Consider the following 139401-nt stretch of genomic DNA (forward strand, 5'->3'; position numbering starts at 1 on the left):
ACTCCCAACACACGGCTGCCTCCCTTGCTGGCAATCAGTGTGCAGAGGCCTGTCAGACTGGTGCTGCTCCTCGCTTGGCTGCTGCCTGCCTACGCTGCCGGGGGCACCCAGCTCAGCCGTGGGGAAGCCCATTTGGCTCCATGTCCAAGAAGTGCTCTCAGGTTGCAGTGAATTTTGGTTCATTTTGATGGTTCTGTAACTGGCCCCTGATGGGCCGACCAGCCCCAAACTCATGCGTCTGGTGTATCTGTGTAGCAGTGACCTACCCCTCTGTACCCTTCGTCCTCTTCAGCCCCTGCCCATTTAAAACACTAACTTGTGCAAAAACATCTGTACTTTCAAAAAAAGAAAAACATCAAAACCAATAAACTATTTACACTGTCTTACTAACTGGGCTCTGACAGGCGCGTCTCTTCCGGGAACGGCTGGCGGGGCAGCGCCTCTTCTGGAGTGCATCTGGAACGCGTCAGTGTTAAAAATAGTCACCGATTGGCCAGAGAAGAGCATTGTGAACACCTAGTCTGGCCAATGTAACACAAACCACATAGAACCGCACCCAGCGACTCCTGCAGCCAGCCCATCTCTTGTGGTGGGGCGAGAGCACAAGCCCCCAGAGAGATACAGCCTATCTTGAGTTAGCGATGGAGACACCACTGCACCTCCTGGGACCAGTCCCAGTCCTTCATTTCCTTCATGCGCATCTCAGTTCCAGCCTGGCTTGATGGAGCTTCAGCCTCCAGCCAGGGGCTCTTTCCACCTTTGTGCTCAGGGTTGGATGATCACAGCGATGAAAGAAGGCTGCTCCCACAACTAGCAGCCAATGGCCTCACACAATTCAATGGCTGGAATTTAAAGCCAGTGTAGACTGAACCTAAGGAGCAAATGCTTAACAGGGAGGGGTGACGCGCCACCAGAAATGCTGGTGGGGTGGGGTGGGGTGGATTCTCCAGCTCCTGAGCAGGAGGGTTTCTCAAAGAGCCATGGCAACTCTCACACAAGATATGGGCTGAGCGCTGGACCCTGGGCGCGCTGTTCTAGCCTGGGTTGTGCTGAAGGTCAGACTGTGAGCATTGTGGCTCCATGGGGCCTTACATTCTGTGCAAGGGGCGGAGGGGAGAACTGGCATGGGGGACAGAGGGCTGGACCTTTCGCTGGTGCAATCAGCGTCACTGCTGACGTGAATGGGACAGCTCAGGATCCAGCCCAGAGCCTTTGCCAGCTCGGATGTTTGGTGGCTTTAGGTCCCGGTTCTGGTAGGGCTGGAGTCCACCGCACACAGACCAGTCTTAACTGGCAGCTGCTGGGCCATGGAGCCATGACTGAAGGGCATCCCACAGCCGAGAGCGAGAGGCTCCCTCCGCAGGGCTGACAGTCCGGCCCCATTCCCAGGCCCCAAGTCTGGCCACCCGCCCTAGGAGTAACACGCCAGCGGGGTTCAGCGCACTCACGTTCTGACCTTGGCTGGCCATTCGGAGGGATTGCTCCATGCCGAACAGGCTCTCGTCACGCTCAGGCTGTCGGCGTGGTGACCCAAGTGTCCCTTGGCCCCAGGGCTCCTGAATTCATCCATAATTCCCCTCGGTCTGGACAGGGCATGGTGCTGCAGGTGGGACTTGAAAAGAGGGGGAGGTGGGTGGACCCTCCCTGGCAAAGCGAGGGGATCTCAGCTGTTCGAGGCTGGACTATCTAGCGAAGCTGAGTTATGCCCCCACAGCAGTAGCTGCCTGCCAGGCTCCCACCCTGTCAGCTGCCCCAGTGTTTGAGGGCCTGAGCTGACCTTTAGCTAATGGTTAAGTAGCAACTTTCCCTGGGAGCAGGTTATTCCATGATGCCCACTAGGGGGCATCCTCTGCGGGTGGCCTTGCCGGCAGCTACGGCAGGTGGGATACCGGGCTAGATGGGCCCGCCATGCTAACCGCTGCGTGGTTCACCTGACAATGGCATTGTCCCTGCTGCCCATTCAGCTCTGGCACCAAACCAGCCTGCCCGGCCCAGAGCAAGATCTGTGCTAACAGCCTCCTGGCCGAGACAGGAAGTGGGCAGGTGAATCAGGGCTCCCATGAGTCAGAGCAGAAACAGACGTCAAGGGAGCGAAACTGGCACATGCCAACATGCTGGAGAGGATGTGGAGAGGGGCGTGTAGCAGGAGCTGCTTGAGGGACTGAGCTGGAGCAGGCAGTCCAGGCAGGGGATTCGGAGCAGCTCACTGCAGGTAGGACCCTGGCTGCCTGTGCACGGGTCTCGCAGACACCTCTGCAAGAGCAGTGTGTGTCCCAGCCACAGCTGCCTCCCACGGCTCTGACTCCAGCTGGTAACCACCCCAGAGGCGGCTGCACTGCAAGGCTACATCTAGACTGGCATGATTTTCTGCAAATGCTTTTAACGGAAAAGTTTTCCATTAAAAGCATTTGCAGAAAAGAGCGTCTAGATTGGCACAGACGTTTTTCCGCAAAAGCACTTTTTACAGAAAAGCGTCCGTGGCCAATCTAGACGCGGTTTTGCACAAAAAAGCCCCAATGGCCATTTTCGCGATCGGGGCTTTTTTGCGCAAAACAAATCTGAGCTGTCTACACTGGCCCTTTTGCGCAAAAGCTTTTGTGCAAAAGGACTTTTGCCCGAACGGGAGCAGCATAGTATTTCCGCAAGAAGCACTGATTTCTTACATGAGATCATCAGTGTTCTTGCGGAAATTCAAGCGGCCAGTGTAGACAGCTGGCAAGTTTTTCTGCAAAAGCAGCTGCTTTTGCAGAAAAACTTGCCAGTCTAGACACAGCCCAAGAGCACTGGGTGTGCATTGCTGGGGACGGAGGGGATGGCTGCTGCCTTCTTCCCTGTCCTCTGAATTTCCGGGTCTGGAGGCGGGGAAGAGGCAGCAACTCGGGCCTTTTGCTGTTGTTTGTTGGGGCCTGTCCAGGCTTGTTCCTGTTCCTCCACCCACTGTGGGGCTGGGCCCATCCAGCGCTTCCCCCATCCCTATGGGCGGACCATCTCCACCATTGTGGGGCTGGCAAATAGGATCCATAAAACCCAGCCCAGCAGGGGAGGAGCCGGCTAAACTAGCCAATGGGCGATGCTGACGAGACGGGTGTGTCTGAAGCCCTACCCCTCTTGGAGCTGGGCACAAGGCCTGGCAGCCGTAGATGCTGCTGCCCGCTAGGGCTCCACAGCCAGGAAGCCTCTGCCAGGACTGACGCCCAAGCTGGCTCTGGGGCCCGAGTGCAGCCTGCCTGCCTTGCTGCATGGGAGGGGGAGGGGGAGGGTGGTGCTGCCCCTTTACGACCCTTCGCCCAGGGCTTGAGCACTCAGCTGGGATGCTGGAGACCCCTGTTCAAATCCTCAGTGGGGGAACTTGGTCTCCCACGACCCAGCCACGGGCCTAGAACACGCAGGTTGCTGGGCCTAGGATGCCAATGGGACGCCATCTGGGGGATGCCCTGTGAAGCCAGCTGCCAGCTCAGGCTCTTGGGTCGCTCTGGGCTTAGCTGGGCCACCACATAGCGGGAGGCAGCAGCAGACATGGCCAGGGGAAACTACTCTGCAGACAGCGGGGCCGGGCACGGACGGGTGCAGCCCAGCCGGGGTGTGTGGATTGGGAGGGTGCGTAACACTGGGGTGCAGAGGCCTCTGGGCCTGGGCCTCAGCTCCTCAGCTGAGAAAGGGGAACGTGGGTCCCGGTCTGTCCCAGCTATTTAAAGGGTAAACTCGAGAGCAGGGCCTGTGTCTCGCTCCCAGCACAAGGGGCTCCCACCTCCCTGGCCTGATGGCAGGGGGGGTCTCCAATACTGTGATGTAGGTGGACTTGAGATGGGCTCCCTGCCCCTGGTTTCTGTAGGCCCTACACAAAAGCAATGCTCATGCTTCCCCCTGCTGGCCCTGTGGTGAACTGCCGGCATTTTCAGAGCACAGATTTCTGCACACGTTATGGGCTGGCGGAAAGAGCCCGCTCAACGGATGATGAGGTCTCTGAGCTGCTGAGTGGGGAGCACTGGAGCCCATCACCCTGACTTGGAGCAAGAGAGAGTCCACCCAAAGGCCCCCCTGCTGGCGGCCTTGTTACCCGCACAAGCCCCAGCACCCTGCAGGCACAGCTGGATCAGGGCCTGCTGTCCCCAGACCCCCCTGCCTCCAGCCCGGGGTTTCTGCCTTGCAGCTGGCAGTTGGGCGCCTGTTCGGATCAGAAGGAAGCCAGATGTGGTTTGCAGCGGGGAGCGGTAGCGCCCGGCCAGCAGCCCGATTGGCTGCGTGTCACACGGCTGCTCTGCCCTGTCCCGGCTCTCGGGCTGAGATGGCAAAGGTGGTGCGATAGCCACCAGCAGAGGGGCCCCTGCTGCACGCAGGCTGCAGGTGAGTGAACCCGGGGGGCGCGAGGCCCATGTGACCGCCTTGCCTCGACTTCCCGCTCCCAATGGATTGAGTCTGCCCAGGCAGGCACAGTGGGGGCTTCCCCAGGTAATAGGCAGGAAATAGTGGAGATTAGAAAATTGGGGCCTTTCGGGCAGCACACCTAGCAGGGATGGGTGCCAGGAACAGAACCCAGGCGTCAGGGCTGCCACCTGTAACCGCTGGACCCCCCTGTAACCACTGGACTCCACTCCCTTCCCAGAGCTCAGAATAGAACCCAGCCGCCCCCCAGCTGTATCCAGCAGACCCCCACTACCTCCCCCCGAGCTTAGACTAGAACCCAGCCGCCCCCAGCTGTATCCAGCAGACCCCCACTACCTCCCCCCGAGCTTAGACTAGAACCCAGCCGCCCCCCAGCTGTATCCAGCAGACCCCCACTACCTCCCCCCGAGCTTAGACTAGAACCCAGCCGCCCCCCAGCTGTAACCAGTGGACCCCCACGACCTCCCCCCGAGCTTAGACTAGAACCCAGCCGCCCCCAGCTGTATCCAACAGACCCCCACTACCTCCCCCTGAGCTTAGAATAGAACCCAGCCGCCCCAGCTGTATCCAGCAGACCCCCACCACCTCCCCCTGAGCTTAGAATAGAACCCAGCCGCCCCCAGCTGTATCCAGCAGACCCCCCACTACCTCCCCCCGAGCTCAGAATAGAACCCAGCCGCCCCCAGCTGTATCCAGCAGACCCCCCACTACCTCCCCCCGAGCTCAGAATAGAACCCAGCCGCCCCCAGCTGTATCCAGCAGACCCCCCACTACCTCCCCCCGAGCTCAGAATAGAACCCAGCCGCCCCCCAGCTGTATCCAGCAGACCCCCACCACCTCCCCCTGAGCTCAGAATAGAACCCAGCCGCCCCCAGCTGTATCCAGCAGACCCCCCACTACCTCCCCCCGAGCTCAGAATAGAACCCAGCCGCCCCCAGCTGTAACCAGTAGACCCCCACCACCTCCCCCCGAGCTCAGAATAGAACCCAGCCGCCCCACAGCTGTATCCAGCAGACACCCCCCCCGAGCTTAGAATAGAACCCAGGCATCCTGACTCCCAGCCACCCCCCCCCCTCCAGTAACCACTAGACTCAACTACCCCCCTCTCCCCCCCAGCAAGGGCTGGAAGCCAGGAGTCCTGATGCCCAGATCGACCATGCCTTAGCCCACCACAGCCCACTCCCTTCCTCCAGCTGTGAATACAAGCCAGTCCCTTCTCCCCCACGCTGTGTCTCCCTCCTGCTCTGGCTGTCCCTGGGGTCCGTGCCTGGAGCTGGCGCTCTGCAGCGGGCTGTCCCCCGTAGCTTGCCGCTGCACTGACTCTACCATGCCCCACGGCCCCAGGGACAGTCCCTCAGCCCCTCGGGCTCTAAAAGCAACCCAGGCCTCAGCTCCTGCGAGCCAGCATCCGTCAGTGGGTGCGGGGGTGGCTCCTGCACCAGTTTTGTGGAGGAACAGATTCCTGCCGCAGCTCGGCCCAGACTCCAGCCGCTGTTGCTCCATTGGGGCCAGACCCCCAGGCGGTGAAAATCGGATGTTTTCATCTGAAGGCAGAATGGTTTACACCAGCCAGGGCTCTTGTGGCTGATGTCTGACTCTGTTCCCAGATGAGGGAGGGGAGTGGGGTCTAGTGGCTAGAGTGGATGGGATGGGCAATCAGGATGCCTGATTATCTCCAGTTCTGGGAGGGGTGTTGTGTCTAGTGGTTAGAGCGGGGGGGGGAGGGGGGGCTGAGAGTTAGGACTCCAGGATTCTTTTCACGGCTGAGAGTTTGCAGATGATACCAAACTGGGTGGGGTTGCAACTTCTTTGGAGGACAGGGACATAATTCAAAATGACCTTAGCAAGTTAGAGAAATGGTCAGAGGTAAACAGGATGAGGTTTAATAAAGAGAAATGCAAAGTGCTCCACTTAGGAAGGAACAATCAGTTCCATACGTACAAGATGGGAAGCGACTGTCTAGGAAGGAGCATGGCGGAAAGGGATCTAGGGGTCATAGTGGACCACAAGTTGAACATGAGTCAACAGTGTGATGCTGTTGCAAAAAAAGCAAATATGATTGTAGGTTGTATCAACAGGTGTGTTGTAAGCAAAACTCGTGAAGTCATTCTGCCGCTCTACTCTGCACTAGTTAGGCCTCAGCTGGAGTACTGTGTCTAGTTCTGGGCGCCACATTTCAAGAAAGATGTGGAGAAATTGGAAAGGGTACAGAGAAGAGCGACAAGAATGTTTAAAGGTTTAGAGAACATGACCTATGAAGCCAGGCTTCATGAACTGGGCTTGTTTAGTTTGGAAAAAAGAAGATTAAGGGGGGACATGATAGCAGTTTTCAAATATCTAAAAGGGTGTCACAAGGAAGAAGGAGAAAATTTGTTCCTCTTGGTTTCTGAGGACAGGACAAGGAGTAATGGGCTTAAAGTGCAGCAGGGGAGGTTTAGATTGGACATTAGGAAAAAATTCCTAACTGTCAGGGTGGTCAAATATTGGAATAAATTGCCAAGGGAGGTGGTGGAATCTCCCTCTCTGGAGATATTTAAGAACAGGTTAGATAGACATCTGTCAGGGATGGTGTAGACGGAGCTTGATCCTGCCTTGAGGGCGGGGGGCTGGACTCGATGACCTCTCAAGGTCCCTTCCAGTCCTATTATTCTATGATTCTATGAGAGGGAAGTGAGGTCTAGTGGTTAGAGTGAGCATGGCCGTCAGGATCCCTGAATGCCAGTACCAGTTTTGGCGCTGTCTTGCTGCGTGATCTCAGAGCAAGACCTGCGTCACCATCAGTGACCGGGAGCCCCCAGCCGGCCTCACGGTGGGGTCCGGCAAGGTCATGGTGCTGATTAGCCCCAAGTGGCACGAGGGATTGTTCTTGGGGGACAACGTTCGTCGGGAGCCCTCATGCACGGTGCTGTAGGAAGGACTGCTAGGCCTGGGCAGGGAAGGGCATCTGGGCTGTGAATTGGAGCGTTTGGCAGAGGTTAGTGAATACGTGGGGAAGCTGAGGCACAGAGGGGGAAGGACCCGGCTCAGGGTCACACAGCACGTCAGAGACCCACACACAACCCAGGTGTCCTGATTCCCCGGCCCCGTCTGCAAGGGAGAAGGCCGGTCCAGCGCTGGGGCAGGGGCTGAGCCAGCTGCGGGGTGACACCCACCTCTCCCCGGCCCACAGCTGCCAGGATGCCGCGCTCCTTCCTGGTGAGAAGCAAGAGGGGCCCAAACCTCCTGGGGCAGCGACCAGCAGAGACAGGGCTTCTGGCTCCCGGCGGTGAGTGGGGGGGGGGGAGCTGGGGCAGCAGAGGAACGGGATGGGGCAGGCCAGGGCCGAAGGGAGCGCGCTGCTGGAGGGCACGGGGGGCAGGGAACGGGGCGGGTGTGGCTGGCAGGCGAACGTGGAGAGAACCCCCCCCCCTCACAGAACCCCCCCTCTGTGCTGTCACTTGCCTCTGCCCAGCCGGAGGGGGGAGTCTGTGTTGCCGGGCGTCGGGGTCTCGACCCGAGTGCCTGGCAGAAAAGGGCCCCCGGGGGCTCCACTTGGCCCCACTGGCCAGGCCATTAAAAGTCTGCTTGGCAGCAGGGCCCGGGGCTGAGGCGGCTCCCTCCCTCCCTCAAGCCTCCCAGAAACAGCTGCCAGGTCCCACCATGCCCAGGGACAGGGACGGATCGGGAAGGCTCCACATGCTGCCCCCACCCCACACGCCGGCTCCACAGCTCCCATTGGCTGAGAGCTGCAGCCCTGCAGGCACCACCCCCTGCCCCCCAACCCCCTGCCCCAGCCCTGCAGGCACCACCCCCTACACCCCAAACCCAGCCCTGCAGGCACCACCCCCCTGCCCCCAACCCCCTGCCCCAGCCCTGAGACCCCCTCCCACAGCCCAGCCCTTCTCCACAGCCCTGTCCCAGAGCCTGCACTTCCAGATGGAGCCCTCCCCCCCCCCCCACCTGCACCCCAACCCTCTGGCCCAGCCCTGATTCTCCTTCTCTCTGAAACCTCCTGGCCCAGCCCACAGTCCTCTCCTGCACTCCTGGTGCCTGGCCCCACTCCACAGCCTGCCCCTGCGTGGGGGTGGGCGAGAGTGGGGGGAGCCAGGGCTGCTCAGTTCTGCGCACAGAGCTGGCAAGCCTTGGTGGAGGGGCAGCGCTGAGACCCTCACCAGCAAATCCTTCTTCCAGACCCAGCCTGGGGAGCGTGCGGAGCCAGTCAGGAGCTGGCCCAGCCCCCCGAGCTGGGACAGGGGGCACAGGAAGGCGGCGGAGCCAGTCCCAGGGCCTTGGCGAGCTGGGGGGTGCAGGATGGCGATGGGGTAGCCGGCCAGCTGCTGCACAGCCCCCCCTCGGAGATGGACTCCAGCCAGGCCTGGGCCTGTCGGCCCCCCCCAGGTAACTCCCCCCCCCCCCCCGAGCTGCCAGTCCCTGGAGCCAGCGTGGAGCCAGCGCCCCCCGCAGGGGAACAGCCCCGTGTCCCAGCCTGCCCCCTGCTGTTTCCCTGCAGGTGTGAGCAGCCCCCCCGACGAGTCGCTCAAGCCCCTCTGGAGCTTCCCCCACCCCGAGCTGCAGCAGCTGGTGCAGGGCGTCCTGCCGACGGCGCTGGGCTCCAGGAGGGAGCCGGGTGGGGGAAGCCCCGGGGACCCCCGGCCTCCTGGGCTCACTCCTGCTCCTCTCCAAGCCGCTGCCCCCATGCAGCCGCTGCGACAAGGTAAGGCCCCCTCCCCGCCCAGGGACGGCCTGAGCCCCTCGCCCTCTGGCTGCCCCCCCCGACCTCCTGGGGCTGCTTGGAGGCCCTGCCCCTGGGAACTGGCCGCAGAACCCAGCCCAGCTCGCTTCGCCTGCCAGCCCAGGCCCGATCAGAGCCGGCACCCGTCCCATCTCCCCTCCCCCGAGCCAGCCCCTGCCCTGGGCCGGGGAGGCGCATGTACCCCTCTCTGGGAGAGGCCCCGTGTCCCATCCCCTGCAGCACACAGCTGAGTGCAGCTCCGGCGCTGCCCTGGGGCGCATCTAACCCGGCGGCCCCGTCCCGCCCTGGCTGTGCCGCCCTGCACATGGGGCATAGGGGGACCCCGCTGGGGCCCAGCCCAGCCCCTCAGCTTAACACGGCCCCTGCTGTGGCCCCGTCAGAGCCAAGGCAGCAGAAGCCTGTCACTGCACAGGCCGGTTCTGCCCCCGTCCCCGAGCGCAGTGGGCCCAGCTCTGCTCGCTCGCAGGGATCCGGCTCGGGGCTGAGCGCTGTGCCCAGGTGCCGGCCCCCAGAAGTGGCATGAGTGTGGGGCAGGTCTCAGTGCGGCCGGATCATCCCAGCCCCTTTCGCCAGCTCCCCCAGGCTGTAGCCGTTGTGGGGCTACACCCCTCTGAGGCCGGGGGCTGCAGGCAGGGCACACAGCCGGGAAGGCACTCTGGGCCAGGCACAAGTGGCAGCCAGTGGGAGACCTGGATGAGTTCTTCTGCCTCCGGCTCCGTGCCTCAGTTTACCCTCCCCCCATGTCTGCTTAGGGTGTGAGCAGGGAGTGCGCACTCTGCAGGGCCCAGTGTGAGGGTGGCTCTGTCCCGATCTGGGGCTCTAGGAGATCACAAGATTGTGATGGAAATTCTCCGTGTGGTTGGAGGGGGCTGGTAGGTTACCAAGCCCAGTCCCGGCCAGGGGCTCCCCAATGGGAGATTGTGGGAGGGGTCCCGTGTTGGGTGGCTGCAGGTGACATAGGCTGACCCTGCCAGGTGTCCGGGTGCGGGGGGCTGGGCTGGGTCACTGCTGTGATGAGTCTGGGGAGCTCTCAGCCTGCCCCACCAGCAATTCCAGCCTGCCTATTTGCAGCAGGCTCCCCATGTTGACCCCCCCTCTCCCACTCAGGGCCTCCCTGCAGTCCAGAGCCCAGGCAGACACCTGAAATGCTCAACACTCTACAGCCAGCTGGCCCCGTGGGGGATGTGTGGCTCCCGTGGCAGCCTGCAGAGCCAGCCTGCCCCTCCCTGCCTGGGCAAAGGGAAGCCAGAGGTGCGTGAGGCCTGAGGGGGGTGATGCACCAGTGGGGGCTGGGTCGTTTGCAGCAGTGGGGGACTTGGGGGAGCTGTGGGTCTAGCAATGGGGGGCTGGCAGGAGCCATGGGGTGGGGCATATGGGGAGGTGCTGGGGGTCACTGACAGGTCTCCCTGCAGGTGAGGAGCTTCCCCTGCCGGATCTGCGGGAAGCAGTTCAAGCGCTCGTCCACGCTCTCCACCCACCTGCTCATCCACTCGGACACGCGCCCCTTCCCCTGCCCCTTCTGCGGGAAGCGCTTCCACCAAAAATCCGACATGAAGAAACACACCTTCATCCACACAGGTGGGGCAGCCCCTCGGACCACCCAGGCATGCAGGGACTCCACAGCTGAGGGGCAGGGCAGGGGGTCGGAATTGAGGGGCACCAGGTGTGCTGGGGGGCAGGGCTGTGGGTCAGGATTATGGGGCACCAGGCACGCTGGGGGCAGGGGCTGCGGGTCGGGATTGAGGGGCACCACAGGAGCTGAGCTGGGTGGGGGCAGGGGCCGCGGGTCGGGATTCGGGGGCACCGGGCGTGCTGGGGGCAGGGGCTGCGGGGTCGGGATTCGGGGGCACCGGGCGCGCCGGGGGCAGGGGCTGGGGGGTCGGGATTCGGGGGCACCGGGCGCGCCGGGGGCAGGGGCTGCGGGTCGGGATTCGGGGGCACCGGGCGCGCCGGGGGCAGGGGCTCGGGGTCGGGATTCGGGGGCACCGGGCGCGCCGGGGGCAGGGGCTGCGGGTCGGGATTCGGGGGCACCGGGCGCGCCGGGGGCAGGGGCTGCGGGGTCGGGATTCGGGGGCACCGGGCGCGCCGGGGGCAGGGGCTGGGGGGTCGGGATTCGGGGGCACCGGGCGCGCCGGGGGCAGGGGCTGGGGGGTCGGGATTCGGGGGCACCGGGCGCGCCGGGGGCAGGGGCTGGGGGGTCGGGATTCGGGGGCACCGGGCGCGCCGGGGGCAGGGGCTGGGGGGTCGGGATTCGGGGGCACCGGGCGCGCTGGGGGCAGGGGCTGGGGGGTCGGGATTCGGGGGCACCGGGCGCGCCGGGGGCAGTGGGGAGCAGGACTGACTGGACAGCGAGACACTTGGGCTGTGTCTACACTCGCAGTTTCTTGCGCACGTGCGGCTGTTCTTGTGCAAGAATCTGCAGCGCGCCCACACTGCCCGCCCCTCGCACAAGGACATTTACAGCACGGCGTGGGAAGGGGGCTCCTTGCACAAGAGCTTCGCTCTTTCCCGCCCGGTGCGAGCCCCCTGGCGCAGGGCAGTGTGGGCACCGCAGGGATTTCTTGCGCAAGAGCCCAGCGCGCACGTGGCAGTGGGGACGTTTCTTGTTCAAGAAGCCGGGCGTGTAGACATCGCCCTGGTGTATTCGCCTCCATCCTTGTCCTGGACAAACTGGTCCCTCCCTGCAGGTCTGGTCCGGTCGCCGGCCACCAGCAACGCTGTGGAGCAACAGCACCACCTGGTGTCTGGCTCGGGGAAGGGCAGGAAAAGGGGGTCACAGCTGCACTATGACCCCCCCGCCTGCTCATTAGAGCCACACTGCAGCCCAGGCAGCAAGCAGGCTGTGCTGGGTCCGTGGCTGGCCGGGTAGTTGGGGCCCACAGGCTGGTGGCTGACCAGGCAGGTGGGGGGTACGTTCCTGCGGCTGGCTGGGTGGGGCCCACAGGCTGGTGGCTGACCAGGCAGGTGGGGGGTACGTTCCTGTGGCTGGCTGGGTGGGGCCCACAGGCTGGTGGCTGACCAGGCAGGTGGGGGGTACGTTCCTGTGGCTGGCTGGGTGGGGCCCACAGGCTGGTTGCTGGCCAGGCAGGTGGGGGGTACATTCCTGTGGCTGGGTGGCAGGGCCCTGCTACTCCAGAGTCTCTCCAGTTCCGTGGGACCGTGGCTGAGCGCTGGGGCTCCCTGCTGAGCCCTGGCTGTTTGTTCCTCTAGGGGGCGAGGGGGCCCAGCCCCTCCTGCAGCCTCCCCAACTGCTCTCTCCTGCAGGCGAGAAGCCTCACAAGTGCCAGGTGTGCGGCAAAGCCTTCAGCCAGAGCTCCAACCTCATCACCCACAGCCGCAAGCACTCGGGCCACAAGCCCTTCGCCTGCTCCCTGTGCCCCAAGGGCTTCCAGCGCAAAGTGGACCTGCGGCGCCACCAGGAGACCCACGGGCTCTTCCACAGCCCCGGGGGCAGCCAGGCGCTGGGCGCCCTCTGCTAGGGGCTGGCTGAGGCCTGGGACGCCTGGTCTGTGGGGAGACGCCGTGAGGAGAAACCCCAGAACTGAGGGGGCTTGAGGATCATCCCCCGGCCCCAGGGCTGGCAGGTGCTGCTGGGACCTGCAGCCCCCAGGCGCCAGCGCCGGCAGGAGGACGCGGGTGCCAGGCTGAGCCTGGATGGGCGGGCGCCGTGGATCGGGCAGGGCATTGCTGCGGTGAAGGGGAAGGCCTGGGCCAGTTGTCCTGGGGCTTCTCTGCCGCTGCTGCTGCATGAGCGTCTCCCTGGGGCTGAGCTGTGGGGCTGCGCCCCTGCCCCAGCCGCAGGGCCATGAGCCGAGCTGAGGCCTGCGCCGAGCAGCCTGTCGCTGGAACCCTCCCCCGTCTCCCGGCTGCGAATTAAAGGGTGCGAGCACCAAGCGGCCTGCGAGCAGTAACACGGGCGGCACCGGCACGGCCTCTGCGCTCACGTTTATCCAGAAAGCGCGAACACTCGCTGCAGTGGGCCAATGGCCGGCTGGCACCCCCGCCCCCACGGCCCCCACGGCCTGAGCAAGGCCGCCGTCCCGGCTCCCAGTCTCGGGAAGGGGACCCTCGGGGACAGGCGGAGTCCGACTGGCTGCTGATCCTGGGAGCCGCGGGGAGCACTGCAGGTGGTGGGGGCAGGGCTGGTGCCCGTGTGTCCTGTGAGCCTGCCAGGGGGAGACAGACAGATCAGTGGGGCGGCTGCCCTCCCCCCTCCTCCACGCACCTGCTGCCCCCCCCAAGCTCAACTCATCCCCCAGGCCAGGGGGCCCAGAACATCCCCCTGCTGCAGGGAATCCCACAGGGAATCCTGCCTGCATTACCACCCTCCTCCACTGGGGGGCACCATTTCCCAGGTGGAGCTGCAGGCGGTGCCCTTCTGTCTCCAGCACAACCCCTGCCCCCAGTATTGCCAGGCCCACCTCTGCCCCCTGTGGCAGCGGAGACGCTGCTGCACCATGAGTCAAACCCAAGATCATGGGAACGGGAGGTGTCCCGTTGGGAGGGGGGCTGAGCTCTCCCTCCATCGTGGTCCCTGCCCCATCTTGGTAACCTCCCCCCCCCCCCGGTACCTGAGTCTGTGCCTAGACCAGCGCGGTGCAGACGGTGTCAGCATCAGGCACCGGCAGTGCAGGGGGCACAGGAGCGACCGAGGGGTTCGCAGGTGGCGCGTCAGCAGGGTCTGGAACAAACTGGCTGTTAGAAACCCTGGCCTGGGGGGAACTGCCAGGGGTCACTGGGCCAAGGAGCCATGGCTTGGGGATCCCCATCGGGGCTGCACCGCCAGCCACCTGGGCAACAGTGGGGCAGTAGCTAGATGGCCGCTCAGCCGTGCGGCTGCCCCTGCTGGGCAGAGTGGGGCCTGCTGGCACAGGCAACTCCATCTATGGCACCTAACTGATCTCATTGTACTAGCTGGCCCCACACAATCTTTACCATATTTACCCTGACAATGCCCCCCATGCTATAGGGCAGGTGCTATCAGTTCCCTAGTACAAATGGGGAAACTGAGGCATTTAGGTTTTTTTAAGTGACTTTCCCAAGCTCACCCAGGGCAGGTGCTTTACCCCAAGTCTCCCACATCCAGGGGGCACCCCCCTCCCTAGTGAGTTTACCAGTGAGCCAGAGGATCTGCAACCCTGCCCATATGCTAGGCCAGTGACTCCCAGCCTGTTCGAGGATATGGACCCCTGTGCAACCTACTCACATTTTATGGACCCCCCCCCCCCAACAATATAGCTGTGCCTGCAGCCTGCACGTCCCTCGGCCACACTGCTTCCCGAGCCGTGTCCCTTGGCCCGCTGGGCAAGCAGGGGGGTGAAGGACACGCCGGCTGCGAGAGACTCTGGGCGGACCCCCTATGATACTACAGGCCTGCAGACCACAGGTTGGAAATCTCGCTAGGCTATGCCTGGCAGCCGTGCTGATTTCTCTGGATTGTTGTCAGTCACTGAAGACCCATCAAATCCCTCCCTGAGCCCTATTCACTCCAATAAGCCCAACAAGCCAGTCCACCAGCTCCTAGCGTGGAACAAGGGTTACCTGCCCCCCCAAGCATCAAGATCGAATCTGCTGCCTCTCCCATCTGTGCCTGGATTTGTCCCACCCAAGTGAGCTCCCCCATTGCCTCTGCCTTGTGGCAAGGGGTCCCGCAGGTTAGCTGTGGGACAGGTCACAAGACAGACCAAGAGCTTGGGGGAGGCTTCCCTAGAAGGAAGGTGGAGCCAAGAATGGGGCTGTCGATGCTTAGGAGAAAGGGCTGGGGTGGCAGAAGTCGAGGGGGAACAGACCAGGCTGTTTTGGAGATGGGGGCTAGGAACCAGTAGCCCTTTGACATGCTGACTCAGCCTGCTCTAACCATTAGTCCCACTCCCCAGCAGTCCTGACTCTCAGCCCCTCCCTGCTCTACCCCACTAGATACCACTTCCTAAGCTGGTACAGAACCAGGAGTTCTGGATCCAAGACCCTCTTCCCAGAGTAAAGGGGACTTTCCCCAGGCCTTGGGGAAGCTGGTCACTTTAGATTTCAGGGGAATTCCCTTGGTCCCCCCCCCCCCATGCATGTGACACACGACAAGCCCACCCCCTCTCTCCAAAATGTCTTGGCTAGTAAGAAACCACCAGCCCAGTGCAGGGTACGTGGGTGTCACGAGCCCAGTGCAGGGTACGTGGGTGTCACGTGGATCTGTGGGGGCATCTCCTGGCCTTCGCTTTGACCAATGGCCCCACCTACCTGTCCTGGAGTGAATGAGCCAGAGCCCCCCGGTGAGAGAGACGCCGATGACAAAGGCTGAGAAGACGATGCCCACCACAGTGGGCAGCTCCAGGCCCTGGGGCGGGGGTGCTGCAGGCAATGGGAAGAGTGAGGCCCCCACAGCCGTGCCCCATGAGCACATGCAGAGCCAGTGCTGGGGGGGGGGGGGGGGGCGAGAGCCAGTGCAAATAGAGCCCAGAAGCCCAGGCTCCCAGACCCCCCCCTCACCTGCTCCCACCCAGTAGCCCCCAACCCCCTCTCAGAGCAGGGACTAGAACCCAGGAGTCCCAGCTCCCATCATGCTCTCTGTACCCATGAACCAAGAGGAGCTATGAGCTCTCTACAGCCCACCGGGCAAGCAGACCACAGGGGGTTTAGGGTCACTAGGAAGGGGGCAGGGCACTAGGAAGGGGGCATTCCTTACCGGGGGCTGTTTCTCTCTGCTCTGGCCGGGGCGCCTCCTTCAGTGTGTTTCCCATCCTGCCAGACAGAGGGAAGGGCATCGGGAAGAGATCTGCTGGGAAAAGACAAGGGAGCCAGAAACACTTGAAGAGAAAGATGGAGACATCTCCTGGTCTCCAGGTGTGCTCCCCCCAGCAGGCAGTGCTGACTACAGGGCCCCAATGTGGCGGTGGGGTGCTCCCCCAGCAGGCAGTGCTGACTACAGGGCCCCAGTGTGGCGGTGGGGTGCCCCCCCAGCAGGCAGTGCTGACTACAGGGCCCCAGTGGGGCGGTGGGGTGCTCCCCGGCAGGCAGTGCTGACTACAGGGCCCCAGTGTGGCGGTGGGGTGCTCCCCCAGCAGGCAGTGCTGACTACAGGGCCCCAATGTGGCGGTGGGGTGCTCCCCCAGCAGGCAGTGCTGACTACAGGGCCCCAATGTGGCGGTGGGGTGCTCCCCCAGCAGGCAGTGCTGACTACAGGGCCCCAATGTGGCGGTGGGGTGCTCCCCCAGCAGGCAGTGCTGACTACAGGGCCCCAGTGTGGCGGTGGGGTGCTCCCCCAGCAGGCAGTGCTGACTACAGGGCCCCAGTGTGGCGGTGGGGTGCTCCCCCCGGCAGGCAGTGCTGACTACAGGGCCCCAATGTGGCGGTGGGGTGCTCCCCCCGGCAGGCAGTGCTGACTACAGGGCCCCAATGTGGCGGTGGGGTGCTCCCCCAGCAGGCAGTGCTGACTACAGGGCCCCAATGTGGCGGTGGGGTGCTCCCCCCAGCAGGCAGTGCTGACTACAGGGCCCCAATGTGGCGGTGGGGTGCTCCCCCAGCAGGCAGTGCTGACTACAGGACCCCAATGTGGCGGTGGGGTGCTCCCCCCAGCAGGCAGTGCTGACTACAGGACCCCAATGTGGCGGTGGGGTGCTCCCCCGGCAGGCAGTGCTGACTACAGGACCCCAATGTGGCGGTGGGGTGCTCCCCCCAGCAGGCAGTGCTGACTACAGGACCCCAATGTGGCGGTGGGGTGCTCCCCCGGCAGGCAGTGCTGACTACAGGGCCCCAGTGTGGCGGTGGGGTGCTCCCCCCAGCAGGCAGTGCTGACTACAGGGCCCCAATGTGGCGGTGGGGTGCTCCCCCAGCAGGCAGTGCTGACTACAGGACCCCAATGTGGCGGTGGGGTGCTCCCCCCAGCAGGCAGTGCTGACTACAGGACCCCAATGTGGCGGTGGGGTGCTCCCCCGGCAGGCAGTGCTGACTACAGGGCCCCAATGTGGCGGTGGGGTGCTCCCCCCAGCAGGCAGTGCTGACTACAGGGCCCCAATGTGGCGGTGGGGTGCTCCCCCCAGCAGGCAGTGCTGACTACAGGACCCCAATGTGGCGGTGGGGTGCTCCCCCCAGCAGGCAGTGCTGACTACAGGGCCCCAATGTGGCGGTGGGGTGCCCCCCCAGCAGGCAGTGCTGACTACAGGGCCCCAATGTGGCGGTGGGGTGCTCCCCCCGGCAGGCAGTGCTGACTACAGGCCCCCAATGTGGCGGTGGGGTGCTCCCCCCAGCAGGCAGTGCTGACTACAGGCCCCCAATGTGGCGGTGGGGTGCTCCCCCCAGCAGGCAGTGCTGACTACAGGCCCCCAATGTGGCGGTGGGGTGCTCCCCCCAGCAGGCAGTGCTGACTACAGGCCCCCAATGTGGCGGTGGGGTGCTCCCCCCAGCAGGCAGTGCTGACTACAGGGCCCCAGTGTGGCGGTGGGGTGCTCCCCCCGGCAGGCAGTGCTGACTACAGGCCCCCAATGTGGCGGTGGGGTGCTCCCCCCAGCAGGCAGTGCTGACTACAGGGCCCCAGTGTGGCGGTGGGGTGCTCCCCCAGCAGGCAGTGCTGACTACAGGGCCCCAGTGTGGCGGTGGGGTGCTCCCCCAGCAGGCAGTGCTGACTACAGGGCCCCAATGTGGCGGTGGGGTGCTCCCCCCGGCAGGCAGTGCTGACTACAGGGCCCCAATGTGGCGGTGGGGTGCTCCCCCCGGCAGGCAGTGCTGACTACAGGGCCCCAGTGTGGCGGTGGGGTGCTCCCCCAGCAGGCAGTGCTGACTACAGGGCCCCAATGTGGCGGTGGGGTGCTCCCCCCAGCAGGCAGTGCTGACTACAGGGCCCCAATGTGGCGGTGGGGTGCTCCCCCAGCAGGCAGTGCTGACTACAGGGCCCCAATGTGGCGGTGGGGTGCTCCCCCCAGCAGGCAGTGCTGACTACAGGGCCCCAATGTGGCGGTGGGGTGCCCCCCCAGCAGGCAGTGCTGACTACAGGGCCCCAGCGTGGCACTAAGGGGCTATGCACTGTGCATTGGGGTGCACCGCTCACCCTTGGCAGGGGATAACGACCCTGGTTCCCCTGCTCATTGCAGAGAGATCCCAGCAGGGCCTTGGTGTGTTCCAGTCTCTCTGCCTGCTCCCGTAACCAGCCCCCAGCCCGCCCCTGCTCTCACCTGGCCCCGGGCTGGGTGGGGCGGCTCTGGGCTGGCTCTCCACCGTGACGATGATGGGTCTGGTGAAGGTGTGCTGGAACCGCCCGCTGCCCGGCTCCCCCACACTGCTGCTGGCGCATGCCTGGGTCTCAGGCCCACACTGAAACTGACAAGGCTCAGACCGGCATCTTGTACCCGTACCAGACACTCACCCCCTCCCACCTTCCCACTCCCAGCTCCTGTCCCTCCCCCACTGTTCCCATCCCAATTCCCAGCCAGCTGGTATCAGTTTACACTGGTAGGCCAGAGAGAGAGAGCAACCCAGCTTGCTCCAGCCACTAGACCCCACTGCCCTCCCAGAGCTGGGGACAGAACCCAAGAGGCCTAGCCCTGGTCCCAGAGCAGCACCAGCCAGGTGAACCCGGAGACAGAGCTGCCTGCTGTACCCCTCTCCCAAGCATTAGCATGGGGGGCTCGGCCCCTGCCCTGCATCTGCCAGCCCAGCCAGTGCTCCCAGAGTGCCTGCAGCCCAGGGTAGCGATCTGGCCTGGGACACAACCCCTGGGGGGGGGGGGGTAGGACTCGGGCTGGCTTTGCCACTTGAGCTAGAGGAGACTCCCCCGCTTGCCACAACAGTAGTTGGGCTTTTATCCTCCCGGTGGCCTGCAGGCTAGAGCCATGCACAATGGCGCAGGCCGGGTCCCATCCGGAAGGGGGCAGCGTGGGACAGACCTTGGGGAGGGCGCCCTCATAGGCCCCAGCCTGGCCCTGGGCCTCCTGGGTGCAGAGGGCCAAGCGGCAGTGCAGGAACTGGATGGAGTCGTTGTAGAGGGGCCGGAGCAGGAAGCTGAGGCGCTGCAGCTCCTGGGAGCCGGGGGGCAGCATCTGGCCTGCGGCCCCCTTGTGAGGCGGGTGCAGGGTAACGTCGGGGTGGGCCGGGCAGCCCCCCCGCACCAGGACGTAGGGCCAGTCCAGCGAGGAGGAGGAGGAGCTCGGCGAGAGGACGCAGAGGCAGATGCTGAAGCTGAGCCAGGGGTCAAAGGCAGCCAGAGCAACCTGCGCAGAAGGTCGGGGAGAGACATCAGGAGGGGAGGGGACGGCTCGGCCAGATGGGTCCCACTCCACAGATATGACCTGCCTCCCCCCCGCATGGAACCCAGGTGCCCCGGCACCCACCACCGCTCTCATCCCCGATCCTGCCCTAACCGGGGACAGAGCCGAGGAAGGCGGATTCCCAGCCCCCCTGCCCTAACCACTAGACTCCACTCCCCCCCCAGAGCCAGGGATAGAACCCAGGAGTCCTGACTCCCATCCCCCCAGCTCCAACACTGCCAGTCTGACCTCCTGCCAGATTAATACTGTGACTCCACAGAGAGACGGGGGGGGGGGGAAGGGGCCTGGGAGAGGGGACCCCACGGTTCCTGCCTGGCTAGCGCTGCCCCCGGAGACCTGCCCCCCCCAAGGTGGCGGAGCCCTGGGCAGAGGGGGATCCCGGTGCCATGGTTACTTCCACAAAGACGCGGCTGTTGGCCGACACCGTGCAGGGTCCCTGGGCCTTGGTGAAGGACTCGGAGCTGAAGACCTCCAAGCCGAGCAGGACACGGCCCAGGTGGAAGGGCAGATCCGGGGCGGGCTCGGCGGAGCGGGACGGCTGGGGAGGGGCTGGGGAAGGGCAGGAGAACTGTGGGAGAGGAACAGAGGGGGTGGGGCATGTAGGGGGCATGGGGGCGAGCCCCAGAACCCTCCAGAGACCCCCCGTTATCCCAAGCCCTAGGACACCCGCCCAACCAAGGTCCATCTCCCCACCGCCGCTGCCAGCCCCTCGCAGCCCGGAGCCCCCAACCCTGCCTGGGGGGGATTGGGGCAGGGATTGGGGCAGGGATTGGGGCAGGCCAGTGCACCCCCCCCCCCGAGCAGCCTGCCCACAGGAGCTCCACAACCACCCGGCCAGAGACCCCTCCCCTCCCGCCCTGCTACCTCAATGGACTCCGAGCTCCCAGGGGCCTCTGCCCCGCGGCCCCACAGCACCACCTGGGGGGCAACAGCATCGTCAGCATCATCGGAGCGTCAGACACGACCCCGACGCCCTGGGGCGCAAAGCCCAGAGCAGGGGGCCAATTCTCCCAGCCCCACAGCATTTCAGTCCCCTCCCGTCAGCCTGACTGCTCCCACCCTGTTCCCCTGCCAGCCCACAGCGCCCCCCCTCCTGGCGCACCCCCCCCAGCACCCCCCCGCCAGCCCACAGCGCCCCCCTCCTGGCGCACCCCACAGCACCCCCCCTCCTGCCAGCCCACAGCACCCCCCCTCCTGGCGCACCCCCCCCAGCACTCCCCCGCCAGCCCACAGCGCCCCGCCTCCTGGCACACCCCCCCAGCGCCTCCCCCTCCTGCCAGCCCACAGCGCCCCCCCCCGCCAGCCCACAGCACCCCACCTCCTGGCGCACCCCACAGCGCCCCCCCTCCTGCCAGCCCACAGCGCCCCACCTCCTGGCGCACCCCACAGCGCCCCCCCTCCTGCCAGCCCACAGCGCCCTCCCCGCCAGCCCACAGCGCCCCACCTCCTGGTGCACCCCCCCAGCGCCTCCCCCTCCTGCCAGCCCACAGCGCCCCCCCCCTGCCAGCCCACAGCGCCCTCCCCGCCAGCCCACAGCGCCCCACCTCCTGGCACACCCCCCCAGCGCCTCCCCCGCCTGCCAGCCCACAGCGCCCCGCCTCCTGACGCACCCCCCACAGCGCCCCCCCCCTGCCAGCCCACAGCGCCCTCCCCGCCAGCCCACAGCGCCCCACCTCCTGGCACACCCCCCCAGCGCCTCCCCCGCCTGCCAGCCCACAGCACCCCGCCTCCTGGCGCACCCCACAGCACCCCGCCTCCTGGCGCACCCTACCTTCCCAGCCCACCTTGGCCCTGGTCTGGTCCCACCTCTCCTAACATACTAGCACCTTTACAGACCCCCAGAATCCTGCATTTCCTCCTCCCTGCATTCTCGCTCAGCCCCACATTGTCCCCGCACAGCCCCTGCTCACCGCGTTGTGGTACCGTCCGACACCAGAGGTGGGGCCCAGGGCCGGGACACGCAGGGCACCGCAGTCAGCCAGGGGCGACTCCAGCAGGAAGTGGGTGCCATTGGACTGGGCTGCACAGCTGGGGTCCCGCAGGGTCACTCGGGCTGGGGAGCGTCCAGCAGCCTGGCCAGGAACCAAGGGGTGGGAGCAGTGACTGTGAGGGGGAGCGCCCCCTGCTGAGCCCCACCCCCACTCTGTGCAGGACAGCACCCCCTGCTGAGCCCCCGTCCTGCTCCCTGCCCCACAGCACCCCCTGCTGAGCCCTGCCCTGCTCCCTGCCCTACAGCACCCCCTGCTGAGCCCCTGCCCTGCTCCCTGCCCCACAGCACCCCCTGCTGAGCCCCACCCCCACTCTGTGCAGGACAGCGCCTCCTGCTGAGCCCCCGCCCTGCTCCCTGCCCCACAGCACCCCCTGCTGAGCCCCACCCCCACTCTGTGCAGGACAGCGCCCCCTGCTGAGCCCCCGCCCTGCTCCCTGCCCCACAGCACCCCCTGCTGAGCCCCCGCCCTGCTCCCTGCCCCACAGCACCCCCTGCTGAGCCCCACCCCCACTCTGTGCAGGACAGCGCCCCCTGCTAAGACCCCGCCCTGCTCCCTGCAGCTCAGCAACCTGCAAAGCCCCCCCCACCCTGCCCCCTGCAGCACAGCACCCCTGCTGAGCCCCACCCCCACTCTCTGCAGGACAGCACCCCCTGCTGAGCCCCCACCCTGCCCCCTGCAGCTCAGCACCCCTGCTGAGCCCCGCCCCCACTCCCTGCAGCACAGCACCCCCTAGTGCCATGCTGAAGGAACTGTTTATACAGGGGGTTTCTCACCTGGAGCACGACCTTGCTGACATGAGCAGTTACCCTCTCGCTCAGACACACCACAGACAGAGCTCCTGCCAGCCCCACAGCGCTCCTGCCACCTGGAGCTGCCCAGCTCCTTTCCCAGCCCTTGGGGGAGATCTCTGTGCCTCTGGGGGGTGGGATGGAAGAATGGGGGGGCTTGGGGTCCCCTAGCAGGAGAAAACAGAGTGTGTGGGTAGAGGGAAGGAAGGAAACAGGGCAGGTAGGTGAATGGGGGGTAACCCTGCCCCCTGCTGGCTGGATTGAGAACTGCCCTGCTCTGTGTCCTCGTCCCCAGATCCTACCCCCTGCACCGTGGCACTGGGGTTTGGGACTTGCGAGTGCAGTGGAGGGACAGAGACGCCCCCACAATGACATTGCATTGGGCATGAGCCTCCCCCACCGAGGATCTGGCTGTGCCACGGGCGGGGCAGGGGCGGAGTCAGGGGCCCCCAAGGGCCCTCCAGTGGCACTGAGGTGCCCACCTAGCGGCTGCGCCGTGGCACTGCGCCTGTGCCCATTCCCTGCCCCTTAAGGACTCACCTACCTTCCAGCCCCACAGTGACCAGGAACCTGTTCACCCGCCTGGCCTCCGTGTAGGATGTGACCCCAGGCAGCCCCTGCTCCATCGCCCAGGCCAAGGGGTCACTGGCATAGGCCAGACCCAGGGACGTGCCACTGCTCACAGCCAGGCCCAGGTCCGGTTCTGTGTTGCTGACTGAGACCTTGTGGGACGCCTGCAAGGAAACGGAGCAACAGAGCCCAGGGCCAGCGCAGACCCTGCTCCGCTCAGGGAGACACATTGAGGCTGGAGCAGGGCATGATGGGTAATGCTATGCAAACGAGCTGCCCTCGCTACTGAGCAAGGTGTCAGTACAAGGAGCGGCTGGGAAACTCCAGCCCAGCCACTGAGTCAGGAGCCAGAGGGCTCGGAGCCAGCGAGCTGAGCTGGGCGCAGGACTCTCGGGTTCACCTTGGCAACAAAGGGGCAGGCACCAGGCCAGATGGGCCTGGGGGAGCAACCATAACAGAGGTCAAAGGTCATGCAGGTTCAGCTGATGCCATTGGTCAGGGAATGGGGGAGAGTGATCCGAGGAGGGGGGGGGTCACCAAGAATATGGGTTGAGGGTGCGGGAGGGGGATCCCAGGGGAGCAGCCTGTGGGTGTGGAGGGGTTGTGAATAGGGGGCTATTCCTGGCACCTGGAGCCCATCCCCAGGGAACCCCTCCCTCCCTTACCAGCACTCGCAGGGGCCCTGCCATGTGCGGGGTTCGAACCAGCCAGCTGGTGGCGCCCTCACTCTTCAGCACCATGATCAGCTCCCGGCGGGGGGAGCAGCAGCCTCCAGGCACTTGGAGCTGGACCGTGAGATGGGCTGGGGGCCTGGAGACATGGCAGGACAATGCGCCCCACATCAGCTGGAGGATCTGGCTGGGCATGTCTGCCATGGGGCTGAGCAGCAAAATGGGAGCAGGGTGTCCCAGCTCTCCCAGTGCCCCTATGCCCAACACAAAGCCCCTCTGCCCTCACCGTGGGTTCCCCTGCACCCCACTCTCCCCGGCTCTACCAGTGCCCCTCTGCCCAACACAAAGCCCCTCTGCCCTCGCCGTGGGTTCCCCTGCACCCCACTCTTCCCGGCTCTACCAGTGCCCCTCTGCCCTCGCCGTGGGTTCCCCTGCACCCCAATCTCCCCGGCTCTACCAGTGCCCCTCTGCCCAACCCGCCCCTGTCCCCCAGCCCTGGGCTCCCCCACCCCAGCTCTGCCAGTGCCCCTCTGCCCAACCCGCCCCTGTCCCCCAGCCCTGGGCTCCCCCACCCCAGCTCTGCCAGTGCCCTTCTATCCAAACTGAAAGGCCCCTGTGTCCCAGCCCAGCCTGGAGGACGCTCTAATGGCTGGCTCGTACCGGGGGCTGGCTCCTCTGGAGAAGATGACATGAACTTCAGAGTCCCGGGGGGGCTCAGAGGTCAGGCAGCCCCACAGGGGCCGTGGCTGCAGGTCGGAGGCGAAATGGGTCGGGGAGAAGAAGTTCCTGCGAAGTTTGCAGGAACCCGGCGAGGCCCCATCTGGGAGAGAGAATGCAGAGGGGGTGGGGACGTTAACCCTGAGGGTCTCGGGTTATCCCCCAGAATCTCCCTGGGATTCCCTCTTTCAGGTGCATGGGGCTGGGGTCCAGCCCCCGGGGTCCCATCTCCAGCCCCCAAAAACCTCCCTTTATCACAGGAGGGTCTGATCCCCAAGTTCCCTCCCCCACTGACACAGGGGCCCAATCCCCAGCCAGTAGGGTCCCCCCATCTCTGACACAAGAGTCTGATCCCCCCCCGTACCGTCCCCCGGCCGCACAGAGACCGTGTTGACGCCCCGGTACGCAGCCAGGGAGGTGACCCCGCCGTGCTCTTCACGCGCCCAGCGCAGGAGCCCTCGGGGGCTCTGGGGCAGCCGGGTCTCAGTGACGAGGATGCTCCCTGGGCCTGAGACTCTGGACCCCGGGGAGACCTGTGGGGGGCATAGCAGAGAGTGCAATGGACATCCCATCCCCCGCTGGGTGCCACCCCCCCATTGCTCCCAGCCCCCACAGGACTCTTGGGTCCCTCAGACCTCCTAGCCCCAAGGGTAAGTACCTGGGCTGCCCCGAGCCAGAACCCCCCAACCCCTGCTGACCCCAGGCGGAGCCCCTCCCCCAGCCAGCCCTCCCTCCTCTCACTGCCTCTGGGCCTGAGGTCTTCTTCCTCCAAGTGCCCCAAACCCCCAGCCCACACCCGGCCCCTCTGCACCCCCCCTGCCCCACTGTCCCCTCCAGGGACCCTGCTCCAGCCCAGCCCAGAGTGACCTCCAACACCTTCCCACCCCCACTGCCTCCCTGCACTGCTCACCCACCCCTCCCACAAATCCCCCCCCGTCACGGCCCTCCCCTCCTCCAGGCCCCATTTGCTGGCCTCACTCTTCCCCTCCTCACACCTGTGCCGGCTCTGCTCCCCATCTGCCCCAGCCCTCCCATGCTTGCCCTTCCTGCTCTCAGTTGCCCCCATGGCCCTGCTCTCCCCTTCCCCCCCCCCCAGGCCTCCTAGAACTACTTCACTTCCCACAGCCACCCCCACCCAGACCCACTGCCGCCCTCACCCAGACCCACAGCCGCCCTCACCCAGACCCACAGCCGCCCTCACCCAGACTCACAGCCGCCCTCACCCAGACCCACTGCCTCCTTCACCCAGACCCACTGCCTCCTTCACCCAGACCCACTGCCTCCCTGACCCAGACCCACAGCCGCCCTCTCCACAGTCACCCTCACTTCAGCCCCACAGCTGCCTGCTCTCACCTGGAAGGCCCATTGCTCTTCAAGAGCCACCTTGGCCATTTGGAGGCGCCAGACCACAGGCGCGGGGGAGCTGAGCACAAAGATGGGTGTTCTGCCGGGGGGGGCTGGGCCCAGCTCCAGGTTCACCTGGAGAGAGCAGAGGGCCCTGCTTATGGGGCTCCAGGACGTGGGGCTGGGGATGCAGGGAAGGGCAGACACATGTCCTGACCAAGGGGCTGGGACCCCAGGGAATGAGAGGGGCATGAGGGGAGGCTATAGGGTAGGGGGCACGATGTGGCAGGGGTGAGGCAGTGGGGTTGGGGCAGCAGGGTGGGGCACAGTTCTGGGGCTGGCATGGAGGGGTGGGGGCAAGAAGCAGGACTATGCTGGGGGAGGAGGCATGTGGGGTGAGGCCACAGCTAGAATATTGTGTCCAGTTCTGGGCCCCCCACTACAGAAAGGACGTGGACACATTGGAGAGGGTCCAGCGGAGGGCGACCAAGATGATGAGGGGCTGGAGCACATGAGCTATGAGGAGAGGCTGAGGGACTTGGGTTTGTTTAGTCTGCAGAAGAGAAGCAACGGGCTCAAGTTGCAGTGGGGGAGGTTAGGATAAATGGGATATTAGGAAAAACTGTTTCCCTAGGCGGGTGGGGAAGCGCTGGGCTGGGTTCCCTAGGGAGGTGGTGGAATCTCCGCCCCTAGAGGTGTTTAAGTCTCGGCTTGACAAAGCCCTGGGTGGGTTGATTTAGTTGGGTTGGTCCTGCCTTGGGCAGGGGGCTGGACTCGATAACTCCTGAGGTCTCTTCCAGCCCTAGGATTCTGATTCTATGCAGGGCAGATGGCAAGGCTGGGGGGCTGGGGGTCACAGAGCAGAGGGGCAAGAGGCCGGGGGCAGCACACAGAAGGACAGAGAGTGAAGGGGTGGATCAGAGGGATGGGGCAGGCTGGGGAGCACACAGTGGAGGGCAAGGAGCAAGGGGTAGGGCAGATGTAAGGGGGCAGGAAGTGAGAGGGTGGAGTTGGGGGTGGGCGCAGGAAGAGGGAACAGCATGTGGGGCAGAGGTGGAGGGCACGGGGGGGCAGGGGCAGGGACACCCCCTGCCACCTACCTGGCTGGCCCCCATCCTGCCCGCTGGCCCCCGCAGGAAGATCACATGCACCTCCTGGCCTGAGGCCGCGTGGCCCTGGCTGGCACAGCCCGTGCCTGCACGGAGCCGCTCCCGGAAGCCCCGCACAGGGTGGCGTGTGGAGAGCGGGCCGGCCTGGCACCCGGCCCAGCGCCAGGTGGCTGCAGGGAGAGAGAGGGGCCTGGTCAGCACGGGCCGGGCACGGGGCTGTGGGGCCCATCGGGGCAGCAGCTGCTCTGTGCCGGGATGGGGAAGCCCCTGCCCCCCAGAAATGAACAGCAGCAGCCAGGACTCCTGGGTTCTGTCCTGGCTCTGGGAGGCGAGTGGGGCCTAGGGGGGGGTCTCGCTCTGGGGGGGCGCGACCCCTGAGGGGGTGCAAGGTGGGTACAGGCAGGTTGTGAGCTGTCAACTCCGTGGGGCTGATGCCATGAGCCCCAGTTAGATTCCCACCCCCATGTGGAAGGGGGTCACAGAGGCTGGCTGGGTGGACGGGGTCCCCAATACCGACTGTCTAGGGGTCAGAGGGGCAGCAGGGACACACTCTCTGCCCCCCGTGCCCTGGCACCCACCTGCCGACTGGCCCCACAGCAGCAGCAGCAGGATCAAGCTCCAAGCTGCTGCCATCCCTCGTGGCCCCTGCGGGCAGAGCTCCCCGGTCCCAGGGAGGCAGCTGGTCCCGGGCAGGGAGAAAGAGAAAATCGTCGTGAGTCCCGGGGACCCCTCAGGTGGGGAGGGGGTGGGGGGTCTGGGAGCCATGGAAAAGCGGCTGTGTGGGAGAGGGGACCAGGAGCATCAGAGCAAGGGCGGGTCCTGCCACCCGCTCATCCTCAGGGTGCCTGGGATGCTCCCCCATCCCACCCCAGCGGAGGTGCGGGGAGGAGGGTAATGAAGCATGTGACACAAGGACACTCTCCCTCCCCAGGAGTGCTGCCCTCCCATGGCATGTTCCAGAGTGACCTCCTTTATCTCTTCCCCTCCCTCCCCTGCAGCCCCCCTGCTCCCAAATGCCCAAATTTGGGAAGGGGTAGGGGAGTTTTGCCTACAAGACTGGCACATCTCAGAGCATTTTACAGAGATTACTGCCTGCCACCTTCCCCTGGCTAGGAGCCTCTTGCCTCTATTACTATTTCATAGATAGGGAAACTGAGGCAGGGAAAGGCTAAGAGATGGTCCTAAGGTCCCACTAATTTCCAGCCCCCATTACTTTCCACCTTCCTTTCCATAGCAGGGCAAAGAACCCAGGAATCCTGATTCCCAGTCTCCCCCCCCCCCCCCCCACATACACACTAACCACTAGACCTCACTCCCCTCCTAGAGCCAGACACAGAAATCAGTCCTGACTCCCAGTCCATCTTCAGGCAGAAACACTTCTCCATCCCTCCCATATTCCAGCTGCCCTCACCCTGCCCTGACATGCGGTCGACACAGCTGTACCCACCCACCAAGGCGCTGGCTTGCCCTGCCCTCGGGTACCTCGTGCCAGCTGGATTCAGACAGACACAAAGAGGGATGCGACTGGGAGGGGGCCAGACCCGCAACCAGGGTGGGGTGTGGGATGTGCCTCCCCATCCAACCCCCCGCTCACATTCATCCAGCACAGTCCACGTCCCCTTGGAACAGGGTCATCGCACACCCCACCCCACACGCCGGCAGGCTGCCGGGGGCACCTTTACCTCGCAGATGAGGCTGATCGCAGAGCAGCGAAGAGGCTTGGGAGAGGGGCACCTCTGGGGGCCAGAACTCCTGGGTTCCAGGCTGTCGTGGGGGCAGGATGCAGAGAGCTTGGCTCTTTTATGCCAGCCCAGGAAGCGGTGGCTCCCCATGGCCATCGGGTCCCTTTGCTCCGTCTGGATTCATTGCTCCCTGAAGGGAGGTTAAAAATAATTGGAAGAATACAAGTGATCTGGGTCAATGGGAGGTTTAAAAATAACAACTCCCCAGGGTCAGGTTACCAGAGAGCAGGGGACGGATTAAGCTGCCAGAGATTGTTTTTAAGGGAATAGAACCCAAGAGTCCTGGATTCCAACCCTCTCCTCCCAGAAATAAGAAGAGAATCCAGCCCCCCACTCCCAGCTCCAAGCCGCTAGAAAAGATGGCAGCCCCTCCTAGGGCACCGAAAGAGGCTCTTTATCAGCACAGTGAACTCCCGCCCCTCTGCCCCGTCCACTCTCCTGTTGATGTGCCTTCCCCCAGAGCTGGACGCAACCTCCCACGTTCGGTCTCCCAGCTTCACTCCGTTTGCCTGCCCGTCTGTAACCAGGGGAGCAGGGGCCGAACATCCGGCAGGGCTGAGCCCCATGGCACTCGTGTGGCCCTACCTGTTGAGGTAGGAGGCTCCGATCCCCACCATGGTCCCTGCCCCAGATGGGAGCCAGGAGGAAAAGGAAAACCAGCTGCCCACACGGGTAGTCACTCTCGGGATGGGAGGCTTTATGATTAATGCAGGCAGGACGGGCGAGGCTCTGGGTTCTGAGCCGTGCCCTAACCCCCACGCAGCCAAACCCTGGGTCACCGTGACCCACTACCACCTACATGGCAGGGGGTGAAGGAAAGGGCTGTCAAGGTGGAACCCAGGCAATTGGCAGCAGCTTTCCTGAGTTGCTGGCTCGGACCATGAAGTGACGTAGGGATGGGGGGGTGATGCTCACACCCCTTCCCAGCAGCATGTCCCTTTCACCTGCCCAGGGCGTTTCCCAGTGCCTGTCACAGACACCAACCCCCCAGGCAGGGAAGGGGTTCCTTCGGGAGAGGAAAATGAGGCCCAGGGTTCAAAGGCCCTGGCAGAGGTCGCACAGCCAGCCATAGCAGTCCTGGCTCAGTTGCCCTCTCATGGCTGGCCTGGCCTGCTCAGGAAAATGAAGGCCTGATTGTGTCATGGCACATCTTGGGCAGGTGCGGCAGCCATGACACTCAGTCCTTCCCCATAGCTCTGGCTCCCTCCTCCACAACCCTATTCTCCCCCCTCCAAAAACAATCTGTTTAAGGACCCCAGAGGAGAGACAGTCTAGCCCATCTGCCTGGCTCACCCACTTTAATTCCTGGCTTTCTGGCCCCACACTCCCGCTGTTTGCTGGGCGTGATTGTAACAGTCCTTGAGCGGTATCAGGAGGGCTTTTTTGTTTGGACTAATTGGGTCTCTCTGTCTCCCTTTTGCATCTTTTCCCATCAGCCTTTGCTGTTATAGGTGGTTGTGACACTTCATGAACTTTTATCCACTCCCCAGTAAGCCCCCAAGAGCAGTACAGGCCCAGGAAGCACTATACTGCAAGGATCCCCCATGCTCCACTCAGAGCTGGAACCGAGGGCAGGAGTCCTGGTTCAGTCTCCTGTTAGACTGCCCTGCCCTGCCCTCCCAAAGTCCTGTCGGCTGGCTAGCCTGTCCCTCCGCTCTTCCCGATTCCCAGCTTTAGCACCGACTGTCTCTGCTGCTGTCATTCGACTGCTCCCTCTGGCTTCTCATGTGAGGCCCCGGGGTTGTTTCATTAGAGGGGGATTTTCAAAACTGGCACCAACAACAATAAAACTCGGATATTTGTTTATGAAAAGCTTCACAGCAGTGTCAGGAACCAGTCACTGACCAGTGTAAGTACGATAACCCCCAGGCTCCCCCACGCCACTGCCCCGGACAGCACCTCACTGGCTCTGGGGATAGGTTGCCAGATGGTTTCAACAAAAATACCGGACACACTTGACACGACATCACAATCCACATTACAGCTTATTGAGAAAATACCGGACAGTTCGATTTTCTCAATTTGTTTCCCAGACAGAAAGCTCAAATACTGGCCTTTCCAGTTCAAAACGAGACACCTGGCAACCCTAGCCAGGGATGCCCCTAAGGCCCCATTGCTATCCAGGGCGATGCACAGGGACAACTGGCAGGATTAGACTCCAGCTCGCTCTCCTGTAGCTGCTCTGGCTCTGCGGTTTGTTTGTCGCTCTAGGCAGCAGGTCTGGCTCACAGGCCGTCACGGGCAGGAGCCCCCTTGGGTGTTGGAAGGGGCTAGTTCTGCTCTCCCATCTCTGTGCAGAACCATGGTGACATGGAGGTTCAAGCTGGAAGGGAGAGAAGGAAACCAGCTAGCATCTGCCCCTGGAGGTTGGCATCACCTGACTCTGCCCTAGGGAGGCCAGTCCTGCTGCATCAAACAAGCCAGGACAATCAAGCTTGAGATTTGCCAGCTGTAGCTAAAATGTGGGACACTGCTGTCCCAGGCTCTCCCCAGAGCAGGCTGGGAAAAGAGCGATCCAGCATAGGGAGCGAGGGCTCTGTTTGCAGCCAGGGCGACCAACTCACTTGCTGCAGCATGGCTCTGTTTCCTGCATCGGGTCAGATGCCGGAGTCTCTGGAATGGGAATTACCAGAGTAAAGCAGGAGGTGGAATTCACAGAGGTTAAAGCAGAAGGGACCATTACTCCTCCTCCTTAGTGCAAACCCATTTTACCAGAGCCCAAGGACTGGTGTTTGGCTCACACATCTTAGAATAAATCACAGAATCATAGAACTGCAAGGAACCTCGAACGGTCATCAAGTCCAGTCCCCTGCACTCAATGGAGGCGAGAGCACCATTTAGATCACCCCTGACAAGTGTTTTTCTAACTTGATCTTAAAAATCTCCAGCAATGGAGATTTCACACCCTCCCTAGGCAATTGGTTCCGTTGTTTACCCACCCTGACAGTTAGAACATTTTTCCTAATGTCCAACCTAAACCTCTCTTGCTGCAATCTAACCCCATTGTTTCTTGTCCTGTCATCGGAGTCAAGGAGAATAATTTTTCTCCCTCCTCCTTGTGACACCCTTTTAGATACTTGAAAGCTGCTTTCATGTCCCCTCTCAGTCTTTGCCAGGCTAAACAAACCCAGTTCTTTCAATCTTCTCTCATCGACTTTTAATCATTTGTTACTCTTCTCCAATTTGCCCACATCTTTCCTGAAATGTGGCGCCCAGAACTAGACACAATACTCCAGTTGAGGGCTAATCAGCACAGTGCAGAGCAGAGGAGTAACTTCTTGTGGCCTGTTTACAACACACCCCAGAATCACATTTGCTTTATTTACATCTATGTCATATATTGGTAACTCATAGTTAGCTTGTGGTCCACTCTGACCACTCTGTGGTCCTTTCCGCAATTCTCCTTCCTAAGCCGTCATTGCCCATTCTCTGTGTGTGCAACTGATTGTTCCTTGCTAAGTGGAGCATGTTGCGTTTGTCCTTATTTCATTCTATTTACCTCAGATCAGCTCTCCAGTGTGTCCAGATCATTTTGAATTACAATCCTACCCTCCAACGCACTTGCAACCCCTCCCAGCTTGGTATACAATTTGCAGATGGAAAGTGTACTCTCGATACTATTATCAAATCATTGATGAAGATATTGATGAAGCAAGGCAGCTGGTCTGGATTTGGCAGCTTTGCAAGATGGAGAATCCACTTCTTCCCTCCGGAGGGTGTTTCATGATCCTTCTCCATTAAAAACCCAACTTACTTCAATTTGGAGTTTGCCTGGCTTTAACTTCTAGCCATTCTGCCTTTCACCACTAAAGAGCCCTTCAGAGCCAGTATTTTCCCTTCATTAAGGACCCACCGTAATCAAGTCACCTCTTGCTTTTCTTTTGGTGAGCTAACTGGGTTCTTTAACCCCTTCACTGAAAGGTGTTACTTTCCACCCTTCAGCTGCCTTTGGCAGCTCCCCTCTGCACCCTGCTAATTTTAAAAGGTGGGCAACCAGCACTGAAGCTTGCAGCTCCAAAGGAAGACAAGCAGTTCGGGACAATTTTTAAATGTTTTCCATGGGCTGTTGAAGGATCTGATGCTGAGAGGGTCTGAGTGCTCCATCAAGCCCCGAAGAACAGGCTGCATTTAACTCGCCCAGCAAAACAAGCCTCTGCGAAAAAATATTTCAGCTAAGCCCCTGTCAAGGCTGCTCCACGTATCTCTGCTGCTCAGCAGCTGCTGCTACAGACTAGAAGCTCAGAGCTCTTGCCAACTGACACCCTTGTTGTCACAATTTCTGTGCAACATGGGTGTTTTCCCCTCTCCCACGCTGGCTGATGAGGGAGGTCACAGCTGACGGCACAGTGAGAGCCAGACACCCAACAAATCTTACAAGAATCTCTGTTTGCGAAGAGCTTTCGTGGGCTAGATGGAGCCCAGGGCTCAGCTCCCATTTGGGAATGTAAAAGAATTTTCAGAAGTTCGGAGGCCCCCAGTGGCACCTCTGGAGAGAGTCTGAGCGCCCCCACAGGTGAGAAAAACCAGCCTCCGTTGTGGAGTTCTGAGCAAGCCTAATGAGCAGCATGCTCAGCTTAAATCCTAGAGCTAGAAGAGACTCAGGAGTCATCAAGTCCAGCCCCCTGCCCAAGGCAGGACCAACCCCAACAAGAGCAAGAGCTCTTGGCAAGAGCACGCCTGGGGCAGAGACGTACCTCTAGCCAGATCATTATGCAGAGCTGTGGGCAGAATGCTGGCGTCTCCGCTCATATTCTTGGGCTCTCCCAACTGCCCCTTGCAGCCCTTTAGAGAGACCCAGCCAAGCTAAAAACTGCAATAATGAAACTCCCAGGGTTTTATCATGATACTTGCAATATTTGTGGCTTTTCTTAAAGCCCCAGCTCCTGGAATTGAGTGAGAATTTGTTTTCATTAAAAAGGGTTTCTGGCCTTTGTAGTTGAGGAGAAAAGCTTGAAAATGTGTCCCCCATGCCAGTGTTCCCTGTAATGCTAAGCACTTGGGTGGCCACCTAGGAAAGATTCAAATGCTGCCCAGCTGATTGGCAGAGCACCCACTGCACCCACAGCCGGCAGCATGTTTCTACTGGTGGTGCACATGTGCACATGACAAAATTTATTCTGCACAAGGACTGAAAAAATTAGAGGGAACATTGTCCCCTGCTGGCTCAAAAACATTAGGCAAATCCAACTCCCTCCCCCCAACATGTTATTAAACATAACAACTGCCTCTTCACTTTTCAGTAAATCTGATTTTTCAGTGCCTGACCCCCAACTTTTGGGGTTGAGAAGATAGAAAGGGAGCACAGGGCAGTGAAATGACTCATCTACAGAGGCACAGCGATGCAGACCCCAGACTGGAACCCAGGAGACCTCTCAAGTGCCCTACCAGCTGACTCCTCCATCTCTTTAGGAAGAGGCATGAGAAGCGTAAGAATGATACATTTCATCCGTCTGACCACAACCTCCCAAGTGACCAAACCAAAAAGCCACTGGCCAGGTACATTGCAAATCATTATTTTTGCACCAATTTCCATGTTAATTAGCATGCCGTTCTTTTTTTAAACAAATCCGTTGGAAGCCCCACGCTAACAGGTAACCAAACCTCATTTTGTTTTAGGGACAGACAACCAAGTCCTCGGAAAGAGACAAACGTCTGGAAATGTAGCAAAAATCCAGGCAGCTGCCCCAGACATTGCGTAACAATGGTTTTCGGTTTTAGCGCTTTATCGGATCTGACTTTGAATTCAGCTCACCTCTCCAGTTATAGTTTTATTTATAAACCTACAGGAAGAATACTATCGATTTCCTGGTGAACTGGTCTTTCCACGGAAACATAAAGCCAAGGTCCTTGCATATGGTGAGTAAGGAACTCCTGGTGCTATCCTGCTCAAGATTCAGTTAATCCTGATGGCTGAGTTAATGCCAAAATGAGTTAATTACCTTCTGTCATCCTAATTGCTCCCCCCCCCCCCCCCCCACACTTCCGTTCTCAAATCAAGCCAGGCTTCTTCGTTTTTGACTTGCTGATGGTTGCTAGGCAACTGTTAAACAACTGCATCCCACACAGAGGTGGCTGCATTTCACCACTTCATGAGCGCTCCCTGTGGGCCATTAAACAGCTGTGTCTCAGCTGAGAGGTGGCGGCCCATTGTGCAGCATTGTCATGTGCCATTACAAAGGTGTGGCATCCCATCCCGAGGTGGCTGCATTTCACCACTGGACAAGAAGATCATTATGGAGTCAGTCACTCTGGGAAGACAGAGGTTGTAGAAACAGAGGTTTTAACACCAGAGAGATTTGCTGCGTGGAAAAAGACAACCACTTAGGGAAAGATTTTTTTATTTTCAAGCTTCTAAGAGGGTTTCTACAAACAACAGTAAAAAAAACTATTAAAATAAGCAATGGGTTCCTTTTAAAATATTTGTGTGGATTTTTTGTTCTCTTTATTTTAAATCCAAGAAACCCATTGCGATTAACCAGGCCAGCGTGTTGGTAGCAGAGCGACAACAACCTTGGCATGTCATCTGGACTAGGACCCAAGGAGAAAAGAGGGGATAAGAACCAGTGAAGTTACTGCAGGGAAGACGCCCGTGCTCAGGAGTACCATACACGCTTCACGAAAATGGCAGGATGTGTGCTCCTTCCCAGCTGGGAACTGATGCTCCAAAGTCAAACACCCCACAGAGCTCCTCCAGCTAAGAACATAAGAGCGGCCAGACTGGGTCGACCCAACGGTCCATCTAGCCCAGTGTCCTGTCTTCTGACAGTAACCCACAAACCTAGACTGTGTCTACACAGCTTCCCTCTTCTGCAAAAGCCTATGCAAATGAAGCATGTATTAGCATATTGCTGTGCTTCATTTGCATAATTAATTAGGAGCCTTTTTTGCACAAAAACCCGCTCTTCCGCAAGAGCCGTTCTTCTTCATTTTTTCAGGAAGAATGGCTCTTGCGCAAAAACCTCTTGTGCAAAAATAGCTAATTATGCAAATGAAACAGCAATATGCTAATACATGCTTCATTTGCATAGGCTTTTGCAGAAGAGGAAAGCTGTGTAGACGTAGTTCTAGTGTGGTTCACTGACCAATGCAGTGGCACTTAGACCACTTACAGCAACAGATAAGAACAAGAGACCTCTACAGTCTAGACTAAGAAGCAACTGACTTTATAGCTCAAGCTGGAGCAGCTCCTATACTAAGCTCCAGAGGTCCCAGGTTCAAATCTACCCTGTGGTGGTTACATGACCGTGACCAATTTCCTTTAGAAGGAAGCAAGGTATGTGCTTCCTGATGTACCCATGCTAGGTATGTTCCTGGGGAAGACAAAGCACCATGAAGTTTCCACACAAACCAGAAGGCAGAGGTAACCCCTCAATCCCCCAACACAAGTGAAAACCACAAGCTGCTAGGATCTCATTTAACTCAGGTTAAAACGCACCTTGTTTCCTAGGGAAGATGCAGCCTAAGAAAGGAAAGTTTAGGAAGAGTTCTGTCACAATAGCTGCAGTGGCCATTCCACCCTCCCCTCGCCCCTTTGAAGTGGATTCACCAATGATCATCCTTCTGAAACTCAGGAAACACATTAACACTTGCAGAAAGGGGAATGAAGGAATGTTGCATGACTCAAGGCTGCAGGCTGAGTTTACTCCTCCAAGATCCTGAGATTTAGGAAAGAATTCGGCATCACGTAAATCCCAAGCCATTGTCTTTAACAACCACACACACACACACACACAAAGTGAAACTGATCTCATCACAAGGCCTAGGGTCCTCATAAGGATGGAACCTAGGAGACCTGACCCAGTTTGACTGCTAGATACCATTCCCTTCCCAGAGCTGGGAACAGAACTCCTCATCCCCTCTACTGCAATCACTAGACCTCACATCTGGGAATGGAACCCGAGAGTCCTTCCAAAACTGGGAACAGAACTCAGGAGTCCTGGTGGCTAGTATTGTCATGCTCTAACCACTAGTCCCCAGCGCTCGGAACAGAACAGAACCTAGGAGTCAGGACTCCCAGTTCACATGGGAGTCAAGTATGACTTCTGTGATTTTGAAGCCTTAAGCCAGCATCTGAGCAGAGATCAGCTTCACACCTGAGAACATTCCTCTACTCAGCCACCAATAGGAGGCACTGTTTCACTCGCCTTCCCCTGTCAAAGCAGGGGAGAGGGGTGCTGGAGGGGAAAAAGAAATGTACACTGACAAAATCCAAAGCAGCTTCAATAAACCAGGTGATACCCTGAAAATGCCGTGGTGCCCCTTTCTCTGCCCGCCCCACTGAAATCTTTAAACGCTTTGGCACTGCTGTCACATTGAGATGCAACAAAACAAACAAACAAAAAACCCCACCCTGAACCCTGGTTTCATGGCTTTTTTTCAACACTGTTGTAAAATCCAATCTCAGTGTAAAATCCAGCATTATTTATACACTTCTGAACAAGCCCTGAACATAGGCTGGGCTTGCCACAGAATGGAAGCGGGAGCTGGGGTTTCCTGCTTCAAGTAAGAAGGGGAAACCCCATCAGATATCCCCCCCTCCCCCATGGCCAAAATGTTGGATCCTGGCTCTCAGCATCCATGACAATCCCAGCATGGGGGTATAGTTTTCCCTGCTTCGATACCGTTCCCATCGATTGCACTGTTTGTCAATGGCTCCTCCTCTGCCCCCTTCCTCCCCACATCCCGGACAAGCTCCTCCCACTTCCACACCCCGGCTCCTCCCACTCCGTACTAATCCCTGCTACTCTCTGTACCTGCTATCACTGTCTCCCTGCCCTCATACACCTCAAATCATACCTAGAGCCCATCATATTCACTGGGAGGCTGGCTCCCCGATAACTCATCTTCCCCTTCTTCGAGCTGTCAGCCTCCCAGAGAGTCTCCGGGCAGATGCCATGTTCCATTGGAGCGCCCCCACATCCATGCACAACACTCTAGGAACATTTGTTAAGAGGCAAAGATTTTTGGCTCCCAGCTACAATTATCATTTCCTTAAAATGTTACCGCACAGCAAGAGAATAAAAAGAGCCCATCTGACTTTATTTGCAGAGCTGCCAAATCACATGAGAGAGGAAATCTCTCTCCTGAGTTTACGGATGATCAATTCGCCCCAATAAGATTCCACCGACTTACTCCTCACTCCACATACCAGCTCTAAGCAAACTATATAAATATATATATAGCTAGATAAATATCAATATACCCCACAAAAAATAAAGGAAAGGGGGGAGATTTAAAAAAAAAACATTTAAAGGACACACGCAAAAAGTTCCTGCTGGCCAATAAATAACTGTTAAGGTTTTGATTTCCTGCAATTACTGAATGAGGAGGGAAGGGCAAAGGGATGTCTGAACAAACTTAAAGCTAAACAGCCGGCTACTCAGAATCCGGGTGCAGCCATAACATTTGTAAAGGGTGGGTTTCAATGCAAAAATCAGCCAGCTCTGCAAGAAATTGAAAGACACAGATTGGTGGTGTACCCTGAATCAGTTTTTGCTGTCATGATCTAAGACCGCCAGTCACTCTGCTTCCAGACCTCTCTGTTCAACTTTGGCCAAATCAGATCTTTCTAACGTAACAGGTTCCATTTTCAAAAGGACCTACATTCCATTTTCAAATGTGACCTAGGAACCTACTGACTTTCAAGGATGATGAGGCCTCTGGTGCCTAAGTCACTTTTGAAAACAGGACTTACGCTCCTGGGTTATTTAGGTCCTTTTGAAAATTGCACCCAAAGTTTTTTCTTTTCAATTTATTTATTTATGTATTTATTCTGGTGGCTACTAAAAGATACAAAGCCAGTAGCTCAACCTCGGGGAAACAACTAAAGCTTATTAGATTCAGGTCAGCTCTCCAAGATTCAAGACAGATGAGTCCCAACATACAAGCGATCAAAAGCTAAAGTCTCTTTCCATATAAGATAGAAGTTATGCCTATTAGTTTTTAACATGCGAATTTATAATAATAATAATATAATATAATATAATATAATATATAGATAATATAGTAAAATGCTAATGTCTAGAATATAATGGTCTACCCAGCTATTCTGTGCCCTACCTTTGGCATGATTTTTTTTTGTTTCTTTTTTTTTTCTTTAAAATCCCCATTTGAATGCATGCACACACCTGCACACGCACACACACCTGCACACACACCTGCACACACACACACACACACACACACACACGTGCGCATGGAAAAAATATAATAAAATAATAAGAGCAGATGTCAGGTCTGCGATTAAAAAACACGTATCCGCCCGGATGAAAATAATATTAACAGAGATTTGTTCTAAATTAAAACATAAAAAAATAATTTAAAAAATGCAATAAAACTGCATTTTTCTACCCCTCACCCACCACCACCACCCTGGCAATTCTTGAAAAAACATCCTGAAGTTGAAATGATTGAAAAACCCCTTTCCTGTCCACACACCCACCTCATCCCTACACATGAAGTCTGGGTTCAATGTAAGTTGTGTCGCCATGGGAATGGCAGAAACATTGAGTGAGAAGCAGGCCTGTTTCCTTTTAAGAGGCAGGGCGTGATGTCAGCAGAGGTGAAAGGCTGTCAGAATCTCAGACTGTAGGGGGTGCAGTCCAAGACAAGAAGCAATTTTGAATACTCTGATGTTACAATCCCCCATCGGAAGCCAATACTTTCGCAAACCTACTGCCCGCTACCCAACTGAAAATCCTGGATGTGATCCATTCTCAGCACTTGGCCCAGGATGGCTTTGATCTAGCAACCCTTCCTCAAGACCTAGTGCAGTACAGCACCGCGGCGCACAAAACCAGCAAGATCCAAGCACTGCTCTGTGGAAGAGAGGCCCATATTACCAGCCTCGTGGAAATCTCACACACCCCAGGCGTAGGGTTGGAACAATTGGTTTCTAACTGGGGCACTGGAGCAGGATTCAGAGGCCTGGGTTCTATTCCTGACTCTGTCACTGACCTGCTGTGTGTCCTTGGCTATACAGACTGCGAGGCCTTCAGGGCAGGAATTGTCCCTCACTAAACATCTGCGCAGCATCCAGCAAAACATGAGCGCCAAGGGCTCCTTTGAAAAGACCTTTCTTAAAGGTCACATTTTCTTAAAGGGCTCAACTCTCATGTCAGCTCTTAATGAAACATCAGGGTGTTCAAAAGGTCTCAGCACACAACAGCATCCAAGTGAACATGTGGCCATGTCAGCTAAGTGCCTACATGGTTGCTCTGACGTGGTCCTGGGTTTGGGATGCCTAGCACATGGAAAAAATCTGACCCTTAGTAGTTAAAAATCAAAGACAGATCCCAGTTGGTGTAAATGGAGGTTGCTCCACTGCAGTCAATGACTCCAATCTCCAGCTGGTGTAAGTGGCCACCCCTCCATTAGAAACAATGGGGCCATATCCCCCACTGGTGTAAATTAGCATCACTCCACTGAAGTCAGCAGAGCAATGCCGATTTGTGCAGCTGAGAATCAGGTCAGTGTTATCAAGGCCTGCTTTGGATTGCAACATTTGGCATCCTTCTTAAAGCCCCCAGCTCCTGAACGCTGTGATTACAGGTGACTCTTCATTTTCGTTTAGTTTTTACCCCGGGAAAGGCTCAAAAGCTGGGTCGCAAATGAAAAGGAACTCAAAATGATCCTCTCCTGAGCTAAGCTAATCTTGTCACTGGAAAGGGCCTGCTCCGTGGCTTTGGAAAATTTGGTGTTCAGACATTAGTGGACTCTGATTCCCTGTCAAAGGAAATTCACATCCAATCAAACCGTTCCACACCTAAGATGACTGGGTTGAAGACTTCTTGAACTGCCTGGTAAATGAACACTGACCATCAGCATCGGTGGAGCCAATCCACCACTATGGCTGTTAATCGAACAAGCAACAAGAAGCCAACCAGAGAACCTCTGCCTTATCGGCTTGGGTGGCTGTTTTCTGGGTGGTCCTCACATCTGAACCCGTCAGGGGACTCTCAAGGCAACTGTACCAGAACCTTGAAAGATGATCTTGTAGCACTGACAACAACCACTGCTCTGCTGTTCATGGCGTGGCTCAGATCCCGCCAAAAAGCTCTCTCTACCATAGACTCAGCCTGGACGCTTCATTACCCTGACAGGCCCAGAACTCCTCCGTGCTAGGTTTGGGGAAGAACACCACAGAGTTTAGCTAGCTGGAGGTGCCAAAGAAGAGCCAGATTCCTGCCACTGAGACTATTGTGTGCCAGCTTCCCCCAAAAGTCCACTGCAATTACTTCTTCACTTGTCCTTTCCTCTGCTAATCCCTTCTCTGCTTCTGCTCACCAGCTGCACTGGATCCTATCATCCAAAGCGAGGACAGACACATTCTTGCAGCAACTTTGTCCCCACTCGGCATTGTCACTCAGACCTCTGCTCTCCATCCATCCCAACATTCATCCATCTTTCTCCTGACATTGCCAAACTGCAGCTTATCCCCAGGGAGCCAGCGATCCCTGGCCATTTGCAAGCTACTTCCCTTTTGGCTCTTCATAGATTGTAGGACCAGAGGGGATCATCAGACCATCCTGCAAGAAACACACCGAGGAGCCTCACCCAGGGATTCCTGCATCCAGCCCACTAACTTTTGGTTGGATCCTTTGGATGGACATCTTGAGCATGTCTTTGGGATGGATGTCCAATCTGCAGACTCCAAGTGATGAGCATTTATCTCGGCCCTTGACAAGCTGTTCTACTGCTTAATCCCCATTCCCATTAAAAATCGGGGCCCGGATTGCCAATTGGAATTCTTCAGCTCCCGGTGGCTGTATCTCATTCTGCCTTTGCTCGATTAAAGAGGCCTCTGTTCTGAGAAATCTTCTCCCTGAATAGGTACCTAGAGACAATGGGCAGGGACCTCTTCACCTTCCTTCTGTTCCTTTAATGAGCCTGAAAATTCTGTATGCCGGCCATCGTATGAGGATGCACTCGGGGGATATTGTGGTAGATTCTCCAGAGGATAGTCACATTGTAAAACTCCACCTCTTCTGCTACAAAAGCCCATCCAGGACACTCCAGTTCCACAGCACATGGGCCCCCAGCCAACATGTCCTGCTGGTCCATGAAAATCCTCTTCCCTCCTGTTACCGCTCTCCCACTCGGAAACACTCCACATCTTTCTCCTGACCTCAAAAGCAAACGCGTCTCCTTGGCAGAGTGGCTTGTGGTGGGGTCTCTTGGGAGCACGAGGCACATGGCACCTCTGAAAACAAAGCTCAAGGCGGCCACTCAGGAGAGATTCAGGTGCCACCCAGCTGATTAGCAGAGCACCCACAGCCGGTAGCAGGTGTTTCTATTGGTGGAGCACATCTGCACTTTCCTAAGCACCAAAACCAACATTTATGCTGCCCAGGGATGGAAAAAATAGGAGGAACCATTGGCAGGGGCCACCAGTGTTCACCAATAACGTGTCTGAGAGTCCCCGCAACATGCTAATGCCAGGGAGTGACGGACACTGGCCCAATTGCTGTACTGAGTTCCCCACTCAACTCTGCCCTCACTCAAACCTCAACTGGAAATATCAGCTGCCGTGGTAAATAAGTGGTTGGATTGTCAGGGTGTGTCTAGACTACAGGGTTTTGTCGGCAAAAGTGGACTTTTGTCGACAAAACTATACCTGCGTCCACACTGCCTTTGAGTTATGTCGACGTATGTAAACCTCATTCTACGAGGAATAACGCCTTTTGTGGACAGAGTTTTGTTGATAGAAGGCACTATTGCAACTACACTGTCCTTTGTGTCCACACTGTGATGTCGACAAAGCGACTTGCTTTGTCAACAGAACTGGATGTAGTCTAGACGCTCTTTGTCGACAGCTTTGTCGACAGTATCTGTCGACAAAACCCTGTAGTCTAGATGTACCCTCATTGTCTAACATTAGGCCAAGAGTCAGAGCAAGGCAGAAGTGCCTCCCAACCCTTGGCGGGTAAAATATGACTTTACCTTCCACAGCTCCTACTGTAAGATTCTGCTCCCTGCCCTGGTTTCATCCCCCTTTTGCATGGTCCTCTCTGGCCTAGTTTGCTCTTCGACTTTTGAAACTCCCTCCCTAAGCCAAGACTGCAAATCCAGTCCTGCCTGTTCCGCCTCCAAGCCCAAGCTCCTGAAAACTCGTTGCCATCCCCAACATACTTTGCTTCCAAGTTGGCCAACCGCCTCTCCATCTCCAGCCTGGTACCTTCCTGTTTGCAGTAACAAACCCCTCCGACCGTCTGTGCCAGAAATCCTCCCTCTCCTTTTCCCTCAACTTCGCTGTTGCCTTGCCTCCTTTCCACTGTCCCCCGTCTCTCAACCCCACCCAGCTGGTCTGCCTCCATCCTCGAGGCTAGAGAACTAGTTTCCTTTACATCTCGCTACATCCCACTACATCAAGCAGATTCTGAAAGTGACATCTGAGGGCCCCTTTCATTCACCCTTGGCCTAGCTGCGGGCAGGGCAGTGGGGACCCTGTGAAGTCTGTTCTGCATCCATCCCGGGACAAAGTTGCCACTCTTCACACTGAGGGCTTTGTCCGCATTTCGAAACAGAAACAGCCAAAACTGACAGCTCTTAGGACTCAGACTTCCGAGGCTACAGCTGAGAATCAATGGCTGGTCCTGTAACTCCCATCTCCAGTGAGGAAATCCCATGCAGCTGCATTGGGAGGATGAGTTAAACTGCAGTGGCCTACCCGCTGGCTGCTCCGGCAAAGGTCCGTGCAGCGCTTGCTGCTGATGGTGCTAGATGTGAGGGGACAGAGACTGGCAGGGCCAACAACTCCTTAATGCCCCCAAGGCCTATTTTCTTGACAAGGCTGGAGTCGCGCTCTCGTGCCAGGGCCGTGACAGGGGCTCCAGACCCGCAGAGTGGTGGAAGGACTGTGGCTGATGGGTTCTGCAGGAAGCCTGAGCCCTCTGGGGACATGGGGCAAGGGAGGCCTAGAACCAGGTGGAAACGGCACCCTGCACTGCGCAGACAGCTTCTGGGGCAGCCGCTCTGATTTTCCATCGCATGTCGGAAGCTGGAGGCTCGTCTTGTGCCCTAGGCCAGCTACTTGCAGTGCCTGCTGTTTCGTGACCCGCCACCGCTGATGATCCAAACAGCTGTCGGCGCTCTCTGGAGAACCATGGAGGGGACACGAGCCCTGCAAGGGAGAGGAGCTTCTCTTCTTTCCACCCAAGGGTCCGAGGGTTTCCCTGGCCAGTGCGCTGGTGTGATGGCGCCCCTCCCGTCCAGCTTCTGGGTGGGGAAGGAGGGGGCTTTGCGGTGCACTGCACCAGAACTGGCAGTTGGGTTTGAAGACCCTTCTTACCTCCCTATCCTGCTCCTGATGCCAGGATCCAACAGGCACTTTGCTGGTTGCTTGCCCTGAAAGCTCTCTGGCAGCCCCTTGCTGAGCCAAACTAGCAGCCCCCCGTCCCCAAATGCACATTTTCCTTTACCCGCATGCTTAATGCTGCCCCAGGCCTGCCCACCCAGGGCAGAATGGAGCTTTGTGCAAGGCGCTGCCAGGCAGCTGTGCCCATGGTTCCACCCACCAAGGCTGCTCCGCCCTTTGGGAGAACGATGGGCACTGAGTGGGGTCAGTGTGCTGGACAGACAAGACCAGGCCTGGCAAGATGGTTGGTGCCACCCTGCTGTGTGTGAGCCCCCTTGCTAGGAGGTTTCTGTCCACTGCTGGACTGAAGGAACGGGGCCAGCAGTGCAGTAGGGGTCTCAGCTGCCAGCCAGACCCAGGATCTCAAGGAACTTTGCAGCCCAAGTCTGCTCGGCACCTGACCTCCGATTTTTGGTTGGGTTTGTAAAGCAGCTTTGTCTGCATGTCCATCGTGGTGGGCTGGGAGCACCTGGGGCATTGTCAGAGCAAGGTGCAGCCCCTCCAACCAGCAGCAAGGCCTGTGCAGAGCCCAGCCCTACCTGGAGCTGGACAATGGTGAGCCTAATGCACCGGGGGAGCCAATGCCACTGAGGGAGGAAGCAAACACGAGTCCTTCTGGAAGCAAAAAGCCGAGATCTGTGCTAAAGAGGGGCTAAATGTCAGCAACAGCCTGGGGAGCTGCGTGGTCTGGCTTGAAGGGAGGTGGAGACCGGACTTCATCCCACAGGCTTTCAGGGTTACACTCCCACCTCCTGCTTCCCAGAGCTTCTGAGAGGGCCTGCCTTCCTCACAAACCAGAATGAAAGTGAAAAATCAAACCATCAGCAGCCCTCCCTAAGCGCGCCGCCCGCGCTGCCCCCAGGCTTCCATGGGGCACGCTGCCAATTATCATCCGAAACCTCAGCAAACGTGACCCGGGGAGGCTGGGGGAGCCAGGCGGCCCTCCACCAGCCAACGCTAATCAGCGTCGCTCCGCTGCTGTCACGGCTGCCCTGATTCACACCTGCTGACGTTCACCTGCGGCGCGCCAGCCAAGCCAGGCGCAAGGGGGTGACTTACAGCAGCTGTGAGCCCTCCACAGCAGCCACGGACACGTCTGAACGAACCCAGGGCCCTGACAAGACTTAGGAAGAAGGAGGTGGGAAAAGAACAACTTCAAGTTTCATTAGTGTCTTTGATTTTTACAGCTCTGCAGCAGCCGAGGAGTAGATTGCAGGTGGCGACCGTTTCTACCCCCTAGAATTCTCTTTTTGTTTTTTTGTTTTTGCATTTTCACTCCCTCCTTTTAAAAAGCAACAGAAAATCAACATGCAGCTGCCCCTTGGTGTGTCCTCGCCACGCAGAGCAGCCCAGCGATCACTTTGGTAAATACAAAGCTGTGGACAGAAAAAAAAAAAAAAAAAAAAAAAAAAAGAACTTTTGTTCGCACGCCAAAAGAAAACAACAGGAAAACCCCTGAGATCAAAAACAGAATTAAAAAAAAATCATCGGCATAAATCACTTCAGCCGAGCTGCTTCCAGCGAGACCAATTCCCAAACCCACCCCCAGCCCACCCCCAAGGAAAAATAAAATTAAATGAAAGCAGAGCAAGGGCTGAGCTCCTAGTTTAAGTCTGAAGCAGCACTCCCCAGGTGTCCCCTCCCCCCCACTTCCCCTCCCCTAATACAATCCCAACACACAAGAGAAAAGCAAGAGACCTATAACAACGCAGGCGGCTGTCGGGCGGGCGTGGCAGGGAACCCGCAGCACCGCAGAGTCCAAACTTAATAAATAAGTAGTAAAAAAAACGTGTCTTTGTTCACAGTGCGTGAGCGAGGGTCCCAGCCTCCCTTCCCCAACCCCCGAGTCTCTTGGGGGGTGGGGCAGCAGGTGGAGAGAGAGGCATAAGCAGGACATGCTGCCTCTCAGGACCAAGGGAGGTATGAGCTTCCCAGCAGAGCCTTCTGGTCTGAAGGAGGTGGTGGGACAGGGTTGGAACGAACTCTCTCTTCTCCGGCTGGAGACGCAAGCCAGGGCTGGAAATCACCTCCTCTCGGCCAGCTAGTGGCGCAGGGGCAGGACTGGAGCAGGCTTTCTCCCATCGGGCGCGAGACACAGGACCCGGCTGGACACGCAGAGCCGGGGTGGAAAGAGCTTTCCCACCGAGGGAATGCGGGACAGATCTGGAAAGGGACGTGTCCTCTTCAGCTGGCTGCTGCCCGAGACACGAAGGCTCTAGCGGCAGGGAAGCAACAAGCCCACACTGCAGAGAAAAGGAACAACCCCGCTGCCCCTGGCCACACGGGCGGAGAGTGAAGAAGGCAGGTACAATGAACGGTTCAACCAAACCTCCGAAGAGTTGCTTTTGCAAAGGTGTGGAGGAGCGGCTGCCATGGGGCTCGTCCCCACCCTGCGGCGGTGACCGGCTGTAAGCTCTCCTGGCATGGCCCCTCCCCAGCTCACCGCTGTGGCCGCGGGGCTACCTGCTGAAGAAGGGCAGGTGGTGCTGGCTGAGGATGCTGCTTGTGCGGGGCGACTCTGTCTTGGCCATGACGTCTTTGAACCAAGATGCCACGTCCACTTCCAGCGTCTCGTAGCGCTTGATGAAGTTGTGTTCCTGGGAGGTAAGCCAGAGAGACACTGAGCTGGGGGGGACAGGAGGGCGCGGAGGGGGAACGGAGCACCCTGGCAGGACAGGGCTGGAGGGACGCAGCCCATTAGCAGGAATGGAGTGTGGGTCACGCACACATACCCCATGTGGGAGATGGAGGCAAAAATCACACAGGTACCCCTCAGAGGAGATGGAATTGTGTGACAAACACACAAACACCCTCCCCTTAGAGACATGCCCACACAAACCAAGGCAAAGTGAACCCAGCATTACAGAAACTCAGCGGCAGAAGTGGGAACAGAACCCCCAACCCCCAGTCTTGCTCCCATCCCTCTGCTCTAACCGCTAGACACCACTGCCTTCCCAGAGTTGGGGACAGAACCCAGGAATCCCAAGTCCCAGACCTCTCTCCCCTAACTGCTAGATCCCGCTCTTTTCCCATGTCAGGAACAGAACCCAGGAGTCCTGCCTCCCAACCCCCTGCTCTAGTCCACTCACCTGAAGTGGAAAAAACTAAAATGTCTATTTGCTGCTTACTGGGCTTGACACAGGAGTGGCAGCAGCACTGTGTTTAAATAGACCGATGGAGTCACGGCAGCAGGCTGCAATCTCTCAGCCCCCAGCCTTGTGTGGTATTGCAGCAGACCTGTTGCTGGGCTCATCCAGCATGAAATGGGCTGGGGGTGGCGGCTGGGGCTTTGTTTGGGGCACGTCCCTCCACAGCTTGGGGAGAGGGGAGCTCGGATTTCTGCGTCAGATACTCACAAGTAGCTTGTTGTACTTTGGTCTCTTCCTGTGATCTTTAGTAAGGCTAGAAAGAGAAAACACACAGACGCTTTGGCATCGCCACGCACAACCCACTGCGCTTAGGAGCATTTATAAACTCAGCCACTAGAGGTCAGTCTCGCTCACAAAACGTGTTTTGTCGGTGGAGGAGGTATGTGAGCGCTGCCTAGCAAGCAGGCCTTTCCCACCAGCACGGACCTGTCCCACACACTTGGGTTTCTGCTGCCTCACCTTGTGGCCCGCCAGGCAGCGCTGCTCAGTGGCACGAGCACAGAGGCTTGGTGCAGAGAGGGCAACTGAGCAGCTCACAAGGCTGAGTGCCAAGCGCCTGGGACTTAGGGAGCAAACAATGACGGCAGCCGAGGCAGGCCGGTGTTCAGTGCTGCTGTAGAGATGTCACCTGTCCAGGCCTGGTGCTCACACAGCTCCCATCACGCAAGAAGCTGGCCACCTACCAAGCACCTTTCCTCATGCTCCCCCAAGGAGCAGGAAAGGGTTGTAATCCCTTGACCCGGGGAAGGCACAGAGCCCGACTCAATTTCATCCAGGGAGGCTAGTCCAGAGCAGGGATTTGAACCTGGATTTCCCAGGGCCAAGGTACATGCTCTAACCCCAAACCAAGCACCTAGCTAGGAGAAGAAATGCCAAGGGCAGAGACTGGCCTTTACCTGTTACCGAGCCAGCCCCCCTGCTGTCCTGCCCTTTGGCTGTGCACACCCAGATGCACCTACCCAGACCTCCTGTGTGTGTGCATGAGGCCTGGTCACCGGGATGCCCCAGTGCTAAGACTGCCCAGACTCCAGGAAGGTGATCATGCAGAAGGTCTTAACACCGTGGCAAGGAGGGGCGAGCCCAGAGCATCTAGTGGCCAGGGCCAGGGTCAGGGCCAGCATTTCTGATGTGGGGGAGCGGGACTTTAACCACGACCCCAGGGGTGACTTTATGCACCTGAAAAATCTAGAAGTGTTTTGCAGATAACTTAGAAATGAGCTGACAGGCGCACTGCATCGGGCTGGAAAGAAAACAGATACAACGGCCATATGTGCAGTGTCTAGGTACGTGTAGAACAATCTGGGAATGACACAGCTAGGAATTCCCAATCCCAAGCCTTGAGGTGGAGCCAGACCTGCTCAGCTGTGTCTTGCCGTTCAACCATTCAGAGCCTTGTTCAGCTCAGCTGTTGGGGATGGGGGAGGAGCCTGTGCTTTGGGATCTGCAGGGATAAAGTCCCATATGAGGAGGGGCTGCTGCAGTACCGAGGGGTCTGACAAGCTGGAGCAAGGACAGGAAGTGGTGGGGTGATATCGGAAGTCCAATCTGGATAGGTGGTTAGGAGGGCAAGCACGTAGCCAACAGGCTGGTGTGGATGTGCCCCATGTACTGCTCGTGGTTCCCCTGGCTGGCCTGGAGGCTACTCAGGGCAGATTCTCCGATAGCTCAGGCATCACGGCCTTGTGCTTTGGTGCAGTAGAGGGGGATTCTGCCCCAGCAGCTGTGAAGCTCTAGTGTCACATGGCAGATCCAGCTGGCCGGGGAACTGGCCCAACAGAGCTGTACCTCCCCCAGTTCCTCCTGCGCCCCCAGTGCCCAGTGAGCTGTTCAAGCCGTGACAGAACAGAAGAGGGTCTAGTAGGTGCTGGCCACTGTCATTAGAAATCCACGTGTCAGAGACAGGCACCTGAGCTGAGCACCGTGATTGCTGGGGGTGCTTGCTGCCACATGGGGTTTTTCCTCCTTGCCACCACCATGCAGCTGTGTCAGGGTCAAAGGTCAGGACAGAGGTCAGAGCTGTGTGCTGCAAAGGCCTCGGGGTGGCACTGACCCTGGCAGAGGCCTGAGCTGTGCCCCATGGGCATGTGAGTGCAATGTTCAGGCAGGCCTCCCAAGAGTCACAGCTGGGCCTGTCAAGAGAGAAACCCTTCCACACACCCGCTAGTGCAGCGATTCTCACCCACGGGCACACCGGGCCTCTAGGTATTGGCTAACTTTTACAACTGACTACATAAAGATCACCAGCAAAGTCAGTACTACTAAATCGTCAAAGGCTCGTTTATACTGCTCTGAAAGGGAAGCGCAATGTTTCTATTCCAAGTGGGTTTATTTTACTGATACTGTGAAAACGGGAAAGGCGGCAATTCGTCAGTAACAGCGGGACAAGGACACTTCTGTATTTTTACTCTGATTTTCCAGGCAAGTACCTTTTAAGTGAGGTGAAACTCAGGAAATCAATCCCAGACGTCAGAAAAGAGTTACATCCCCTGCTCTCGGGCGTACAACTGGTGATTAGCCTTAACCCCACATACTCTCTCTCCTGCAGTGCTGGGAAAGGCCAGGCCCCGGATTGGTGACACTGATCTGCCAGGGTTCGAGCCAGTGGCGCATGGCTAGACACTGGGTCTGGGGAAGGCCACAGGTTCGCGCTGAGCTAATGACCCTCCCAGCCCCTTATGGCACACACAGCAGTGCTGTACTTTGCACATTTCCTCTGCACTCCGCCACACGGTCTTGTCCCTGCACCCCTTATCCTATGCTGATGCTCACATGTCCCCCTCTCCCCAGATCCCACCTGTGTCCCTTCTCCTCCCTCCTGTACTCTCTTGTGGTCCTAGCTTCCGGCAGCCCCTCCCCGTGCTCCAGGCACGCAGAGCAGCCAGTCTCCGGTTTCCAGCTGCTGCACACAGCTCACCAGGAACCAGCCACGCAGCCCCTTCTTCTGCCCTGCCCACTACCCGCCCTCCAGCACTTACAGCACCATACAGTGCAGCCCCAGAAGGAGCCACTCCCTGGAGAAAGGGCACAGGGTCTGGCAGTGTGAGTCCCATGTGCTGCACCATGGAGCTGGCCCACAGAGGTGCCCTTTAGGGGAGCATGGGGCACATCTACCAAAATCTGAAATGGTGCCCCTGCTCCACGGTGGCACAAACCCATCTACTTCAGAGATCACTCACTGAGTCACTGCTACTGAAGCAACAAAGGCTCAAGAGCAGTCTAACCAGGGCATGGCTGCTCTGCGGTGCCCCTGAGATGCGGTGGACAGGTTTCTCCTCGGCTGGGCTCAGGGGCCCAGGAATGGGGTCTCGGCTCCCCAGCAGCGGGACTGTCACTCACCAGTCTTTAACGAAGGACTGGAAGTCCACAGAGAAGCCCATGTTGTTTGGCAGCAGGGGAGGATCTTCCTGCAAGACCTTGGTGAGCACCTCAAAGTCCGTTTTACAGTTCTTGTAGGGAAACTGACCAGTAGCCAGTTCGACCTGCAGGGGGGAAGAAGGGAAGAGAACAAGGATTCAAACAGAATTAGAGAGCGCAGAGGCCTCCAGCATGCTCTATCTGCAATGCTGAGCTACTTCCATCGAATGCAATGAGACCTGTGAGTGCTCAGACCTCTGGTAATTAGGATCCTGTTAATCAGGAAATTACAACGGTGCCTAAAGCTGCAGACAGGGGCCTTGTGCAATTCATCGATTTGCAGGCCAGAAGGAACTTTCGTGATCATCTTGCCTGACCTCCTGTATAAATCAAGCCACAGGTCTTCGAGTGAACCATTTGAACTAGAGCAGATCCTCTAGAAAGGACAATCCAATGTAGAGCCGAAGAACAGCCAATAGACATTTAAAAGTTGCCAGCGATGGCAAATCTACCACAGACCTTGCAAGTTCTTCCAATGGTTAATGGCCCTCATGGTTAAAACGTGGGCCTTATTTCCTGTCTGAATTTGACCTGCTTCAACTTCCAACCAGTGGCTCTTGTCAGAACTCTGTCTGTTCCACAAGAGATCATTCTTGTCACATTTCTGTGCCCCACGTAGGTACTTACCAATTCTGACCAAGTCTCCCCTTCTCTTTGCTAAACTAATCAGAGTCTGGCATTAACTCACTTATTCCTGTGGATTTAGAGGACTGATTTCACTCCCACTGAAGTAAGAAGGATCTTCCTACCTGGCTAACTTCAAGCACCCTGCTGTGAATATTTTGGTCCATGGTTTTGACCCCTGATCTGTTTTATCCCCTGCAGATGAGATGGATTTATCCTGTTGCATCTCACTTAGCCTAGACATGGCCCTAGCCTGTCTATTTCACTTGATTTCTTGTTAGTTTCACTCTCTGGTCCTATGGCCTTAGCAACAAAGGCATTGTGTGTCCTGGTTTCACTGATCAAGAGGAACTTTTATCTTGAAAGAACATAAGAACGGCCATATTGGCTCAAACCAAAAGTCCATCTAGCCCAGTATCCCGTCTTCCAACAGTGGCCAATGACATGTGCCCCAGAGGGAATGAAAAGAACAGGGAATCATCAAGTGATCCCTCCCAACTTCTAACAAACAGAAGCTAGGGATGCCCATCCTAGCTAATATCCTCCATGAATTTCTCTAGCTCTTTTCTGAACCCTGATAAAGTCCTGGTCTTCACAACATCCTCTGGCAAGGAGTTCCACAGGTTAACTGTGTGCAGTGTGGAAAAAATACTTCCTTTTGTTTATTTTAAACCTGCTACCTATTAATTTCATTTGGCGACCCCTAATGCTGGGTTAGGGAACAAATAAATAACTTTACTTCACTTTCTCCACACTAGTTATCACTTAAAGTGTTAGTAGGAACATTATGGTGGTGCCTAGATGTTCCACTGAAATCGGGGCCCTGTTGTGTTCAGCAGTGACTGACAGTTTCTGCCCCAACGAGATTCCACGCTAAACAGACAAGGCAGACGACAGAAAGGATCAGTGTCCCCGTTCTGTGGGTGGGAAACTGAGGCCCAGCTGGATGATGTGATTTGCAGAGAGTCAGTGGCAGAACCGGAATTTGAATGCAGGACTCCTGAGCTTTGGGTGACGTTTCAGCCACAAGACCTGCCTGTTATCTGCATTCCTCTTGTTTAGGCAGTTCCTTTTAAGAACAGGAGTACCAGAAGTTTACGACAGATCCCAGAGCTGCCCCAAAACCTGCATTCCTCGGCCACACAAACCAAACTAAAGCTGCACAGTGTAATTCACAGATTTATGGATTCCAAGGCCAGAAGAAACTCTTGTGATCTAGTCTAACCTCCCATAGGCTATGGCTACACGACAAGTTTTTGCAGCCGAGAGTATGCTAACGACAGACTCATTAGGATATTTTCTGCCGATGCCTTTTGTGCGAGGGGTTTTTGCGCAAAAAGAATCAGTGAAGCCACTTACATCTTGCGCAAAAACCCCTTTTGTGCAAGATCCTTATGCCTCTCCGGGAGAGGGACAAAAGTTTTTTGTCACTTTTCTCGGGGGGAAGGAGGGGCTTAAGCACAAAATGTGCTGATCCCAACATGGCCCTGTGGGATGTTTCCATTTCAGTGAATCTATTTTCCAACAGAAAAAACCTGCAGGTGAAACCTTGTCAGTCCGCTGGAGATAAAAGCCAGCAGCTGATCTGCCCTTCCCTTACTCTGCAGTGACCAAGAGAATGGTCACAGGGCACCTCTTAGGTCTTTGTGCCTCAAAATCACTGAGCCCCTCATGGGAAATCTCAGCCTTGGGTTCCAAGCAGTGTTTTGCATAGGAAGGTCAAGAAGGGACTTCACTCACCAGGGAGATGCCCAGGCTCCACACATCCGCTCGGATATCGTAGTCTGGTTTGGTGGGATCAGGTGGGTCTATCCTTTCGGGCTGGAAAAAGAAAAGACACGCTCAGCCCAACAGAACTTACCGGGTGGCTAGGATCTTACATTCACCAAACACAACTCACCCCAATTACAGATGGAGGTTATGGAACCATGCCCATATCTACTGATATGCAGCTAGCTCTGGGGTGGACGTAGGCAGCTGTGTAACTGCCAGGCAGCAATGCCACAATGTAGGACAGGAAGTGAATCTATCTACAGATTTCTAATGTGCATATCAATAAAGTCAAGACAACTCATGTAACCCTGTTTTGGGATAAGGAAGGGAATTACCTGGCTGAAATTAGGCCAACCACACTGGGGCTAGCAAAGGAGGCCAGATCCCCAGTAGATCTAAATGGGCCTACAGACACTAGGGACAGATCCCTGACTGGCCTAAATCAGCACAGATTCACTGAAACCAACAGAGCTGTCTCCATTTACCCCAGTGGAAGATCCAGGGTGGGAGCTTTCAATAACAAGTAGATGGGATCCTGGTTCACACAGGAAATCTCAAGACGGACAGTGCCTCCTACTGTCATCCGGGGAGCTGGTTAGCTGGCCAGTCTTCAGAGATCTCCCATGGCAATACTGACCAAGCCTCACCCATGCAGCAGGAGAGGAGGCCCCATCCCATAGTACCACCCCACTGCCTCAGGCCCAGGGGCTCCCTCTCTGAGCCGCTGGGGGTTACGACATGGCATGGCCCAGCCCTCACCGCCATGTACGCTGCACAGCCCGCACTCCGGGTCTTGGCCTTCGAGTCCACCAGCCTCCCGCTGATCCCGAAGTCACACAGCTTGATCTGCCCCCTCTCGTCCAGCAGGATGTTGGAGGGTTTGACGTCTCGGTGGATGACGCCGTGCTTCTCCTTCAGGTAGTAGAGCGCCTTGACGATCTGAAAGGCCACAGCCACCCCATGCTGCTAGAGACGGCGGCTCCCAGTCAGCCCAGACACCCCGCTGCCTCCTGGCGTCACCCCGAGAGAATCAACAGGTGGAGGGGCCAGCTAGAAAACCCGGAGGGCCCTGGCTGATACAGAGGAGTGGTGGGCAGCCTGCGGCCCGGGGGTTCTACGTGAGACCCGCGAGACATTTTGTTTTACCGCGCACAGGGGGGCCAGATTCTGCCGCTTTCCGTCTGCGTCGTTTTTCTCCTATCGAGGTGACAGAGGTGACACGCAGGTAAAGCCAGGGCAGGTGAGGTGAGGTGGCTGCTGACAGGGAGAGCTGGGCGCTCCCTCTGCAGCCCATCACTGCGCTGCCACGGTACAATCAGCCCCTCCCCCACATTCCAGGTTCACAAGTGCAATGAGCAAAGCCACCCGGCCCCAGGAGACCGTCTCTGTCACGACAATCCTGCAGCCCACTGAGATGGAGAAGGGCCACTCACTAGCCTAGGCTGCCCATTGCTGCTCTCTATGCAGCAGGGAGGCCTCAGCCCCTCTGTACACAGCTCTGCGGAGAGCACCCTGGCACCCCATGCTCCGCTCGAGGCCCATTGATCCCACAATTCCTGTCCTGGAGAAGGGAGGAGCCAGCCCCTCTCCCTCTGATGAGATGGGATTGCAGGCCCAAGGCCCGGAGCATGTGGCACTGTGCAGAGAGCACTGGGAACAGGCCCTGAGGCGCGAGAGCGCCCCCTCTGCGCAAAGCCCTCCCAGCTGCCAAACAGCAGAGGCCACTGGGGCATCTGCTCCCTCCCAGCTGCTCACGTGGGAGAACAGTTTGGCAGGTGCCTGTCCCGCGGCATCCAACTCACTGGCCCTTCCCCCACTCACTGCCTCAGAACTCACCGCCACCGTCATCTTCCCCAGGATCCTCTCGGGGATGGGCCCCTGGATGCGCTTCTTCAGCTTCTCTGCACATGTGCCCATCAGCTCCATGGCAATGAAGACGTCCGTCTGTGGGGGAGGCAGACCAAAGCCAGGTTACCACAGGGAGCGATGTGCGCTAGGCCGCCCTCTTGAAGAGACAGATACGTGGAGAGGAGGGGGCTTAGGGTCACAGCGCAGCCCCGGGGTGGGTTGGCAGCAGCGGGACTCAAACCTGGGCGCGCCAGCTCGGACACGCAAGGCAGGGAAGGGCAGCCACCAGGGGGCCACCAGAGCACTCTTACATTGGTGATGAAGGTCCCGAAGCACTGGACAATGTAGGGGCAGTCGTGGCTTTTCAGCACCACGTCCAGGTCCATCAGGATCCTCTTGTTCTCCTCCTTGTTACCTGAGCGCCGCATTTGCTGAAGGGACCAGACAAGAGGAGGGGATTTCAGAGCGGCTGCCTGGGCGGAGAGCCGCCTGCAGGGGGTGAACAGAGTCACCTGCTCTGCCTGCTATGCAGGGACCAGCTAGCTCTTTGCTAATTAAGGCACAATCCCCAACCAACTATCCGTAGTTCAGAGGTGGGGAAACCGAGGCACAGAAATGAGCAGTGACTTGCCCAAGGTCACACGGAGCCAGCAGCAGAGCTGAAAACAGAACCCAGGAATCCCGACTCCAAGGCCCCCTCCTCCAACCTCTAGACCCCACTCCAAAAGCAGAGGATTTGCCAGCCATGGCCCCTCTGTCTCCAAGTACCACTCCTCTCCCAGATCTGAAAATAGGACGCAGGAGTCCTGACATCTAGCACTGCCCAGCTCTGACCACTAGACACTGCTCCTCTTTCAGAGCTGGGAATAGAGCCCAGGAGTCCTGACGCTCTATCCTCTGCTCTGTCCATTTAACGCCACCCTTCGCTCCCTGATGGAGCCGTGCTCCCCTTCCTCACTCCGTTTGGAATGCCCTGCCCCCGAGGCTCACCTTCACGGCTATGATGTGCCCCGTTTTCTTGAACCGCATCTTCCACACCTGACCACATGTCCCGCTGCCGATCTCCCCCAGGTTCTCCAGGTCATTGATCTCTGCCTGGTACCGCTGCAGAGAGACAGATGCAGAGTGACGACAGAGCCCGTGTCCATACGCAGGGGTCAGGCAGAGCACCCTGCGGCAGGAGAACTCCTCAAGGTGACGTCCATGGCAAGGCTGCCAGTCAGCAGGGCACCAGGCTTTGCTGGCCAGCTCACTGGATTCCCCACCCCACACTGCGCCTTCCTGCCTGTTCTTTCACCCACCAATGGAGCTCAAAAGGGCAGGGACTCCTCAATTCCCCTCTCCGGAGGGGTGGGCATCCCAAAGGCAGCCTGGGCATGCTGGCAGGGAGCTTGCTTCATGCAGCCAGCCCTGGGACAGAGGACTTTGTCACAGAGGACTTTGTCTCAACTTCAACACAGAACAGCCACCACTTCTGGTTCACCACGCAGGAGCTGTTTAATAGCTGCACAGCAATGCCACACAGGCCTCCCCCTCCCGATGTGGCAGCTGGCTGCACAGCAACACCACATAGGGACCCCTCGCCCAGGAGTGAAATGCAGCCACTCCTGGGGTGGGTCTTGCTAGCTGTTTAAAAGCACAGTGCCACACAATGGTTTAAGATAGAAAAACGGACACAAACTGGGGACACTCTGCGCTAGTTGCTACCTACAGTGCTAATGGTGGAGCCGCACTGAGAACACTTTGCACTTTTTCCAACTCACCTGCCCTCCGATGGTCAGGTAACCCGTTTGCTTCATGATTTCCTGCAACTTCTGATCGATCTCTATACTAGAGAGAGAAGTGGAGAATGTTTGGATGGAGACAACATACCAAATCCAGGCACTGTGTCTGAGGGCTTCGAGGAATCCAAGGGGGGCCCTGGCTGAGGACCCCAAACTACCTGTAACTGCATCACGTCTAGTGGTCTCATCTCTGTGCCCTGTGGCTCTAGATTAGCCCGGTGAGCGGGTTAGCCCAGAAGAATAAGGAGGGGAAAAATCTCACTGGCCTGACCAGATAGCCTGCTCGTCTCGTTGGCCGAGACAGGTGGCCTGCTCGTCTCGTTGGCCGAGACAGGTGGCCTGCTCGTCTCGTTGGCCGAGACAGGTGGCCTGCTCGTCTCGTTGGCCGAGACAGGTCACTCTACTTCATTGGCCTGGCTAGTTGACCCACAACAATTTACACAACAGATGACAAAATAGGTGACTGGTGCAGCAACCGTATTACATGCAGTACCCTGCAGGGGGAGCCAGCTAGCCAGACCAAGAGCAGCAGGTTCCTGGCTTGCTGCCCCTGCAGACACACACACGGGTTACAGCAGGGGCCATCCAGAAGAGCCCATGTCCATACGCAGGGACCAAGCAGAGCCCCCTGAGCCAGAACTCCTCAGGGTGACCTCCCTGGTAGGGCTGCCAGCCAGTGGGGCACCCGGCTTTGCTGGCCAGCTCCCTGGATTCCCCGCCCCACACTGCACCATTTTGCCTGATTCCAGCGGATTCCTTAATTCAGCCCCAGTGCCAGCCCCTGAGAGGGGGTGCCCTTTCCCCCTGCTTACCTCTCCATGCTCCTGGGCATGAGGAAGGGGGGCTGGGGCAGGCCCAGCATGTGGCGGGGGCGCGGCTGATGGGTGTGATGCTGGGGAGAGTTCTCCGAGGAAGAGGAGCGGCTGCTTCCCTCGTTCGCCAGGGGGAGCTGCAGGGCTGCGGGAGCAAGAGAGTCAGCAGGTCCCTTTCACATTGCTCCAGAGAACCCCCTGCCTGCTGCACACAGGCCCAGATCCCTGTCCAGGCTGCATGGGCTTGCGGGGGCCTAGCGGAAGGAGGGACGTGATCCCAACACGGTGCAGTGCCCATCCGAGAGCAAAGGCCTGTGCGCGGCTAGAAAGCACCGACCCTTCCCCTCCCCCTCCCCCTGGAGCCTGGCCTGCTTTGGGCTGGCAGAGGAAACAGTTCTGGCAGAGCAGCAATTTCCCTTCCTCCTCCGTCTCCAGCATTGCTCAAGGGCCCCGGAGGCAAGTGGGAAAGATCCCGCCCTTCACCAAGGAAGAAGCTTTGCCCTGGTTATTTCAAGAAAATTTGAAATGACTCTAGCCCCGGGGCAAGAGGCTGGTTTGAGAGCCCGGGAGACTGACAGCATCTGAGTGGAGCCGCGCAACAGATACACGGGGGAGCTTCCTGCACGCACACCCTGCTGCCCACGGGGCCCCCTTCTCACCGGAACCCCCCCCGCTTTCTGAGAGCCGTGGCATCCAACCAGTTCAGAAGTAGCAGCCCCTAGAGTGGCTTCTGCTACAGCCAACTAGCCACACTCAACTGGCCAAATAGCCACATGTGGCTAGCGTGCTGGACACTGTGCGCAGCCTGAGAGTGTGTGGGGAGGGCACACCTCCCTCTATGGCCCATTCACACTCGAGTCATCGCTGAGGCTGCCATACAAGGGGAACAATTAGATTTTGATCTTTTGGAATTCCCCTGGAAAGGGGCAGAGTCACATTCACACCAGGATCTGGGAGGATGCGGGACTAGCATGATGTTCACGTCCCCCTGAGCTGCACCAACCGGACTGACCCTCCCAGAGGGGCACCCATGCAAATTTCAACGCACAGGGACCCTGGGCCGTCTCACAGAAGCAGGAAGCAGGTCAAAGGTCCATGCAGCCAAAGGCAGAGCCCCAGATCAGGGACAGCCCTACTAGCTTTGGCGGCAGAGGTAGGGGGAGACCAATGTAGCTGGATTGACCCAGGGAGGCAAAGCCAGGTTTGCCTGCAGGCACCCAAGGGAGGGACTCCCATCGTGAAGCATTTAGGGACCCTATTTTTTACACGGGGTGTGTCAGGTGCTGGGAAAGAATGGGCCATCATTGGAGGGGAGAGACATGCCAGTAAATATTAACTACCCGCCCCCATTCTTAAAAATCACTGGACAGGATAAAGAACGGACTGTAGGGAACTATGCTGAACAGGCCACCACGGGGCGACTGGCCAGGTTAAACATAATGAATCTTCTTGGCTCATTAAGTTCCAAGGTTCAATAAAGCAGATTTTCCTGGCAAAAATCTGTTTCTCTCTTAAATTAGGGTTGCTCACCCCAGGCCTCAGAAAAGTGGTAACAGCTGTTGGTAGTGACTGTACTGGGCTGGATCCCAAGCGCTAGATGCAGAGATGCACAGGATACAGCTGGGCTTGGATTGCAGACTGGTCACAAATGATCCTAACACTTCCCTACATCAGCTCACCCGGGTGGGTTTTATAGCCTGGGCACTGCAGGAGCTGGGTGATTTGTTCGAGGCCAGTAGGCAGGGAACCCAGGCACCCAGATTTGAGATTTAACGATACAATGGGCATGGGAGAGCTCAGTGGTTTGAGCCTTGGCCTGCTAAACCCAGGGTGGTGAGCTCAATCCTTGAGGGGACCATTTAGGGATCTGGGGCAAATCTGTCAAGGATGGTGCTTGGTCCTGCCATGAGGGCAGGGGCCTGGACTCAATGACCCCTCAAGGTCCCTTCCAGCTCTGTGAGATAATATATAATATGGAGATATACCTAACTAAATCCTCCTAGTCACTTTTGCACTCTCCAGCCTGCTGCCCCTGCTCCCCGCTGCACCTCGGCATGGTCTGCTACAATTCAGCCAACGGGCACTGGCAGCATGCCTTAAATGTAAGGAGTCCGTCAGATGAGAGTTAAGGAAGTGGTCACAGATGGAGCCTCTTCAGGTTTCACAGATCAATGTGAACATGAAGGCATCTTCCCCTAGTTAACAGTTCTGCCGCCACAAGGCCAGGATCCTGCCCGGATGAGCAGTGAAACCAAGCCCCACTGGTTGCCCTTGGAAGTTTGAAGCCAAGTTTTACTGGAGCAAGTCTCTGAAAGAGCAGGGAGGTCACTGTGGTTGTTCCCTGGCCTTATCACACAGGTAACGGGGAAGGACTGCATCCTCCCACAGGCCTGAAATAAAGCTGCCCCTCCAGAAACTCAGAGCTATAGCCTCCTGCAGCACACCCGTGGTCCACATCCCACTGCTCAAGCTGGCCTCAGGAGACTACAGACTGCAGCATCCAGTGCTGCCAGGTCTCGGAAGGTAGAGCACTGCATGCTGCGATCTGTGGTCCTTCCGCCGCCCACAGGCTGTGCCCTCTTGTTGAAGGCAGGGGAGGCTGATGGTAGAACTCGATGAAAATTGCAGCCATGTTCTGGTCTCATGCTGCCCAAAGCACCACCACCAAGGTCAGTGGAGTTACTGCAGCTCAGCAGAGTGGAATCTGACCGTAGCTTACTATGAAAAGCAGCCCACCTCAAGTCATTTCCAGAATCTTCCCATACCAGTTCTCCATGGCCAAGCCAAGCTACCCTAGGCTGTTACCCCAATGGCAAGGCCACTTAGGAGTCGCAGCAGCCAGTAAGCTGGGACTGAGAGGCCACTCAACGAAGGTTCAAAGCATGCTGTGCCAAGGAGACAGGAGTTGCAGCTGCTGCGACCAGGGCACTGGTGAAGGACCCGGATCCTTTCAAACACACACCTCTAATTCCCACTGACTGAGCCAGAACCCAACACAGGCCAAAGAACCACCATTTTTCCACACTGCCCCAACACAGCTTGAAGCTGCTCAATCTGAATGAGCTTAAAGAGTCTTAACCAAGCAGAGACTTTACTCCTTGGAATCAGAGGATCCCAAAGCACAAGTGCAAATACGCTCTAACACACTGAGTATTACCCACCTCATAGATGGGCCCCCTGGAGACACTTGGCCTGGGCAAGCCCAGCAGAACCAGTAGAACCCAGGCGTTCGGGCACAGGCTCGTCTGTTGAAATGGTTCTAATCACAAATCATGCCCCCTTTTGAACTTTGCTTCCACATTTGCTCCTGTATCCAAGTGCTGCAATACTAGAAGGGCTTGAGCCAGAACTTGGACCCGTTCCACTCCCATGTGAAGCAACCCAGTTCGTCCTGCACCTTTTCCCCAAAGTTCTCTTCGAAAGGTCCCACCCGACTAGAAATATAGGGCCAAGCCCTCCACCGGGGTAAATAAGGGGAGTGCTACATCACAGAAGCCATGCATATGTGCACGGGCTGCGCCTGCACTGATTCGTAACGCTAAACTGAGTCCCTCCACCTTTAACTGCTGCTTGTCAAAGTGCGACATTCTCTTCCCAGCCACGCAATCAGCTGCCTCCCCTGCATGATTCGTCCTGTCATGATGACAGCCAAATGCACCAGCTCCCAAAGCCTTCGTTAGCATCCAATTCCAAGCCCAATTCATTTGAAGTGACTTCAGTGGCAGTAGCTAGGGCAGCTGGAGATCTGAGTTCTGTTCTGGCTCTGCCATGGATTTACTACAGGTCCTAGGCAAGTCTCTTCCCCCTCCCCATGCTTGTTTTCCCTCCCCTCCTTAACCAGTTTTGTCTTGTCACAAAGCAGGCCAGAGATGGGCCTAGACCCTATACTGGCGTGGGCAAAAGGGCCTGTATAGGCCGGATCCGGCCCTCCAAGCAAGTTGATCCGGCCCCTTCTGGGGTGGCCCAGGGCCAATTAAAAAATGTCTGTAGTGCCTCTGCGTCAAAAATTATTGCCCACCCCTTCCCTACACCCCTCATAGCCCAGGCCAGGAGGTGCTGCAGTAAGTCCCACTCCCGTCCCAACAACAGCGAGTGAGGAAATTTCAACACTTCAGACCGAGCATGGAAGGGAGCCGGTTCCCAGGGCAGATGGCGAAGGGAGTGCCAGTGCCTAGTGCAGGACTCCTGCCTGCTCTGCCACTCACAGGCTGGCTAACAGCTGGCAGCTCCAAAGGCTCCCTGCCAGCGCTGAACACAGTGCTGCTGTCTGAGAAGTGGGGACCTGCAGGGAAAGTCCTGGCTCACTCCGGCTACGAGACCAGAGACAAAATGCCCCTCTCTGTTCATTCCCAGTTTGTTTGCTTTGTGCATCTGGCATCACTTGCTGCTTGCTCACTTTCACAGGAGTCTGTTTTCCCCATTGTTTGTCTGGGTTCTTCCAACATGCGCCAGAGGAAGAGGGATCTTACAAAGCAGGAAAACGATATTATTTCTTGGTATTACGGCAGCACTTACAGACCCTGGCCAAGAGCATGAGCTCAAGGGAGATCCCCTGCTCCCTTGATCAGTATTGGGGCCCCCAGCATGCTGGGTGCTGCACAGGCACCTAATGAGTGACTATCCCTGCCCCCAAAAGCACAGCTGAAATAGACAAATGGGGGAAACTGAGGCATGGAGCAGGGACGTGATTCACAGATCACACAATTGGTCAGTGGAGGAGTCAGAGACAAAACCTAGATGTCCCAAGTGGCAAGGCAGTGGCAGATCTGCTGACCCATGTGCTATAAACCTACACAACTCACCAGGAGGTCTTGGGATCACAGGGGGTGCGTCCACACTGCACCGTAAGGCTTTTGTCGACGGAGGCTTTGTCAACAGATTCTGTTGACAAAGAGCATCTAGACTACAGCCAGTTCTGTCGACAAAGCAAGCCGCTTTGTCGACGTGAGAGTGTAGACGCAAAGGACGGTGTAGATGAAATAACGCCTTCTTTCGACAGAACTCTGTTGGCAAAAGGCGTTATTCCTCGTAGAATGAGGTTTACCGCCGTCGACAAAACTGCCGAGTTCTGTCGCCGTTATATCGACAGAACTCGGTGGTAGTGTAGACGCAGGTATAGTTTTGTCGACAAAGTCCACTTTAGTCGACAAAACCCTGTAGTCTAGCCACACCCTTGGTGATTGCCTGTTCTGTTCATTCCGAGGCACCTGGCATCAGCCACTGTTGGCAGACAGGACACTGGGCTAGATGGACCTTTCGTCTGATCCAGTCTGGCCAGTCTTGTGTTCCCATGGCTGAATGAGACTAACCCTCACCTACCTCAACCTAAGTCATCTCCAAGTCAGCACCCAAAACCACCAGCCAGTTCTGAGAGTTGGCCTGACTGCATGGCTTTGGGTAGACTGCAGAATCGGTGGCTCGGTTACCCATCAGCAAAATAAGGATAACACAACCCTATAACCCAGCTCCAAGGGAGGCAATCTGGATGTTTGCCAAAAGCATTAATGCAAAACACTTTTAAGCCCATTGGTTATAAAGGAAACACAAGAGGAAGCTGCTGGCACAAATCCCTCAGGAATCAGGGCATGATGAAAACCAAAACATTCCACTGCTATGTCTTTTAATGGGGTTTTAGCACATTTGAGGCACTCTGAGTAATCTGGTTTCACAGCCTCCTCCAAACTTCTGGATTTGCTCAAGGAATAGCTGTGCTACAGAGCAATTCCAGGGTCAGTTTCAATGGCATGCGCTCCACGGCTGGGTTTGGAAAGGGAACAGGAGCAGTATGCATTAACATAGAGGTGGGCTTCCTCCTGATACATGCAACCTGGCTGTACTGGACCCTGCATGATCAGCATCCCTGAAAAAAGACACAACCAGGGACAATGTAGAGAATCCGACACCCATTTTTCTAAGCAGGGCAGTATCCAGAGCCCTACATTTGTGTCTCTACCCGATTTTCTTTTTCCATAACAGGCTGTATTCTTTCTTCTTTAATAACTGGTCATCTTTTTCGAGGGGGAGGGAGAACATGCTCCATAAATCCACGTCCTATTCACAATCAAGGTGCAAGGTACCACTATAGTGAGTACGGTTACAACCCAGGAGAGACCCACTAAGCCTGATCCTGCCTCCGAGGAGCTTGTTGAGAATTTTCTCGCAAAGCATTCGGTCGTCAAAGAGTCCGTGGGAAAAGTTTGGTGTTAACGAAACATCTCTGGGGGAAAAAAAAAATCTACCTTTTTATACTACAAAAAAGATTTTAAAATTATAAAATAAAAATCAAGCATTTTGACGTGATGAAAACATGTCGGTTAACACAAACCAAACTGTTTCCCCAGGATCACGGAAAATGTGTGACAATTTATCAGGTTTTGACTTTCCAGCCTGCTTTGGAACAGTGAAAAAAAACAAAATCCTGAAAACTCTCCCATGACGAGAAAACTATTTCCCGCCCGGCACTGAGCTCTTTGGATCTCATCTAGCAAAGCCCATGGAGTTCTCAGCACCCTCTGAGACTGAGCTGCTACAGGACGCAATAGTCCTTAAAGGCACATGATTTTAAGGTCATAAGGGACCAATGTGACATCTAGTTTGACTTCCTAGAAGACACGGGTCCCTCCCACGTGTTATTGTCACAAGCTGATGGGCTTCTTCAAGAGGGGAGGCCCAGTGCACCTGGACTGACACTTGCTGTGAACTGGGCACAAAGGGAGGAACTGGGGCCTTATAACAGAGCCATGCAGGAACCTTGACTGTCCGCAGTGTCTGTAGGCATCTGCCAACACTCACCTGTGTTCAGAACAGCCAGGTGTTTGCTTTAAACCCAGCTGGGAAGCAGGTATCAGTGCAGGTGCAATGGGACAGGCCCCTTCTAAAAAGGGCCAATACCCCTTGGACAGTTGCTAACACACCACTGATTAGAACAAAGAATGTTTCCGTCTCATTTTACTTTTCACCATTCAGCCTATGCTCCTTCTGGTGTCCCAAGGACAGTGAAACTGGGCCAGTTTCCTTTTATCTTAAGTCAGTTTCACTTTCTGGTTGTGAGCTAAGATCACAAGGCTGCTGTGCTTCAGTCAGTCAGACACGGGGACGGTTTTAAGGCCAGACAGGGCTGTTAATGATCAACGAGCCCAACCTGATGCACAACACAAATGTCATTCAGCACAACTGGGTATCAAACCTGAACTTTACACTTTAAGGAAAAGGAAACTCTGGTGAAAGCAGCTGGTCAGCCTCAGCTGGTAACGCCAGTTTTTCCCACAAAACACAAAGTTCCCTGCAGACTTTCTAGGGCCCAAACTCACTCAGTCAGGTTAACAGCGAACGGTTTGGTCCTGCCTCCTTGGAATCATTCTGCCTGGGATTCAAATGGAGACGGGACTGGGGTCACAGTGCTCTGCAGGCAGCAATATTTGCTTGAGGTGGGTCTCCACTACCAAACTGTAGACAAGTGTCCAGACCCCAGCTGGTGTAAATTAGCATCTCTTCCCTGGAGTCCATGAGGCCAGGTCCCCAGCAGACGTAAACTGGCATCTTTCCACTGGTGTCAGTCACTCCAGGTCTCCAGCTGGTACAAACTGGTATCTCTCCCCTGGGATCAGTATGGCCAGAATCCCAACCGGTGTAAGGAGTCTCAACCTACAGGAGTTAATGGGGCCAAGTTCCCAGCTGGTGTAAAACAGTGTCACTCCACTGAAATCAATAGGACCAGCTTCCAAGCTGGTGTCACACCACTAAAAGCAGTGGGCCAGCTGGTGGAACCTGGCCCAGACAAACAGGGTACTGCCCCTGGAATTGATAGAGCTATCCCAACTAATATGCCAATATGGACCACTAAGTCTCTTCAGCTGGAGCCTGGCACTGTGCGCCCCCTCCACACACAGCAGTGGGAATTGCCCACAGACACCAAGTGCTGCTGTGCAGCTAGGAGAGGAGAATTCTGCCCCAGGGGCCCGATCCTCTCAGCAGTTGCCGAGTGCCCTCCGCTTCCAGTGGGCTCAGCAGGGTTGGTGTCACTCTCACAATGCAGGATCTGGCCCTTAGCAGGCAAGTTCCAAATAAAATGGAGCCAAGCCCTCTAGCCACACAAAGAGGGTTTCCAATCCAGGCTCCAAGGACTCACCTGGTTATTAGGGATTCTGGGACAGACTTTTGGAAGTGCCCAAGGAATTCAAGAGTATAGCTCCCACTTTACTTTTTGTGAGGCTTGTGCTCCTAAACTCCTTGGGAAATTCAGCAAATTTATCTCCCGCCCTCCTTTGTTTCCTGCCAAAGGAAGTACTCCTTCGTGCAATGTAGTCAACCTGTGGAACTCCTTGCTAGAGGATGTTGTGAAGGCCTGGACTTTAACAGGATTCAAAAAGAGCTAGTTAAATTTATGGAGAATAGTGGCGGTTAGCCAGGATGGGCAGGGATGGTGTCCCTAGCCTTTGTCAGAAGCTGGAAATGGGTGACAAGGGAGGGAATCACTTGATGATTCCCTGTTCTGTTCATTCCCTCTGGGGGCACCTGCCATTGGCCACTGCTGGAAAACAGGATACTGACTAGATGGGCCTTTAGACTGACCCCATATGGCCATTCTTATGACTCCTCTCCCACAGGGCTGTGTGACTGGAGTATGGGAGCCCATATTATCCAAGGGGATTCCTGCACACACACTCAGGATTAAAATGAGCAAGGACAACAGGCTAAGGTGTGTGTGTCATGGGGCTCTAGGGAGCAAAGAGCGGGGATCACTCTGACTCAGAGCGCCACACCCCCAGTGACACATTCCTTGTGACTGCAGAGGCAAGCAGGGCTTGGGGATAGGAACTGGGGAAGGAGGAGTGGCAGCCCACACTCCTGCTCTGCTAACAAACTGGAGCGACTGTGATGGAGAGAAAAAACCAGCAGGATGCACTGAGCAGTTGGGCTTTTTCCTCAATGAGTCACCTGAGTTAAAACAAGGGCAAGGGCTGGCTACGGGATCTCCCACAGAAAGGGACACCGATCATCCAGGCTGACCAGCCACATGACACAGGCCAGACAAGCTCACCCAGCCCATGTCTGGCAGTTGAGCTCGAGTCTGTAATTCTGATCTCTGGCGGCACAGGTTTTAGTACCTGTATCTCTTCACAAAGTGGTTCAGCGTGCAAGACCAATCCCGACCCAAACTCCACCCACATTGCTTCAGCCTCCCTACTCCCCAGGATTTGGGAGTAGATGCTTCCGACCAGCCCCTACCCCCAACTCCATTTCGACAGCACGCGCCTTGCTCATGCTCTCCATTCCAGAAGCCTGCATGCTACGCTACTGTTGGGGCATGCAATCTAACCGCTCCCCAGCTTGTCACATGGAGAACCAACAAGGCAAGGAGGGGAAACATGCTGCAGGCAGAGGTCAGCCACTCCAGTGTATGCGCCGAGGGGTTACGTTAAAGGGGAGTGGTGTGAGAGGGTGGGGGTGAAAGAGGAAGGAGGCAGAAGGGGTGCAGAAAGGCTGCCAGTGAACATAAAACCAAGAGGGTATGTAGGGGAGAGGAGGGCAGAGAGAAAAGCCACCATTGTGCCTAGTCTAAACTTAAAACTTACACTGGCATAGCAATGTGGGTCAAGGGTGTGAAAAAAAACACCCTTCCAGCAACGGCTTTATAGAGTAGACTGTGTGGGGGTGTGCATCTGCACACGGCTTGGGCTGCGGGTGACTCCCAGACCTGCGGAAATTGACCATGGGCCAGGCTAAGTGCCCAAAGCACAGGATGGGTGCTGGATACTGCTCCAACCGGACAGTCCCTAGGTGAGAATGGATGTTAGAGAGGCAGGTGAGGGAGATGCACCCCTGGTCACTTGGGGTGCATCTATGCTGCACCCGTTGCTTGAAATAAGCTATGTAAATTCCATAGCTTATTTCAAGTCAATTTCAAAATAGCTTATTTTGTAATTTGACAGTCTACACAGCGCCACATTTCAAAATAACCCACTATTCCGAAACATCCCTTAGTCCTTGCGGAACGAGGTTTACAGGGATGTCGGAATAGCGAGCCTGTTCTACTTTAAAACAACGGGCTTGCTGTTAAGACACGGGATAGCTGTTTCGGGATACCTCTGGTATCCCAAATTAGCGCTACAGTATAGATGTAGCCTTGGGCATTCGGATGATGGCTGAGGTCTCATCTATTTGTCCCAGGCCTGCCACTGGCATAGGTTGGCAAAGCCGTGGTTTGCACGAGTACAGCGTGAACCGAGGTGAAGCTGTGTCCAGACCATCCGAGGCTTGCAGCATCAGGGCAAAATCCCAGCACTGGTAAAGCAGCACAGGGCATGGCCAGGGAAACCAACAGGATGAAAAGTAGCAAAAGGGAGTTTAGGCTGCTGGAGAGAATGATTGCTGACTGTCTGACCTATTCAATGTGGAATGGTGTCTCCTGTGTCCTCACTCACAAATCTCTGCTTGGGGTGTTCGAAACCAGGTTGCCCAAGTGCCCTGTAAGGAACAATCCTGCACTAGGCAAGGGGGGGGGGAATTAACCTGTGTGTCCGTCCCTAGGGAGTCTGAGGCAGTTCCTCACAATAGTCAGGCTTATAACACTCACAAATGGGGCCCTTTCATTTCCTGGCAGGCAGGGAAGACAAGGAGAGCACTAAGTGGGAATCCCATGTTTCTGGCCCCATTATGTTTATGGCTGAGGGAGTTCTCACCCACCAACCAACTTTCTAGCGAGTGCGGGGAGAGCTCCTCATTCATTGGCTGACTGAGGAGTGAGTGGAGACTACACTGAGCTTTATCCTACCATTGGCTTTCAGTGGGAGGGTCCTTAGCCACTGGGAGGGTCCAGAGACCCTTAACGGGGGTGAAATTTTAAGGGAGGGCAGGGTTCAGCCTTCTGTGAAAAAAACTGCAGATCCTTTTAAGGTGACTTGGTTTGCTTTTCCTTCTCCAAGCCCCACCCCCCCTCCAAAACTGGAGTCACCCTAAATTACCAGCCACTTGGGAAGATTTTGGCCAGGATCCCTCACTACTCAATTGGAATGGAGGAGATGATGGTGGATTCACAGCCCACCTCCACTGCTACCATTCTAGAGTCAGGTGCTCTCCTGATCGACTTGGTCAGTGATCTGGTTCCAGTCCTGAATAATCTGCCATGAATTTCCTTGGAAATCAGGCTGTTTCTGCACCCATTGCCAATTATGAGGGTTTATGAGCCAGAGAGAGATGCTGGCTAGTTTTCAAGGATTTTAACTACAGTAAACTTCCGATAATCCGGCACCTTTAGGACCCAGGGGGTGCCGGATTATCAGATATGCCGGACTATCAGAAGGGGGGGGCTATGAGGGGTCTGGAGTGGGGTGGGAGGGGATGCCACCCCAGACCCCTCATAGCCCCCCCTTAGGATAGTCCGGCTCTGCCCCAGGCGTCCCTGATTCAGCCGCTGCTGGTCAGTTTCAGCAGCAGCTGAATTGGGGATGCCTGCAATAGAGCAGCTGGAGTGCTGCCGGTTTGGTCCCGCAGTGCCGAGGGGCGGCGCTACGGCACCAATCCAGCAGCACTCCAGCTGCTCTTGGGGACGCCTGGGACAGAGCAGCTGGGGTACTGCCTGGTTGGTCCCGTAGTGCCGCCCCTCGGGGCTGTGGGACCAACCCAGCAGGACCCCAGCTGCTCTGCCCCAGGGGTCCCCGATTCAGCCGCTGCTGAAACAGATCAGCGGCTGATTCCAGGAAGCCCGGGGCAGCTCTGCCCCGGGCTTCCTGGAATCAGCCGCTGATCTGTTTCAGCAGCGGCTGAATCGGGGACCCCTGGGGCAGAACAGCTGGGGTCCTGCCGGGTTGGTCCCGCAGCGCAGTCCTTTGGCGCTGCAGGACCAACCCGGCAGCACTCCAGCTGCTCTGTCCCAGGCGTCCCCAAGAGCAGCTGGGGTGCTGCCGGGTTGGTCCCGCAGCCCCAAGGGGCAGCGCTACGAGACCAACCCGGCAGCACCCCAGCTGCTCTGCTCCCGGCTTCCCCGATTCAGCTGCTGGTCAGTTTCAGCAGCAGCTGAATGGGGGAAGCCTGTCCGGCTGCCCCAGCACTTCCAGGTTCCTGATGGTGCCGGACCATCAGGAGTCCCGGAGCATTGGATGCCGGACTAATGGAATTTTACTGTAATGAAGACTGTTGGTACACCTCATTCATTCAGTGCTGGGGGATGCCTGCACCCAGTGCCAGGGCCCCCTCCATCTGAGAGTTCCTAGACCTTAAGATCAACATGAAAAGGAAGGAACTGGCAAAGGGAATGAAAGAAAAACCTGCAGAGAAAGAAAACTGAAGTCAAGCAAGGAGTAAAAGACGACATTAAAAATAACTACCAGAAAAGCTGCACCTGTCTCTGATGGAAGGAGGCTAGAGAGAGATCAGATCAGCATGGGCCTGGTTATCTCACCAGGACTACAACTGCACCTCAAGAGGCCTCTACTAGAAGCAACTGATACCTGCCAAGCCGGGAGCAGCGGTTATGTCTCTACAGCAGCATTGGTGCCATGAAGGTGATGGGGAAGTCCCCACCTGGTTCAAGCCAAGGGAAAAGTGGTGTGGGAGTATGTATTGTGCATATTGTGCCCATGGACTTCAGCAATTTCAGGAACATGGCAGCAGGCAGAGCTGCATCCCTAGCAGAATTAGCAGTCTGGGCACAAATAAAGCCATGCCAGCTGGCACAGCTTAACACTCATGGCAGCGCCTCCTAGGACTGGGTCCCTGGATAATCTGACCTGACCTTACAGTGCAGCTGAAGGCATCCAATCAAATGAGAGCCAGTAGAGAACAGAAAAAATAAACAATCGTCTCTCTACTTCTCACACCACCATTTTCTACCCGAAGCCTAACTCATGGGAACTAAAGGTGTGTCTACAAGGGCAAGTGTAGATGGGGGAACTTAACCGACATAGCCACAACTCTCTGGGGTATGAAAAACCCACTACTGTATTGATGTAATGATTTAAGTATAGGTGAACCCAAGGTCAGAGGAGAGGAAAGGGTTAAGATGCCTTTAATTATGGCTACATCTTCAGTTTAATCTGGAATTCCAATCAGTTGTGAAAATCCTCGCCCCACACTCAGTCTGTCCCCCAGCAACATTTCCACTCGAGTAGTTGCAGACGACCACTTAAAAATCCTCCACTTGAATTTTCAATTGGATACAATAGTGTAATTTCTGTCTGCAAACTATTTTGCTGTCAAAATGCTGCAGTGTTCTACCCCAGAAGTGGCAGGATTTCAATGCTGGGTGAAGCAATCCAAACACATCCATCACTTGCTTCCCGCAGGGGCTGGAGAGGGTTAAATGGAGGAATGCTTATGAACCATGCTGAGATCTTTGGATGGAAAATGCGAGGGGGCCAAAGTCCCTGTGCCTGTTTCCCGTTTGTTAGCTCTTCGGGGAAAGCACTTTCTCTGCCTCTGCGTTTCGACAGCACACCCTGGGCCTCTGCTGGGGCCCGCAGGTACTAGAATAATAAAAATAGGGTGGAATTTTACAGGAATCCCAAGATAAATGGGATCCATATTCCACTGAATTTCAACAGCTGCCTAATTCCCAGCTAAAATAAACAACACTAACATATCTTGGATTTGAAAGTGAGCAGTAAAGCTTTCTAAAAATGGACGCTTCCCACCAAATCAGTGACAACTTAAAGCACAAATATGCTGCCGATAAATCTACCTAAGGGGCTGGGTATCAAGTCAGTAGCAAAGGGGAATCTCGGCAGTTGTTTTCAGAGTCAGAACTGCTCATGTTTCTGATTGGTTTGTGTTTAGATGTTATTAGTTTTTTTCTTTTTCTCAGTGAGAGGGTGGGGAATGTCATTCTGAATTTGTCACCACACAGCAGCTGTTAAAAGTTTAGGTTCTTAGACCTGCCAAGAACCAGGATTTATTTGGGACTTTGATCCCTTTTGGGGGGGTTGGCTTCCTGGGTGTTGTGCCCTAGAACTGCGTCTCCCCAGAGACGAAGTGGTTCAGTGTCTGCACTGCTCTGCAGGGGGGCTGTAACCCCCAACTCTGTGGTTTGGCAGGGGGAGACCAGAGGATTGGGCCCAGCAGGCCAGAGTGGTGGGGAGTCCCAGAGAGTCAGTAGGCAGGTGTCAGTGGCATGATCAGCACTGTGGGCTACAATCCCAAGGGGTCTTCTCTGAATGTGCCCCATCACAGTGGCAGCGTCCAAACCACATTTCCTGCGACCAGGGTCATTGTGCCGCCGTTACCGGAAATTAAGCTCTTTCCCTGTCCTAAGGGCACATGATGCCTCTGTGTTTTTCCTGCAACAGTCTTATGAATACTGGCCCTGGCAGACTGAAAAGCTTTTCAGTTTCCCCTTAAACAGTGAACACGGTGGGTTTGACACGACTCTCACGGGGCATGAAGCACATGGCATTGCTCCTCACGGCAAAGAGCAACATGAATCGTGAAGAGGTGTGGATTTTAAAGGATCATGTGAGACTCAGTCTTACCATGGTCTAAGGCTCTGGAGCTAGGAACTCTGATTCCCAGCTGGGGGGAAGGGGAGGGAGAAAGTGGCCTAATGGTTAGGGCAGGCCATTGGGAGTCAGGATTCCTGGTTTCTGTTTCCATCACTTAGGTTTTAAAAAAGGCCCATCTGCATGTCTACTGAGCACCTTGGTAGCACAGGGAACTTTCTAAAGCAGAACAGACGGATAACTGTATAAATAATAAATAGTTGATAGATAAATATCAACTCTAAAGTGCTTTGAGATCCTCTATCTACCAAAGGAGGCTGGGTTACCTCCATTTGTGAGCTGGGAAAAGCTCTTCCAGCCCTAGGACTTTAGGAAAAGAGAGGCACAGGGAGGCGAGTGAGTTAGCTAAGGACACCCAGAGGCCAGGAGCTGAGCCAGGAACAGATCTAGGTGCCTGGATTGCCAGTCAGCTGCCAGAATGAGGACAAATGATATTTTCTATGGAGATGCCTCAAAGAGGATGGGTCAAAGTCAGGGCAGTCATCAACAGAAAGCTGCGAAATGCTGGTGGGAATCACCAGGGCATCTGAATTTCTGACTGCTGCAGTGAAATCATGTGCTCATAGCGCTGTTTCTGGAGTGGGCAGTTCAATGCCATATGCTCAAGATTGGGATGCAATGAACACTATATTATTTTTCTGGCCTAGAAAAAAGACAATTACAATTTTTAAATAAAAAATAAATACAATTTCATAGCTGGCTGACTGGGAAATTCCACAGAGTATACCTGCAAAGTCTAGCAGCATAGTGTTACAATTTGAGATGTAAGAACTAAAGAGGGGAAAAAAACAGTCAGATGATCAATGGACGTTTCATTTTGAAGGCTACCAGAACACTGGTTAACCAGCTGTAAAACAAACCCAACTCCAGGGATTGCTTCACTCGCCACTCTCAGACACAACTGACTTTGGGAGGCAGCACAATAGCTGCTTAACAGTGCCCAGCAAGGCAAAGCCACCACAAAACAAGCTGCTGTTGGGATTGTTTCACTAACAAACACGGCTGACTCCGGGGTGGAATGCAGCAGCTTCTGGCAGAAAGTGAAGAATCTTGTCCCCAAAGGCCAACAGCCAGGGGAATTAAGGCAGACTGGATGTCAGCAAATCTCAGAAAGCACAGTGAGATCTGAAAAGCTATAAACTCCCTTCTGTGTGCCCAAGGCCCAGTGTTCAAATATCATGACTCTGTTCTCAAAAACGTGAGACTAGCTTAAAAGTGATTTTTAATAAACATGATTTTATTCAACGTTTTATTTGCTTTCTGATTCACAAGCCTTTAGGATTGGTGTTGTTCGGCTTCTCTCTGCAGCCATGAAGGCCAAAACCTTATTTTATTTTATTTTTTTTAAAGGAAGCAGAGATGCTCAGGAAATCGCACGACTCCAGGAGCCGAGGCTTTGAGAAACACACCCAGTACTGTGAGCCTCAGGACAGAAGCACAAGAGCTGGGGACACGGCCAGATGGCATTCATCCCAAAGAGGGGCCCTCTAGCAGCACAGGACATGCAGAAAGCACATGTGCTCAGAACCCACTCGCTGGGAAGAGTGTCCCTAGTAAGCCCTAACGCTGCTCCTTGGGTCTCCCATCCAGGACTCACCTGGTTGGCTCTGCCTGGCTCAGGAGATACAAAAGACTCTCCTGAGCCCAGGATGGTATCAATAAAAAATTGGGAAGGGCCATTTCACTCCTCAGAGTCAGACTCTCAGGGCAGCTCCTGAGTGACAGGCTGCCCATACAGATGGAGGGGTGACTGGGACTCCCGGGGTGATCTGTGAAATGGTGAGAACAACCCTTCCTTTCCTACACACTCAACCATTTACAGATTCTTCAGGGAAGGGACTCTTGCACCTGGGCATATACAGCTCCTAGCACAGGGGGGACCCGCATCTCAGCTGGAGATTTCTAATCCACACAATAAGATTCCTCCAGGGATCCTGAGTGGTTCAAACAGGAATGTAAAGGTTATGGGGTTTTTTAATGTAGAAGACAGATTTAAAAAAAATGCTAAAATTGTTAGATATCATGCAACTGAATAGTCATGTAACCGCATGAAATCTTAGCAGTTACATGATTATTCGACAGTCCCTGAGGGCAGGGCCGGCAGCCAGTGTGCTCCCAACCCTACTCCCAAGGAACCCCCTGCCATCCGTATCAGGAGGCTCCACCCTGCCCCCTGCACCCTCCATGCTGTTGCGTCTATCAGAGACGGCAGTGGTGGTAGGTGCAGGCAGATCTGGTGCTTGTGGTGAGCCTGCTTAAAAGCCAACTCTTTACAGACGCCAGCTCCGCTCCCCCCAGCTTGCTCTCTCTGATACAGAGGCAGCAAGCAGGGGGCGAGGGGGGAAGAGGGGAGTATATGTATTCAACAAGATTAACCAATAAGCCAAGGCTTATCAGTTAATTGTATAGTCAACACCACGCTGACATCCCTAAAAAATACCTCCCACTTTGGTGCTAAGCTACTCGGTGGCCATCCACCATATTTAATTTGAGGCTGTGCCATCGACATGGCATCTAAGCCTTCACCCCCAAAAAAGCCCCTCTTGGCTATCAAGTAGTGCCCAGCACTCAAAGAAAAGGCATGTTAGCTCAAATGTCCTGCCCAAATTCAACATGGAAAAATTACATTTGGCCTTCCTAAAATTCCTGCTGTAGTTTCAACTGGACACAAGATTCTTCTTCACTTGCTAACTAACAATGCTCAGAGCACACTCTCGGTGTGTGCTGTTCAGCGGCTGCTGCGTTCCAGCCCAGAGATGGCTGTGTGAGGTGAAGGCGACAACTGCCTACCTCTAGTCTAGGGTCCACGTGTTTCATACTTACCTGCTAGAAAGCCTCAGATGGCAGGCACAGTGGTGCAAGCTATTCTTAATGCTGCTGCTAGGTGTAAATGGCCGTGTATGCTTGATCAACGGTGGTGGTAGCAGGTGAATATGGGAACGATGGGGGAGGGGAGGAGGAGAAGACAGACAGCAGGGAAGTCAGACAGGTGGCATTTCTATGCAGTTGAAGGAAGCGGTAAGGAAATGATGCAGGAAATCCAAGCAGCGATGATAAAAAGTTTGGTACCTGCTCGTTGGGACGGAGCGGGAGCAGGGCTTAGAGTGATCACAATAACTGGATTGGGAAAAGGAAGAAAAAAAACAACACGATAAATCACAACAGAAACAATTGAGTCATCAAAAGAAATCAAATCATATTCCGGGCAGGGGGCGAATTGATTCTGGGGTGAGGGATGGAGAATGGTGAGAAACCAACAGAGGGCGACAGACAAGGTGAAAAATGGGATGCACCATACAGTGAAGTACCTCACAGCCCTGGGCAGCCATTCCCCAAGTGTCTCAAATGTGCAGGCAGCAGCTGTTCCCTTCCCATTTCCTTCCACTGCAGCAAACTCTCTGTAGCCCACTCAGCCATACTAGTGCTCCAGCCTCCCTGCTCCTTTCTTGAACCGCACCTGTCACCTCCTTCCCATTAGGTCAGGCGAGCTCTGCCCCATCACTATGCTCAGGCTACTTACAGTTCAGAGAGGCTTGTGATTCTACCTCCTTCCAAACAGAGTTTGCAGGATTATTCCAAGTCCAGAAGGAACCATTGTGAGGCTCTGGTCTGACCCACCAAACAACAGAGGCCACATTTCACCCACCCACCCAATCCCACAACACGTCCAATAACTTCTGGTTAAGCCAGGGCAGGTTCTTTTAGAAATATGCTGAATCTCGGAATTACAGACAGCCAGTGACAGAGAACCCACAATGGCCTTTGGTAAACTGTTCCAACTGTTAATTCCTCTGCACCTTATTCCTAGTCTGAATCTCTATCGTTGGATCAAGTGATGCCTTTAGTCTGTCAAAAAGCACTCCATTATCAGCTCTTATATCCACTTCCACACCATGGTCAAGCCAACTCCTAACCTTTCTGACAACCTAGAAGACACCTCACATCTCTTCCAGACCCTCTTCCCAACCCTTTCCAGTTTTCAGCAGCCTTTCTGGGCTGTGGACACTTGAGCTGGAAGCGGTATCTGGTGAGATCTCACTGATGCCATTTACAGAGGTAACACCATCTCCCTCCTCCTACTTGATAGTCTCCTACTTGTAAAGCTAAGGATCGCAACAGCTCTAAGCCACAGCATCACAAAGAGCTTGTGTTCAGCTGATCATTTCCCATGACTCAGAGTCCTTTTGTGTCTCCCACCCAGGACTGACCTGGTTTGCTGCTCTCCTGGAGACCGGCCCCCATCCCATGACGACGACCAACATTCTTTGTTCCTAGATGCAGATCTTCCATTGGGCTGCACTAAGAACATGTGCTGCTCCAACGAGTCCAGCTCACCGAGCAATCCCAAGTCCTTTGTATAACTGACCTGTCCTTACTCACCATTAAACCAAACTCTGCGTCAGCTGCACATTTCCTACACACATTTCATATTTTCTTCTGGATCACTGATAAATACACTGAATAGCATTGGTCCAAGAACAGATTCCTATTGGTCTCCACCACAAACACCCCACTGGATGACCACTCCCCCTTACCAATTATTTTTGGAGAGCTAGCAATTAGCCAGTGTCCAACCCACTTAACATGAGCTGCACCGATTTCACAGAGTACTAACATTCTACTTACACAAAGAACAGCTGAGATTGCGCAGATTCCCAGGCCAGAAGGGACCGCTGTGATCATTTGGTCTGGCCTCCTTTACATCACAGGTCAGAGAAATACCCCCAAATAATTCAGTGCAGATCTTTTAGAAAGCCACCCGAACTTGTTTTAAAAACCACCAGCAATGGAGACTTTACGCCAACCCTTGGTAAACTGTTCCAATGGTTAACTACTCTTGTTGTGTAAAATGTGCCCCTTATTGCCAGTCTGAATTCGTCTAGCTTCATTTTTGATCCTGGCTGCTTAACGTGGTACAGTTGCCAGACAGGATTAAGAGACAATAGCTCATCCCTGAATTCATCAGGTCAGGAAATTTTGCTTGAGTTTCTCTCCCACAGATGTAGGCAGGCATCTGTCAAATCATTTGCTGTAATTACAACCCCAGAAGGCTTTCGATGCCTGACTTTTCCACCCTTCCCCCAATCTGAAAAGACATGGCCTCCCCCACCTCACATCACCTTTCACTTCCCAGCTCAGCAAGCGCCTTGTAAAAAGATCAAAATAATATCCAGAGAACTGTAGGAGATCCCAAATTGGTAGCAGATGCACACGTAGGCACAAAGCACAGTTCTGCTCTGAAAAGCAATTTCTCTTACTCTGCAGGTCTGTTTCTGGGTATGCGCTGGAGTTCGATCTGGTGACTGAAATAACTAAAATAGATTTTCCTGCTTTCAACGCCTCCTAGACCCTAGGGAGAGCTGGATTCTCTTCCTTCTCGTGCATCACTCTGGATTGTTTAAGTCCCAATCAGTTTTGCCTGGGAAAACATGCTAAGGGGACAATGTAACACTGCATCCCATATTCTTCAGAGGGACATTAAGATAGGATTATGGCATGATTATGGCATAATTATGATGTGTTTTGTACAAGATGGTCCTGTGAGGTGTCGTTGGAAAAGTTATGATTTGCTGAATATGATTCCCTTATTTGTATGCATGTATCATTTTTGTATCAGAAGTTATAAATATTGTCTACGAGTCTATTTCAAATGGCCCTACTCTGGAACCACCCACAGCCAGCCTCTCAGGTACAATGAAGCAGCCAGAGGGGGCTGATGGCCTATCAGCAAAGACAATGGACTGTAGACTATTGTAACCTTCCTGTGGGCGTTTTTGGCCAGCCTGTAGGCAGGAACTGACATCATCTGTTGTTCCTTGCTCTGGAAATACCCAAGGAAAAGACTGAACGGGAGAAAGTGCTGGGCCCGTGTTAAACACATTTCTAGCCTGTGTATGAAACACCTGGGGATTCCAAACTGCTAAGCAAGTGTAGCTTGTGCCTCAAGAATCTGCAGCCTGTTTGTATCATCTGTCAGGGTAAGAGAATTAATTCAAATCCTAGCTTTCTAGTACATTAAGCTTTGTTTGTGTTTCTGTATATTTACTGTGTAATCTGATTTGAGTGAAGCGTGTGGGAACCGCAGCTCAGAGGGGCTGTTGCATTTCTTCTCTACAAAGAGAGGTGGGCTGGATAATAAATTCACATTGGCTGGAGTCTGGACCAGAGCAGAACAGTACTGCTCTGGGGTCTTAGACTGGGAAGTTGGTGATTATTTTGGCTGCAGCCTCTCTATTGCTGGCTCACATGCAGTGGCGGATCAGAGGCCTGCATGTAAACGCAGCTGGGTATGTTCCCTATCTGTGTGAATGTTGGTGGGAGTGTAAGATGGGGCGTGTGTCTGCAGCTTCTCACAGCAGCACAGTGAGAGGGAGCCCAGGCTAGTGGGACAGAGGGTTCAGTGGTACCCCAATTAGAGGGGGCACCACAGAGGCAATCCATCTCAGACAGGAACCACCAGGAGTCACTGGATTGCATATCTAGAGAGGATGCCCAAGGAATGGATCCATGATTATCCTCACAACTAAAGATGTAAGTGAGTAGTACCTAGGCTTATCGGGTAGTTGAGTGGACTACTCACAATGCCCTCCCCCACCTTGCTGCCTCTACCAGAAGCAGCAAGGGCGGGGGGAGCAGGAGCCAGTGCTGGGCAGAGTGGGAGGGGGGGGGGAGTGAAGCCCTGTCCACAGCCAGCCCAGGCAGCCATGGACAGGGGCTGCTCCAGCCAGGAAAGCAGCCCAGTTCAGTCCCAGCTCATGCCAGGCCTGGGACCTACATTTAAACTGCAGAGCTGCAGCAGGGGTACCAAAAGCTGGACCAGCAGGCAGCCCAGCTCTTAGTATATTTAAACTGCAGAGACGCAGTGGGGGTAGCTCCTGGACCCGGCATAAGCCGGGACCAAGCGCCTTCCCTTATCAACTAATCATGTAGTCGATAAAAATTCTATTGACTACATGATTAGCCAATTACCCGTCTCTTAACATCCTTGCTCAGAATCCAGGTTTAGTTTGCAGCACTGGTGGGGGAGGGGATACATCTGACTGTGAACTACAGACATAATACAGCCCCCTCCTCTGGGGCTACTGGGATGGTGATTTCTCGGTGGTTCGCCGAGTGGATGTGAATACACTTTCAAACAAGGAAGTGAGTGTCCGCAGCTCTTTCTGGTTAGTGCAAACAGCCCACCTTAGCCTTTGCTACGCCCACACAGTGAAACTGACATGCTTGTTTGAGCTGCAGCAGAGCAACTATTGTTACCACTAGATTATAGTAGCATCTAGCTCTCACTCAGCTTTCAGATCCCATTCTGCAGGATGCTGCACTAAGGATGCAAAACTAGACTCTGACCCCAAAAAGCTTATAGTCCATGATGCCACAAACGGAGCCTTGCAACCCATGTACCTGCTCTGCACTGGTCCTTCAGGCCCCGCTCCTGGAGTCACGTGTTTTCAGGAGTCTCCTCTTCTATTTTTAGAAAATAAACTAAGTTCTGGAGGGAGGGGGACTGAAAAAGTGACCCTCCTCCCCCAACAGTTCAAGAAACTCAAGGAAAATGAGAGACCACAACATATTTTTTCCCCCCCAAATCTCAAGTTTATGCCAATCTCCTGCTTGGGAGGAGGGGCAGGCCTATGATTCTCATGGTAGGCAGTACCACAAATCACAAGATCAAAAAGTAGGAATAAGAATAAGGATTAACTTAGGCCAGATGTGGACACAGCTGGACAGCTCTACATTGGTTTGATTTCTTGTATATGTAAATAAGAAATATATAAATCAAGAGCAAAAATCACCGCTGGCTTTCTCTCTTCTGGTTCCAAGGCTGGAAAGCACCACTTTGATCATGTGCATTACTGTGCAATCTGACCTCCTGTATGGCATAGGCCACAGGCATCCCCCAAATAATTCCTTTTGAAGAAGAACTGATCCTTTTTTTTAAAAAAAAAAGCATCCAATAGGATTTTAAAACTGCCAATCATGGAAAACATTAAAAAAAAAGAGAGAGAGAGAAAAGAAATGGAACAAAAATATAATGAAAACCCAAGCAAGGTCAGTTCCTGACCTAGCTGTCAAGGCCTTCACTAGACGGCAGGATGTCCTTGGTCAGGGCCATGATCAGGCTTGGCTTATGGGAACAGCAAGCTATGGACAGGAATAAATGGTCACGTTGTACTTCTCTCAGTGTCTGCAAAGATGGAATTAAAAAAAGAAAAATTGATAGAGACTCCACCACTGCCCTTGGTAAATTGTTCCCTTACTGTTGAAAAAAAAAATCTACACCTTAAGTAGGATCTACCCTTATCTGTTACACTGAAGAGCTGTTTGTCAAATACCTGTTCCCAATGTAAGTACTTACAGCCTATGATCAAGTCATCCCTTAACCTTCTCTTTGTAAAACTAAGCAAGTTGAGCAGCTTGAACCTCTGAGCTGGCATTTTCCTGTGGGCATCCCTGGAGCTCAACGAGGGATCTAAAGCAAAACCGGATTTGTAGACTATTTTGGAGGGGATATTCCATGCCTAGAAGGAGCATAAACGTTTGTGGGAGAAGTGTTCACAACCTTTTTTAAAGAGCCGCCTTTCATCTCCCCTGCCCAGTTTCTTCACTCACAGGGTCTAGTAACAGACCTGCCACTTTCTATCCATTAGAAAGCATGTATCCAGGGCAAGCTGCTTCAGTCATTTCTTTCAACTGCTCAATTTGTGCTGTAGGTCAAGGCAGTGTTATTAGCACAAAAGGAGATGGTCTGCCATTCAAAAATTGTTATGTCATAATCACCCACTGATCTTCATCCTGTCCCAAATGGCAAACTATAATCACTTGTGAACAAAGGGAGCAGGGACTTACACAATCCCTGGTGCTGCATCTCGATAATAGCGGCCTCCAAAATTCCTTGCTTCAGGGTCAAGCTCACCCATTGCAATAGCAAGTTTCATCAAATGCCGCACTGAATCTCGGATCCAAAGAAACCAATTTTCTACTCTCTTCTCTCCTTGCTCAACAGCTCTTGGAAATGTTCACACTTTACTTCGAGGAATGATTTGACATTGTTATTTCAGCCCATTTGATTGCCTGTTTTCTACCTTCTCCTTGAGCTCAGCAAGTCAGAAAAAACTCACAGTGGCCACTAGCGCATCCATTTGCAGATAGTGACTTTCAGGTTTACAGCAGAACTAGAAGATTTACCCAGCATTGCTCAGGTCCCTAACTCAAATACAGGCAGTCCCCGAGTTACGCGGATCCGACTTATGTCGGATCCGCAGTTACGAACAGGGCTTTTCTCGCCCCGGAGGACAGGAGCGGCGGGACGCCCAGATGCGCCACGGTCCTGCCGCCCGTGTCCTCCGGGGCGAGAAAAGCTGCTCCGTGTCTCCCTGGTCTGCTGGGGGGGTAGCCGCCAGCTCCCCCCAGCAGACCAGGGAAACGGGGAGCAAAGCCGCGGAGGACCCGGGCGGCGGGACCGCGGCGCGTCTCGGTCCCGCCGCCCGCGTCTCCCTGGCCTGCTGGGGGGGAGAGGGGGTGCGCAGCTAGTGCGCCCCCCCCCTCCCCCAGCAGACCAGGCTTTTCTCTGGACACCTGTGGTAGAGCAGCTGGGGTGCTGCTGGTTTCTCCGGACACCTGTGGTAGAACGCTCTGGGCGCTACTGGACCAACCCGGCAGCACCCCAGCTGCTCTGCCCCAGGCATTCTGATTCAGCCGCTGCTGGTCAGTTTCAGCAGCAGCTGACTTGGGGACGCCTGGGGCAGAGCAGCTTGGGTGCTGTTAGGTTGGTCCAGTAGCGCCAGATTAAGAACCCCAGGCGTCCCCAAATCAGCCGCTGCTGAAACTGACCAGCGGCTGACTACAGGAAGCCCGAGACAGAGTTGCTCTGCCCCGGGCTTCCTGGAATCAGCTGCTGATCAGTTTCAGCAGCAGCTGACTTGGGGACGCCTGGGGTTCTTAAGTTGAATCTGTATGTAAGTCAGAACTGGCGTCCAGATTCAGCCTGTTGAAACTGAGCAGCAGCTGATTCCAGGAAGCCCGGGGCAGAGCACTGGTCATTTTCAGCAGCGGCTGAATCTGGACGCCAGTTCCGACTTACATACAGATTCAACTTAAGAACAAACCTACAGTCCCTATCTTGTACGTAACCTAGGGACTGCCTGTAAGTTGCTTTTCTTCATTTAAATCATTGCTCTGGGGTGGGGCTGAGGAGGAGTGAGTATATGGGCTGACATGGGGAGTGAGTATTACCCCAGCCCTTTCTCATCTCAGCAGCTTGGGGCCAGGCGAGAAGTACCTCTCCATGGCCACTGCATGGGGACAGACGGATGGACACACACAAACTCTCTGAAATATATACTAGAGAGCTGTCCCTTTCTCCACCTCTGCCTCCTGCTGGCCCAGAGGAGTTACAGCTGTCCTGGACCCCATCTCTGGCCCTTTGCTGCCCCCTGTCATCATTCTGCCCTCCTGCCAAATCCCTCCCTTTCAATTTTATGAGAAACAATCGAATTCCACACACACCCCATTATCCTGGCACAACCAGCCGGATGAGACTGCTGCATACCACATTTAGGGGTCCTAGTTCTTGCCGTTTAAGTGGAACAAACGGACTCACGGATGGACGAACAGACAGAGGCTCACATTTCTAAAACAGACGGTGCTAGAAGACTTGTCCAGCATTGCCTGCGTTTACCCCAGGGCAGGGGGGAGGCCCACGCAGGCCGCCTGCTGGCTTCTGCCTGGGGTTGGGGTGGGAAGCAAAAGGGTTTGCACGGGCTGCCCACCGGCTTCTCCTCGGGGCCAGCCCAGAGTGGGAGGGGGCGGGTCCTCAGGGCTGCCCAAAGAGATGAGAGCGGTGCTGCCAGGGCAGCAGTAGCGGCTGGGCTCCTGCAGCCCCAGGTAAGCCCCAGAATCCAGGTAAGCTATTGGGAGGAGGCAGTGGTGCAAGGAAAGGAGAGGGCAGGAGGGAGCCACTGGTCTCTGTAGGAGCCATGGGGAGGGGGAGGGAAGCTCCTCGCTCCCTGAAGAAGCCACATAGGGTAAGGAGGGAAGACCCCAGCTCCAGCAGAAGCTGGGAGGAGGTCTCAGTTACATAGGGCTACATAATTTGTAAGGAGGGCCCTGTGCTGTGGGTCATGGGAGCCAGCACAAAGGGGGGGGGGGGAAGAGAGAGAGAGAGAGCAGACACCCTGCACAGAACCTTGCCCATGGCCAAAAACATTCAGAGCCCTTCCCCCAGCTGGCCACTGTCTTACTGGTATGGCCTCCCTGCTGTGGTCACTCTGCAGTATGACTTTCCTTCCTAGCAGCCCCCTCTCTTTCAGTGTTATGGAAAACAATCCCATTCCAGGCAGATCCCATTTTCCTGGCACAGCCAAACCCTGACCTGGCTTTAAGTTAGGACAAGAGGAAGCACCATTCCAAATTTTGTGCGCCTAGCTCTTACCGCTTAGGAGGAGTTCTTGAACAGACAGATTCACAACTGGACAGACAGATGCACATTTCTAACTTATATAGACAAATGACAGAATAAGAACAGTCTGGAACAACCTTCCGAAAGGAGTAAAGAGAAGTAACTACTTAATTAGTTTTAAGATGGAGCGTGATGAATTAATGAACAGAATAAGCGACAAGGAGTCCTGTGGCACCTTATAGGCTAACAGATGTATTGGAGCATAAGCTTTTGTGGGCAAAGACCCACTTCCTCAGATGCATCTGACAAAGTGGGTCTTTGCCCATGAAAGCTTATGCTCCAATACATCTGTTAGACTATAAGGTGCCACAGGACTCCTTGTCGCTTTTGCGGATCCAGACTAACACGGCTACCCCTCTGTTAATGAGCAGGATGATGTGCTTTCAACAGTAGGAGACTGGACTTCTTGAACTAGGAGGACCCTTCCCATCCTATACTCCTAAGCCACTCTCAACCTGAATTTAACACTGATAAAGTAAAATGAGTTGGCCAGCTTCATCCAGAACCACATCAGAGCTATCTCCTTGCAGTTCCTATTGTCTAATAAACCCAAACCCACTAATGGTTCATTCCCATCTTTTCAATAGCCAATGAATCCACCAATCAGCACACACCTTTAATTGTTCCATCCATTCTCCTTTCCCTTGTATGCGTCTTGACAGCTGTCTAATTCTTTACTTGTTTTTTAATAGACCTAACAAATCTCTTAATGTTCTCACAGCTTTCCTTTAGAATAGCAGGGCAATTCCTTCTCAGGAAGCAATCAGAGCCCAATGTTTTAAAACATCTTCCTCACTGATGTTAAGTTCAGAGAAATACTTCACAGAAAAATTACTGTTCAAGAAATGAACAAAGGTAACACCCAAACAATTCAGCAGCCTGAGCATTGCTTGTGTTTTCCGGCTTTTCACCAGAGTACATCTCTCTCTGGTTTACTCAATTTAACCCAATAGCAGGAGGGAATGTCCCACTGTTTTAGATTGTGAAGATACATGGTGGGGGAGGAAGGTGTCTCTGGTCTGCCCATCCACCAGCTGGTCACAGAATTCAGGCCCTGTCACTTGAAGAAAGGGCTCGCTGAGTTAGGAGAAATATAAAACTAAACTCGGCAGTTCAATAGGACAGATTCTGTCACAATGCAGCAATCTACACATCCATTCCATGAAGTCGGTAGCTTGATCCTATAAGCCTCCCTTTACTGAAGTGTGCTGTCCTGCTGACTTCAATGGGATTACTCACCGAGGGACGGCTGCAGGATTAGGCCCAGCAAGTTGCTTTTGTTCCCCTTCAAGCACAGACCACGTTCCACAGGCAACAAAGCTCAGCAGCCTAACAGGCTGGTTCCGGAGAAAAATCCTTGGCTAAGGCTGTAGAACGTGGGTGGTTGCAGCAGCTAAACTCCTACCCTGGCTCCTGCCACAGAGCCTGCAACTAAATTATCATCACTTCTTCCAGAGCCACAAGGCTATCTGAGAAAAAAAAAAGACAGCACCAACAACACAACCGAAAAGCTCAGTCACTTCTGGGGGAGTTTCTCTTGGACCAATCGGCCTTGTGCTAACTAGCCCAGGCACAGGTGCTCTTGGGGGAGGAAGACATTTCCCAAGCTCCTCAACTCTCTCTCTGATTCGTTCAGCTGCATATTAAGGTGTGGCTAGAGTCAGTAGGGTAACTGTGTCTCAACAATCCCTCTTTGGTCACTTATAAGTGTCACCTCCCTCTTCCTCTTGCAACCCTTTGCAGTGCCACATCTGTCAGAAGATCCTTGGGATTGGTCCCTAAAGCACCACGTGTGCTGAAGCCACAGTAGATATAGGATGCTCCTCTGACTCAGATTCATAAGACTGGAAGGGACAACTGAGATCATCAAGCCTGATCTCCTACCTGACAAGGGAAGAGAATTCCACCCTGTGATTGCTGCATTACCTTGTTAGCAAGCTGTCCTGCCCACCAATCAAGCTAAGTTTTCTTCGGTTTCACCTCATGGCTTCTATGTACCACACTGAATTCTTCCTCTCTTCTGGCGAGCAGACTTTCCCCCTTCTCTACACATCTGTATCTCGCAGATGTGTAGTGCACCTTTGTACGAGGTCTTGATTTAAGATACTGTTTCTACTGCCCAAAGTAAACATCACCCCCACTAATTGTGCAGAGCTATGGAGCAGGAGCTGGATTCTGTTCTGCTTCATGCATCAATTGTTCAGCATGATCACTATTTATTATAGGTGACAAGAGCCAGTGGCAGAAAGAACCTAGTAGATTTTTCCACATCTAGCTCCATACTCAGAAGGTCCTTATACATGTAGTATCTGAGCAGCTACAGCTCCATTGCTGTCTGACTAAAAGGGAAAAGTCACTTCTGATCCCATTCAATTTGGATATGGGGCAGAGAGAGTAAAAAAGAGCACGATGTACAAAGTAAAACAGCACTAGGAGGTCAAGCTGGCGGTCTTGGTTCTTCTTACCCTTGAAAAGATGCAACATTTCTGCCAGCTGCTATGGGTGCATGGCCTGCACAAGTCACCAGAGGGTAATGCCAATGGTCCAAACATCTCTCAATCCTGATTTCACAGCGTGGAATCTCAGCAAACACTCTGGACAGCAACAGTACCCCAGAGCCCTCAAACCGAGTGGACAGATTCTCTCAGACTGTCCATTCCCTGGACACTACTTCATAGAGTTTAAGGCCAGAAGAGACTATTCAATCCTCTTGTCTACCACAGAACATTAAATTTCATCCAGTTACCCCTGTAATGAATTTAATAGCTTGGATGAAATTACAGCATTTCAGTCCTCTGAGGACTGAACTGTTGTGTGTCATAGGCAGAGACCAGGCAAGACCAAGGTCCCGTCAAACCCTCTGCAGTGGCAATGAATCATTTACATGAGACCTGCCCAGATGATCCCAGCAGGCAACCTATACTCCATACAGTAGAGAAAGGTGGAAAAACCCTACAGTATATATTAGATGCCTCAATTGTTCAACCTGGTTATAAGACAATGAAAGGGGAAAAGTCTGCTCGCCAGAAGAGAGGAAGAATTCAGTGTGGTACATAGAAGCCATGAGGTGAAACAGAAGAAAACTTAGCTTGATTTGAACTCCCGTAAGTGTAAGAGTCTACTCATACAGATCTTTTTAAGAACATAAAAATGGCCATACTGGGTCAGTCCAATGGCCCATCTAGCCTAGAAGCCTGTCTGACAAAAGGCAGTGCAAAATGCATCAGGGAACGAACAAAATAAAATGACTGAGTAATCACAGTCCCAGCTTCTGAAAGTCAGAGGCTTTGTCCCTCACCACCTTGGCTAACAGCCACTGATGAACCTATCCTCCATCAACTTATGGAATATTTTTTTAACCTCAGTTATACTTCTGGCCCTTATAACACTCCCTGAAAACAAGTTCCACTAGTGGACTGCATGTTGGGTGAAGAAGTACGTATATTTGTTTAAAATCTGCTGTCTATTCATTTCATTGGGTGAATCCTGATTCTTGTGTTATGTGAAAGGGTAAACACCACATCCTTCATCACTTTCTCCATACCATTCCTGGTTTTACAGGCTCTCTCTTTTTCAAGCTGGCCGGTGCCCAGTCTTTTTTATTCTCTCTCATACAGAAGCTGTTCCATACACCTAAATTTTTCTTGCCCTTCTTTTCGTGGCTCAGGTTGTAAGATGCTACAGGCACTAGATCCATTACAAAAGGGAACTGTTATTTTTCCAGATTTAAGAGGATAACACCAGGACAAGAATCATCCTGATCTGGATTCCTGAGAAACACCTGATATTATTAAATGCTATTTTTGCTTTTCAACACTTGCACTTCTGCAATTTGAATGAAATTGAATTTCAGATTCTGGTCAGTTTCACTTTCATTTGTAGCTGGTTTCACTTTTCAGTTCTTAGATGTATTGTTGGGCTTGCAAACGGGGATATTTGCCATCCGAAGGGAGGAAAACAACCATTTTCTTTGATTTAAAGATAAACCATAATAAACCTTAATAGTAGATTTTGTATCTTTTTTGTTATAATCACCAAAAATACTTCTGGGTTAGTAGTGACAAGTAGCTCTAAAAAAACATTTGCAGAACAAGAGTTTGGTATATAGACAAAACCCACCTGAACTGATATTTTTACTGTATTCTACACTCTGACACCACATCAGGGTGTTCCCTAGGCAGCATGTTCCAGCCACAGAGTGTGATGCACTGAACAAAGGATGGCCTGGCACTGGTGAATCCTAGGTTCTATTTGTGGCTCTGTCATTAACCTGCTGGGTACCCTTGACCCTGCCACTTAGCCTCTATGTGCTTCTGTTTCACCTTGGCCGTCAAGATTATAAACTTCTCAGGACAGCAACTGTCACTTGCTATGGACAAAAAGCAACATGAGGCCCCCTTCTGAGTTAGGGCATGGAGTAGGGATATGGGGCTGCTGGCTCCCAGCCCAGGAAGGCTTGGAGTCGGCCACCTTGTGTGTGTGGGAGGGGCGGGGGGGGGGGGGAAGAGCGAAAGGGAAGGGAGAGGGCCATAACCTGGAGTTTGCAGCCTCGCATGAGTAGGGGCAGGGCCGCTGGTTTCTAGCTCACACAGGCTCAAAGCCAGCACAAGGTCACAGGCCCTGCCTACAACACGGAGGCCACTCCAGCCCAGCCGTGATAAGCGAGGGGGCCACTCCAGCCCAGCGAGCTTGAACAACTCCTCTACACATTCCCATTTAATCAGTTAATTGGTGAAATGTAGTGTTTAACTGGTTAACTAATTAAATGGGCTCATACATCTCTACCATGTAGGTGCCTCTAAAATATACCCTAAAATGCCCTACAAATTGTATTTGGTAAAAAAGCTCATTTCTTTCTTCGTCATTAATGCTACCAGAGCTTCTAACAAGTGAGATGATTTTTAAAGTCCAATTTACTTGTTACTATTTATGCTGATTGCTTTCTTATTTAACTCAACATGGGCAACGTAAAGGCAATTACAGTTTGTCTCTCTTGCAGGTTCTCAGCCATGGGTTGCACACACATCATGTTTAGACATGAAGCGTTTAGAATTCCCACTTCATTTTAAGCCAAAAACGGTATTATTTTTACAAAACCTGAATTAGGAGCCAAATTTGTTTTCTTTATTCCATCACACTCTCCCTTAACACTGTGCAGCTCAATCCATTAGCATGGCTGTCGTCCACCTTCACTCCAGACAACTGTTCTGGATACTAACACATCAGTGGGCAGATCAGCATTCTGGCAGGGTTCTAGAATTCCCGGAACACAAAGTTTTCTTGAATTATGGCAAATCACCCATTGCCTATGCTAAGGGAGCTTCCAGGGAGCCCTTCAAACATTTCCATGAAAACCTCTTTGCTGAGCTTTTCGAACAAGCACAGCTGCGATTCCTATCTTGGCATTTCCAGCTCCCTCACCCAACAAGCCAAGGGTTCCAAACAAGCACCAACTGGCCAGCAACAGAACCCAAGCTTAGTAACCCGCCTACCCCACTTCTCACCATTACTAATTTTCAATCCCAAGGAAGCAACACGCCAACATTCTTCAAAAGTGCAGGACACAGCAAAGCCTTCCTGCTTTTCCAGTCCAGCATGATTAAAGAAGGGGTGGGAAACCTTTCTTGGATTGGAATCACACACAAGTGAGAAGCAAAATAAAATAAAATAAAATAACCCTCGTTGACCTGGCCTCTTAAGTCAGGAGGGGAGGGAAAAGTCTCATTATACAGGTCCCAGCTGAGAAGCAGGAGAAAAAAAAAAAAAAAAAAAAAAGACACTCCCCTCAAGCTCCAGCCCCACAGAAGATTGGGGGGGGGGGGGCAATTGGTGGAGGCACAGGGACTCAGGGCTTATCCCCATGGCTAGGTTAACTCTTTAGTGGCCCAAAGCTCAGAGCAAAAATGAGGGGCTCACAGTGGGGGGGGGGCGCGCTGCCAGGGAGCAGACTGGAGGAAAGGGTGCAGAGCCTGGGAGGAAAAGCGAGAAGGAGGGTGTCGGAGTGGGTTGGGGGATAAGGGACCGGGTGCAGGATCTGGGCAGGAGGGAGGGTGCAGGAGTGAAGTGGGAGTGCAGGGTCTGGGCAAGAGGGAAAGAGCAGGAGCAGGTTGTGGGGACTAGGCTGGAGGAGGGTGCAGGAGCAGGGTGGAAGTCAGGGTGAAGAAGTGGTGTGGGAGTGCAGGAACAGGCTAGGGGTGCAAAGTCTGGGCAAGAGGAAGGTGCAAGAATGGACTGTAGACAGGGAGGCAGGGTCTGAGTAAGAAGTGAGCCACCAAAACTGTGGTGTTCAACACACTAGCCACTAGCTACATGTGGCTATTTGGCTGTTGAGTGTGGCTGATTCACTATAACTTCATAACTGGTTGGACACTACGGAACTAAAACAAGCACAGATTTCACTAAAGGATTTGGTCCTTTCTCCAAGCAAAATAAAAGCCCCAATAGGATGCTTCTAATCTATACTCTGTGGAGCACCAATGCAAGATTGCATCCTGCAATACGTTCTCCGGGGTTCTGTCCATTCCAGTGTAAATGTCACAGGAACATCTACCAGTTTTTCTTGGTGAGACTGTTGCAAAGGCTAATAGATCTCACAGGCAGAAAGTCTTCCCTTAACATGCAGCATATTCCTCCAAGTCATGCCCTATTGTAGCACTGTAAATAATTCCACTTTTGTTCCTATGCCCTTCTAATCCTTATAGGCTCATGAGCCCTTCCCCTAACTGTGGCCCTACAAAAAATGAGCAGTACTTTATACTGAGCAGTCTGGCTTCTATAGGTGTCAAAGGGCTTGGAAAAAAAAGAAAAGAAAAAAACCACACACCAATTACCCCTGCTGTAAAACGAGAATGAAGTGGTATGAAGAATGTAGCAGTACACCAAGTTTAGAACCCAGGCATCCTCAAGCATTGGGGCCTAGGTCTAAATGTCGAGACTGCTGTGCCCCAATGAGTGTACATCTCAGACATCATCTCGTCTACCATTTCACCCCAGCAAACACCTGAAGAGCTGAACTAGTCCTGATCCAACACAATAGAATGGAACCATTTTTGGCCAAATGAACTGTCAAAGCTAAAATATGTTACAGAGATGTATTGTTTTGACAATCATTTGGAACGTTTTTCGGTCCAGGGCTTGAAAGACAGATCCTCACACTAGATCATGACAGCTAAAGCACTGGCCTGGGAATCCCAAGTTCAAGTCCTCAGTCTGCATGATACAGAGTAGAGATCCCAGATCTTTCTGAATCAGGTAGACCAGGGAGTAGAACATGGTTCTCTCACATTCCAGCCCAAAAACCCTACAAATACTTTCCTTGTTCCACAGTAACTAAGTAAAAGCTTTAAAAACCTCTCTCAAACATAGTCCATATTTAGTGCATACAGATAAGCCTTTGAAAATTCTACTTGCCCTTAGCAAATAATTATTTCATCATTGCCATAATAAGGCTGAGCAAGTAGATTGGATTACTATATAGTAAGTAATTCAGAGGGGTGGCCGAGTTAGTCTGTTACAGGAAAAACTTTAAAAACAACAAATAGTTTAGTAACATTTTAAAAACTAACGTGTTTTAGTCTTTAAAGTGCTACTAGACTATTCATTGTTTTTTAGTGATAGAAATGTAGCCGTGTTAGTCTGGTGTAGCTGAAACAAAATACAGGACTATGTAGCACTTTAAAGACTAACAAGATGGTTTATTAGATGATGAGCTTTCGTGGGCCAGACCCACTTCCTCAGATCAAATAGTGGAAGAAAATAGTCACAACCATATATACCAAAGGATACAATTTAAAAAAATGAACACATAAGAAAAGGACAAATCACCCTTCTGTTCTGAAATGTGATTTGTCCTTTTCTTATGTGTTCATTTTTTTAAATTGTATCCTTTGGTATATATGGTTGTGACTATTTTCTTCCACTATTTGATCTGAGGAGCTTTCGTGGGCCAGACCCACTTCATCATCTAATAAACCATCTTGTTAGTCTTTAAAGTGCTACATAGTCCTGTATTTTGTTTCATTGTTTTTTAAGTTTTTATATAGTAAATACCTATTATGATTGTCCAACGTTGGTATTGATCAGTTTAAGGTTAAATTTTCTCCCTCCCCTGTTCCCTTACTCCTTAAAACAAAACACACTCAGGTTAGCAGCCGACCAAGGGACAGTTTCAATGTGGTAACTACACAACTGATTGGGGAGCTAAGACACGGACTCTGTGCCATTGTGGGAGAGACTTGAAGCAGCTGCTAAGAGTCTGCTTGACAAGTAGCTTTTGAACACTGATCATCTTGCAATCTTGCCAGAAATTATTACCTGATAGGTTAGTGGGCCAGTAGCAGAATTTAGCACTCCTAAGGCTTGTCGTGAACATATAATCACAACCATCATTTAATTACACAATCCTCAAATTATTTAAAAAGCCCTCATCTCCATAATATTTGAGCTACTCACACACTAACAGATTTTATCTTCATAAAACCCCAGTACCACCTTACTGGACAAACAACATATTACAAATGGAAGACTGCATTACTGGATAGATTAAGAGACTCAAAGCCTGAGACTAAGGCATTCACTGAACTGAGATCTCTCAAGTCCTATTCTCCTATCAGAACATGCTTCCTACCTTCCATTCATATACACCAGACATTAGCGGTAAATGCATGTTCTTCCTCTACAGCTGGCTAGCCAGAACCAAAGGCAGAAAGGACACACAAACACTTCTACATCTAACTATCCCACATGATACATGTCAGTCAGTTGCACAATCTGCTTTTGGTAGACTCATATGTCACAAGTCAATTTGCACAAGCATGCATGCACAAACATATTCCCGACATGTTCCAAGCATAGTGGAAGTACCAGACGAGATAAGAGACCGTCATTTCCACCCAAATCACTGCACATTCGCAACATTAAAAATCAGACTCTACCCCAATCATAAAGTATCATCTATCTTATTCTCAGACCCATCAATGTGCAATCTCTCTGAAGGCTCAGTAGATGACTATACCAAAAGCACTTTTTATCGTTAATGTTGTCTCCAAACAAACAGGATACCACATACTAGATCAGCTCATGCTCTCCTTACTTACACAGCCAACAATCTCTCTCTTCTCCTTATACAGGCCTGGTGGCAAAAGGCAATGCCCACTCTTGTCATCTCTAGCTGAACATCCCACTCCCACATACAATCCTTGCTGTACTGTATCCCATACTCCTTGAGAAGTTCCATATTCACCTCACCATTCCCTTTTCTCACAGAATAAGGGGAGCCCCTCCAATCATCCATGTGTAAACCAGACACCTAGTGTGGTTCACTGTCCCATGCAGTGGCACTTAGACCACAGCAACAGATAAGAACAAGAGACCTCTACAGCCTAAGCTGAGAGCCAGCTAGCTTTATAGCTCAAGCTGTAGAGGTTCCTATACTAAGCACCGGAGGTGGCAGTTACACATGCACCCCTCCATCCTCTCCACAGGATAAACTGCAAACCCAGACCCACCTATTCTCCTCCTTTCCTCACAAACTAAACTGGAGAAGTCACCCAGAGTGGAGTCTACTAGTCCCACACACCACTCCTTTCCATCATGACCCACTGTGCTGCACAAGTCCGCAAACCAACCTCTTCAGGCTCAACCCTTCCCCAGAGACACCCCTTCCCCAAACATAGGCCCTTTTCCCTCGGATTCCGACCCCCCTCCCCTCCTCACCCATGGCCCTGACACCCTCCCTATCTCCCTTCTCCAACCCCCTCACCCCCACAGATCCCTGTGGCCCCTGGCTACTCTCTCGCACCCCCACCTGACCTCCCCTATGCCCCTACCAATCTTTACTCGCAGGCCTCAAGCCCCGCCCCTCCCAGCCCCCCGTTAGGTCCCTCCCCTCCAGGACCCACCCCCTCACTTCAAGGCTTGCCACCCCCCACCCCCTAGCCCTCAGGCTTCTCCGCTCGCGCTCCTGTCCTTCCGGGGTCCCCCCCGGCCCCCCGACCTCACCCCCGGAGCCCTCCCCTGTCAGCCTCGCCCCCCGCAGGCCCTTCCTCTCGCGGCCCCCCCTTACTGGGCCGGGCCCGGGCTGGGCTGATCTCCAGGTTCAGGTCGATCTTCCGCCGGGCCTCCCGGTTCTCCTGCTTCAGCTTGGCCTCCAGGCGGGACAGTTTCTGCTCCAGCGAGGACGCCGCCATCTTCCCCCCGGAGCCAGCGCCGCCTCGCAGCCAGAATACACAAACACCGCACTGCGCAGGCGCGGCATGAGCCCACCGAGCCGCCGTAAGCCTGAAGAGCAGGCGCGGGCTTGAACCTGCTGCGCCGCCGTAACTTCGCCACACACCCACCACCGATGAGGGACGTTGGCACGCATGCGTCATCGTCCGCGCCCCCCCTATCCATTGAGCCGAGTCCCACGGACTGGTAAGGAACCCTCACGGGCCGTGGTGATCGCGCAGCGTCATCTGCTGGCAAAGTCCTCGCACTGCAGGTGCCGCTGGGCCTCCAATAGCTGAAGACTCCACTGCGCATGCGATTCTGGTGCCCTCTTGTGGCTGTTATTGGGTATTTCAGTCGACTCGGCCTGTCCCAGGCAATTCTTAGTGCGCACGCGCCCCTGCCTACCTGGCTGGGAGGATTCCTGGGCGTGGCCTTTAGGGAGACCCTTTTCCGTCCCACGTTCCCCTCCTCCTGCAGCCTGGGGACCCTGCTCCTCCCCCCCTTTCCTGCAACTTGTAAACTCTCCCCTGCCCGGGGACGCTGCCCCTTCCTGCTCCTCCCCCAATCTAGGGACTCTAGCCCTTCCCCCTCAACTTTCCCACCCTGGAGATGCAGCTGAGTCTCACCCTAATGCCCATCTGGTGTGGCAGATCTTGTGTGGGTGGGGGGCAGCCCCAGTCTACTGGCATGAAGAATCCCTATAAATCTCCTGATTCAGGTGCCCTCCACCTCCTCTGTCAGGGAGTTGGGTCCCAAATAAACCTCATGTCCCCTAGCAAAATGGGGAGAGCGAGAGCGTGTGCATCATAGTGCATGTCACATAATAGCAAGACAGGTTGTGGCTCAGGGCCCCAAAGCCAGGGTCAGAATGGAGCAGACCAGTCTGAGCCACCTGAGGGGATGCTCTAGTACTTTTCATCCAACAGTGGGAGATGGACATGACAGTGGGGGTGAATGATGGAAGAAATGGATCTAAAACTCAGCAGGATCGGAATGAGGTGTCTCTGGTCCAGGTGAGATTCCCCACCTGACAGAGTGCCTCCAAGTGTGGACCCAGCAATGTCTGATTGGGCTAGTTAAAAATGTGTCTGCTCCCGCAAAGGAGCCACAGAAAGTTGCTGGGCTGGTTGTCCCATCAAGAGCCTGATTTACCAGAGAACTCACAGCCAGATTTCACCTCATCCGAAATGGGTTCACCCCACCTTACCCTGGGGCGCATGCCCCATGAGGGCTTGTGCTGAGTTTTGTGGGACTGGATCCTGGTGTAGGATTTGGGCCTAGACTGCTTGTCTCACTCGGAGGAGAGCCCCAAAAAGTGCACTAAAATACGACTCTTTATTTTTAGGTTGTGTTAGATATTCCCTTGCTTGTCCTCCTGTGTGCACTTTATACCTGTGCCTAGTGATGCTCTAAGCTCTTGCTGCTCAGTAATTAACCAGTGGAACTCACTTCCACAAAGTACCATTGAAGCTAAGAAGATAGCAAGAGTCAAAGCAGGTTTGGATGTTTCCATGAGTAATAGAAACATTCAGAATTAGAATGACAAATATTATAACAGTGGAGTTTAGGGACAGATTTGCTGCTCCGGTTGGGGTCTAGGAGGAATTTTCCCCTGGTACTGAGGTTATTCCACTGCTCTCCGGATGGTGAGGAGGGAGGCTCACTAGGGTCGGATGCTGGAGGAAGCCAGGCTAGATGGGCCCCTTGCTGCAATTGGCAATGCAACCTGGCAATTCCTATGTTCCATATGAGGATTTCAAGGGGCTGGTGTCCACAGTGATTAATGGAGCCTCCTCTGGCTCAGTGTCCTGTGGTGTGAAAGAGGTAAGGAGCTTATCTGAGCTGATTAGGGATATACAATTCTATTTAATTGGTTAACTTGTTAAACATGTTTATGCTCCATTATGTTTAACCTGTTAGCCAGTTAAAGTGGGAATGGGAGGGGGCAGCTATAGCCATGCTGAGCTGAAGCAGCCCCCATTCCTACTGAGACCAGGCTGGAGTGGCTCCCATGCTGCAGGCAGTGGCTGCTCCAGCCCAGCCTGTCTGGGGTGCATCATAGGCAGGAGCTGATATTTCAGAGCAGCCTCTTCCTATGGGGTGCTGGGCCTGCCACAGACAGGGGCTGCTCCGGACAATCACAGCAGCCCGTGACTGCGGGGTACTTGGGCTCACCGTGGACAGCGGCTGCTCCGGATGCCAGACCTTGGCAGGCAGGGAACTGCTCCAGCCCCCACTGGTTAACGGCTACCCAGTTACCCTTTCACATCTCTACTGCTGATTTGGGTCATATCTTCCCTGTGGCTCCAAATCCAGGGGTGGGAAGCACTGGGGCTGTGTCTAGACTGGCAAATTTTTCCACAAAAGCAGCTGCTTTTGTGGAAAAACTTGCCAGCTGTCTACACTGGCTGCTTGAATTTCCGCAAAAACACTGTGCCCATCTAGACGCTCTTTTCCGCAAATGCTTTTAATGGAAAACATTTCCGTTAAGAGCATTTGCGGAAAATCATGCCAGTCTAGACGTAGCCTGGGTGTTTTGGGGAAGGACATTCCCCCTCCAGACCACAGGGTGGCGCTGTAGCCCCTCCCCCCAGCTGATCTCCTTGCGCTGCAGGTGTGACTGGCTATGGATCCCCAGGGGCAGCTGATCTTCCAGTCCTGGCTTCCCTGTGGGTCCTAAGTCCCACTGCCCAGGGAGGCACAGTGGAGCTGGGATTTGCAGGGGGGAGCCCAGCCCTCCCTTCAATTGCACAGGGGAGCCACCCCAGATTCAGTTGCACCCAAGCCCCTTGGGAGCAAGGAGGGTGGGCCAGAGTTACCCTGCTTAAGTGGGGGCTAAATTTTGGTCTGTGGTTGTGATGTGGCAGTCCCAGTAGGGGCGCAGCCACGTGGACAACGGGACTCCATATCGGACAAGCTCTCTGGAGACCCAGAGGTGCTGAACTAGGAGTGCGGGGGTGGGGAGTTGCTGCAGCACCCCCTGGCTTGAAGTGGTTTCCATTATATGGCCAGCTTACAGTCTGGTTCATTGGCTCTCCGCCCCTCTGTACAAATTGTTCCAGCCCCTGCGGAGACCTGGTGCCGGGACTCTGTTGACTTGATGCTGCTGAGATCTCCTCCCTATGCCCCGGAGCTACAGACAAGCTGCATAACAGGCTCCCTGGCTGTCCACGTGCCAGGGACGTTTCTGGAGCCAGAGGCCTCACAGGGATGGATCAGAGATGTGCCTGGCAAGTGTCTGCTTTGTGTGGGCCGGCAGGGTCTGAGAGAGAGCCTTGTCCACACAGCCTAGCTCAAATGGGAGTGACTCCAAGGGGTTCCCTGCTCCGCCTGAGCCTCCCGATCTCAGCCGGCACCATGGGCAAAGCGTTGTCTGCCAGCTGCAAAGACTTCCGTGCCGGGCAGGCAAAAAGCTGGCAGGGCACTGCACTGATCCGGTTGCTGGTGATGGAGAGGAACTGCAGCGCCCCCAGCTGGCCAGTCTCCATAGGGAAGAGGCAGAGGAGGTCATGGCTGAGGGCCAGGTGCCTGAGCCTCGGCAGTGGGGCAGAGACTCCAGCTCCTTGTGGGGCAGCACCAGCTCCTCTGCCCTGACAGAAGCGGGCGGGGTGGCGATACGGTTGTGCCCCAGCATCAGGCAGGTGAGCCATGCCAGGTGCTGGAAGCCAGGCCCCCGCCTCGAGGCAGTGGATGCCGTTGGAGTGCAGATCCAGCTGCCACAGCGCCAGCCCGCCAATGGGAGTCCCTCAAGCTTGCAGCAGAGCAGCTTCAGCCTGGAGGCTGCTCTCCCCCAATGCGTCCGGCGTGGTCCTGTCGTTCTGGATGCGGAGCTGGCAGAGATGGGGGGACGTAGAGCTTGGCTAGCTTGGTTTGGAGCACCAAAGCCTCCAGCGTCTGTAGATCCCGTGGGGACTCAAGGGCCAGCGTGTTGGAGCAGAAGCGGCTGGAGAGGTGCAGCTGGTACAGGTTCTTCAAGGAGTAAAGCCAGGAGGGGATCGCGGTGAGGGTGGAGCCCTCTGAGCTGTTCCCGCAGGAAGGCCAAGGCCTTGGGCTCCATTGTGGCTGGGCAGTGGGACAGCTGCAGCTCAGACAGCACCTCCATCTGGGCCACCTTGGCGGAGAACCACCTCTCCCATGCACTCCAGCTGCAGCCCCTCCACGTCCCCCATCTCATAGCCTGGGACAGGGCTGGAAGGGCACAGAGCCTCAGCGCCAGCCGGCCCCAGGGGTCCCTTCTCACATGCCAGTGCAGCTCCTCTCAGTCCCCGCGAGGCTCCAGACTGCTCTGCAGCAGAGAGGAAGGTGGCCATCCTCCTGGAGCAGAGCGGCTCATACTGGTCAGCCATGTGCAGCAGGAAGGCCAAGTCGTTGTGGACATCGGGGATGGGTCTGAAGCCGCTCTCCTCGCTGGCCTGCTCAAAGGAGTACTCCCTGAGCGGCCTCCGGAGCAGCCAGTAGAGCGTGTAGACCCCTGCCAGCCCACAGAGCAGCACCAGGGCCAGGTAGCTCAGAAGCAGCTTCTGCAGGATGTAGGCCAGGCTGTGGGTGCAGGAGAAGGTGGCGTGGCCAGCGAGGTCCCCTATGCCCGGCTGGCACACGTGCCTGAAAGCAATGGCGCCGGCAGAGCTGGAGGCATAGCCCAACACAGCCAAAAGCTTTGCCACCTTGAACACCGTCTGCCCCATGTAGACCCAGTAGAGGAGGCTGGCGGCTTCGGTGCGTGCCCGAAAGGTGCGGATCTTCTCAAAGAGTGCCTTGGCCTGCTCCCTGTCCTTCCGGTCCAGGATGGTGGTGCTTGAGGGAGCCTGGAAGCCAGCCCCATCCTGGGAGATCTGGGCAGGGCAGGGTGCCATCCGGCCAGGTTTGCTTTCCCAGGGCTGGCTGGCTGTCTCCGAGAGCGCCTTGGTTGTCCAAGGCGACTGGGAGCACTTCCGGAGGATGGAGAGGAACAGCTCGATTCTGGAGGAGGTCTTGGGGTTTATGAACCAGAAGTTGTTACAGACCATCAGGAGCAGCACGTGCAGGAGGGCCAGGTATGGGGAGTACTTGGAATGCCACGGCAGAGCCTGGTGGTAGCAGACCTGGCCAATGTACAGGTACTGCTGGTAGTCAAGGTTGGGTGGCCGTCCGCCGTTGGCAGCAGGAAGTTCCCGCCTGGTGCCGACCAGAGCAGCATGGAGTTCTGGGCCATCCGGAGGCCCTACGGCAGGTCTGGGAGCCGGGGACCCACTCACAGCCACGCTGGTCCTGCCAGCAGGCAGGCACACCACCTGGTTTGTGGAAATCAGCAGGGTCCCTGCGATGAGGGAGATGGCCAACATTGCCAGGACCAAGTAGTCAGTGAAGACGTCCCACCAGGGCTTCAGAGTCCTGAACGGGGCCTGGCCGTTGCTCAGGGAGACTACTTCCATCAGGGAGAACATGGCTGGTGGGAGGGAAAGGATGAGGGTCAGTGGCTCAGAGAAAGGGTCCCTTCTCCCTGGCGTGGTCCTTGGGAGATCCTGACTAGGCCACAGACTCCCTCTGTGACTAAGGTCACAGCACGTCATTTCCCAGGCCTCAGTTTCCCCATCTGTAGAATGGAATAACGATCCTTCCTTTGCCTAGTTAGTGTGGGAGCTCTGTGGGCAGGGACTCTCCTGACGGGGTGTCTGTGCAGCACCCGCCCAACAATGCCTCTAGGGGCTACCATAATACACCTAATAGGGAAACAGCTGAAAGCATACAGAGACTTGAATATGGAGGTTCAAAGCTAACGAGGCCCTTCTGGAACAGCAGTTCTCAAACTTTAACATCCCAAGGACCCTCAAGGCCCACTCATCCCAGTCCCTGCCCCCACCTTTTTCTGCCTCTTCCCTCTCCTCTCCTCAGTGCCCCCTTCCCCCCCCACCTCCACACACACACTCCTTCCCTTCCGTCCTAGAGCCTCCTGCATGCTGGGAATCAGTGTTCCCTGGAGCCTAGGGGGCTCTGGAAGGAGTGGTTGGTGGAGCCCAGTTTGAGAACTGCTGTTCTAGGAGGCACTTTAGGGCCTGCCGGACAATGGAGCTGAGAACCCAGATCTCAGCACCCGCCCTTAATGGGGCCCTGTGACGAAGTGGGAATTGTTTGCTATATTGTGTGGCATAGGGGTGTCTCAGTTTCCCTCTGGACTTTGCACCACTAACCAGTGGGGAAAAGGGCCAGCCCACAAGCTATGTGTCCCCTTGCTGTGTGGGGTGGACTGAATGGCTCATTGAAGGACAAGCTGGGAACTGCCCCATATCAGTGGCACATCCAAGCAGACCGTTGGAACACCGCAGCCAGCACTAAGGATGTTACGGACTAGTCGACTATTCGTTAAGCAAATGCTTGTCGAATAGTCAGTCGACTATCGATTTCCCCCCTCTTGCCCCACTGCCTCTGTCAGACAGAGGCAGCAAAGGGACAGACAGGGGGTACTTCAAAGCGGCAGCACTGCACAGCTGAGCCCGGGATCAGCTGTGCAGTGCTGCCCCTTTGAATGCTGCCTCCGCGTTTCAAAGAGGCAGCACCGAGTGGAGCCCAGGGTCAACTGGACTCCCGAGCTGATCCCAGGCTCCGCACGGCATTTCTGGCACTGAGTCCCCCGCTGACCCCGTGCTCCATGCGGCGCTTCCTCTTTGAAATGCTCAGGAGCCCCCACTGGCATTTCAAAGCTGGCACCCACGTATGGCCCAGAGTCAGTGGGACTTCCCACTGGCCCCAGGCTGCATGCAGAGTTCCACAGGGGCTCTTGTACATTTCAAAGGAGGAATGTGGAAGTGCCTATCAAGTAGTTGATGGAAATTCCATCAACTACTCGACTAGTAAATTAACCGATATTGCACATCCTTAGCACAGCTAGCAACCATGGGGGAATTCCCCACTTCTCCACTTGCCAGTCCAAGGGCCTAGCTCAAGAACAAAGTCAGGTGGTGGGGGCAAGTGCTGCTCCCTACAGAGAGTCAGGTCTGTCAGCGAGAGAACCTGAAATGGAGCCATGGCTGCTTGGCAGGAGGAAGGGTGCTGGCTTGGCAAGGTAGGGATTGTCCCCCCCTCCCCCCGTGCTTTATGAAAATCAGCTTATGAATATGCATAACTCCAAGATGCTTTATACAAAATACATCATGTGATGTGCCATTTTAAAAGTTGTAATCTACGGTGTCTGTATATCCTATTTGTGTGCATGTATCTTCCTTGTAGTAAGTGGGAAATTTTTATTAGCCCATGTGTTCTAATAAAAGCCATTAGTGATACTTCAGGAACTTAATGGCTGGGTGATCAAGTCAACTACCTGTGAATGGTTTTGTTTTTCCTGTAAGCCCAAATTGAGGCTGATCCCAGAAAGCCTATGAGTAGGCCGCCTGTACTGGAATCCATCTTGAATGTGGTATTTTTCCATGGGGATGGGGCGACTGAACAAAGGGTTCCTACCCTGGGGAAAGTCTATTTAAGGAATGGAAAGCAATCAGGTTTTTGTCTTCAGCTGGCTTTTGAAATTACCTCCCACCCTCAGAGGATACTGATGAAGAACCCAAAACCAAACAACTCTAAAGACACAGAGAGCTGTAGGCACAGGCCAGAGAGAAGAATCAACTCTGTCCTGAAGCGTTTTACCTGAAAGAGGGACAAGGGGTGAGGAATATGCTTTGAAACAATTTACCTTAGGCTTTGTCTAGCCTACGGAGATTTTCCAAGATACCGGAGGTATCTCGGAAAAACTCCGCCACATCCAGGGTATGCGTCTGCTCTTCCAACATTTTTTGCAGAAGAGCAAACATGCTCTTTCGAAAGCCCTGTCTTCCTTGTTCCACGAGGAAGAAGGGCTCTTCTGAAAGAGGAGGTTTTGCCAAATTTGGCCCAGTGTAGACGGGCCAAATTTCGGAAAAGCCTCTTCTGACCAAACTGTCGGAAAAAGGTATGCAAATTGCAGAGCGCAATTTGCATACCTTTTTCTGAAGAAAAAGAAAAGTGTAGCGTAGACATAGCCAAAGTGTATTGGGCTTATTTGGCATGTTTTGGCTTAGTAACTTTCTTTGAGCTGACTGTTTTCACTTAAATCAGGGGTGGGGAACCTAAGGCCAGGGAGGCGGGTGGGATGTAGCTGCCAGCTAGCCTTGAGGCTCAGAGCCCCCCAACCAGCATTGAGGACCCTATGCTCGTGCTCCAGCCCTCCCTCTGCTGCCCCCCCCCCCCCAAAGGCTGGAGCACACAAAATCTCCTAACCAAGGGGAATGTGGGGCGTGTCTTTCCGCTTCAATCTGAGCTGTGTCAATGAGAGGGGTTTTTTATTTGTTTCTCACTTGTATGTGGTCTCTGACTAAGTTTTCTGTGGGTCAGCAGCTCTGGACCCAAAAAAGGTTCCCCCACCCCTAACATAAATCCTACCTTTTTGTACTTAATAAAAACACTTTTGTTTATTATCAAGCCCAGTGTAAATAATTGTTGCCTGGGAGGAGCAACCACTGGGCAGCTCTCTCTTACCAGCTTTCTTTGTGTAAAACTTTTCCAGAGTAAGATGAATTTGTTGGGGGGTTTGGTCCCTTTGGGGCTGTGTTCCTGGGTGCTGTCAACAGCCCTATAGCTGATCTGGTTCAGTGTCTGTGTTGCTCTTATCCCAACTCTGTGCTTTGGATGGGGGGACCAGAGCATTTGGCCCAGTGGGACAGGGTGGTGGGGCACCCCACAGGATAGGTGGCTCAGTGGCATGACCAGCACCCCGGGTGACAGCCCCAGTGGGACCCCTACGATCCAACCCATCACAGAGATGTCTTAACCTTTGCTTCTCTGTGCTCACTGAAGGATTTCTGTGCTGTGCTTCAGCTGAGTAATAGACCCGACTGTCTGCACAGGCCACCTGGAGTCACTGCAAGTCTTGCCAAGGTGCGCTGGGCCCTGAGGAGTGGGCAAGTCTCTGGCCAGGCATCTGTCCCAGTAGGGCAGAGTTCAGGAGGTGAGGCAGGAGAGCTGGAGACCTAGAGCTTGGTCTCAGAGATTGGGGGGAGGGTGACCTGAAGGAAGATTGGGATCCCTTGGGGGCTCTGCCACACTGAAGGATTCCTCCAAGGGACTGTTTAAAAGCTGTGGATCTAGGGCAGGCCAGGCCTGCAGTCCCTACAGCCAACTGGTAGAGTCAGAGCTGGGCCAGCTCCCCTTACTGACCATCTTGCTGCCGTAGCCCTTTGCTCTGCCACCTCTCCGGAGGATCCTGCCCCACAGAGAGGGATAAACCTGGCAGAAGGGCCGCTCTGCGGTTTGACTGCACGGGAGCGAGCGAGAGCAGGGGCCCCGCACTGAACGGATGCAGGAGAGGAGGGGTGAAACGCTGTGCTGTGGAGCTCCGTGTCTCCGGGCGGGAGTAGCTGTCACCTTCCCGGGACTGCTGTCACCAAGGGGATAAAGGACTTGCTGCCGCTGCTGGCTCTGAGAGCAGCTCCCTTAGCGCGTGAGGCCACAGCCGGGCTTTGTGATGCTGTGAGCTGAGGGGCTGAATCCCGGCTCTGCATGTGAATTAGTCTGTTCGCAGAAGGTGGCCGTGTGCAGGGTCTCCCTCTCGTGGGGCCCCTGAACCCAGGCAGCTCCTATCTCGGGAGCCCAGGCCAGCCTCAGGCAGCCAGGGGTGAAGGTGTTTCATCTCCCAGGCTCTGAGCTAATGCATGCTCCATCTCTCCATAGCAGGGCTGAGAAGGACGGATGGAGCCTTGGCAGGCTCCCTGTTAGACCTGCCGTCTCCTCCCTTAGCACAAGCTCCCTTGCGGGCTGATTGCCCCCAGGCCGAGAGTGGAAAGCACGGACATCAGAAAGGCTGGATTGTCAATGGAACAGTTCAGTGGATCAGCACGGGCTTTCCCTGTAAGCCGAGCACTTGGGCAGCCCCCCAGGAGAGATTCAAATGCCGCCCAGCTGATTAGCAGCGCCCATAGCTGGCAGCAGGTTTCTACGGGTGGTGCACATCCACACGTGCCTCAGTGCACATAAGATTTATTCTGCTCATGGATGGAAAATATTAGAGGGAATGCTGGTCAGGACTCCTGGTTCTATCTGCCTTCTCTGAGAGGGAAGTGGGCTGTAATGGTTAGAGCAGGAGGGGGTGGGTATCAGGACTACAGCTGGGGTGGTTAGTGTTCCAAACCACATGAAGGGCAGTGGGGCTGAGAGGAGAACGGGCCGTTCTAACAATTCTTTCCCCTCTAATTAGATCCATGTGTAATGGATCCCAGGCCTGTGTGGCCGCTGGCAGCCCAGCTCCCACCGGGAGTGGTGACAGTGACAGGACTTGAGAAGCACAGGCCAATGAGCTGACCACACAGTGGCCCTTGGTCCCCTGCTCACCTAGGGCCAGGCATTTAAACCTGCTCAGATCCCTGGCACTTCCAGCCTGAACTGGACTGTTTTCCCCTCCCCAGCCAGCTCCTATCATCTGGACTCTCCCTTCAAAACCTTTCCCAGCACTCCGGTGGTGCCGTAGCTCATCCCCTCCTGGCTGCTGGGGCAATGGGGTTGGATCCTTGGCGCCATGGGACTCCCTCCCCAACAGCTGGCTGTGGCTGTGTTCCCCTTCAGGGCTAGACCAGGGACCATGGGGGAGGGGAGGGAAAGAAGGGGGAGAGGAATGGCCCCTGACCCAGAAGAGGACAAAGTTTTCTCTCACTAGCCCAAGTTCTTTATCACCCCCCACCGCCCTGCTAGCTGCTCCCTGCAGCTCCCATGGGAACCTCTGATTCTCGTATGCAGCAGCCTCCCCATCCGTTCAGGCCCAATCCTGCCCAGCTGGGGTCTGGCCCTGGGGGCAGCCAGAGAACCTGGAGTTCTTTCCCTCCCACCCCCTGCCTCTGCTTATCCAGGCCCCTTCCCTCACCTGCTGCTCCGCCGGGGGGTGCCGCTTGCCCTAGATCCTCTCTCCACCGAGTCTCTTCTCTACAGTGAAGAGTCTCCTCCGGCCCCCTCAGTCTTGGCTGGGGGCCCGGCTTGTCCCCAGCTGGAGCCCTCCACAGCCAGCCGGCTGGAGTGGCTCTCTCTCCCGTCTCCATGGTAGCTTCAGGGAGCAGGGGGAAGGATTGTGGCAGGAGGGAACATGGCTTTGTTTCATCGGCCAGCTGAAGAGAGCTGCGTTAGCAAAAGGATCCAGCCAAGTTTAACCCAAGGCACTTCCCTCGTTAGACCTGCTGCTGAGTAATGACCACCCCTCTCCTTGGATAGATGGGGAAACTGAGGCACAGAAGGCTAACAGGTCAACCAAGGCATGTCAGTGACAGCTGGCAACAGGATGCAGGCAGTCTTGAATCTCAGCTCCTCAGTCATTAGCCACAGAGCCAGGGACAGGGAGGCAGGATTCCTGGGCTCTAGCTCTAGCTCTGGTTTGAGCGGGGGGAGGGGCAAAGGCTGGGAGGCCGGACTCCTGGGTTTTCTCCCTAACTGGGTTATGGGGGTGGATCCAAGACTCTCTTCTGAACTTTTTTTATTCCTTGCCCCCATTTATAATACAACAGACAGACCCAGTGACACCCCGCTCCCCACTAGCCCCAGAGGAAAACGATTCCCTGTCGTGGCCGGCAGGGGACTGAGGGACTGTAGAAATGCCTTGGGTGAGACGCTGCCCCGGCCTTCGGCTAACAGGAAAAGGAGGCCGGTCACTAAGCAGACGCCAGCGCCAGCCGGGGGCATGATTCAGAGTGGTGGAGAGAGCCACTGCTGAGCTGGACCACAGGAAGGGGGAAAACTATGTAGCACTTCAAAGACTAGCAAGATGGTTTAATGGGCCAGGCCCACGAAAGCTCATCACCTATTAAACCACCTTGTTAGTCTTTAAGGTCCTACATAGTTTTTCCTTTTGTTTTAGCCAGATCAGACTACGGCAGCTACCTCTCTACTACTATTCCACAGGAAGGGGCTCACGACCCTGCCACAGGGACGGGGAAACGGGGCCGCGGACGCAGCTCTCCCAGCGTTGGCCAGCAGATGGCGATGGAGCGCCATCCCTGGGCCCCCGTTGCAGAGAAGGGGGGGTGGGTGTTGAGATGGAGGAGTGGGGGTGGGGAGGGGGGTGTATTGGGTTGTGGTGGGCAGTGGGTGAGCACCTCAGGCTCTGCCCCATCCTGGCTGGGGCAAAGCCCCGCCCACCGCCCCAGGCAGCCACCTTGGGCCTAGGTTGAGATGTGCCCTAAGGCCCCAGCCCCTGCCCATGACGGGAGCCAGGGCCTGAGGGACGGAGCAGGAGGCTGCGGGCCGGGCCCCGTTCCTGAGTGCCCATGGCTGGATCCTGTCAGATCTGCGGCCTGGCCCTGTGCCCACACGCAGTGCGGGGCGGGAGCAGCAATGCTGCTATGGCACCTGCCTCCGCACATGGGTCACCTGGGCGGTTTGGGGAAGGCAGAGGCCTTGGCACCCCCCTCTCCTCTGGGGAGCTGGGATGAGAGGAGCCAGAGATTGGGGCTGGGAGGGCAGGGGCTGTGCTAAGCCCCAGCAATCCGCCCCCTGCTGGGACTGGGATGGCCGACGGGGATTCGGGATCGGCAGGCAAAGGGGTGTCAGTGCTCCCTGTGGGGATCACGTGGATTAGGGAGGAGGGCTGGGATTAGGGCTCAGCTGCAGGGAGGCTGGATGCTGGGAGAGGAGGGAGCTGCACACAGTGATGAGGGGGCAGGGCGTTGCCAGGATTATCTGGGTGTAGCTCATTTAAACATCACCCAGCCGCCGTGGAGGCCTTGGGCCCCGGTGCACCTCGGCCCCTCCTCTCCTCTGCCCGTGGCCCATAACAGGCTGCTCTCCTGCTGGCAGGGCTACTTCTGTCTCATTTTGCGGCTGGGTGCTGGTGGCCTGTCAGGTCAGCTGATACCTGGCTCGCACCCAGTGCCCCTGCTATGCCTGGGACTGGGAGCTAACCTCGCCGCAGCTCTGCCTTTCCCCCCTTATTGACTAATCGAGTAGTCGATGCAAATTCCATCAACTACCTGATTAGCTAGTAACCTGCAATTTAACATCGCTAGTAGAGGGGCCCTCTGGCCTGAAACTGTGATGCAGAGCAGAGGCGTAGCGAGGGCAGTTGCACCGTGGCACCATGCTAGGGGGGCGCCAATTTAGCTGCCTGTGCATAGCCTCTGCAGCGCAGCCTGGGCAAGACAGAGACCCGGCTTCTTTTTACGCTGACAGCCTCTGTGTGAGATCGGAGCAACCCCACCAGGCGACCCTGAATTTGGGGGAATGAGGGGATAGCAGCTGGAGTTTAGGGCTGACTCCAACTTCCACCCTCTCCCGGTCCGGCTGCAGGCTGGGGTGCAGCTGCAGGCTGGGCAGACCCCGGAGCTATGAAACCCCCAAGAGCTGCAGGGGCAGTTGCAGGCGAGGGCTGACCTCTAGAGCTAGGTCTCTTCGCTCGCTGGAGGGGAGTAGATGGAAACCAGGGCCAGATCCCGGAGTCCTTTGCCTCCGTGAGGATCCGCCGCTAGAGCTGCGTCACACTCGCCACAGGCCGGCCCTGGTAAGCTACTCCCACCTTCCAGCACCCTGCTGTGAGCCCTTCACCACCCACCGCCATCCCTGATTCCTGCACCCTTACCCCGTCCCTCAGCCTGCCCCCAAACCCAACCCCTGCATAACTCCTTAATTCCACCCTCGCCCCTCCAAACACCAAGCCCCTCTCCTAAGCCTGCCTCCTGACACCAGAACCCTCTGCCCTGAGTCCCCCCACATGTCCCATGTCTCTGCTGAAGCACACGAGCAAAGCCAGGGGCATTGCTCGGCGCTCCACAGAGACCGGCTCCCACTCCGGCTACGCTGCAGCAGCTGCTCGCAACGCAAGGCCACTCAGGCCCCACTGAATCTATGGGAGTAGAGGGGGGTAGGGGTAAAAGGCTGGGGTTAGTGAGTGCACTGGCCCCATGGGTGCTCTGCATGGCAAGCTCTAGGTGCTGGCTCCAATGACGGACTGTGGGGCCAGGCTGAGTCAATCCAGCTGGAACATTTCAGCCGCCATTTCCTGCCCCTGCCTTTTGCACACGTCCTGCTGCCGGGGACAGCAACCCCCTCTCCCCTCCCCCCTAGTCAACTTCTCTGCTTGGCGCTAGCCAGGCTCAGCTTCTCCCAGCACTAGCCACCCGACTGCTGGATTCAGGCCCCCTGCCTCGGGGAGGGGGGGGGGGGGCAATTACCACCCATTTCAATTGACCTTTCCCAGCAGTTCTGAGCCCTGCTTTTATTAACCTTGGCAACTAGCCCCAGCTTCCCTTGAGTCATCCCACCCCTCAGCCCCAGCCTACGCCCCACCCCAGGTCCCTGCCGGCTCCTCTGCTGGTTAATGCAGTACAGCGCCGGCTCCCCGCAGTGTCTTGTCCCTGGAACTACAACAGTCTGCAGCTGGCCTGCAGGTGGGGGAGTTGTGGGCTTAGCAAAAGCACCCTCCCTCCCCAGGTCTGCAGCAGTGAGTCACGCAGGATCTCCCGGGCTAGCTGGAATCCATGGGATTCCGCCAACCCGCTGGCCTGGAATCTCTCTGGGCAGTGACTGTCTTTGTTCTTCACCACGCCTGCCACACTGGGGCATTGATCACTGCCTGGGCTCCTAGGTGCTACCACAATGCCAATACGCAATCATCATCCATATGCTGGTAGCCCCTAACAGCCTCAGTCTGGTCCTGGCTCCTGCGCGCACAGCGCTGTACAGTCTTAGACAGGAATGTGGGTATTTCCAGACTGGCTCAGAGGTGAACCCGACAGTCAGATCCCCCTGCAGCCCTGCTCACCACCAAGCTGGGAGGCAGTCCAAAGCTGGAGTCAGATCCAGCTGGGCTGAAGTTTGGAGTTGGGTGACAACTGGGCGTGCCGCTCCCTCGGGAGAGCTCTGGGGAACAAATACTGCAGGGCTACGTCTACACTGGCACCCTTTTCTGGAAATGCTTAAAACGGAACAGTTTTCCGTTATAAGTATTTCCGGAAAAAGCGCGTCTACATTGGCAGGATGCTTTTCCGGAAAAGCACTTTTTCCAGAAAAGCGTCCGTGGCCAACATAGACGCGCTTTTCTGGAAAAAAGTCCCGATCGTCATTTTCGCGATTGGGGCTTTTTTGCGGAAAAGACTACTGTCTACACTGGCCCTTGGTGCTGTCTACACTGGCCCTTTTCCGGAACAGTTTTTCCGGAAAAGGACTTTTGCCCGAACAGGAGCAGCATAGTTTTTCCGGAAAAACACTGACAATTTTACAGTAGATCGTCAGTGCTTTTCCGGAAAAGCAAGCGGCCAGTGTAGACAGCTGGCAAGTTATTCCGGAAAAGCGGCTGCTTTTCCGGAATAAGTGGCCCAGTGTAGACACAGCCCACTTGCGCAGGGGTATCCACTACCCACTTGACACCCCTCCTGCCTTCGTGAAAGGAGCATCTCCACCTCAGCAGATCCGGGGGCCACTCTCTCCCCACCATCAGAGAAGCAGGGAGCGCCCTTCTGTCTAGGGGTGCAGGGGTTTTGCCTGCCAGAGGCAGTGTTGTTTGGAGACCAGCCAGTCTGAGGGAGTGGAGTGTCTGATACCCCCAGTATCCAGAGCAATCACAAGAACAAATAAAGGCTTAGGATACCGCGAACACGCCAGCACAGGGTCTTCCCCCCCCCCCCCAATCTCTGCCTACCAGACTGGGGTGGGGGAGGGAACTCGGGGCTTCTGCTCTGCAGCGGGATGGTGGGGCGAGAGGCTTCTGCCAGAGGTTTAAAGGTTCACCCCCACACCAGCTTCAGTCACAGCCCACAGGAGCTGCCCCCATAGCCTCTGCAGATGCTGCCTGCCTGGAGGCGCCAGCAGCTGCTCTGCGGGGAAGGGGCCCGAGGGCAGAATGTGACCAAGGCTGGCAGAAATGGGGGTGAGGACATGTGACCTCATGTGCCTGCCCCACACGTTGCCTCTGAGCTGTCTGCCTGGGGGGAGGGGAGTCTCAGGGCTTCAGCCCCACTGGGCCAGAGACTGGGGTGTGGGCTTCAGCAGAAGCCGGGCTGACACCCCGGCAGGTGCTTCCCATGGGGCTGAAGCCCTGAGCTCCCGCAGGTGCACCCTAACTCTGGAACATCTGATGGTGAATCGTATTTGGCTTGGAAGACCCATAATTTTGGCCACCTCTGGTACAGAGCCTTCCCCACGCCTCTCCTCACGTCAGCTAGTGGGCCAGGCACTGCTCTGGGATCCAGGAGAGTTCGCTTCAGTTCCTGGCTGTGCTACTGATCTGCTGTGTGACTACGGGCAAGTGGTTCCCTGCCCCGTGCCTCAGTTTCCCCTCTCACCCTTTGTCCATATGACCATGTGCTCTGTGGAGCAGGGGCTTTCCCTCACTCGGGATGTTTGCAGAGCTTCATGTATTGGGACCTCTGATCCAACACAATGGGGGGGGGTATTTGGAGGAAGAGGTCTATGTAGTGCCTGACCTCATGGGGGCAGGAGGGCTGTTTGTGCAGCAGCCAGCACAAAGCGGGCTCTGCTCTGTTCAGGTTTCCATGCGTTCACTGTCACTGAAGCTGGATCAGGCCTGTCTGGCCTCTGGCTCCAGGACATAAACTGATCTTTAGCTGACAGGGGCTCTTCTATGTCTGCAGGGCGCCTTGCAGCTGGGGCAGGCTACCAGGCAAGAAGGGTCCGAGTTCCTAGGGGAGTTCCCCTAGTTCTGTCTGCGGCTGCCAAGAAGGCTGGGGCGTTGGTCGGCACGAGGGTTTCGGCTCCGCTCAGTGCAGAGATAATGGCTATTTGCACAGTTCAGCTATCAAACTTCTCCCTTACAGCTGCACGGAGACAGGGCTCTGGTTCAGGCCCGCCACTGTGAACAGGTGTGTGGATTATGGGCATCCCCACACAATGAAACAAAGGGCTCGGTCTTAAAATCCTTCCATGACCTTTCCAGGCTCCAGCCTAGGGTGAGCAGGTAGTGTGAAAAATCGGGACGGGGCTGGGGTAGAAGGTGCCAATGTAAGAAAAAGCCCCAAGTATCAGGAGTCTCTATAAAATCAGCACATCTGCTCACCCCACTCTGACTCAGAAGCATGCAGTGCTGGGGAAGTCAGTTCCCGTAGTCCACACCCGCCTGAACCCGTGCCACAGGGAGGCGGGACTCAGGGGAGGAGCGGGTGAGAGCCAGGATCATTGGGGAAAGAAGCCATGACTCAAGGAGGACCCTGTTGCAACAAGGGAAGCCCACACAAAGGGGAGGGGTGAGTGGGAGCCACCCCCACCCCTTTAAACCTGCCACAGGATGAGCATGCACCACACCTAGTGGCAAAACCAGCTTCTCTTGGTGCTTCCGCCAGGTAACACTCCCTGCTCTCTCCAGGGCAGATCTCCAAAGCCAGCCACAGCCTCCCTTGGGAATGTGGCTGCAGCACGGTGGGGGCGGACTCCCGATATTGAGGCATGCCCAAGCCCTAATGAAACTCAACCCCGCTGAGTTCTTGGGCTCGGTGACAGCTCTGGGACAGAGGCCCATTGGTTACTGGTGGCCCAAAAGCCACCCTGTGCCTCAGTGGAGTGGGCGAAGCATGGAGTGTGGAAAGGCTCTGCCATGGTTAAAGCTACAGCAAAATTGTAGTTGAACACCAATATTTGCATCCTCTATAGCAGGGGTAGGCAAAAGGGTCTCCACGGGCTGGATCCGGCCCGCCAAGCAGGTTGATCCAGTCCGTGGAGGCCCTGCGGCTCCCGTGACCCAGGATAATTGGCCTGGGGGTGCAGGGAAGCGCATGAAGTTTCCTCCACCCTGCCAAGAGACTTCGCATGCTCCCCCACTCCCAGACCAGTCAGGGGCCTGAGGGGGGGGAGCAGGCCCTGTCCTCACCCTGCAAGGAGCAAGCCGTGCTTACGAGCGCCACATGCTCCTGGCAGTGTGGGAGGAGATTTCGTGTGCTGCCCTGCCCCCAAGCCCTGATTGACCAATCATGGTCTATTGGTGGGGAAGCAGGGAAGTATCCTGGCCCCGCCCTTTCCGCTTGAGGCCCCGCCCCTTCTGGTGTGGCCCGGCATTACTTTAAAAATTTCTGAAGTGGCCTCCGGCAAAAAACTATTGCCCATCCCTGTTCTATAAATTACCCATCAGATTGCCTAGGAAATTAATGGGCTAGACCATGGGGTGGGGGAGAATTTGTGGGGCAGTGACCAAAGGGTGACCCAGCACTCTAAAACAGGAGCCATTTACACACACACAAACTGCTCTTTTTAAAAAGCAATAAATGCTGCTTGTTAACACTAAAAAATAAGTATAAATAGAGTCATTTCTCCCACGCAATCCACTATCAAGCATGGCAGCCCTGCCGTACAGGTCCCTGACTGTCCCTGTTTGCACTGGGATGAAAAGGTGAGTCCCCCATAGCCATAGCCAGGGGGGCCGATTCTTTGGTAAGAGTCCCGCTGGGAGATCTCCCAGGTGCCCTTGCAACTCCGGCCTGGGAGCGACAGGTGCACTGGGGCGTGGCAAACCAGGCCTTCCCAGCTCTAGATGTCCGTCAGTCCTTCTGCAGGTGGCCAAAGAGTCTGTACCTGCTGCTGAGTGTCTCCTCTTCTCATTCACTCTCCAGCCTCTCCCGGATGTCCATGGGCAGCATCTCATAGAGGGTGCTCTCCACCACCAAGCCGCTGCGTTTGAGCGCCTGGCACTTCCCAATCTGAGGTGGCAAGGTCTCGAGACGGTTCCCTTTCAGCTCCAACTTGCTGAGCAAGGAGAGGTTGCCCAGGCGGGGAGAGAGGGTGGAGAGCTTGTTGTGTCCCACCATCAGAGTCTTTAGCTTCTTGCAGAAGAAGAGCTCCTCAGGCAGAGTCTCCACCGAGTTGGAGGAGATGGCGAAGTACTGGAGATGCTGGAGCACACCTACCTCCGGGGGTATCACGTGGATGCTGTTGTTGGAGAGGTCAAGGTAGCGGAGCTTGGTGCAGAGGAAGAGCTGAGAGGGCAGGACCTCTATTTTGTTGCGGTTGAGATAGAGCTGCTCCAGGCTCTTGAGCTTCCGGATGTGCTCGGGGATATAGGCAATGTGGTTGCTCCAGAGCTTGAGGCAGACGAGCTTGCGGCAGTGCTGGAAGCTGATGATTTCCTCGATGGAGCGCAGCTGGTTGTCTTTCAGGTCCAGCTCCTGCAGGCTGACCAGGCTGAAGACGGCATGGGGGATGCGCTCCAGGTTGCAGTTGACCAGCTCCAGCTCCCGAACGTTGACCAGCTTCTTGAGGTTATTGAGGGTCACCAGCTTGGTGCCGTCGTTGAGGATGCAGAGCCGCTGCAGGTGGGCCGAGACATCGGTCACACTGGGTGGCACCTTGGCGATGTTGCTGTGCAACGTGAGCACCTTCAGGTTCCTCAGTTCCCGCAGGCTCTCCAGGCCGGATGTTCTCCCCAGGTCTTGGCTGAAGAGGCCGGAGAGGTGGAGCTCTTCCAGCCCACGCAGGCTGTAGATCCACAGTGGCATGTCCTTGATCTCATCAAAGGTGACCTGCATCACTTTGAGGTGGTCCCGTAGGAAGACCAGGGAGGCAAATGGCAGCTTGACAGGACAGTTCAGCAGGGAGAGCTCGTGGAGGCGGACGAGCTGAGCCACCAGTGGTGAGAAGGTCACGTCCTTGAGCCGCTCCAGTTTCAGGGCCTCCATCTCCGTCAGCTCAAAGACGGCATCAGGCAGGCCGGGCAGCATGAAGAGGTGGAGCTCCAGGCGGCCCTGCGTATTCCGCTGCAGCTTCTGCCGCAGCTTCTCTTCCGTCCACTCGTGGTTGAGGTTGAGCTGCTGGAGCTTGCTCTCGCTGACCTCGGAGAGGAAGACAGCGAAGCGCTTGGAATAAAGGGAGTCGTACTCGTCAATCAGGTGCAGCATGAAGGCAAAGTCATTCTTGACGTCAGGGATGTCGCTGATGCCTGTCTCCTCCCGCACATAGCGGAAGGAGTACTCTTTCAACGGCCGGTGGAAGAGCCAGTAGAGCGTGTAGAGGCAGGTGAGGCCATAGACACCCAAGAAGCAGATGTAGCAGATGGCCAGCTTGGAGAAGAGGTGGGCCTTCGTGTGGTTGCAGCAAAAGTGGCCATAGCCTGTCATGTCTTCCATCTCCACGCTGCAGGGCACGATAAAGTGGATGTTCTGCACCAGGGCCCCATTGTAGGCTGTGATGATCAGAAACTTGAAGACTTTGAGAACCGTCTGGCGGATGTACATGGTGTGGAGGATGTCGCCCTCCTCCACGTGCAGCCGGAACTTCTTCACCTTCTCGAACAGAGCCTTGGCCTGCTCCCCTTCCTTCTTGTCCAGCAGGCTGACGGAGGGAGCCTCCGCTACCTTCTTCTCAGAGATGGACTGGACGGGCTGTAGTGGAGGTGGGGGCTCGGGCATTTCGTCCTTGATGCTCTTCCTCCGCCGGTCTTCCTTCTTTGGGCTTGACCCTTCTTGGTTCTCCCCAGAGACCTCAGAGAGGGCCCGGGTAGTCCAGGGCGAGTCAAAGCACTTGCCGAGGATGCAGATGAAGTGCTCGATCTTGGAGCTGGTGCCAGGGAACTTGAACCAGAAACTGGCGCAGACCATAAAGATGAGGGTGTGGATGACCACCAGGTAGGGGAAGTACTTGGCGTACCAGTGCAGGGCTGTCTCGTAGCACATCTGGTTGATGAAGCTGTACTGCTGGATGTCCAGGTTGTTGCGCAGGCCACTCATCTCTCGGGCTGGATGGGCTGTGTCTGGCTCCGAGGCGTTGAGGCTCTTCCTGGCAAAATTTTGGCACGTGTCGACAGAGTGCGAGGCGCTGGCGGGGACGTGGTTGGGGAGGCAGATGATCTTATCCTGTGTCACCTGGGGATAGAGCCACAGAGGGAGGCAGGTTAGGAAACCATGGGGGATCCGGATTCACACCAGGTGGGGATGTGACCCCAACGGAGCAATGGCCCACTGACACACAGTGGGGGTCTGGCCCCAGGCGTCATGCAACGGTCCATGCGTGGTTCTGCCCTGAGCACCGACTGCAGGCTGCATTCATGCATGTGTCAGGGCAATAGTGGTATCGGGCACTGAAGCTGTGCCCAGCCCAGGGGCAGCTTACACACACAGCACCAATGCAATATCACAGAATCCTAGGCCTGGCAGGGACCGAGGTCACCGAGTCAAGTCCCCTGCACTCACGCCAGGACTAAGTATTACCTAGACCTTCCCTGACAGGTGCTTGCTTGTCTAACCTGCTCTTAAAAATCTCCAATGATGGCGATTCCACAACCTCCCCGGGCAATTTATTCCAGTGCTTAACAACTCTGACAGTTAGCAAATTCTTCCTAATGTCCAGTCTAACCCTCCCTTGCTGCATTTAAGCCCATTGCTTCTTCTCCCGCCTCCTTGTAACAAGCTTTCATGTTCTTGAAAAGAGTGATCAGGTCCCCTTCTCAGACTTCTCTTTTCCAGATTAAACCAACCCAGGTTTTTTTTCAATCTTGCCTCGTGGGCCATGTTTCCTGTAATCATTTTTGTTGCTCTTCTCTGGATTTCCTGCAATTTGTCCACATCATTCCTGAAATGTGGGGCCCAGAACGGGACACACTACTCCAGGTGAGGTCTATTCCATGCAGAGTAGTGCAGAAGAATTACCATGAGACTGAAGCCAAGGCTGACCCCTGCCCCCTGCCTCTGCTGCCGGAGTAGGCTGCAGCCCAGCCAGCACATCTTCAGAGCTGTGGTGGGGGGGGGTCCACAACACACGGGCTGCTGGGAGTTGTAGTTTCAGTGGGCTGCACTCTGAAGCATCAATGGGCAAGGGCAAGAAGGCCAAAGGCCTGAGTGGCCAAGACCCACTTTGGCCCTAGGACAAAGGAGACAGAGTCCAAGAAGCACAGCTGGTAGCAAGGAAGTATGTCTAGTGGTTAGAGCACACGTGCTTGGAGTTAGGTTCTGTCCCCAGCTCCAGGAGGAGCGTGGGATCTAGTGGATCCTATCCCCCACTCTATCCCTACCTCTCTGTTTGGCCTTAGGCTGCTTCCCTCCTCTCTGTGCCCGACCAACCCCAGGGTGGCAGCAAGTCTCTAAAGCCCCTTGTGATGCGGAGAGAAATGGGACTAACAAAAGACAAAGAGCCGCTAGTTCACGCCAGCCTTTTCCTCCAGCTAGAGCGGCGGGCACCTCCCACGAGCTTAGCATGCAAACACATGCACTGCACACGGCGCATGCCAGCCCCATGGGAGCCCGTGTGATCCACGGCTCATGCAAGGCCAAGCCATCGCTAATCGCAACCCAGGAGTCCTGACTCTGAAGGGAACAGTCCCCGCTGTGATGTTGTTAGTTACGAGAGCTGGGGGAGCGCGGGGGGCAGGAAGCAGAGAGGAACTGGCCAGGCTGCTATACAGTATTAATGCCCTTCGTTCTGCAGAGCCTTGGCTGGCCTGGTGATACACAAAATAAATCAACTGGTTACTGCAACCCCAGGGCCACGCATCTTCCTCTTTCAGAAACGTGACATTCAGCCCCTGGCTCTGAACAAGCCAAACCCACCTATGCAGTATGAGTGGCATTCCCCACCTGTGAATGACCAACCTACTACTGCTGCCCACTGATGGAGCTGCTCCTTCAGCTCAAGCAGAAGAGTGCTGTGCTGAGGGTCCCTGTGTCAGCAGGGTCTGAGTGTGTGCGTGCAGGGAACTTGCCTGAGGTCATCCCGAAAGTCAGAGCCAGAACTGAGAGTGAAACCCAGGAGTCCCACCCCCAGCTCTCTGCCCTCCCCATGCCTAGACCTCACTCATCTCCCAGAGCCAGGGAAAGAACCCAGAAGTCCCAACCCCCAGCCCCCTGCTTTAACCACTCTCTCACCTAAGCGGGGGGTTCTCTGTACTTCCCTGGCAGATCCTGCCATCTCCTGGCACCTCATTGGCTGGCAGGCGGTGAAATGGTTAACTCAAGGGGGACTACAGGGGAGCTGATCTTGCTCCCGTCCTCCTCCCCACACGTGGCCCTGGGGCTTTGCCTGTGGGACTTGCTGACACGGATGTTCTCCCTGTTGCCATGAGAGGAGACGCTGTAACGGGGCTGCTGCCGTGTGCACGTGGTGTTGGGCTTCTCTATGGACAGATTCCTCCCCTCAAGGTCAGAGGGACCCTCATCTGGGGGCGACCTCCACCCTGATGACAGACCAACCTAAAACAGGGCAGGGGGAGTCGGGGTAGCTCAAGCGGGAGACAAGGATGGAGGGGTCCTTCTCCCGTGTCCCCTGTTCCACCCCAGAATGCAAAGCGTGCCGGCCCATCCACTAGCCACTAGCATTCAAGGGTGGAATCTAGTGGGTACAGCTGGGGGCGGGGGTAGAAGTCAGATGCTTGGGTTTTGTTCCCAACTCTAGCAGGGGAGTATGGGGGAGGGGTTCTGGGGGTCAGGACTCCTGTTCTCAGCTGTTTTCCCCCACTTGGATGAGCCCAGTGGCCCGTTTCCTTCCTGTGGTTCAGCCACAGCCTTCAATCCCACCTGCATCCCCTCCTGCAGGGCAACCCAACATCCAGCCACACCCCAGACGTGCTGGGGCGAGCTCCCTGCCTGGGCACGGATCCCCTGCAGCAGGGCAGAGGGAGGCAGCACCTGCCCAGATACTCTACATGCTCCAGGGGAGGCCGATCCCTCCTGCTTGCGGAGTGGGGGGGGATTACCCCTTCTTAGGGGCTGTACTGAGGGCCCTTGCCCTTCTCCCTTTCCCTCGAGCCCTGGGCCTACCCTCTCCTCTCCCAGCAGGAAGGTTGCATTCGCCCGCCTGGTGGTCCAAAGCCAAACCCCACCCCCTCCCAACTCCGGGGGGTTCAGATCCAAATTGCCCAGTTCCCCAGGGGAGACGTCTTCCAGTTGCCTCCCGTCAGGGCAGAGGGCATGCTGGGACTCCATTTGACAGGCAGGAGGGTGACCGGCTACCGGGGCTCTTCCCCGCCAGCTGCCTTCTCCAGAGTTCGGGGTTTGCTCCCTGCTCTTAGGGGCACTGCTGACACCTGCCATGAGCACAGCACCTGCTACTGTCCGCTGAGGATAGAACCTTCTACTGCTGCTGCTGCTGGTGATTCCCCTTCAGCTCCAGAGGGAGGGGGCCACAGAGGTCCCAGGTCCTGTCCCTGCTGCTGCATGGGAGGGCTTTCACAGAGGGTGGTCATGGCTTACCCCCCCCACGCCCGGTACCCACCTGCAGGGTGCAGCCGAAAACCCCAATCATGAGCATGGCCACCGTGATGTACTCGGCCAGCACATCCCACCAGGGCTTGAGCACCTTGAAGGCTGGCTGCTGGTCCGTGAACTGCTTGAATTCAGCTACAGGGATCATCCTGTCTGCAGAGAGAGGGAGGGGTTAGGCTCAGGCCTGCGAGCTTGCTGGGTCCTCGGTCGGTCAGCAGGAGCTCGGGCGCCCAAGCACACAGGCCCTGCTGCATGAAAACAGGCAATTGAGTGGAAGAGGGCCATTGGGGAGCAAAGGTCTTCAGGCTGCGGGACCAGGAGAGGGAGCTGGTCCCTGGCAGGAGCCCAGCCTGAGAGAGAAAATTGTCCTGTCCTGAATCTCTTTCACCTCCACAACACCAGCCATCCCCGAGTACATTGCTTGCCTTGCCCTGACATGCAGCCACTTCTGGGGTGGGTCACAGCCGCTGGCTAATAGCCCCTCAAGAGCCTGAGACAGGAGAGCCCTGCTCTGACAGGGGAAGTTTCAGGGCAGGATGTAGGAAGGCAGAAGGGAATTACTCCTGTTGGAAAGGGGGCAGGACAGCAGGGCTGGGGAGTGTGGCTAGTCCGACAGACACAGGTCACATGCTGCAGTGCAGCTTTGGGGCCTGCACAGACTGCACGGTGAGGGTGCCCCCTACTAAGCCCCCTCTGGTACCCCCTGCGGGTCACCCACACCACTTCCTCCCCACCTCAGTCTCACCCAGTCTCCTTTCCCCGCCTGCCCAGCCACGGGACAGGGCTACTCACGGAGTCATAGGAAGCTCGATCCAGGACATCGATATGAGCGGGGAGGGGGAGCCAGGGGGAGACACTGGATCCGCTTTCAAAGGGCTGCTGAAAGCTGATCCAGCCAGCTGCAGAGTCCTGCTCCGTGGCTTGAGAGCAACCCAGGCACCGGGCACCGCGTGGGGTTTAACCAGCGCTGGGTGGGCCCTGCCAGCCCGGGCCCTGGAACCCGCCACCTGGGAGCAGGGGGTTCCAAGCACCATAGCAACGCCCTGTGGCCTCCAGGCAACAGAGAGGGGGTGATGCTGGCTGAGGGTGACAGGAAGCAGACAGGACTCTGCTCCCTAGGCTCGCCTTTACCCAGCCTGGGGGCGGGGGGGATCCAGCCTCAGTCTTTGTGTTGTGCAGCAGGGATGGATCCCAGGAACCCTCATTTCCAGCCTCTGCCCCTAACCCGCTGGATCCCACTCTTCCCTCCACCCTGAGCTGGGGATAAAAGCCTGGCTCAGACCCACCTGCTTTAATTCCTAGAGCCTGCTCCCCTCCGAGTGTGAATAGAACCCAGGCTCCCGGCTCCCAGACCCCTGTGTTCTGACCACTAGACCCCACCCCTCCCATAGCTGGGACTAGAACCCAGGAGTTGTGGTTCCTGGTTCCCGCTCTAACCACTAGATCCCATTTCCCTTTCAAGATGGGAATAGAAGCCAGGAGTCCTGGTCCGTGGTCCCCCCTGCTCTGACACACTAGACCCCACTCCATTCCCAGAAATGGGAAGTTTAACAGCCCCCTCCATCTCCTTGGCCCTGTACTCTCCCAAGTCCGTCCTGCACCCCCCTTATCCCACCTCTGCTGCACAGCAACCAGGTCTGCAGATCTGGAGTCTGCCACTCACATTTCTCTGGAGTGGGGACAGAGCCAGGGTTTGCTCAATGGGGCAAACGATTGTGAACCAGCTAGCCCTTGTGAAAATGTATCTAATTGTCCCCATGGGGAGATGCTTTCTGCCCTCCCTCCAGAGAGGCTAAGTCCAGAAGATGGCTCTGTGAGCCCACGTACCCACCCCGATCCCCTGCCAATGTGCACCACCCCTCCCCTGGGGTGCCCTCCTTGAAAGCAGTCTTGGCGGCCTGTTCAGTCTTTGGTTTTTCCATCAAAACTCTTGGATTTTGTCTCCATATTTGGGTGGTAGTGGTGTCTAATGGTTAGAGCAGTGGAGCTAGGAGTCAGGACTCCTGACTTCTATCCCTGGCACTGGAAGGGGGGCGGGGAGGTGTCTAGTGGTTACAGCAGAGGAGCTAAGAGTCAGGACTCCTGGGTCTCAGACTTTGCCATTGACACTGTGTGATCTTAGGCAATTCCCTTCCCTCCCTTGTGCCTCAATTCCCCCAAACCCTTTACTGCTCCTTGCAGGGCTGGCGAAACTTAACCACCTTTGCCTACTGCTGCCACTGGTGGTGGGAGGCAGAGCGTGACCTTTTTCATTGCACTGACTAAGGGATGGGGATACAGCTGAGACTGACAACCAGCGGGAAAGCTCCTGGCTCTGCCTCGGTTTTTCCCCTCCACCCCGTCGGGTGCTAGATGGGCTCCCCAAAGGAAATGCCTTTCCCTTTGCTCAGGGGGGAGAGTGAGGCAAGCCGGCTCTTCCACAAGGGATGTTGTCCCGGCAGCTGCTTCCTTGTGGTTTGTATGTGTGCCTGCACAGCGGAGTAAATATTTCCATTGACTGTGCTGGGCACCAGAGGAGATGGGGGGGGCAGAGAAAGCCGCCGGCAGTTTGGGGCAATCTGGAGAATTCAGAGCAGAGAGAATTTTTAAAAGCAGGGTTGGAACTCTCCAGGGAAGCCCAAAGTAATAGTGGAAGAAACTCTGCTCTGACTGCTAGTCCACACTCCCCATGCGGAGCTGTAAATGGAGTGAGGAGTGTGTAGGGCTGGCAGGTGGCCCAAGGGACTTGCACCCACGTGTACAGCCAGGAACCCCCGGGGCTCCTAGTCTTGGCTCCACTGAGCCAATGTGTGGCTTTGGGCAAAGGTGAAGAGCTGAGTATTGACACAGCCCCACTGCCACTGAGGGCTTTGTGTGGGGGCAGGGCAGGGGGAGTGATCATGCTGCAAAGCCGGGACAGATCCCAGCTCCTCCTGCTCTGACGGTACCAGTCTGTGAAACTTGAGTTTAGAGGAGACTCACCATTAGCAATAGAGGGCTTTTGACACACAGGATCCAATCCAGCAGTGGGAAGTATCCCCATCTATCCCTCCCACCTCTGTGTCCCCCCCAGTATCATTACATCTCAGATGCATGTTTGGCTCGACAGGGTGTGACTAGGAAACAACACCCAGAACTAACAGCTGGACTCCCCCACCATCCATGGTGCTTACAATCAACTGGATACTTCAGGGATCACAGTGGGGAAAGAGGAGACAAACTGGGGCAGCCCTGGAGTCCTTGTCCAGCATGGGCAGCTGGGAATGTAGGATCCCTCCTCCAGCCCCTGGGATGCAGTGCTGGGGGCCTGTTCGCATCTGTGAGGCCCTGCAGGGATCAGGACCCATCCAGCCCCCACCTCACTCTCACTGCAGCCCTTAGAGCATCTTTCAGACCATCCCAAAAGGAATCAATGGGCAGAAGACCATGAATTTGGGGAGACAACAGGAAACTGAAAGGGGGCTCCTGCCCTCCCTGGAGCACAGCCACCACCTCCAGAGGTTGGTAGCCTCATTAATACCTCCCCCCCTACATCTCTGCTCTGCTGCCCCACCGTGCCCCCAGCTGGCATCCCGAATGCCTGCTCTCCCAGGCAGAAGGGTGGGGGGGGGGGACAGATCCTCTGGCATGGGGAAGTGTGGTCTGGGGGAACCTCGATCCAGAATGGAGGCCCAGCTGCTCAAGCTACTCCAGGCATGCAGGAGCCAAGAGCTTCACTCTGGAGTGGCCAGGTGCCTGGCTGCCTAGGACACCTGATGCCTACCCCCACGTGGAGCCTCCCCTCACCCTCACCTGCAGCAGGGGTGATCAGCAAATCCCTGGACTGGCCCAGCATTCTCAGATGCTCTGAGTGCCCAGCCCCTTGGCCCCCACTCCCAGCCTGACCCAGAAGAGAGTCCCCCCTTTCTTCCTCTTCCTCTTCCTCTTCCTCCGCCTGGCCCGAGTCCCTCATCCTCCCAGGCACACAGACTAACCCCCAGCTCCAAGCAAGCCCTCCCCAACCCCATGCTCCTGCCATGCCCAGCCCTCAGGCAACCCCTCCCCCTCTCTATGCCCCCCCATTTCTGGACACCCCCAGTCATGCCACGCTCACAGGCATCCCCTATCCATCCCCACATTGCTAGGTGTCCTCCAGTCATGCTCAGGCAACATCTAGCACTTGTAGTCCCCAGACACCTCCAGCCACCCAGCCTCTGAGCTCAACCCCCACTTCTTCACACAGGCTTCCAGAGGTGGCTGGGGCCTGCTCCATTTGGGCGGGGGGAGGTAAGGGGAACTGAAGGGGGTCCCACCAAACAAGGCCCCCCAAAGCAGGATGTGTTTCCCTCCCACAGCCCCAGGGGGAAATCTGCACCCCAAAAACTCTCTCTGAGAAGAGGCAAACAAGCACTATCTTATCCCCTCTACCTCCCAGAGAATCCCTCTCCCCTAAAAATTGTCCCCTTTCTCCTAGGGACAAATTGCCTTCCCCCCCTTCCTGGGGCAAAACCAGATCCACTCCCCCCCTTTCCTGGGGGCAAACCCCAACTGCCCCATTTCCACAAGGGCCAATCCAGATCCCACTAAAGTTCGCCTGTTGCCCCCCCCGTCGCTCTTGCTGGGGAGTAAATCCGGACTCCCTCCTCTGCGGGAACGCGAAATCCGAATCCCCCGTTTCCTCCGCCCTTTCTGGGTGAGTGGAAACCGGATTCTCGCTCCGCCGGGGGGTGGGGGAGGATTTCTGACCACGCCCCCGCTTTGCCCCTGTAACTCACCAGCTCTCCGGTCCCCCTGCCCAGCTGGTCCCGGTTGCCTCCCCTGGGCTCGACGGGGCGCGCTCAGGGTAACCCCGCCGCGCCCCCCGCCCCGTGCGCGGTGACAGGCTCCTCGACGCTGCTCCCTGACACCCCCGGGGCCGCGGTGACTCACCGGTCTGGCGAGCTCCCGCCCAGCCCCTCCGCCCTGCACTGGGCTGGGTCTGGGGAGGGAGGAGACCCGGGGCAGAGCAAACACGCGGAGCCTCCGCCGGCACCAGCCACAGAGCTGCAGCGACTGGCACACAGAGCAGCCAGGCAGGGAGAGCGGCGTGCTGCACCCCCCTCCCCGCGGGGTCTGGCCCCAGGGGAGTGGGGACTCGTGGGGAGAGCAGGAGTGGGGCTGGGGGTCAGGACCTGCTGGGTTTTGGCCACAGCGATGTCAGGGGAGTGAGGACTAGTGGGGAGAGCAGAGGTAGGGCTGGGGGTCAGGACCTGCTGGGTTTTGGCCACAGCGATGTCAGGGGAGTGAGGACTAGTGGGGAGAGCAGAGGTAGGGCTGGGGATCAGGTCTGCTGGGTTCTGGCCTCAGCGATGTCAGGGGAGTGGGGACTAGCGAGGAGAGCAGAAGTAGAGCTGGGGGTCACGACTGCTAGATTCTGGCCTCGGGAGTGGGGACTAGTGGGGAGAGCAGGACTCCTGTATCTCTCTCACGGGGTGCCCTCAGAAGCACCCATTCTGCTCTTTGTCTCAGATTCCCAGCTGTAGGTGTGGGCAGCAGCACTCCCAGCTCCTCAGGTGACAGAAAGGGCGATTGCACATTACAATGGTTTGATTATTTAATCTCACTGAAATTGTGGTTTGAATTCAGCCCATGGGTGTTGCTCATGGACCAGAGAAGATTTCTACATCTGCACTAACAATCTGACATTTCTGCAGCTGCTGTCACACAAGGTACTTTGCAAACTCTTTATAAGGAGCACTTTGCCCCCTGAAAACGAAATGCAGCCACTTCTGGGGTGGGTAGCAGCAGCTGCTGTTTAACAGCACACAGCAACTCCATATAGGGACCATTCACTCAGCACTGAAATGCAGCCACCTTGAGGGTGGAGCGTGGTAGGTGTTCAACAGTGAGAAGCACCACTGCACAAGACTCACTCATCTCACACTGAAATGCAGCTAGCTCTGGGGTGGAACACAGCAGCTATTTAACAGCACGCAGCAACACCGCACAAGAACAGTTGTGAAGTTGATCACTGCATTGAAAATGTTCACAAGGTAGATTAGAAAAGTGCTCTGGGAGCTGGGCTGAATGCCGGGTTTGTCATGGGAGAAAGGGGGCTAATTACAAAGCTCCTGTTTGTGTTCTCAGTGAAGTGGGTCATTGCATCAGGCAGAGGCCGCAACGGGCTCAAAGCTCTCACTGTCTGGGTGAAATCCTACCCCCGGGCTGCACTGCACAGCCCATCTCTGGAGACAATCAGATGGGGCCTGGGAGCTGGGATTCATTTGACAGGGATGTTTGAACATAAATCCGCAGAGAGGAGTCTGAGAAGGAAAATCTCCCCCTTTGCTACCTGCTCGTCACAGCCTTGTGCTGGGACCTGAAATCCAGGGATTGAAAGTGACGAGGGGCCAAAAGCTCAGCCTGCTGCCCCTCTGGGCCAGGATCTGGGAACTGAATTCTCAACTGTTACGTAGCATCCGTATCAAGAAGGCATGTGGAGTGAGGGGGGTTCTGGGACCTGGTTCCCTCCTCATCTCCCCCGATGCACAGAGGACGTGGACGGGACTGCACAACAGGGCCAGAGTCAGAAGGGGAGTGAAAGCTGCACCCTGTGCATTCTGGCCTCCTGCCAGCCAGCCCCCTCCTGATCCCCCTGCCCTTCAGCACGGCCCCCTCCTGATCCCCCTGCCCTTCAGCACAGCCCCCTCCTGATCCCCCTGCCCTTCAGCACGGCCCCCTCCTGATCCCCCTGCCCTTCAGCACAGCCCCCTCCTGATCCCCCTGCCCTTCAACACAGCCCCTTCCTGATCCCCTGGCCCTTCAGCACGGCCCCCTCCTGATCCCCCTGCCCTTCAACACAGCCCCTTCCTGATCCCCTGGCCCTTCAGCACGGCCCCCTCCTGATCCCCCTGCCCTTCAACACGGCCCCCTCCTGATCCCCCTGCCCTTCAGCATGGCCCTGTTTGCTTCCCCTGCTGTGAAAAATGGCCAGGTCCTGAAATACAAAAATTCAGGTGGAAATCAGTCACTGGCTTTCCCCAGCCCCTGGGGATTTTTTGGAGAAAATCAGTAAATGAAGGGACTTGTTTATTAAGCAGCAGGATGCCGTGGTGCTGAGAGGGACCAGCATTCAAGCATGTCGATACGGGTTCTGGCTCACACCCCAAATATGGCCCAATGTCCTGCCTTGCCCTGCACGACAGAAGTGGGCTCTGGTAGCGAGAGCAGGGTACTTGGGCCTTAGGACTCCTGGGTTCTATTCCCAGCTCTGGGCAGAGACTGGTGAGTCTAGTGGTTAGAGCTGGGGTGCTGGGAGTCGGGACCTCCGGAGGGTACGTCTATGCAGCAGCTTGGAGTGTATGTTCAGGCAGCTGCCCTGCACCGCAGCATATACTGTAACATACATACCGCCACGTGTGGCACGCTGCCCTGAGCACGGCCACGTGTCTGTCTGCCCAGGCTGGGAGGCCCATGCCCAGCTGCCGGGGGTCACAGGCGGGGCCTTGGTGCCCTTCCCTGAATGTCTCTCTCCGGCACAAAATCAGGCCGACCTTCAGCAGGTGCCTAGTACCCGCTTCTCCAGGCCGGCGTGCTGGAAACACCAGATAGGAGCTCCGTCTCCTGCTGAGACAGCCAATCAAATCCACTTGAGGTGGCAGCTACTTAGCCATTGGACCCCACCCTGCCCAGAGCTGGGAATCCAGCCCAGCCCCGAGACCCCACTCGCCTCCCAGAGCAAGGGACACAACCCAGGAACCCTGACCCCCAGCTCCCTTACCCTCCCCCCAGCCTCTCCATGCCCGGCCCCTGGCCTGGATCCTCGCCTGTAGCTAGGGCTGAGTGAGCTCACCCGGCCACAGCAGGCCGGGCCCATAATTATCTGGAAACAGTCATTTCCTGAGGTGCCCACGAGTCCCTCATCAGGGCTGGCAAGGACATTTAAAGGGCCGGTGCACTCATTCTGCGGGGGACAGTGATAGAAGTGGTGTCAGAGACCAGCTCTACAGAGGAAAGCCAGCGAGTTGGAGAGCCGAGGGGAAATGCAGGGAGCTGCGGAGGAGCTGGGCACAGAGCACCCCAGAGCCTCTATGGCACTAGGGGGCGCTGTGCTGCAGGGAGCATGGTAGAGGCTCTGAGGGGGAAGATCTCTAGAGCTCTGCAAATCCACAGGTATCTGCTTTATATCCGCAGGAACCAGTTCCACTGTGGCCGCAAATTATTATTGCAGATGCGGATGCCAGTTTTGTATCTGCACAGGGCTCTAAGGAGCTCCACCCGAGCCAGCTGCAGTGCCCCTGTGTGGCACTAGGGGTTCTTTACCACAAATGCCATCGTTTCAAGTGACTACCCAAGTTTCCCAAAGCGTGCTCCTGAGAATCCGCGCAATAGGCCCAGGGGCTCCGTGAGAAAATATGAATGACACTTGTATGAGCCTGCTAGTTTGTTACTAATTTTCTTGTTTAGGGAAAAGAGAGTGTATAAGAAATAGCAAAATGCAGGACAATGTAGCACTTTAAAGACTAACAAGATGGTTTATTAGATGATGAGCTTTCGTGGGCCAGACCCACTTCCTCAGATCAAATAGTGGAAGAAAGTAGTCACAACCATATATACCAAAGGATACAATTTAAAAAAAATGAACAAATATGAAAAGGACAAATCACATTGCAGAACAGAAGGAGGATGCGGGGGGGTGGGAAGGGGGAGGAAGGAAGGTAAGTGTCTGTGAATTGCTGATATTAAAGGTAGGGAGAGTGGGATGTTTGTGAGTTAATGGTATTACAGGTGATAATTGGGGAAACTGTCTTGATAATGGGTGAGAAAGTTCAAAGACTTGTTAAGTCCTTGTTGGTAAGTGTCGAATTTTAACATGAATGACAGTTCAGAGGATTCCCTTTCAAGTGCAGATGTAAAAGGTCTTTGTAGCAGAATGCAGGTGGCTAAGTCATTTAGAGAGTGTCCTTTCTGGTTAAAGTGGCAAGAAACTGTTTTCTCTTTGTGATCTTGTCTAATATCTGTTTTGTGGGCATTAATCCTTTGGCGAAGTGTCTGAGATGTTTGTCCAATGTACATAGCAGACGGACACTTTCGGCACATGATAGCGTAGAATTCCAAAACACTGTCTGTCTACTTGGGTACCTAGTGAATTAAACATCATAGTATTTTAAGGGCTCCAACAAATTTTCAGGACCCCACGGGGCTGAAAAAGTTTGGGAAACCCTGCCAGGATTCTTCACTACACTCTTGTGCAGAGGCCTCAAACTCAATTTACCTTAGGGTTAGGGTCAGAGTGAGGTTAGTGCCAGTCCTCAAATCCTCCTAGAGGGCCAGCAGGCACACCCCTCTGGCAAGGCTCTGGGGAGGTTTGGGCATCTCTGTTCATCCCCCCTATGCATCTTCCGGCCCCGCCTGCTGCCCCCAGTGATTTAAAACCCTCTGGGGGCCCCAGTCACCAATCCCAGCAGCTTAGCAGGGCTAGAGTAGCTTCCAGCTGCTAGCTCCATGCGGCTGCTGGCATGTCCTCGTGGCCTGGGGCAGTGTGTGCAGAGCTATCCCATCCATCGGTGTCAGCTCTGAAACTATTAACTCATTTTGTGAAACTGACTAGATATCAGTGATGCCAACTCCCCGGATTTGATTCCAAGCCTCCTGATAATTGGGGTGGTTGTTTTTTCTGGAAAGCTCCAGACATTTTATTCAAATTAAGCCAGATCTAGGAAATTCACTGCCTGCTGCCTCATGCACCACTATCAACTGTGATTGCTCTGACTTAACAGATTATGCTTGTTTGTTGGTGCAGAATATTAGAAGAGAACCACAGCTTCCTCCTCCTCCTCCTTTTTTTAAGGGCGTCTTTAGGCCTCAGGATTTGTGAAGAAAAGCTAGAAAACGTGCCGCACGTTCAGCCAAAGACCCCAAAACACCTGATGCCAGACAAAAAGACCCCAAAGTGTATTTTGATCTGTGATTTCAAGAAGCCATTCTCTTTCCAGGGACGGGAGGGCTGATTCATGAGTTTTGAACTCTTGGGGTTAGCAATACAGTACATGCAAGCTGACCATGTCTCCCCCTCCGTCCTGAAGCCCAGACAGAGACCTGAAACTGAGTTCTCACCCTGACCCCCATGTCCTCACCCTGGGATGCTCTACCCCAGCAGACATCCATGCTCTCGTATGGGGACCTTGCCTGCCCCCCCACTAACATCCGCGTCCTCACACTGAGATCCCCCACCCGCACCAGGGGTAACCAAAAGTGAAACTCACTGGCTGCAGAAGCAGTTTGAGCGGCTTCCTGGCCAGCGCAGTTCACATCTCTGCAGAGGGAGCCGGTGCAGCTTCCTGGACTTAGCAGTGCCCTTTGCAGCTGGGACCATGGGGGCACTGGGGTCTGGGGGACTGCTGAGAGAGCATCCCCATGTGCCATTCACCGGCTCCTCCCTTGTGCTGCCAGCAGCCCACACGGGCCTGATTAAATAACTTTTTTCCAACCATGTCTCAGGCCAGATTGGGGAAATGATGGGGCCAGAGATGGTCCCCAGGCCGGGAGTTTGAGATCCCTGCTCTTGTGCAATGTTGGCACCACAGGGATGGCTGCATGTCAGCACCAGGTGAGGGATTCCTGTGTAAATCCCTCTGTGCCCCACCCCAGACATGATGGTATCTTGGCACTATGTGAGGAATCCCTGTATAAATTCTTCCATGCCCCACCCCAGAGGTGGCTGCATCTCAGTGCCTGAGCAGTCACAGGCTCTACAGGCCTTGGGTCCCCTGATATAGAGGGAGCTAGTGAGAGCCCAGATTTTCCTAATTCGGGTCATGATTTGGTGGAGGCTGTGCTGGTTGGCACGAGGGATGGGAGGTTACTGCTCCAAGCATCACCTGGGGGGAAAGAGGTCTCCCAGGCTCTCTGAGGGGTCCCAGTGCTGGGCGTCGAGTCCTCTCAGATGGGTCTGTTCCCCACCCTTGTGTCCCTGCTCCCCATTCACTCTCCCACCCCAGACACATCCTGCCTCAGAACCCCCCAGCAGTGTGGGGGGAAGAGACTGGAGTTTATGGGGTGGCTAAGAGGTGCATTATTAGGTAACCATGGGAGGGTGCTAGAACTTGGTTCATATGCACTTGGTTGTACACCTCCTCCTTGGGCACCCCAGATGCAGGCTGCGCTCTTCCCTTCCGCAGTGGCGCCCTGGGCTCTAGAGGCAGCAAGAGGGTTGTGATCTTGGGGAGGGAAGAAGTTAGTCTCTTCCTTCTGCCCATCTGCAGGGGTGGCTAGAAACAGAGTCATGAGCCCAAAGGCAGTTTGAGGCCACTGGGGCTTCAAACTGGTCCAGTCACCCTGACCCTTTCAGGAGCCGCTGGGGCCTGGATTCCCGGAACTATTGGCTAGTCCCTTCCTGTAAAAAACCTCTTATTCCCCCTCCACCCGAGGGGGAGGGACCCCTCCCTTGTCACACACAGGTGGGAGAGGGCTGTGGTTGACAGAGGTCACCCCAGGGTACTGGCCGAGAGGGAAGACAATGCTGCGAAGAGAGGAAGGGGGTCAGAGACCAGAGGAAGGAGCCATAGATGGGTAGATCGAGGCGTGTTCAGAGGGGTGCCTGGATGCTCAGGGAGCTCTCAGTAAAATCCAGAGACAGACGTTCACAGCTCCCCCGTCCCATGTTTCACCCTCGTTGAGGAGCTGCTTGTGCCATCCAATACAAAGGACTCTGTTGGGAACCCCACAAGGGGGCGCCAAACCCACATGGTCACTGGCCTTATTTATCCCAAAGCATCTGGTGTCCTGGCTTTGCTGGGGCAGGCCTGTTCACACCACGTCCCAGCGCCCTTGGAGGGGGACTCGGTGTCCCAGCCTGCCATTTCACCCAGCAGGCGAGAACGTCGCTCACCCCAGACACTGAACGATCAAATAAGCTTCAGGAACGAATAAAAAGCTTCAGGGGGCAGCCGAGTTAGTCTGTAACTGGAAAAACGTAAAACACAACGAATAGTCTAGCAGCACCTAAAAGACTAACAAAACATGTAGCTGGCTGTGCCCACGAAAGCTCACAATCCCATCTGACCACTAGGCCTCACTCCCTTCCCAGAACTAGGATCCAGTCGCAGACTCTGGTACATAGATACTGTGCAGGGCAGGGGGCTGTGCCCTATTCTGTAGGGTGGGTCAGCACCCAATGCACCCCTGTCTGTCCTGACCTATCAATGTGCTTCACAGCCACTCCCAGCACAGTAGGGTCCTGGTGCCAGAGATGGCACTACACCTTCGCTCATTTACTCGCAGCAGTTCAAGGTAGAAAATAGAGACAAATGTTCAGGTTCAGGGTTGCTGAGGGAGGGAGGGAAGGGGAAAAAACATTCTCAACACCCCCCCCCCCCCCAAAAAAAAAGACAATTTCTGTGAGCAGTTTCTAGGGGAAAAGGACATTTCGCTCTGGCTATTTCACTAATAACATTCCTGAGAGATCGGTTACAAAATGCTGGAGTCAAGCTGTCTTGCTGCCTGGAATTGCTCAGGGTTTGCTAGGCCAGCCCAGCCCAGGCAAAAGAGCACTCACTATGATTTATTCAGTCTATTACGGTAACACCAAGACATCCGAAATCGTGATCCAGGCCCCCAGAGTGCTAACTGCTGTATATTGATTGTTAGGTATATTACGGTAGCACCTAGGCATGGCCCAGGATCCTTCAATACTAGCTGCTGTACATTATTAGGTGTATTACGGTAATGTCTAGGCGCCCCAGTCGCGGCCCAGGCCCCTGCAGTGCTGGCTGCTGTACAAACTGCCAGGCCCTGCCCTGCCCAAACAGTGGCCAATCTGGGTGTAAGACAGGAGGCCCCAGGAGGTGACAGATGGGGGAACACAAGGCAGTGTGAATCTGAACTCAGAGTTTCACAACTGGCTTATTCAGACACTAGGGACTGGCTACAATCTTCTCCCCTTGGGACATTTGTACACCCTAAACCCCAGCTCCCGCAGGGCGCTTGAATCGAGCTGAGAAAGGCAGAACACAAGCCAGCAGCTGGAAATTGCAGCCAGCCCAGTTCTGTTGGCAATAAGTCCCAAATGTACGACAGAGCGGGCAACTGAGCACTGGCTCTAATGCCCAAGGGATGGGGGGATTCACCATGGCTGTGTCTAGACTGGCCAGTTTTTCCGGAAAATCAGCCGCTTTTCTGGAAAAACTTGCCAGCTGTCTACACTGGCCGCTTGAATTTCCGCAAAAGCACTGACTTCCTACTGTAAGAAATCAGTGCTTCTTGTGGAAATACTATGCTGCTCCCATTCGGGCAAAAGGGCCAGTGTAGACAGCTCAGATTTGTTTTCCGCAAAAAAGCCCCAATCGCGAAAATGGCCATCGGGGCTTTTTTGCGCAAAAGCGCATCTAGATTGGTCACGGACGCTTTTCCGCAAAAAGTGCTTTTGTGAAAAATCGTCCTGCCAATCTAGATGCTCTGTTCCGAAAATGCTTTTAACGGAAAACTTTTCCGTTAAAAGCATTTCTGGAAAATCATGCCAGTCTAGACACAGCCCATCTGTAAATCCAGACTGGCTGCTGTTTTGGAAGACGTGTTGGCCGAAGACGAATGATCGGTTCAGTTCGGGGGAGCCAGCCTGGGTGACATGCGGTACGGATCGTACGGTAGGGCAGACGGTCGAATGCCCCACACAGGCCTGGAGAGCTGCAAATGTGTAAAACCGGGATGGAGGCAGCATCTGGGAGCAGCGACACCTGCGCACAGTGAGTGGAGGTCGGGGGGGAAGGGAGCTCTTGCCTTTTGCATCCGTATTTCCCACCCCTAAAAATAGCTCAGCAATGTCCCACTTTCAGATGTAGAAATTCACCTGGGGATCTGACACCCCTTCCTCTGAAATGCAGCCAGCTCTGGGGTGATTAAAACTGCAGCATGGATTCCCAGCGCCTCCCAGCCCCATCTTGCTCCCTGCAGCATGCCGTCCCCTAGCACTGCACTGGGATAGTGAGGCCTGCACTGAGCGCCCCCTGCTGAGCCCCCCTGTGCCGTACAGCACCTCCTAGCACTGGGCCAGCACTCACCGTCACGGGAGAGCGCCCCCTGCTGAGCCCCCCTGTGCCGTACAGCACCTCCTAGCACTGGGCCAGCACTCACCGTCACGGGAGAGCGCCCCCTGCTGAGCCCCCTGTGCCGTACAGCACCTCCTAGCACTGGGCCAGCACTCACCGTCACGGGAGAGCGCCCCCTGCTGAGCCCCCTGTGCCGTACAGCACCTCCTAGCACTGGGCCAGCACTCACCGCCACGGGAGAGCGCCCCCTGCTGAGCCCCCTGTGCCGTACAGCACCTCCTAGCACTGGGCCAGCACTCACCGTCACGGGAGAGCGCCCCCTGCTGAGCCCCCTGTGCCGTACAGCACCTCCTAGCACTGGGCCAGCACTCACCGTCACGGGAGAGCGCCCCCTGCTGAGCCCCCTTTGCCGTACAGCACCTCCTAGCACTGGGCCAGCACTCACCGCCAGGGGAGAGCGCCCCCTGCTGAGCCCCCTTTCTTCCAGAGCACCCATTGCCTCATCCTAGCACTATCCCAGAGAAGCTCATGGGAGGCTAGCAGGAATCCCTGCCAACTGGGGAAGGGCCAGGCCTGGACCCCAGAGTCCCCTGCAAACCCTGCTGGCACCCTCCTGAGAGCCAGAGCCCTGAGGCCCTCATCTCTTCAGGGGCTCTCAGCACCTAGACTGCAGCAGCAGCAGCCCCTAGGGTGTTCTATGCCTAACCACACCTTAGCCCTAATTTCTGTGGCTGCTGCACAGCCAAGTTGGACCATTGGGAGGGTCAGGAGTCAGGGGAAGGGGTCCGGGGCCTTTCCCCTCTAGCAGCTGCTGGCTGAGGCCCAGGCCAGGCCGGGGGATTGGCCGGCTTGGGTTTGGTGCACGTGACATAGGGTGTTTCCCCTCGGGGGGTGACGGGCTCCAGTCTGGCCCCCAGCAAGGACAGGTGGGGAGCCACAGGCAGCTCGCCGGGGGGGGGGCACAAAACTGTCCAATTGCCCCCTCACACCACAGACTGGGAGGCTTCGTCCCCCTTTCCCCTTCTCCTTGCCTCTTACTGGGGGGCTGTCCTCCCCCTCCTCCCCCTGCTTCATACTGGGGGGGCTGTCCTCCCCCTCCTCCCCCTGCTTCATACTGGGGGGGCTGTCCTCCCCTTCCTCTCCCCCGCTTCATACTGGGGGGGCTGTCCTCCCCTTCCTCTCCCCCGCTTCATACTGGGGGGGCTGTCCTCCCCCTCCTCCCCCCTGCCTCATACTGGGGGGCTGTCCTACCCCTCCTCCCCCTGCTTCATACTGGGGGGGCTGTCCTCCCCTTCCTCTCCCCCGCTTCATACTGGGGGGCTGTCCGCCCCTTCCTCTCCCCCGCTTCATACTGGGGGGCTGTCCTCCCCCTCCTCCCCCCCGCTTCATACTGGGGGGCTGTCCTCCCCCTCCTCTCCCCCGCTTCATACTGGGGGGGCTGTCCTCCCCCTCCTCCCCCCCGCTTCATACTGGGGGGCTGTCCTCCCCCTCCTCCCCCCTGATTCATACTGGGGGGGCTGTCCTCCCCTTCCTCTCCCCCGCTTCATACTGGGGGGGCTGTCCTCCCCCTCCTCCCCCCTGCCTCATACTGGGGGGCTGTCCTCCCCCTCCTCCCCCCTGCTTCATACTGGGGGGGCTGTCCTCCCCCTCCTCTCCCCCGCTTCATACTGGGAGGGCTGTCCTCCCCCTCCTCCCCCCCGCTTCATACTGGGGGGCTGTCCTCCCCCTCCTCTCCCCCGCTTCATACTGGGGGGGCTGTCCTCCCCTTCCTCTCCCCCGCTTCATACTGGGGGGGCTGTCCTCCCCCTCCTCCCCCCTGCCTCATACTGGGGGGCTCTCCTCCCCCTCCTCCCCCCCGCTTCATACTGGGGGGCTGTCCTCCCCCTCCTCTCCCCCGCTTCATACTGGGGGGGCTGTCCTCCCCTTCCTCTCCCCCGCTTCATACTGGGGGGGCTGTCCTCCCCCTCCTCCCCCCTGCCTCATACTGGGGGGCTGTCCTCCCCCTCCTCTCCCCCGCTTCATACTAGGGGGCTGTCCTCCCCCTCCTCTCCCCCGCTTCATACTGGGGGGGCTGTCCTCCCCTTCCTCTCCCCCGCTTCATACTAGGGGGCTGTCCTCCCCCTCCTCCCCCCCGCTTCATACTGGGGGGCTGTCCTCCCCCTCCTCCCCCCTGATTCATACTGGGGGGCTGTCCTCCCCCTCCTCCCCCCTGATTCATACTGGGGGGGCTGTCCTCCCCCTCTCCTCCTGCCTCATACTGGGGGGCTGTCCTCCCGTCCTGCCCCCACCCCCTGCCTCATACTGAGGAGTCTTTCCTCCTCCTTCTCCCCTGCTTCATATTAGAGGGCCTATCCTCCCCTCCTCCCCCACTCCCTGCACTTCATACTGGGGGGGGGGGGCTGTTCTCCCCTCCTCCCCCACCCCCTGCACTTCATACTGGGAGTGCTGTACCTCCCCCTCCTTCCCTGCAGAGTCTCCCACCATCCCCACACTGAGAAGGGCTCTCTCATCTCTCTCTACCCTCAGCCTGCCAGAAGCTTGCGCGCTACACTATGGGGGGGGGGGGGCTGCCTTTCTCTGGCCAAAGGATGGGCTTTCCAAGAGGCAGTATTGCTAGTGGGTTAGAGCTGGGCCTGGGAGTCTGGACTCCTGGGCTCTGTCCTCTCCTGGGGGGCTGCTGTGCCCCCGGCTGATTCTCCCTGGTGTTATTAATAGGCGCTGTGTTTGTCGGGGCTGTTGGTGCAGGTGGGATCCGATGTCGGCCAGGGAGGGAAATCTGAGCTGGTAACAGGAGCCGAGCACAGGGCTTGCAGCGAGCCCCGAACATAAACACTGCAGCCGGGGGCGTTATTTATAATGGGCGGAGTTGGAACACTAGGAGCATGCAGGGGGCTGCCCCCAAACTCTGCTACCGACCCATAATCCCGACTCTCAGCCCCCTGCTATCCTGGTCTGCGCCCCCCAAACTCTGCTAGTGCCCCATAATCCCGACTCTCAGCCCCCTGCTATCCTGGTGGCCCTGTGCCCCCCAAACTCTGCTAGTGCCCCTCAATCCTGACTCTCAGCCCCCTGCTATCCTGGTCTGCGCCCCCCAAACTCTGCTAGTGCCCCATAATCCCGACTCTCAGCCCCCTGCTATCCTGGTCTGTGCCCCCCAAACTCTGCTAGTGCCCCTCAATCCTGACTCTCAGCCCCCTGCTATCCTGGTCTGCGCCCCCCAAACTCTGCTAGTGCCCCATAATCCCGACTCTCAGCCCCCTGCTATCCTGGTCTGTGCCCCCCAAACTCTGCTAGTGCCCCTGAGTCCAAACCTGCAGCCCTCCACTACCCCAGCCATGCCCCCCAGCTCCATCGGTGCCCTTCAGTCCCAGCCTGCAGCTCCCTGCTGTCCCTCATGGGGGGTGCTGCTTGCTCACACCCTATGGCAGAGGTACGCAGGGGGAAGGAGGGGGAGCACACAGGACTCTTTGTCCAGCCAGGACCAGAGGAAGCTGCCTGAGGCTTCTACAAACATCTCTGGAATCCCCGCTGGGCCAGGCCACTCCAGCTGGGGGTGGGGGGGGGGGGGTGTCTCTTCACTTCTCCTGGGCAGAACCCAGGGAAAGCCATCCCAGGGCCGTGTGAGCCCCCTCCCCCTGCCCACGGCTGAGAGTTAGGATCCCTCGCCTTCCTCTCGAGGTCCACAGCTGATCCCATCTGCTGGGCAAAAAGAAGGGCAGCCCCCCTTTTGTGGCTGAGCCACCCCCTCAATACTGGGGGCCTCGGACAGCTAAAGCTTCTCTCTAGGGTTAGTAACACTGACAGGGGCTGAAACCCTGATTCCCCCACCCGTCAGCTCTAACCACTAGAGCCTACTCCCTCTCCTAACTTGGGAGTCTGTGACTCCTCACCCGGCTGCTCTAACCTGCCGGGGTTAGAGCGGCAAATACTGGGGGCATTTACAACCCCATGGAAAGTTGTGGGGTATTTTCATCTCCCCACCTAGCCCCCACCAGGGAGCCCCCACACCCTGCTCTGTGGGAGCATTTACATGGCCAGTTCCCCCTGTGGCCAGACGGGCTGCCTGGTTCCAGTGTTGCCGCACCAGCCTCCAGAGAGTCACTGGCTGGGTCAGGCTGCACCGCAGAGTGTGTGTGTAGGGGAGGAGGTGACACAGGTGGCCAGGGCAGACCAGTCCCTGCAGGCTGGGAGGGAGGGGAGATTCTGGGTGCACATTGTGGGGGTGGAAGATGGTTCAGCGGCCTGAGCTGCGGGTTTAACATGCCCAGACTAGCTGGAACCGGCAGCCTCCCCATCACGTGCCACCAGCTGTGCCCAGCTCATCCCATGGCATGGAGCAGAATTCCCTGGCCAGCGCTGACCCGACCCACCGGGACAGGTTCCAGGGAGTTGGCTGAGGGGGGATCATTCCAACAGGGCAGCCCTGCTCCCAGCTTGGGGTGCAGGGAATAGGCACCAGCAGTTCCCATCAGTCAGTTTTGCACAGCAGGGGGCTATTTGGAAGGCTCCCCGAGAGTCCCTGCCCCAGTTCCCCAGGGGTCCTATGGGACTGGATGGCTCCCAGGTGCCCACATGGATCTATGGGCCCAGCCAGCCCCATAGCTGCCCCTCCCAGACCCACTTAGATGGGACCCATGTGCTCATTTAACTCAGTCGTCTCACCCCCCCCTGCCTTCTCAGCAACTCTGTGGGCCATTCCCCCCGTGAGCAAGACTGGCCCCATCCATACCCCTCCCGCCCCCATTGAGATGCAGGCTGAGCTGGAGATGGGCCCAATCCCTGTGGGGCTACCCGGCTGCATGGGCCCATGGGGCTGCTCAATGGGGGCTTAATGGGTTCATCTCTCCAGGAGTCACTCTTGGGCGCTGAGCCCGCTGGGATGCAGAGTCCTGCCCCCTTGGCTGCCATCCAGCCTGGAGGCATTTGGCTCAGTCTGCCCCTTCCAGCCTGGATCACCCAGCTCCCATTCAAATGTGGGAATTAGTCGTCCCCCACAGGTGCTGCTGCTGGTGCTTCCCTCCCCCTCCTCCCCACCCAGCTGCACCCACTTCCCTTCCCCCACTGCCTTCTGCCTCCCGTAAGTGGGTGCAGTGCTTCCCCCAACTCAGAGAGCTGTGGGTGCAGCCCTGTGGAGGGATTAGGGGGAGAGGAGCAGGGATGGGGATGCCCAGAGGGGGTGGGGAGAGGAGCAGGGATGGGGATGCCCAGAGGAGTGGGGGAGAGGAGCAGGGGTGGGGAAGCCCAGAGGGGGTGGGGAGAGGGGCAGGGGTGGGGATGCCCAGAGGGGGTGGGGAGAGGGGCAGGGGTGGGGATGTCCAGGGGGTGGGGGAGAGGAGCAGGGGTGGGGATACCCAGAGGGTGGGGGAGAGGAGCAGGGGTGGGGAAGCCCAGAGGGGTGGGGATGCCCAGAGGGGGCAGGGGAGAGGAGCAGGGGTGGGGATGCCCAGGAGGTGGGGGAGAGGAGCAGGGGGTGGGGGTGCCCAGAGGAGGCAGGGGAGAGGAGCAGGGGTGGGGATACCCAGAGGGTGGGGGAGAGGAGCAGGGGTGGGGAAGCCCAGAGGGGTGGGGATGCCCAGAGGGGGCAGGAGAGAGGAGCAGGGGTGGGGATGCCCAGGAGGTGGGGGAGAGGAGCAGGGGTGGGGATACCCAGAGGGTGGGGGAGAGGAGCAGGGGTGGGGAAGCCCAGAGGGGTGGGGATGCCCAGAGGGGGCAGGGGAGAGGAGCAGGGGTGGGGATGCCCAGGAGGTGGGGGAGAGGAGCAGGGGGTGGGGGTGCCCAGAGGAGGCAGGGGAGAGGAGCAGGGGTGGGGATACCCAGAGGGTGGGGGAGAGGAGCAGGGGTGGGGAAGCCCAGAGGGGTGGGGATGCCCAGAGGGGGCAGAGGAGAGGAGCAGGGGTGGGGATGCCCAGGAGGTGGGGGAGAGGAGCAGGGGTGGGGGTGCCCAGAGGAGGCAGGGGAGAGGAGCAGGGGTGGGGATGCCCAGGGGGTGGGGGAGAGGAGCAGGGGTGGGGGTGCCCAGAGGGGGTGGGGAGAGAGGCAGGGGTGGGGATGCCCAGGGGATGGGGGAGAGGAGCAGGGGTGGGGAAGCCCAGACGGGTGAGGGTACCCAGAGGGGGTGGGGAGAGGGGCAGGGGTGGGGATGCCCAGAGGGGGTGGGGAGAGGAGCAGGGTGGGGGTGCCCAGAGGGGGTGGGGAGAGGAGCAGGGGTGGGGATGCCCAGAGGGGTGGGGAAGCCCAGAGGGGGTGGGGAGAGGAGCAGGGGTGGGGGTGCCCAGAGGGGGTGGGGAGAGGAGCAGGGTGGGGGTGCCCAGAGGGGGTGGGGAGAGGAGAGGGTTGTGGGTACCTCAGAAGGGGTAGGGGGACCCAGGTAGTGCTGGGGCTGGGAAGATCCCCAGGATATTTCTCTTTCCTGGAGCTCAATGCTCCCTTGTCAGGCCCTTTCCATCACCCTGCTGTGTCCCCTCCCCCCACCGCTCCCCCTCCTTTTGGGGTGCTGCGTTTTTAACTCCAGTCCCACTTGTCTCTCCTGGGCCGACAGGGGCAGTGGTGGGAAGATTCCTGGCCCCGGACTGGGGCAGGGGCTCAGGGCACAGGGGTGCCTGTAGAGGATCTTCAGCTCCAGGGAGCAGAGTATGGCAAGAGCCTGGCTCCAGCACCTCAGACCTCCCAAGAATGCGGCGCTCCGCCCTCCCCCATCTCTGTCTCCTATAGGCCCAGGGCTTTGGGGGGCAGAGACTGGGAGTCAGGACTCCTGGGTTCTAGCCCTGACTGTGGGGCTGCTGCCCCCTCTGGAGCTGGCAGGTGGGTGGGGGTAGAATGGTGGAATTCTGTCCTGTCCAGGATACTGCCTCCTCCCCCCCCAGGCCAAGGGGGACGGCTTGGGGACTCAGTGCCTGAGGAGGGGGTTGCAATAGAGTTCAGTGGATTCCCCACAAGGACCATTCTGACTGGGGGGGGGGGGGATTGAACAGTGGGGGTGAGGGGCTCCTGCTCGAAGGGGAGTGAGCTGTAGTGGTTAGAGCAGAGGGCAACTGAGTCATGTTATCCTCATCATTGTGGGAACGAGGAAATGGAACAGTGGAAAAATAAGAGTTGGGATTTCCCCAGCCTGCCCTGCCCCTCACCCCCACTCCATCCTGCTATAAACCTCCTCTCCATCCATACCGTCCATATTCCCAACTCCTCTGCCCCCCAGTAGGCCCTGGAGCGATGGCTGAGCCCAGCCCCTCCCCCCATGTGGGAACTTCACCCCTGTGTCCCAGGGCACAGCAGTGTGGGGTGGGGCAGAGGGCACTGTGGGTATGTTTGAGAGACAGTAGAGACCCCTTGGGTCACCACACCCAAGGGAACGTGGCTGGCGCATCACTCTGCTCTGGCTCTTTCCACCTGCCCTCAGGGCCCCCCAGGCAGCTGAAGGGATCCGCCCCAGAACAGACACAAAGCATAAAGCACCCCCTGCCATAGCTCAGGTGCATGGATGAATCCCAGCTAAGACATCTGGGCCAGGATTTGCTGGTCACCAGTCCACATGGGGCCTACACAGAGGCCCATGGCTGGAAGAGCCATTGAGCAAAAGAATCTCGTCAGCATCACATAGAAAACATGGACTGGGATCCTGGACTGGAATCTCGGAGCAGCCTTCTCCTCCTCCTCCCAGAATGAGTTGAACCTGGCCTGGATTTCTGGACCTCTGGACTGAACTCAGGTGTGAGCCATTCCTTTTCAGCTCTGGAAAGATCCTTCAGCACAGAGGGGCCCCGGCTCCAGGCTGTCCAGCAAGGGTCAGATTCTGAGAGGGCTGTAGGCTAGACCAGGGCAGGGGCTGGAGATCATCAGAATCTCCAGACTGAGCCAATCGCAGAGCAAGAAAAAATGTGTGGACTCCAACCGTGGAAGAGGGGGCAGCGGGCTGCCAGGCATGGAGACTGGCTCCAAGGGAAGATGAACAGTATAAAACACGAGACACAGAGACAGGGGAGCTGGCTAGAGGGAGGGAGGGATAGATTGGTAGAGAGAGATCTGAACAGAGAGATAAAGTCATAGATGTGATGCCGAGAAGGGGCCATTTGACCCCCTTGCCTGACCTCCTGCAAAATCCAC

General features: G+C 55.9%; 3 protein-coding genes and 1 pseudogene across 13 annotated transcripts; all 4 read right to left on the reverse strand.

Moving 5' to 3' along the window:
* Positions 1-13049: 13049 nt before the first annotated feature.
* On the reverse strand, positions 13050-28351 carry TGFBR3L (transforming growth factor beta receptor 3 like). Its single transcript, XM_075902186.1, has 17 exons — positions 28238-28351; positions 26547-26725; positions 25456-25581; positions 24467-24635; positions 24046-24205; positions 23380-23524; positions 22689-22878; positions 22130-22311; positions 21276-21437; positions 20230-20283; positions 19760-19933; positions 18985-19308; positions 18274-18418; positions 15792-15884; positions 15347-15457; positions 13687-13796; positions 13050-13281 (listed from the first exon to the last, which is right to left on the reverse strand). Exons 2-16 carry the CDS (start codon positions 26559-26561, stop codon positions 13699-13701), a joined length of 2148 nt encoding a protein of 715 aa, XP_075758301.1. The 5' UTR covers positions 26562-26725; positions 28238-28351; the 3' UTR covers positions 13050-13281; positions 13687-13698.
* MAP2K7 (mitogen-activated protein kinase kinase 7) lies at positions 28284-93309 on the reverse strand. Of its 6 annotated transcripts, none has more exons than XM_075902191.1 (13): positions 93070-93304; positions 74618-74665; positions 57057-57201; positions 56224-56290; positions 55451-55564; positions 54772-54891; positions 54449-54556; positions 53372-53551; positions 52580-52660; positions 50138-50280; positions 47009-47054; positions 46116-46249; positions 28284-28427 (listed from the first exon to the last, which is right to left on the reverse strand). In XM_075902191.1, exons 1-13 carry the CDS (start codon positions 93191-93193, stop codon positions 28418-28420), a joined length of 1320 nt encoding a protein of 439 aa, XP_075758306.1. In that variant the 5' UTR covers positions 93194-93304; the 3' UTR covers positions 28284-28417. The 6 variants fall into 6 exon arrangements, with proteins under 6 accessions (XP_075758306.1, XP_075758308.1, XP_075758302.1 ...); XM_075902193.1 differs by lacking the exon at positions 28284-28427 and adding an exon at positions 28455-30620 and having other exon boundaries at positions 74372-74665; positions 93070-93090; XM_075902187.1 differs by lacking the exon at positions 28284-28427 and adding an exon at positions 28456-30620 and having other exon boundaries at positions 93070-93309.
* Positions 93310-96295: 2986 nt separating this feature from the next.
* On the reverse strand, positions 96296-104118 carry LOC102459584 (volume-regulated anion channel subunit LRRC8D-like; annotated as a pseudogene).
* Positions 104119-111381: 7263 nt separating this feature from the next.
* Positions 111382-122232, reverse strand: LOC102459330 (volume-regulated anion channel subunit LRRC8E). Of its 6 annotated transcripts, XM_075902198.1 has the most exons (4): positions 118112-118328; positions 117330-117468; positions 115985-116168; positions 111382-113989 (listed from the first exon to the last, which is right to left on the reverse strand). In XM_075902198.1, the coding sequence occupies exon 4, from the start codon at positions 113852-113854 to the stop codon at positions 111731-111733; it is 2124 nt and encodes a 707-aa protein (XP_075758313.1). In that variant the 5' UTR covers positions 113855-113989; positions 115985-116168; positions 117330-117468; positions 118112-118328; the 3' UTR covers positions 111382-111730. The 6 variants fall into 6 exon arrangements, with proteins under 6 accessions (XP_075758313.1, XP_075758310.1, XP_075758309.1 ...); XM_075902195.1 differs by lacking the exons at positions 115985-116168; positions 118112-118328 and adding an exon at positions 122053-122231; XM_075902194.1 differs by lacking the exons at positions 115985-116168; positions 118112-118328 and adding an exon at positions 122053-122230 and having other exon boundaries at positions 117330-117472.
* Positions 122233-139401: the final 17169 nt, after the last annotated feature.

The sequence above is a fragment of the Pelodiscus sinensis genome, chromosome 19, assembly GCF_049634645.1.
Source record: "Pelodiscus sinensis isolate JC-2024 chromosome 19, ASM4963464v1, whole genome shotgun sequence".
Classification (NCBI taxonomy): Eukaryota; Metazoa; Chordata; order Testudines; family Trionychidae; genus Pelodiscus; species Pelodiscus sinensis.

Bases quoted from the DNA above. Each gene is read 5' to 3' on its own strand.
- TGFBR3L (XM_075902186.1), bottom strand. The intron at 23,525-24,045 runs GTACGAGCCAGC...CCATGTCTCCAG, and splicing joins TCCAGAGGAGCCAGCCCCCG to GCCCCCAGCCCATCTCACGG. The intron at 15,885-18,273 runs GTGAGAGCAGGG...GTCTTTTCCCAG, and splicing joins CCCACCCAGCCCGGGGCCAG to CAGATCTCTTCCCGATGCCC.
- MAP2K7 (XM_075902187.1), bottom strand. From the start codon at position 93,193: ATGGCGGCGTCCTCGCTGGAGCAGAAACTGTCCCGCCTGGAGGCCAAG. The intron at 57,202-74,617 runs GTACCAAACTTT...TTGCTCCCGCAG, and splicing joins CGCTCCGTCCCAACGAGCAG to CCCTGCAGCTCCCCCTGGCG. The intron at 52,661-53,371 runs GTGAGGGCTGGG...TTCTTTTTCCAG, and splicing joins GCTGTGCAGCGTACATGGCG to CCCGAAAGGATAGACCCACC.
- LOC102459330 (XM_025189175.2), bottom strand. From the start codon at position 118,140: ATGTCCTGGATCGAGCTTCCTATGACTCC. The intron at 117,469-118,111 runs GTGAGTAGCCCT...CTCTGCAGACAG, and splicing joins ATCGAGCTTCCTATGACTCC to GATGATCCCTGTAGCTGAAT. The intron at 113,990-117,329 runs GTGGGTACCGGG...CTCTATCCCCAG, and splicing joins TTTTCGGCTGCACCCTGCAG to GTGACACAGGATAAGATCAT.